This window comes from Dromiciops gliroides, chromosome 3 (genome assembly GCF_019393635.1).
Source record: "Dromiciops gliroides isolate mDroGli1 chromosome 3, mDroGli1.pri, whole genome shotgun sequence".
NCBI classification, from domain to species: Eukaryota; Metazoa; Chordata; class Mammalia; order Microbiotheria; family Microbiotheriidae; genus Dromiciops; species Dromiciops gliroides.
This window is the reverse complement of record NC_057863.1, coordinates 397,327,645-397,471,823: the sequence shown is the minus strand read 5'-3', so window position 1 is coordinate 397,471,823 and position 144,179 is coordinate 397,327,645. Positions and strand designations below refer to the sequence as shown.

The window sequence follows — 144,179 nt, the reverse complement described above, 5'->3', positions numbered from 1 at the left end:
GGAGGTGGGGCAGACCTTGATAACTGCCTTTAGGAATTTCACTTGTTCCCCTTTGACCCAGGGAGCAGAACTACTAAAAGTGAGTGGATAAAAGCTGATAGCTCTGGAGCTCGAAGGGCGGCTCAGAGCAAGCTAGTTCAAATGTTCATTTCACAAATGAGGAAATTGAGGCTCAGGGAAATTAAATGACTTAACCAAGATCTCACAGGTATTGTCAGAGGCAGAGCTCAAGTCCATATTACAAAGAGGGTATTTAGACTTGAAACATCCTTAGTATTAGAGCTATCCCAAAGTAGAATTAACTGCCTAACTGTGAAGAATAATTCTTTCCCTCTCCCTCTCCCTTTCTCTCCCCTCTCCCTTCCCCTCCTTCTCCCCCTCCCCTTCCCTTTCTCTTTCCCTCTCCCTCTCTCTTTCCCTCTCACCACTTCTTCGTCCCCTCTCCCTTCCCCTCCTCCTCCTTCTCCCTTGGACTTTGACCTATTTTATTTCTAATTTGGGCTGGTTCACTCCTCAGGCCACCTGGGGACCCCCTTCTCCCACTCCCAGGGGGCTGACCACATTCGAGCTGGTCTTAGTGTGTACATCCAATCTGCTTTATGGCTCTTGCAGTCGAGAAGTCCCAAATTCAAGTGCTACACCAGCCTCAGCCTCCCCAGCAGCAGGGATCACAGGGGTGCGCCAAGTGGACAGCAGAGCCTTGCATCCTTGATGTCTATAGATCAGTTTGATTGATGCTTTCTCTCTCCTTTCTCCATTCCTGATCCATCACAACTTTACAGAACCCTTTCTTTTAGGGTTCTGTTTCCTCTTTTCCAAGATAACATGGAAAATGGATCCATGCTAGTATATTAGTGGGGCAAATAAAAAAACCTTGTTGCAAACATAATTGCATTTTAATAGGGGCTTCCTGGACACATGATGGCTGAAACAAAAAGAACAACTCATGGCAGAGATTTGGGGCCAGTGGGAGAATGATCTTATTTGGGGTGGGGGGGCGGCTTTCACTCTCTCTTCTCCTTTGCCTCCTCCCATCATATATAGGCAATTACCTAACTGACAACTTCAGAGGGAGGTTTTCATCTGAGAAGTCAGTAATTTAGTCTATCCCTCTTATTTTATAGATGAAGGAACTGGACCCCAAAGAGATTTAGTGACTTGCCCCAGGTCATTTCAGTTTTAAATATATGATCCCTTAACTCTATGATCTTTTGACTTCTCACAGCAGGAATGTTCTGGCCAGTCACTTTTCCCACCTTGTAAAGTGATCCAGTCCCACCCCCAAATTTTACTGAAAAGGAAATGAAGGCCCTGAGAAGTGAAATAACCTGTCTAGAATCACCCACTCAGTCTCTCAATAAGGTTTTATTAAGTGCCAGGCCCTGTGATAAGTCTTGGGGATACAGAGAACGGTAAAAGACAGTCCCTGCCCTCAAGGAGCTCACAGTCTAAGGGTGGAGACAGCAGAGAAACTATTATGTACAAACAAACTACAAACAAGATAAATTGGAAATAATCAACAATGGAGAGGCACTAGGATTAAAAGGGGATCAGGAGGGGGGCAGCTAGGTGGCACAGTGGATAAAGCACTGGCCCTGGATTCGGGAGTACCTGAGTTCAAATCTGGCCTCAGACACTTGACTCTTACTGGCTGTGTGACCCTGGGCAAGTCACTTAAACCCCATTGCCCCACAAAAACAACAATAACAACAACAAAAGGGGGGGGACCAAGAAAGACTTCCTGGAGAAGGTAGGATTTAAGCCAGGGCTTGAAAGAAGTCAAATCAGATTGCAACCCCCATCTTCTGATTCCAAATCTAGAAATCTTTCCTTGGCACTCCTCTGCCCATGCAGAAGGGATGCCTTGTATCTTTCAGCAGTGAATACAAAACACAGAAGTCCTTTAAGCCTTTGATTCTTGTCTCTCCATTAAGATTGGCAGCTCCTATATGACAGGGTCCACATCTTATTTTTACTCCACTGTTCTTCATAGTGATCAGGATTATACTACAGACGTGGGGAACATCCACTAAATATTTATTGAAGGGAAACATGAGCTCTTGCATACAGCAGGACTTAGGATGCTTAACACCTGAGCAGCTTGCAAATCAGGGCTTGACAAATCCCTGTTACCAGCTAGCTCATCATGGAGCTTGGCAATTTCAATTTAGTGACTGGTTGCTGAAGAGCAATCTTTCTTCAACCTTTTAGAAGGGCGCTTTGTTCTGCTTGTTTGTAAGTAGCCCACATTTGCTTTTATGACAACTTGAAAGGAAGCTTGAAGTGCTAGACTGTGCTCCTTGGAGTGGCCTTAAGTTTGAAACTGTCTGGGGCCTCATGAGCCTCTTAGCTATTACTGCCCCATACCAGCTTTATCTTGGTTTTCACTCGTCACCTCAGGTGAGAAACTGCTAGTCACCAATGCTTCCAATTTCTTTGTATGTGTATAGCCCTTTAGCGAAAGAATTCTCAACAAAAGGAGGGATGGAGGCAATTATAAAAGATATATTTTGATGATTTTGATAAGCTTTTACATGAACAAAATCAGCAAAACTAGGATAAGAAGAGAAACAGTTGGCTAAGAAAATATCTTTGTGTCAAATATTTCTGATATTGGTATGGTATCTAAGATATATATATATATATATATATATATATATATATATATATAGACAGATCCATGGAGGAGGACAAAACCAAGATGGCACAGTGAAGTTAGCAATTTTGCCCAACTCTCTCAACCCACCCTTCTAAATAACTTTAAAAAGCCTATCAAGGGGCAGCTAAGTGGCGCAGTGGATAGAGCACCGGCCCTGGAGTCAGGAGTACCTGAGTTCAAATCCGGCCTCAGACACTTAACACTTACTAGCTGTGTGACCCTGGGCAAGTCACTTAACCCCAATTGCCTCACTTAAATTCTGAGCAGGAAAACCAACCAAAAGTCACAGTGGTTCATTTTTTCTAGTCAAGGAAGCTTTTAAGGAAAGAAAAATCTGCAAACCAGCTGGTCCAGAACAAAGAATAGAAGAAAGAGCTAAAGCCATGGACTTTGGAGACAGTGGTGGTGACAGCAGCAGTTGTGGCTGCAGAACATTCAATGCCCAGGGATAAGTAATGTGAATGAACACCTAGTCAGAAAGAGATTCCAGATGATCCCCTGTTCTAGCACTAGGTGTAGGATTGGGCACCGTTTAGCAGCTCCATAGTTAGGACCCAGTTCTAGGTCACAGTTCCAGGGCAGAGAGGAGTGGGTGTAGTCATGAGGTAGCAGGGCCCCTATCCATGTAAAAATAAGACCAAGAGGGTGGTGGCCAGAAAAAATTCCAGATCATCTGGCTTTGGAAGCATTAAAACCTTCCAAGCTCTCAGACCTGGCTTCAAAAACAACATGTCATAAAAGCCTGAAGTTCAGGCCAGTCACCGCCCGCCCCCCCCCCCACTTCCTCCAGAGGCAGGTTTATGGTCAGGTTCTTTGTTTGTTGTTTGCTCATTTTTCCAGCCTACTTCTTAACTTTATGCCAGACTGAAGAAGAGCTCAACCTTAACATGAAGTTAAGAAATAGGTTGGAAAAATGAGCAAACAGTGACAACAAAAGAACCTGACCATAAAAATCTACTATGGCGGCAGCTAGGTGGCGCAGTGGATAAAGCACTGGCCTTGGATACAGGAGGACCTGAGTTCAAATCCAGCCTCAGACACTTGACACTTACTAGTTGTGTGACCCTGGGCAAGTCACTTTAACCCTCATTGCCTCACCAAAAAAAAAAAAAAAAGAAGAAAAGAAAAAAATGTACTATGGTGACAGGGAAGCTCAAGACATAAACTCAGAAGACAATGACATGAAAGCATTTACAAGCAAAACCTCAAAGAAAAATGCAGATTGGACATAGGTTCAAAGGAAAGGGATAAAAAGAAGCCGCAACAACAAAAAAGATTAATGATAAAATAACAATAATAGAAGAAAAATGGAGGAAATGAGACCAATGCAAGAAAATTATGAAAAGAAAATTAACAGCTTGGTAAAAGAGACATAAAAAATATTGAAGAAAATAACTCCTTAAAATCAGAATGGGTCAAGTAGAAGCTAATGATTCCATGAGATATCAATAGATAGTAATAGAAATATAAACTCTAGAGCTATTACCCAATATAGTAGTGATTAAGGAATATTAACAAACAGTTTTCAAAAGGATAATTGTAAGTTATCATTATTTATATAAAAGAATGCTCTAGATTACTAATAATATGGGAAGTAAAAATGAAAACAATTCAGGTTTCACCTCACATCCAATCCAACAAATTTGCCAAGATGATAATAGATGGGAATAGTCAAATGTTGAAGGGGTTGTGGGAAGATGGGCACAACTAATTTATTGTGGAGGAGCTATGAATTAGTCCAACAATGGAAAGCAATTTTAATTATTAAAAAAAAAACAAAAGAAAATATCCGTATCTTTTAACTCAGAGGTTCCACTGCTAAGCTCCTATCTCAGGAATATCAACAACAACAGACCCTTTGTATAGCACATATTTCTAGCAGTACTTTTTGCAGTAACAAAACACTGAACATAGACTTGAAAATGGATAAATAAATACAATGAAATAGGCATGACCCATAAAAAAAAAATACCCTGACCAGCTTCTGTCTATTTAGCTTATCCCTAGAGCCTTTCTAGAGGTTCTATTGAGATCATTCTTTATACCAACATGGCATAGTAGAAAGAGCACTGGGTTTGTGATTATGTGATCATAGGATGATATATCTAGAGCTGAAAGGAATTAGGGGAATTAATCCCAACACCCTCACTTTGAAGAAATGAAGAAACTGAGACACAGGGAAAAAAATTAAATGACTTTTCCAAAGTTGGATACACAGGTACCTTTAGGTAACAGATCCAATGTTCAAATCCAGGCTCTCCAAATCTAGCTCTATTGGCCAGTTGTTAGACCTGGGTGACCTTGAGCCAGTCCCTTCACATCTCTGGGCATCATAACATTTTGCTGTTGTGTCTGAGGTTCAATTAGATGACCTCTAATGTCCCTTTGAAGTCTGAAATCCCATGACCCTTGGACACCCAATTTTGTGTGTTGACTTGAGTCTGAGATAATAGTACTCAATAGGGACATGTTCTTTCTGTTTTCTTTCTTTTTTTTTTCTTAAAAAATGAAAAATCCTTGTCTCCTGGAATGACTCCATAAGACATCAAGAGACGATAATGTAAACAGAAGCCCAAGAGTCATTACCCAATATATAAGTGATCAAGGAATATGAAGAGTTTTTCAAAGGAGAATTCTAAGTTGGAATACTGGCTCCTAGATCCAAAGCAACTTTGAAGACCAACTGTAAATAATTTGTTTTCCATTTTATTCTATCCTTGTGCCAAATGACCTGTTGGTAGCATTTTTCCTGTGTTCTCTTTTCCTTTGCTAGCCTGTGTCCATGATATCTATTTTTAGTGGTAGGTTTGAGAGGACAGGGCCCATAAATTAAATAACACAGGTTCATAAGAAATAGAGAGATATCTTGTTATGGGGAAGTGGAATATGTGGAAATCTACCATTGTACTACTTCTTAATTGGGTATTTGATATACAGTATTACCATTGGCAACTAGCTTCACAAACTATGTAGTTGCTCCCGGGAATCAGAGTCCAGCAAGCTCTGACATAGCCAGACTAGAGAAAAAAGGAGTGTTCCAGAAGATGCCATAAAATGCAGCTTTTTCTGACCTTGTGACATAGATTCATCCTCAATTAAACCCACAGGTTTCTTGGTACCCAAGATTTCAGGTAGCTTGGTGACATGTTCTAGCATATAAAGCTTCCCTGGAGCCAAACACATCACAAAGGAAAACAAAAGCCAGTCACTTAGCAAAAGCCACACAGGTACACAGCTCCTCCCCACCCCCACCCCCCATATCCATAGTACTCTATCGGAAAGAAGTTCTCTTTTCTGTTTCTCAGTTTACTATAGCTCACAGACCCAACCTGCCTTTCACACGACAAAGAAAGCTTACTTTTCCCACTATTTTTGTGCTGATTGAAGGTAGCCCCAACATAGGACAAAGGGAAGAACCCTGAAGGCTGTTTGTTTCCTGCAGTTGCCATCTTGCTTACCTTGTGACTCAGCTGGAATGGCTTCTTTATTGTACTAGCAACCAGCCTTCTGCTTCAGGGATTGTGCTTCTTTAAGCATTTCCTTAATGTCATCTACTAACTAGCCAGCTGGGTGAACCAAGGAAATCATGTTTACCTGAGCCTCAGTTTCCTCATCTGTAAAATAAAAGGATTGGATTTGATTTATTCCGGAGTTCCTTTCAACTTGAATTTTGTGGTCCAGGAAACTCTTTGGACCCACATCTTTGCAGCAAAGTGAAAGTATCAGTTGATGAGAATACAGCCTAGTTACCTTGACATTTTCCATTTCTGGGACTTGGGGGTCAGGAAGATCATAGAACCCTATCTCAGTCAAAATTCTTCATTTGGTTTGTTTTTATAGCTGGCCTAAGTGGTAAAGATGACTTTCTACCAAAAATATTTTTCTATAGCCAAATATTTCCCACACTAAGACCTGAAATTCCACCGTTAATAAATTGTTCCTTTGCTTTGAGTATTTTCCCATCCAAGTTTCTCTTTAAAAATGCAAATATTCCCTTCATGTGAATGACTGCATCTGATTACCTTTTTCTATGACAATAATCATATGATCGATGCATCACTAAAGTCCTCAGAGCCAGTGAAGGACTTGGAGAAGAAATGCTAAAACAAGGTTGGAGGGGAGGAAAAATATACTACTGTATATTTTACATGCATACATACATACACATACACACATATGCACATACATACACACTATATATATACACACATATATATATATATATATATATAGAGAGAGAGAGAGAGAGAGAGAAAGAGATATATATATATATATATATATATATATATATATATAGAGAGAGAGAGAGAGAGAGAGAGAGAGAGAGAGAGAGAGAGAGAGAGAGAGAGAGAAAGAGAGAAAGAGAGAAAAAGATTGAGAGAGAGTAATTGCTACTGATGACAGGGAATGTGGGTGTAAACTTTGGGGGTAGGGTGGGGTGGTGACCCTGACTAAAATGCAATGTGCAAATCATTTATTTGAAGCCATTATTTTTCATTAAAGGGAGACAAACTAAGACATATCTCCTCTTTCAGTTTCAGTTTTTTGGTACATTTTGGGAAAAAAAAATTCTCACTTCTCTCTTCTCCCTCCCGTCCTCTACCCATCTCCTCTCTTCTCTTCTCCTTTTCATTTCTGTCTCTCTGTTTCTCTATCCCCTCCCCCAATTCCCTTGTTTCTGTCTCTCAGTCTTTCTCCCTTTTCCCATAATTAGCTCTTTCCCCCCCAATCAGACCACACAGCCAGAAGCTTTCTCTTCTTCCTTCCTCCCTGGGGCTAGTAATTACTGCTGAGCAGACTGCGGCTGAGGCTGAGCCTGAGCGATGACACCCAGTGTACCCCACTTATCACCAGCAGCTGCAGGAAATTGGGAAAGCAGAAAGTTACCTAAATGTGGGAGGGAGTCTTGGCACAGGCTCAACCCATCTCAGGGATTGAGAGAAGAGAAAAGGAAGCATCCGCTCAGCCAGCTCTAGCTAGGAAGGCCAGCTGTGGGAAAAGACCTTTAATGCTGGATCTACAGGCTAACTGTTCCCTTCTACATAGCTGGAGCTTGAGTAGGTATGGGGTTGGGGAAGCAGGGAATGTGATCGTCCTTCGAGTCCTGTACAAATAAAACAGACAAAGCTATAAGACAAATTATATACAGAGACAAACTATAATGTGTGTTTGAATAATTATGTGAGCTACTTAATCAAAACTCAAATTGTAACAATTTCTAAACAATCCCCTGTAACAACTATAGCTTCCCCACCATGACTCTGTTAGGTATATAATATGTATATAGCCCTTCTTTTACAGATTATGAAATCAAAGTTCAAAATGGTCTTTGGTCACATGATTAGTGACCATGTTTTGGAATCATTATATAAAACAGTGATTTATTTAATTTGTTTATGTATAATAAGTTTCTTAGCCTTGTTACACGACTTAGCCAACCACCTCTTCTGGTCATATATGACCTTGTTGAGGTATTTCATGATCTTTCTTCAGTCCCTGTCATTGAGTCTATATCTTTTTTTATTCTACATGAAGCTTTCCATTGCCCTTTGGGCTACCCAAGATTTTAATTCTTTGGAGATCATAGTTTCCTATGATTTGCAGCCCTGTCGAATCACTGGAAGAACATCATCGATTAAAAGATAGCTGTTTACACCATCAAGCAGCTGGGAATCACCGAATAAGTCACACAATTTCCCAAGAATGAATGCACCCAATCTCTTCCTAATTAATTCTGGGTCCAGTTCATTGTCTATCTGCAGTGCCCAGCCAAGATGTGCATGCTGATAGATTTACTTAGCAGACTGACCATCCAATTGTATCTTTTAATCGGGGTAATATGTTTTTCATTCATTTTTCCCTCCCAGAGTGGGAATGGATAGAATGATCTCATTTAAGTGATTATGAATTTCATTGAAGAGGCTAATTGAAGCATGTCCTGGGGTTCAACACAATTAGCACAATGGCATCTGAGAAAAGGAACATTTGAAGAAACGCACAATTAATAGGAAGTTCTTCCTCTATTTGAACTCTGTTTAGAGATATGCTACATGACACTGGTGAACTCTGTTTTATGTCTCACTTGTTGATCCCAAACAATTCCTTGATGTCAAAGCACATCTTTTTAACACCAATATTCTGCTTGTGTGATGTTAAGTAGCTTCAAATAAAACAGAAAATGAAATATTCTTAGGAATTCCTCTTTAAAGAATTACATCCTCTTGCACACAAAAGCAGTTAGAATAAGATGGTAGTTTATTTAGGGGCAAGGGAAGGGAAGGGGGAGGGAAGGGAAACCATGAAAGAAATCCTTGGACTTCACATGGGGAGAGAGGTATGGAGCAAAGCACGTGGCTCTGAGGTACCAATCTCCTCGAGCAGGAGGCTGGTAGGTACTTTTATAGGGGACTGATGGGGGTGGACCATCTGCCTGTGGAAAGGCCCACAACAGATTTCTAATATGGCAGCATAAGATCACCATATAAACATCAACAGATCTGTGCCACTTCAGATGTATTTGTTGTCCAACTTCCAGTTTCTATTAATATTATCAGAATGATCTTGCTTATTTGGATTTCCTTCTAAGCTCTTTGCAGTTTTCTTTTCCTTTCAACTGTTTTTCACTGTTTTGTAAGGAAATATTTTTCATAGTGAATGTGAGGGATATAGATGAACAGTGCTTCACTGCTACCCCTGAAATATCAAAAGATCCAGAGGGAATGTTCCAATATGTTAGGCAGGATTCACAGAAAGCCAGAATTACATAGGGTAGAAAGCCATGAGTAGGCTTTCATTACAGAATGAGGGAGTACTACAATGAGAAGATCTTTCTAATTACATATATATATATATATATATAAATTTCTAATTTTATTTTTAAAAAAATTACATATTCATTTTTCTCCTACCCACTTCTTCCCATTCATTGAGAGAAAGAAAGAAAAAGACCCCAAAGAATGAGGGGGAAGGAAGAAAAAGAAAGGAAGAAAGAAAGATGAAATTCATGTCACATTAGCATATTAGTCCATTAGCTCTCTGTTGTCAGGTAGAGAGTGTTTCTTCAAATGCAGGACAGGTTGGACCAACCTTATTTCTTTTTTTAAACTAAATTAGTTAACTGGTAATTTTGGTAACTACTTTAGATAGAATTTACCTTTCAACTCTGATTCTGTAATTTTAGGTTTACCTTTGAAATATAAATTCAGTGGGGAAGGGGAGAGGAGGATAGAAACATCAATTCCCTAAAATGTTGAGCAGATGACTATATCAGCTACTTGGTGGGAAAGATTGTGACCAGCAAACAAGAAATAATGACTTCCTGATTAAGAAGGAAAAAGAAGGAAAAATAGATTTGTAAATTAGATTATAGTTCTAGAGCTAGGAGAGGCCATTCTAATTCAACAGAGACATGCTAATTCAATTCCCGAATTTTAGAGATGCAAAAATTGAGGCCCAGGGTAGTTAAGTGACTTGCCCAAGGTCACCCATGCAGTAAGCATGAAAAGTAGGATTTGAATCCGTGTTCTCAGACTCCAGAGCTAGTGCTCTTTCTATTGTATTATGCTGCCTTGCATGGAGGAAAGAGAAAGCTGAAGTCCATGAAGGTTCAAAGAGGGAGAGAGGGTAAAAACGTAGAGAGATTTGTGAGCTGGAAATGATGGTCAGAGGCCAAAGTATTCTTAATCCCTAAGGCAATGGAGAGATGTTAGAGGAAATTCCTTTTCAAAAACATTACAGTTTGGCATAGCATTTGGCAGAGGCTTCCTTCTGTTGTTTCCTATTTATCTGCTATGTAGCTTTTTTTGTTCATAGTTGAGTTATGATCATATATATTTTCTTCCACATTAGATTGTGAGCTCCTCAAGGGAAAGGACTTTTGGGGGGCCTTTCTCCTGTGTTTAGCACAGTGCCTGGCACGTAGTAGATGCTTTGTTGTTGTTCGATTATTTTTCAGTAGCATCAGACTGTTTGTGACTCCATTTGGGGTTTCCCTGGCAAAGATACTAAAATGATTTGCCATTTCCTTCTCCAACACATATTACAGATAGGAAACTGAGATGAAGAGGGTTAAGCAATTTATCCAGGATCACACAGCTAGTAAGTGTGTCTGAGGCCAGATTTGAACCAGGAATAGGAGCCCGGGCCAGCACTATCTACTGTGCTGCTTCTGTAGATGCTTAATGATGTTTATTGAATGACTGACATAGCTATTGAGAATTTAGGGTCATTTCCATGCCACAGTGAGGAATAAAGAGTGAAGCAAAGAATTTTAGTAGAGGATTATTATTACCCTCAATAAATATCCGTTGGTTGAATAAATGAATGAATTCATAAGGTGCAACTGAATCAACCTTGGGAGGCAAGATGCTGCTATTTAAGCTCCTATATATCTGTCTTGGATATTAAATTATTGGTTTATAACCCAAACTTCTTGTCTCTCTATTTACATAGCCAGACTGATCTTGTGATTGCAAGGACAGAAATATAAGAATTCCAAATGATCCTGTTGCATGCATCTCTGTATTAAGGTCTAGGCACCCAAAGTGTAATCTCATACCTTTCCTAGGCCTCACTGTCTTAACCACTCCCATGCCCATTCCTGATTGAGGAGGGGGAGGATCTCCCCTATTTCTTTTTCTTTCTAGAAATCTTACTACAGTCAAGAAGGTATTTGTGGTTATTGACCACTGATGAACTGTAATATCTTCCCACACCATATGACATCATGCTTCTCAAATACATTCACATTCACTGTCCCATTTGGACTCTATTTGTTACAAGGAAGTATTATCAGGGGAGTATACTAGGAAATCACTAGGATTTTTTATGAAGGTAGCCATAAAACTTTACAAATACGTGAAAAAAGTATCTGGAAAGAAAATGTTGAACCTGATGGAATGATGCTTTAATGGAGGAGTCTTAAGCATCATTTTTGGAGAGATATTTGTACATGAGGGCCAGGAAGGTACACATTAATAATTTGCCTTGAATCTTAAAAATATTTAGCAGCCCTCAGGAGAGACATGCTTTTTTGTTTTTAATAAACATTTTTATTTAAAGTTTTGAGTTCTAAATTCTATACCTCTGTCTCTACCTCTTCTCCTCCCTCCCTGAGGCAGTAAGCTCCATTCAGTAAACATGCTCTGAGACATTACAGGACCCTTAGGGGATGTCACAATTTTGTAGATCTTCAGGTTTTTCTCCAAACATTGTATTGCTGAGAATAGTTACATCATTCACAGTTCTTCATTGAACAATATTGCTGACATGTTCTCCTGGTTCTGCTCACTTCACTATGTATCAGTTCATTTTAGTCTTTCCAGGCTTTTCTGAAATAAACCTTCTTGTCATTTCTTATAGCACAATAATATTCCATTAAAATCATATACCACTTGTTTAGCCATTCCCCAATAGATGGGTATCTTTTTGGTTTCTAATTTTTAGCCACCACAGAAAGAACTGCTGTAAATATTTTTATATAAATAAATCATTTTCTCTTTTGGGGATGGAGAGACATACTTTTTTTGAGTCTTTTTTTTTTTTTTTTGCGGGGCAATTGGGGTTAAGTGACTTGCCCAGGGTCACACAGCTAGCAAGTGTCAAGTGTCTGAGGTTGGATTTGAACTCAGGCCCTCCTGAATCCAGGGCAGGTGCTTTATCCACTGTGCCACCTAGCTGCTCTGAGAGACATACTTTTAGTGCCAAAGAACTTATCACTTAGGATATCTGGGTGTTGGGGGAGGGTGGGACAAGTGTTTTTCCTTCTTCATTTGTCATTTTCCTAAAACACATTGTAATTAAAAACAAACACACTCCATAAGATGGTCCAGTTCTTTCCATATGCAATATCCTCACCTTACTTGTTGCTGACATCTGAGTAATAACACCATCCTGCCTTTGTCTGGCCTCTTTTGTGAAAGCGGTTTTATCCATCTATCTTCCTATCTGTCTGTCTGTTTATCTGTCTGTCTGTCTATCTATCCATTCATTCATTCATCTATCTATCATTTATCTTCTGCTATCTTTCCATACCTGTTCATCCATTTATCTATATTTTAGTGAATGGCACTCCTAGAATCCTAGAATTACTATCAGAGCCAGGGAAGACCTTAGGTCTGGTTCAGTGCCCTCCTTTAACACATGAGAAAACTGAAGAAGGGGAATGATTTTAGACTTGTTCTATTTAGTTGTACAGAGCATTATGGAACTTGTGCAAATCACTTCCCATTCTGTGTACCTCAGTTTCCTCACTTATAAAATGAGCCAATTGGACTAAGTAATTGCTAATGTCCTTTTAAGCTTTAATTCCTGTGATCAAATCAAATGATACCTACTCTCCCAGGAAATTGGATGAGAGACAAGTGTGACTGACTCCTTCTAAAATTAGCAGAAATTAGGTAGTTGGGGAGGCAGGGTGGCATACAGGAGTGGTTCAATTACATTTTATTTAAAAACAAACTCACTGTCGGTATGCATTACATCATGGTGCTGAGGAATAGACTTGGAACAACTGGAAATCAGGACACTCTCACTTCTGGGAATAGTCAAGAGTTCTTCCCACGTTCAAAACAAAAAGGTAGGTACAAAAAGGAACAGCTCCCTTCCCAGAACCTTGTTTTCAGGACCATCCAGCCCTAGGGAAGACTGAGTCTGACTTTTGGAGCTTTACCCACCCATCTACCCCTTTTCCTATTTTTTCGTGGCATCTGACTCCTTCAAATATTCAGTGCCATCCTGCTGGCTCAGTCACTCACTTAATGCAGGTATCATTGACTGACAGTAGCTTAAATGGTGATTATCTTCTGGGGGAATCTACATTATATGTTTTTCCCAATTACATGTAAAAACAATTTTTAACATTCATTATTTATGATGTCGAGTTCCAAATTCTCTCCCTCCTGTACTCCCCTCCTCCCATTGAGAAGGCTGTCATCATTGTCGTTGTCATCGTTGTCATCATCATCAGTCTAGATTTTTTTCCAGGATGTTTTTCCCCCTATACTGGTGGATTCTTTTCCCTCTGGTTCTAAGAATGGGATGGCTTCTTAATGCCCTTAGTCCTGCTGGGAAACAAAAAAGCTGGATAGGTGGAAGTTCAAGCAGGAGATCAAATAACCTCCTAGAGTCATCAAATAGAAGGCTCTTTCTTCACCTAGATGATTATCCTGGGCCTGGAGTTAGTATTTATCTTCTTGTTTTCCATGACTGAGTGATAGAAGCATAGTAGAGATTAATATTCTTCCTTTTCCCTTAAATAAAACATGTGACATTTATTCCTACTATGTAGTCAAATGCTGCAAAGGGTAGACCACCAGACTTGAAGTCAGGATGACCTGAATTTGAATTCTGCCTCAGATTCTTACAAGTTATGTGACACTGTGCAAGTCACATAGCTTCTTTTAATTTTTCCCATATATAAAATGAGGTTGAATTTACCAGTTTCTATGATTACTTCCAATCCTAAATCTATGATCCTATTTTGTTTTGTTGACCTGGTCACTGAAGAGAGAGGTGTTCCTAGTTTATGGAGTGCTGGTATACCTTCCCTACCTGTTCTTCTCCCTTAACTTTCTCTCCTTTCCTCCCCCTTCCCACAACACACAGAGCTTACTATGATGTCTGGCATATACCAGATGCTTAATAAATGCTTGTTGACAAAATATAAACAGAGTCTCAGGGACTCAGAGAGAAAGATGTTATTGGGAGTTAGAGGGCCAAGTAGAACAGGGTCCACCTTGTCCTAGGGTGCTACAGACTACCTGAGCCTGCCCTTGCCCAGGTTCTAGAGGGCCAAGTAGAGAAGATCACAAAAACTTTTGTCCCATACCAACCTAATTTCTGTCCATATTCCATTAAAACCTCTTCTTTCCTCCAAACTTTCTGAAAACATCCCCTTTCTTTTTTCCCCTTATAGGGCCCAGTTGGACCCCCCTGCCCATTTATATCGCAGTAGGAGGGCCTCAGCACGCCTATAATACTCTGACCTTTGGGCCAACTAACTCTCTCCCAAAACTTGTAGGTCTGGGCCCCCTTCAATGCCCTGGCTGTAGAGTGGACATGGTTGCTTATTCCATTTCAATGAACAGGGAGTCACTAACTATAATCTTTCTGATAAAATGAAAGACCACTGGAATTTACCATTTGCCTTGTCATAATACCCTGTTCTGCCATTGGCTCTCCTGACTCTCAGGTATTGTGATCTCTCCTGCTGAAGAACCCTAATGACCATTAGGGCTTTCCATCAAACCTGCAGAGAATCTCTCCTATATGAGTTAATTCTCCCAATTAGAATATGAACTCCTTGAGAGCAGAGAATATCTGCATTTTCCATTTGTATCCCCAGTGCTTAGAAAATTGCTTGGCATATAGGAAGCACTTAATAAATCCTTATTCATTCATCCATGCCTTCATCATTCTTCCATCATTCCAGTTATTGGTCTTTCTGTCTCCTCTCCTCCACTGCTAAACTTGGCAGCTTTGTTTTTGGTTTGGGTGCTGACATACACAATAAAGAAAGGAATAACAGCCAGGAAATTGGAAGACAATGAATTTAACTCCTGCTTAATGTGTTAAATTATGGGTCCAAGTTGAGAATGGAGAAAACTGAAGCCAGAGTGGAGGAAATGGATTAGAATAAATGGGATTTATCAAAAGGGACCAATGGTCATAATAAGTGAGAATAGTAGCTTAAGCATGAATGAGACAGTGCCTGAGGTAGAAGATTAAATAATTTTGGTCAAAGAGTAGAATTTCCCTTAGAACTGATGCAATTCTGAGTTTGAGACAAAGAGATCTAAATTGTAACAATGATAGTGTGTGCCTGAAGTGGGGTGGAGAAGAAAGTAATTGTAAGTAGAAAAGATGAAGAATTATGTGCCCAACTTGTCAGAAAGGTTGTCAACATGAATACTGAAGTCCTTAAGGATGATGGTAGGTATTACAGTGGAAAGGAATATCATGAGTTAGGTAGTAAAGCCACTGAAATGGCTAGGTGAATAAGGAAAGTTGAAAGAAAGATAAAGAATGTGGCATAAGTAGATCAAAGGGATATTGAAAGAGGAAAGGCCACTGAGTGAGGGTGGTTGAGGAATGATCTGGAGTGACAGTAGAGACCAAGGATTATAAACATGCCTATTCATGACCCTATGAATTAGGGGAAATAACAACATTAGTGAGGGCAGCAATGGGTCCTTAGGGGGAGATACAGATTTCTATTAAAGAGAAGTAAAAGGAATTTGGATGAAAAGTTCAAGGATGTTGAATTTAATGACTGTAGGGTGAATATTACAAAGGCACAGTGGAATGGCCTAGGCAGTGCGAAAATTGGGTTGGAGTAAGCATGGGGAGGAGGAGAAGGAGGAGTGGTCATTAAAATAGGGGTAAATGATGAAGAGGAGTGGTATGGGCAGATCCCTATTGTCTAAGGCTGGATGGATAAATTGCGAGTGAGTAGTTTAGAGTTGTATACTCTCACAGCAGGATCTAATAGAGTATTTGCAATTCATCTAGTTTGAGATAACATGTAGAATTTTATTGTTTTAGAGTTTATATCTTGAGATTTTTTTTTTTCTCCAGATGTTCTGCTCCTGGTCAAGAAAACTCACTCAATATAAGGAATTCAGGGGCAGCTAGGTGGCGCAGTGGATAGAGCACTGGCCCTGGATTCAGGAGTACCTGAGTTCAAATCCAGCCTCAGACACTTAACACTTACTAGCTGTGTGACCCTGGGCAAGTCACTTAACCCCAATTGCCTCACTAAATATATATATATATATATATACACACACACATATACATATGTACATATACATATATACATATATATATATATAAAAATATATGGAATAATTCAGTTCTTTTGTAACATCAGTTACATTTGTCCTTCCCTCTTGTATTCTAAGTTCTTGAGACTTATTCCGATTGTCTGGATACTTTTCTTGGCACCATAACCTAATTTCTCCCAACTCCTATTCATGGTCATATTATGCTTGCTCAAACATTTGTCAGACACATCCATGCCATGCCTCCTGCTCTCTAGCCTCCACCTCTGTCTGGAACTGAAGGGCCTCTCCCTTTGATGAACATTTTACAATGTCTTACCTCATCCTAGGCCTTTCACATTGCTTCCTATCTCCATGCCATGTTGTCATGCTTACATCTCTTCCCCTTCTACCAATTCCAGTTGTGAGAATAGGTATCCAGGTGGTACAGTGAGTAGAATGGTGGATTTGGAATCAAAATTACCTGAGTTCAAATCTAGCCTCATACTCTTACTAGGTGTATAACCCTAGGCAAGTCACTTCACCTTTCTGTGCCTAAGTTTTGTCATTCATAAAATGGAGATAATAACAGTGTTCTGATGAGACTAAAATGAGATCATATTTATAAAGTGCTTTCCAAACCTTAAATTGCTAGCTAGCTAGCTAGCTAGTAGTAGTAGTGGTAGTAGTAGTGGTGGTGGTGGTGGTGGGAGTAGTGATAGTAGTAGTAGTGGTGGTGGTGGCAGTGGCAGGAACAGCATCAGCAATAGCAATAGCAGTGCCTGTAGTAGTCATCACATCAACAATACTGTTTCCAGTAAAGACAGATGCCCCATTATTCCAATCATCATTCTGACTCTCCCATTTTAAACACTTCTCCCTAGTTACCACCAGCCTGTTTGTTATCTTCCCTGCTGAGATGTAGGGGTCATCTAGTTCAACTTTTGCCTGAAACATATTCTTTGCTATCCTTTGAATGCCTATGTAAGCTTCTTGTGGTGGACCATTGTTTTGGTTTTTTTTTTTCCCTTGTTTTTTTTTTTTTTGTTTGTTTGTTTTTTTCAGGGCAATGAGGGTTAAGTGACTTGCCCAGGGTCACACAGCTAGTTAAGTGTCAAGCGTCTGAGGCCGAATTTGAACTCAGGTACTCCTGAATCCAGGGCCAGTGCTTTATCCACTATGTCACCTAGCTGCCCCAGGACCATTGGTTTTTGATGAAGCTTCTCTGATCCTGACACAGCTGCTTTCCCGCATGCAATGTGATTGGCTCCAACCTTCCAGATGCAGCTTCCTGTTCTGGGTCCATAACAATTTCCAACCTCCTGTAGACACTGCTTTTTAGATTTAGTGGGTACCTGAGAATGTGTTAATTGCCCTACCCTGATGACTAACTCACCCCATCCAGAGAGGCCAAGTGCACACTGAATCCTGGTTTCGTGTCTTTGCTGTGCCAGGGCAAAGTAAACATCTTTCTTTGTTAAATGTTGAGTGTCTTTAGAGGCCTCGTTTTGCCCCCAATATCAAACCTCAACTAAAGGTAGAGGTTTTAAAGTCTGCCTAAGATACTCCTAGAGGGTAGGAACTGTCTTGTTTATATGTTTAATCCCTGCACTTAACACAGTGCTTAGAACATTAAAAAAAAAAAAACAACAAATCACTCAATAAATGCTTTTTCATTCATTCATTCACTGCTAGTCTCCTTAACTTAGCATTCAAGGCCCGCCACAATCTGAACTCAGTTTCTTAATAAAGGCTCAAAACTCATTTGCATGAATCCTTCACTCTAACCAGTTGGATCTAGTCTTTGATCATTCCTGCCAATGCACCTTTTGCTTCTACTGTACCTTGTACATGGAATACCCTCTTCCCCTCATTACTGTCTATCAAAATATCTTTCTTGTCCCAGCCCTTACCACTTACTCTGTAAAAAATATTCCTGACTATTCCATTATGAAATATCCTAGAGTCTACGGGTTGAAAGGCACCTCAAGGGTCATCTAGTTCAACTTTTGCCTGAAACATATTCTCTGCTCTCCTTTAAATGCCTATGGTACTTGTTTATATTATTCATTTGGTACTTGCTATAAATTTGTAGTCTTTAACTTTTCATGTGTGACAGTCTGGTCTCCAATATATCAACTATTTTTTCTTTGTGTTCCTATAGTACAGATTACAGTGCTGGGCATATAGAAATAGATATTCTTTGAATATTTATTGAACGGATGAATGAAAATGAATGCTGAATAGCATGGAATAAAAGGTCCATTTTTCCAAAAGAAATTTTAATATCTCCTTGAAATAAATATAGCTATAGTCAACTTTTGATTATTTCTGGCTGCATTGTTGGCTTATCTAGAGCAAAACTTGTTTGAAAGTTTATTCATAGCTTCCACCTAATTTCTTGCTGTTGTTTGAAATCTCTTACCTTGTCTCTTCATAAGGAAGGCTTTGAAACACAAGATCTTAACTAAGATTTTAACTCTTGCTGAGCTTATCCTGAGAGATAAAGCAGTCAGGTTCCAGCATGAAGGGGGTTAAAAGGAGGACCTGAACAGTAGAGATGAATGGAAAATTCCCAAGACTTCTACAGCTAAGCTTTTACTAGGTGACTTCATTGTTTATTTAAATGAGTTCCCAGGACAGATATATTTTGATCAAATTCAAATGCACACAGGAATTTCAAAGGTGATTTGGGGTAATTCTGCCATTGTATAGGACAGAGCCTTTTGGCTAAAACTTGGGTCTTGGAAAGATTACAAGTCCAATCAAATCATTTGTCAAATCAAGTCAAGTGTTTCCTTGCTATGTGCCAGCCACTTTGGAGGCACAAAGAAAGGTACAGAATACCAGGCCCCTGGCTTTGGGATGAACATGGCTGCTCCAATTTACTAAAATCTTCCCTAAGAATACCTGGCACTTACCATCAGTTCTACTAGACTTTTTCATCCTCCCTTCAGCGAAACCTGCTCTTTGTGTTTTCTCTGAGTCAGAATGTGATCTCTTTGTGAAAGGGGACTGTTTTAATTTAATAATTTGAATCCTCAACACTTAGCATGGTGCCTGGCATATAATAAGTGTCTAGCTAATGCTTTTCCATTTTGTTCCATCCCATGGAATTTGGAAATAAAGAAAGGAAGGGAAAGGACATTCCAGGTTTGGGAATGTTGTGAGCAATTGGTAATGGGGAGTAACCCCATGACAAGGCAAATTAGAGCACTCTCCATTAGGAACAAAGAATTCTTTCTGTCAAGAGAGAAAAATAGGAGAGAAGGATGGCAAGGAGACAGTTCCATACTGCCTCAGCCAATCTTCCATATCACTGGAGTTTAATAAGGATAAACAACAACAGCAACATTTTCATAAAACTTCAATGTTTACAAGGCATTTTACTCACAATACTCCTAGGAGATGCATAGTGCAAATATGACTGACCTTCTTTTAAGACATTAGGGAACTGGAGATCTGAGAGGTTACATCACTTGTCAGTCACATAGTAAAGTAACCTCAGAGAAGGAACCCGAATCCAGGTTTCCCTCAAACCTAGGACCAACCCTTTTCACACTACTTATATCAAGCTCTTGAGTTTTGTTTCTCCGATTAGTGACTTCCTTCAGACAAGGTCTAAGCAGCAGTTTCCAATAAATAAAATTCACATTTGCCATTCAGTCTGCTTTTCAACTTGAGTCTCATGAAATCTTCCAGAGGCTGGGGTTGAAGTAGCTCGTTATTTCATAAACACAACTCTAAATTGTAAAGACAATTTTCCTTTTGAAATACCCAATGCATCATGACAATCTTTATGTTAAGATAGCATTTAAAAATATGGGAAGTTTATATTTGTTCCATGACATAAACATCCAGCATCTGGAAGCCCCTCCATAAGGACCACATTCCTGCCAAGGGAGTCTTTCAGAGTCAACTATCAAGTCGAGTCTATTCAACTAGCATTTACTAAACACTTACTATGTTCTAGGCACTATGCTGGGGATAAAAAAGGGTGAATGGGTTATAAATCCCATTGTCTAATGGGAGAGGTAACATACAATTATATATTATCAAGAATATATGGGGGCAGCTAGTTGGCACAGTGGATAAAGCACTGGCCCTGAATTCAAGAGGACCTAAGTTCAAATTCAGCCTCAGACACTTGACACTTACTAGCTGTGTGACCCTGGGCAAGTCACTTAACCCTCATTGCCCCACCAAAAGAAAAAAAAGAATATATACGGGATAAATTGATGATGATCTCAGAACAAAGACACTAAGATTAAGGAGGACTGAGAAAGATAGATTGTCAATAGTTAATATACATTTACTAAGTGCCTACTATGCGCCAGATACCATGCTAAGTGCTGGGGATATAAATACAAAAATAGAAAGACAGTCCCTGCCCTTAGTGAGCTTACAATCTAATAAGGGAAGACAACACACAAAAGAAAGCTAAAAAGCAGATGCTGACTCTCTGATTAGAAGGTGGTACCTGTTGTGAGGACATTGGGAGTAAGTCAGTCAGAGAAATTCCAATGTGGTGCAGCCAGGTATGAAATGAGGACATGTCTCAGCTGACCTGTCTCCTTACATGGAGGTGAGGAGCTCATGGCTCCATACTCCAATCAGAGAATAGTAATGAGGTGGAGCACCAAGGTTGATGAGATCTTGCAGGATGATGAGGTTATCCCAATAGGAGCTTCCTGGGGCATGAGTAGAAAAGTCAGTCAGAGAAATTCCAAAGTAGGGACTTTAATTGAAGTAGTGACAGAAATTTGAAAACCAAGGATAGAAAGAGAGAGAGAGACAGAGAGACAGACACAGACAAACACAGAGAAACAGAAAGACAGACACAGTGACACAGAGAGATGGACAAAGAGAGAGAGAGTTCCAGGCATGAGAGACAAGCAGTGAAAAGGGCTAGTGTTGGAAGATGGAGAGTTGTGTGAAAGGAAAGGCAAGGAGGCCAGTGTCTCTGGACACTTGAGTCTGTAGTGGGGTATAAGGCATAAGAAAATTGGAAAGGTAGAAGGGCACTAAATTATAAAGGGCTTTAAAAGCCAGAGGATTTTATATATGACACTAGATATAATAGGAAGCCATTGGAGTTTATTGAATAGAAGTGTGCCATAGCTAAATATGAACTTTAGGAAGATCAGTTTGACAAGTGAGTGGAGGCTAGACTGAAGTGGAGAGAGCTTGTGAACCATTGACTTCTGCATCAATCAATCAAGCATTTATCAAATGCCAACTATGAGTGAGACAACGGACTGGGCTCTGAGGATATAAGTTCAAAGAATAAAACAATTCCTACTCACAAGAGACTTACATTCAATGTTACTTTCCTCCCTATTTTCTTAAAGGATTCCAGACATTGACATACTCTCTGGTTTGTCTAAAAATGGCTCATAATTCTTGAGTCACTCTGACTCTTCTAGGGAGACTAGCCCTCTGAATAACTGAGCAGAATGACTAGAGCTTTGACCCAGGGACCTGGACTTAGAGGATACTCACCTCCATGGCTAAAAGTGTCCTTCAGCACAGAGCTTTGCACCTAAGCAGTGTAAAAATATAGATAGCTATAGCTATAGGTAGAAATAGAGATAGAGATAGACATGGACACGGACATGGACATGGACATAGACAGATAGATACCCTTATATCTAAATCTAATTACATGGGTATAAACTTAAAATAGCCATTTCCTAGGTGGCCTGCTTCCTCCCCTGGTTTGACCATATTTCAGGTTGAGTGCTGCCTCTCTACATGCTCCCACTATGCCTCCCCTATAGTAATGTTTTGTGTCACCTGTTTCTAGATGAAGTTTGTGATGCCTTAGGAGTAAAAATTCCTGGTTATGGATGTCACTGGATCATAGAACTTAGAGCTGGAAGGGACTTTCTTCCCCTCCCCTCAGGGAAGTTTATCTAAGACATCCCTTTCTCTATCTTTTGCCTCTTCCTTTTCTCCACTCCTTCAGGTACCTCAAGCTCTTCTGTTGTGCTGTGCTTTCCAACAACAACCCATTTTCAAGGAAAGATCTGTTTTCAGTCTCTTACTCCTTAGTGCAAATGTAAGCCGTTTCTTCTGGGGCATTCACATTTTAATCCTTATATCTGCTTATGAAATGAGAAAACTGTCCTTTTGTGAAGGGGTTTTAGTCCTTTGTAATCATCTGGGGTGGAGGAGGTATTTAGGGGAGTATAGTCTTCACTGGGGTCTCCTAAAATCACACTCTATAGAATGCTATTAGTTTCAACTCTGTAATGCTGGCTCTGCTTTGTGAGCCAGCAGCTGTGCTCCATTCCCAGATGTTGAAAGTCAGTAGCATTTCCCTCTATGCTAAGTTGAGGATATTCTTAATGAAGTCATTAATCCACACTTCCAGATCCTTTTGGGGTTCATTCTGTCAGTGGGAAAAAAAGTGTTCTCCTCAGAATGAATTAAGGGCCGTTTTTGTCTCTTAATTACCAAATTAGGCTGTCAGATCTACTGCATTTGAGAGATAAAGTGAAAACCAAAGATGTCTCTGGGCTTCAGGTTTTTTCAAGTTGCATTCGGCATTTTCCAATGCTCTCTCCTGTAAAAGCTTAGCTCTTTATTGATTGAGTGTCCTCCTCTTTCTCGCCTGCTAGTGCCACCTGGGAAAAAGAAACATGCCCCCTAACCCCCTATCCTCCACCCCAGCAGCATAGAGGTCCTGGTGAACAGTAACTCCTGGTGCTGCTGGCTCCTGGCATAATGATGAAAGAAGGTATGTTTGTCTCTGAAACTCCTTATCCTACTTGCATGCAGTCTCCCACATCTTTCTGTCTTATACTGTCCCTGGCTGCCTAGTGCTCTTCAGTGTGGTTGCCTCCAATAAGGTCTTCCTTCCCAGAGCAGTGCCTTAACCAGGAGTGACTATGATTTTGTTCTAGGATGTCAACATATAAAGTGGGCTGATAGTATTTACAATTCTTCTGCAGCTTAGAAATAAGTATCTAGCTTAGTAGTTAGTTAGTAAGACTAATTAGTTAAAATAACAAGCTACCAGATGGTGTGTTTCTTTCTCTGCTATAAGCAGACTCCAGGTGAGTTCCTCTGTGGCCTTCCTCACCCTTAGTTCCCTACCCCCTATGAAATAGCTGCCTTCCCAACAATAGCTGCCTAATGGTTTCCTGGGATCTCTTTTTTCCCCAACCTCAACAGAATTGCCCTGGCAACAAAAATGCTAGTTACAGATCTAATAGAGACAACTATAGATCTTTCCTGGCTACTTATTACCATAAAATACATTTGTCCAAAAATCTTGTCCTCTTAAAGTCTAGCTCTTAGCTTTGAGTTAATTGAATACACTTATCCATGCTAAGGTGTTAAAGGGAGTGAATAAACTTCTTGGGTAATACATTGTTCTACCCTATTTCCCTCTGGAAATAATTTGTTGTTTTTTGTTTAGTTGTTTCTGTCATGATCCACTCTATAATCCCATTTGTTTTGTTTTGTTTTTGGAAAAGATACTGAAGTGGTTTGCCATTTCCTTCTCCAGCTTATTTTACAGATGAGAAAACTGAGGCAAACAGGATTAAATAATTTGCCTAGGGTCACATAGCTAGTAAGTGTCTGAGGCCAGATTTGAACTCATGAAGATGAATCTTCCTGACTCCAGGCCAAGCACTCTGCCCATTGTGCCACCTAGCTGTCCCCTCTAGAAATAATGCTTTTAAAACTTTGAGTAATTCCTATGGGGAAGCTATAGGGGAAGAGATTTAAGACCACAAAGATAACTTCTTAAATATTCCATGAAGGTAGCTGCTTACTACATCAGACCTTGATGGTGGTATGTGTGAATTCTATGACATTACTTATATGCAAGGAATTGTTTATAATTGTTTTCTGGAATTTCTCTAATTAAGAATTGATCTTTATTTATAAACCACTCCCCTGTGGGTAGAGGGTATAAGTTATGACAGTAATCTGAGAATAGGGAAGTAGAACAATCAATTGATCCACAATCATTTATTGCATAGCAGGCACTGTCCCAGAGCTTCTGGAGATTCAAAGACAAAAATGATAGTCTCTTCCTCCAAGGGCCTTATATTCTAAGTAAACAAGTGGGGTAGAGTCATCCACTGGTCACTGTCTCCAAAATCTGTCTCTTGCTTCAATTTGACCAATGAATGAGGTGGCAGCCAGAGGAAGCCCAACAACAGTCAAAGAATCAGCACCAGAACAGAAGCTCATTCTAGACTTAGAATGGTGTCATAATTACGAATATGGTAATGTTTTACATAATTGCTTCTGTATATCTGATTGCTCACCTCCTTGGGGAGAAGGGAGAAGGAGCTCAAAATTTCAAATAAAAATGTTTATTATTAGAATGGTGTCAAGAGAGCAGAGTCTAGGCAGATGATCATAATAACTTAGGCTGCCAGTCCCAGGACATGTGGCCTTTACCAAGGATGGATGGTGGTATCGAGAAATTAGGGGAAGGGCTTGCTGGTGGGATGCCCCAACAGACTCAGCTTTACTACTCTGTATCCAAGGGGCTGATTATGGAGATATTGGGCCTCTCCAGAAGCAGGGTAGAGCTGGATGTGAATGAGTTGTTCTTTGGCTTGATATACCAAAACATGTACCTACTTCTGCAAGAATGCCATTTTGGCAAGGACTATTGATGGTGTTCCAGGATCTGGAATTCCTTGTCCTCAATATCATCTCTTCCACTGGACCCCACTCAAACCAAGGTAAAATGTTTTGCTGGTTCTAGAAAAAAAAAAGATCTAGGACATTTCTGTATATATGCTCCATCAGTCCTTCCAATGAAATCAGATTGGGTAATTGAGTACTTCCAAACAAGCTTCTTTTTTTTTTTTTTTTTTTTTTTTTTTGCGGGGCAATGGGGGGTTAAGTGACTTGCCCAGGGTCACACAGCTAGTAAGTGTCAAGTGTCTGAGGCTGGATTTGAACTCAGGTACTCCTGAATCCAGGGCTGGTGCTTTATCCACTGTGCCACCTAGCTGCCCCCCAAAAAAGCTTCTTTCCAAAACATTTTTTAGCAAAAACAAGCATTTATGTATAACTTTAAACTTTGTAAAACTTTACATGAACCTGGATAAACTATTCTTTCTCTATGTGTCACTTCTGTAAAAGCCACCTTGCTTCCAGGAGAGATGACATCTTGCAGAAGTTGTTTGATAAAGTCAAGGCAGGAACATAGACTCATTTTTAACTTGCATTTTTAACTTTTCAGTGTCATCCTGAAGAAAGAGTAGTGGCCTGAGAGTCTGAGTCCTAGCTTTAATACTCAAAGTAGTTGGTAGTATGATGAAGGGAATAGGGGGCACCACTTGAATCAAGAAGGCCTGAGTTCAAATCCTACTTCAGATATTTACTAGCTATGAGACACAAGATAAATCACTTAAGTTCCCTGTGCCTTGATTTCCCCATCTATACCAGAAAGCATTTCTTAAGTACCTCCTATGTGCCAAGTACTATGCTGAGTACTTCTGTAGGGATATTGGCAAACCCACCTGCCCTCCATATCTTAGTCAAGTGCCCTATGTTCTCATTTCACTTCTAGGAAGGATCCTTCCCCCACAACATCCGTTCCTCCTTCCCCCACCCCTACCTAAAGCTTTCGTCTTCTTAACTAAACTTTCATAGAAGATAGACAGAAAATTAATTTAAAAGATAGAAATTATTTCTAAATACTTTGAAGTACCTGAGAAGAAATGTGGGTTTAACTGAAACAGGATGGAGTCAGTGTAAATAGAAGAGCTGGAAAGGACCTCAGAGACTCCCCTATCTAGTCTCCTCAGTTTATAGGTAAGGGAAATGAGGCTAAAAAAGGGTAAAAGACTTACCCAAGGTCACCTGTCTGGCAAGTGTTTGAGATGGAATTTGTACTTAGGCCTTCTGGCCCCTGGGCCAGTGCTTTCTAAGATGTTGGTGTATTGCGGTGAAAAGGGCGCTAGAGCAGAAGACTTGTGTTCTGTTGTGGTTCTCTCATTGACTAGCTGTGTGACCTTGGGCAAGTAACTTTCTCTAGGCCTCAGTTGCCTCTTCTGCACAAATGAAAGTTAGAATAGAGCAGATAATCGTTAATTTATTTTTTCTCCTAGTGAAGCCTATGGACCCATTCTCAGAAAAAAAAAATGTAAATGCACAAAATTAAAAAAGAAACCCAACCTCATAGGATTACAAAAGAAACCAAATGTTAGTGAAAATAAGGATGTATTATTTCCTCTATCTGATTTCATGGATCCCCTGGAATCTATTCACAGACCCTATGGGGGAAAGTTTCCATGTATTCCAGGTTAAGAACTCTCCCTCCTAATACTATTCTGCTAAAATTTCCTAAGTTTGTCCTTTTCTGGGTTTAGTGTATCTGCCTGGAGTTTCTACCACTCATTTTCCCTATTCTTAAGAATGAATGAAATTAGGGATTTCAATGATAACCTGAAAGTTTCTCTAGAATTTTATATGCCTTGAATGACTCATGGAATTTTAAGGGCCTTATGGATCACACTGTACCCCAGGAAGTCATGATTTATGAATAAGATACATAGGTGAGATTACAGAAAAAATGGAGTCACCTCTGCTTTGGTAAAGAACAGTTCTGGAGATTATTTACTGAGAATGCACTGAATTTTTCTTCTTCTTTTTTTTTTTTGTTCAGTATGAAGCATATAGCAAAGTTCACCTAGAAGTTCTCTCACCAATAGGTCTAATACTTCTCTGTGAGTTCTAGGTTTCTGTGGGTCTGGGAGCAGAAAAGGTTGGCTATTTCTAATGGGTCAAAGTTGCAGTTGGGAATGGGGAGACTCCAGTGCCCCAAGTGCCCTATGTTTGTTAATGGGGAAAGAATGTTTGAATGAATTTTACAACTACCTTGAGACAATCTAAAGTTCTTTGGAGAGCCCTCAGTCCTTCAAGCTCAAAGCAAATTAGCAGTGGTCAGAAAGATTCTGAAGCTGAGAACTAGCAAATTCTTCATATTCATGAGATGGGGTTGATTTCCTATAAAACAGGCTTGTTGCTCCATAATACTGGTTTTGGGGGTGGACCATTCTGAAAGATAGACCTTGCCCATACTATTTGTCAGCCCCAAATTTCAGTGCTGGTAGAACAGGGATGAAGGAAAAATAGCTGTTATGAACAAACATCACATTTGGAAGCAGTGATTGAATTTTTTTCATCCCTTTTCTAGGTTGAGCATGCCAAGGGGACATTGAAAAATTTGGATAGGCCTGACTTCTTCAATAGGAAACATATCTAGGGGGCAGTGGTAGTGTAGAGGTCCATGCGGAGAGGGCTGATTTCCTTTGGTATCAAAGTCTCCACCTGAGAGAGGGATCAGTCTCACTGAAATCAGTTGTTCAGTCAGCAAGTCTTTCCTAAATCCTACTACGTGAGGGACACTCTGTCCGTTGCTTCGGGGACTCTTTGGTAGAATAGGATGTGACAGCTGTTCCCTATTGCTTCTAGGCTAAAATATAAACACTTTAGTTTAGGATTCAATACTGTTGACAATCTGGCCCCAATCTCTCTGGCCAGACTTCTTTTTCTCTCAATTTCAGCTAAATTTGACTCCTTATTGTTCCCCAAACTCAACATTTTTCTTCCTGGGTCTGATCATTCACAATGGTATTGTGCCATGCCAATCTTCTTCTACTCTGTCTCTCAGAGTCCTTTTCATCCTTCAAGACTCAGATCAATTGATACCTCCTCCATAAAGCCTTCCATGATCCACAGATTGCTATCTATTATTTATCTGTATATATGTTTCATACCCTCAAGAATATATCGAGAGACCAATGTTTAATTTGTTAAGTCATCGCTCACTTTGATAAGTCAGATGAGAGTGGAGGTGAAGGCTTCAGAGTAGACATAAGTATATGCTACCTGTCAATGCAGCTTTTCTGAGGAAAATTGTGTTATAGTCTTTGGCTGAAAGAGTTTTTGGAGAGAGGCTTCATAATCACTGTGACCTCTGTGGACAGAGAAGCAAGTGATTACCTGAATATTATAGTGTAATCCCAGTAGGAGGCCAAAAGAGCTAACTCAAAAGAGTTGTAGCCCTCCCATGTGAGAAGGAGGCTTATCATAGGCAGCCCCAGTGGCTAGTGGACAAAGTATTAGGCATTCCTACCATTTCTGTATAGCTAAGGACCAGTTGGGGAAGAGAAATGATAGCAAACAAGGAGCACTGTAAGCTCTGGACACATGGGATCTCTCAGCATTTGCCATTAAGTGAACAGTTCACTGTATTTGTAAAATAGTGAACTCTAGGTTTATGAGGGGATGTTCTCTTGTTACTTTTATTTCTATCTTATTACATTAAAATGCTTTTTTTTGTTTGTTTTTTGATTTTTTTTTGTTTGCAAGGCAGTGGGGGTTAAGTGACTTGCCCAGGGTCACACAGCTAGTAAGTGTCAAGTGTCTGAGGCCAGATTTGAACTCAGGTACTCCTGAATCCAGGGCCAGAGCTTTATCCACTGTGCCACTTAGCTGCCCCAAAATACTTTTGTTTTGAAATAAGTGTGCTCTCTATCTAAATAGTGAAAGTCAGCACAATGGTGATTGCTTTTGAGATATGGTTTGGAGAGGATTCTGATAAAGTACCCAGAATCTGGTTTAAGTCACTTTGGATGGGGTGGGGGGAAGGTAAGAGAGGGGAAGTCCTAGGCTTTACAGAAGTTCCTTTAGGGTTTAATTTTGTCTTTGTATCCTTAGCACCTAAAACTTGTACATAGGAATTGGGACTGTATTTGTGATTTTTTTGGCATTGGGGACTCCAGGCAAGGAAACTTCCTACCAGTTCGGGAGAGTGACTTCTCTGTAGGTTAAATAGTCTTAGTGACTTACCCATGTTTGTACAACTAGTATATGTCAAGGGCAGGACTTTAACCCAGGTCCTCCAGGGTTAAAGGCTTATGGCTTCCAGACCATCTCTCATGTTACCTGATTTGAATCCCTGTCCCACTTTACTTCCTTCCAAGTGTTATTAAATGATGTTAATTGCCATTGGGAAGGTTTTAAGGCCCTGACTGCACTAGTCCAGAAGCAATAAAATCTCAGGCTTGTGACTCTGAATAAGAATATTTGGAGATGAAAGGGATCAGCATTCCAACTCTTTCATCTGACAAACGAGGAGACTGAAGCAAGACCACGGCTGTGTGACTTACTAACATCAAACAATGAGTTTATGGAAAAGCTAGGACCAGAAGCCAGGTCTCATAGGACAGAGCTCTTTCTACTAACTAGATTATCACCCAAACCTGTAGCATCTGGCATCCTCGGGTGGCCTCCAATCTAAATTTAACCAGAGCCAATTCTGCTACACTTCTCAAATCATGTAGAGAGGGCACATGCTCAATGTTTCAGCTGTAGATTGACCAAAAATAGCTTTCCATGTCTATCTGGCTACATCTGCATGCCTGGGGTTATAAGAATACTACCACAACCCTTTCCCTCCTTTTCTAAGAGAGAGCTAACATTTGTGAAAAGGTTTCAATGGAGAAAGTCCCACATTTAGCTGACCCAGGGCTGTGAGTGGTATTGGGAGCTATATAAAAAGAATTGGGACCAATGACATCAGTTGTTTTGTTTTGTTTACACAGACATCTGTCCACAGAAGCTATGGCCCAGGATGGGGAGTAGGGAGAGATAAGGTACAATGTTTTGCTGGTTCTAGAAAAAAAAGATCCAGGAAATCTCTGTATATAGACTCCATCAGTCCTTCCAATGAAGGCAGACTGGGGAAATAAGATTACTGCCAAACAAGCTTCTTTCCAAAACATTGTCACATCGATGATCTCATTTATCCACACAGCATTCCAGTGGAGGTGGGATGAGTCATGTTTATCATGGAAAAGGAACTGGACTTAGTGTTAGGTCAGGATTCAAATGTTGCCTCAACTACCATGTGACCTTGGGCAAATCACAATTTCCTAGAGCCTGTTTTTTCATAACATGTGGGTATTTTTATTCAGTTATTTTTCAGTCATGTCTGACTATAACCAACCTTAGGGTTTTCTTCACAAAGATACTGAAATGGCTTGCCATTTCCTTTTCCAGCTCATTTTATAGATGAGGAAACTGAGGCAAACAACGTTAAGTGATTTGCCGAGGGTCACACAGGTCATATTTGAATTTAGGAACATGAGTCTTTCTGATTCCAGGCCCAGAACTCTATCCACTGTGCCACCTAGCCACCCAAACATGGAGGAAAACATTTATTTTAGCTACCTTAAGGGGAGTGGGTAGAAGTATCAAATGAGAAGATAGATAATAATATAATGAAAAGACTACAAGATTTGTAGTCAGCAAAACTGGGTTCAAATCCAGGATCTCACATTTTCCAACTGTATTCATAAAATAAAGATAATGATATTTACACTACTTATTCCTACAAGGTTATTGTGGGGCAAGTGTTTGAAGCACTATTAATTAATTAATTAATTAATTTGTTTATTTTTTTGTGAGGCAATTGGGGTTAAATGACTTGCCCAGGGTCACATAGCTAGTGTCAAATATCTGAGGCTGGATTTGAACTCAGGTACTCCTGACTCCAGGGCCGGTGCTCTATCCACTGGGCCACCTAGCTGCCCCCTGAAGCACTATTTAAATGTGAGTTTTTCTTAAAAGTCCTATATAACCATAAAACACCACCTAACTGTAGACTATGACTATTATTCTTAGTACAGATAGCAAGACTGGGACAGAGATATAAAGTACCTTCTGCCTCTAAGTCTGTTGTCTGATAGTCACATGAATTTGACTTATCCAAGGCCATATAATAAGACTGCAAAGCAGCTGGGATTAGGACCCAGACTTCTTTGTTCCCATTCTCAGTGCACTCCCTACAAAGTTAGGGAATCATCATGGTACCATAGTAAAAGAATACATTTTGAAGTAAAGGACTTGGGTTCAAATCCTTTGTGGTTTGACATTTACTAGTCATGTGAGCTTCCTCATCTAAAAAAGGAGAGAGTCAGATTAGTTACCTTTTATGTCATTTCTAGTTCTAAATGCATGGTATAATCCTTCACAAACTGGCCCTTTTCCAATCTTTCCAGTCTTTTTACCTTTTACTGCCATCCACATACTTGATGAATCAGCTACACTGGCCTACACTTGCCATTCATCCCTCATACCATATTTCCCGACTCTGCTTTACAATGGGCAGCTAGGTGGCACAGTGGGTAGAGTAAAGGTAAAATGAGCTGGACAAGGAAATAGAGAACCACTCCCAGTATCTTTGTCAAGAAAACCCCAAATGGAACCATGAAGAGTCAGACGCAACTGAAATGACTGAACAACAATGAAAAAAACTGCATTCCTTTGCATGGGTCTCCCATGCCTGGAGAATAGCGGGACCTCTATCTCTTTGCTTTCCTGGCTTTTTTTAATCTTCTGCAAGAGACCTTTCCTACGCCCTGTCCCTCCTCTACCCAATGCCTTGGCAGGGCCTTTTATCTTAGATTATCTTTCATCTACTCTGTATATATCTTGCACATACTTGCTTATTTACTTGTTGACTCCCCATTATAATGTGAGCTTCTCAAAGGCAAGACTGTTTTTTTCCTTTCCTTGTATCCCCAGCACTTAGCACAGTGCCTAGCACAGAGTAAGCTCTTGATAAATGCTTGATGCTTTGCTTTGCCTCCCCGCAGTGCCTTGCATATTGTAAGGATTGGAATGACGCCACCTGCTAGAGACTTACTGTAGAAGAGCTCCGCTCATGAGGTGAAGGTCTTTGAGGGCAAGACCATGCTTCTTTTCTTTGGTGTCAGGAAGTGACGTTTGCTTGTGGGAGGAAGAAGGGGGAGCCTGGTGCTCTGACTGGGGCTTTTTCCTGAGGACTCTGGTGGAGAAGGGAGCTAGAAATGCGCTCTCCCTTTAATAGATAGATGAATGTAGGCCTTTCTCTCTCTCTTTACCAAATTTTTATTCTCCTTAATAAATGCTTAAAAGCCTAACTCTTGCTAAAGCTTATTAGCCCTTAACAATATACTATGTACTACATAAATGCCTGTGGACTGACTATGGCTGGAGTGCTGGCTGGAGCCCCTTACATTCCTTCAAAACCTGAGGGCCTTCAACACCTACCAAAAAATGCTTTCCCAGTGCCAAATATCCACCCCTATCCCCCATTAAAACAGGGCCTTCCAACTTGGCCCCATAAACAGAGCTCTCAGGGAAACTCATATCTCAGGTGTGAGAGGACACTTGGTATCATAACACACTCCCTTTATTCCAGATCAGTCTTGGTTCCACTCTTTGTAGTCATTTTGGATCAGCATGAAGTTACCTAGCCGGGCAAAATGAATGAGTTCGTCTATTTCTACAACATTCTCCTTTGATAGCATGTCTCCAGTCTACAAAACCAGTGCTCTTTCCACTGAACCATGTAAGCAAATGATTTAAAGTCATTGAACAAATTAATGGCAGCCCTGGGCTTAGAATTCAGCTCTCTTGACTCCCAAGCCAATGTTGTTCCCTAGCTTCCTTAGGTGTTTTCCCTTTTCTCTTCTGTCTCCTTCAAGAAAACCCAGCCAGGCCATCCTATCCTAAGGGAACACTTCCTTTTTTCCTATTAGATTGCATACTCCTTCAGAATGGGGATTATACCGTTTTTCATCTCTGCCTCCCTAGTACTGAGCATTGTGTCTTGTACATAATAGATGCTTAATATAGCTTTGATTGAAATGTTTTCCCATGGGGGTACATTTTATATATGGGAGATCATTGTAGCAAAAGTAGGCATTTTGGAAATTTTCTGAGACCATTTTAAAAACAAAGCCAAAATCTACTCAACACAACTAATATCCTGATAATCCATTTCTTTTGGTGGGAAATAACACTAGACTAGCAATCAAAAGAATTTAGCAACTTTGTGACCCTGGGCAAACCACCCAATATCTCGGGGCTTCCCTTTCCTTCCCTGTCAAACAAGGAACTTGGGCCAGACAATCCCTAAGGTCCCTTCTAGCAGTAACACTTGAATTGAATTTTAAATTGGATACAACAGAGACTTAAGATGTGCTTAGACCTCTGTAAACTTGTCAGAAACTCCTCCTCCTCTTCTCTCCTCTCTCCTTCCTCTTCTTCCTCTTCCTCTTCCTCTTCTTCTTCTTCTTCTTCTTCTTCTTCTTCTTCTTCTTCTTCTTCTTCTTCTTCTTCTCTTCCTTCTCCTTCTCCTTCTTCTCCCTCTCCCTCTCCTTCTCCCTCTCTTCCTTCTCCTTCTTCTTCTCCTTTTCCTCCTCCACATCTTTCTCTTCTTTCTTCTCCTCCTCCTTCTGCTTGAAGTTGGACCTTCAGAATATTTTCTTTGATCAATTCTTCAATAAATGAAAGAAAAGATTTAGGCCAAAAAACACTTATGGAAAAATTATGAATTCAGTGGTTTGTCTTTGACATTCCATTCCCTTTCCATATTCTTTCTTTCACAACACTTCTCTACCTCCAGGTTCACACACATTTTCACATCTTATTTCTGTTTCATCCTTTAGCACCTCCTGGCCTCGGGTACTCAGTGCTCTCACTTTGTCACATGCTTCTTCTCTTGTGGAACAATGGAAACTGATAAACCCATTTTATATAGTGGGGTTGGGGATTTACTGTATCCCCTTACTTGGGACATTTATATTTTAAAGGAGGACCCTGGAGAGATGAATGCTTACCCTAAAGGAATTACTTTCATGATGGAATGGTGTTATTTTAGCCATCAGTAGGGTAGATATTTGAAGGGTAGAGGGACCTCTTCAATATTTATGAAATCTCAGAATACGGGTTTTTTTTTTTACCCTACCATCTCTTCTCATCCTAGGTTTTAAGAGGATAATTGTGTATGTGTTAGGCAAAGGGGAAGCCTTGGCCTGTTTCTATGTGATGCTGATAAAATCAGTCCATCCCATATCCAAACTGAAGTGTTAAAGAGGCCTTGTGAGTGTGTCCCTCCACTATACTTATGGGCCATATAACTCATTGGATGGGCACCTAAAATTATTTACTCTTTGGGCAAATTCCAGGGTAACTTCAGGTCCATGGCAAACAATTAGGGTAAGGTTCTCATTCTTCCATATAGAAAAGAGGATTCTCTTGTGTTTTCAGGATGAAAATTTACTCTCTGGCTGTGGAGAACTGGGTCCAACCATTGTATTTGCTCAGAAATCTCTCTCTTTTTTAACATTTCCTCTAGTCAACACAAACAAAATAAATTTTTAATGAAAGAGCCAACAAAAAACCTCTTCCTGAGATATCATGGGTTGAGGAGCAGCAATCTCCATGGGGCTAGCTAAGTAGACATGCTCTTTAGAGATATCATTGAATACAGATTTTTTCCTAAGTACTTATTGACTTTAAAAAATCATTTCAGCTACTTTCAAAACAAACAACTGACTACAGGTTCAGCCAGAAGTTAAAGACCTTGAGGCCCAGTGTGGGCTCTGGCTTCCAAGTTCTGTTAAGGTTGCAAGAATGATTGCTGATTAGAAGATGACCTCAGATTTGGAGCTTGTCTAATTCCCTTCTGCACAATTATTGTTGCACTGACTTTGCCAATAAGAGTCCAGGATAAGAGATGCTGGCAGCTGTGGGACTCTTTTTCCCCCCATAACAATAAACCACTAAAAACAGACAACTAACAATGCTATGTGCTATGTAGGCTGACTGTCTTTTTCTTACAAACCAACAATGAAAGATGGTGGAAGGCTGTTTTGCTTTATCCCTTTAACCTAGCTCATCAAGCAGAAGGCAAGCTTTGATTTCATGTTGAGAGGGTGGGCCTGTAGTTAAGGGAAATCATTGACCTATCTGGTGCTTGGCTTTTGGCTCACAGAGTTCACATCCTGCTGGCCTGAAACTGTACATGTTACTAAGATGATAAATATCATTAAATAAAGGAATGAAGAACAATCTGCTATCCTCTCCTGTGGAGAAGCATAAACAAGATAAAATCAACAGGAGATCTATCTGCATTAGGAAAAAAAAAAACCCACAACCATTTACATAGTCATTGGCAAGAATTCTGCAACCCTCTGCCATCCATTCTGCTGAATGGATGAGACCCATTTCTCACTCTGGAGGATAGGTTCAACTATTTAAAATCTAGACTAAACAGCAGGGGTGACTGGAGCGATGGGAACACTGTATGTGTTTGGAATTTCTTGAAGCTCTGGCGCTGTGGATCCTAATGTAAAATCATAAAACATTAGAGTTGCAAGAGTCCTTTGTCCCACTCCACTGACTCATTTTACAGATGAAGAAATTGAAGCTCAGAGAAACAAATACCCCCATAATTTAGTGGCAGAATGCAGTGAGAGAGTACTGCATTTGGAGTTAGAGGAAAGAAGTTTGAATCTCAGCTCTGCCACTCACTAGCTAATGTGACCTTTGCAAGAGGCTATGTCTCTAGGTCTCAGTTGCCTTATCTGTAAAATGTAAGCATTAGAGTATATGACTTCTACAGTCCCTTCTAGCTCTAAATCTATAATCCTTTAATCTAGTCCTCCTGACTTTCAGGCTAGTGCTCTTTTTATAGGAGTCCCAGTAGTTCTAATCTATTTCTAGGAATTAGGAACAGTTTTATTCTAAAATATGGACAATAAATAATAGTTCATACTTCACACTATATCATGTTTAATAAGAATCCTCTATAATTGTAGAGGACTTTCACTTTCCAAAACACTTTGACAGTGATTGTTATCTTTATTCTTATTTTTTTTCCATTTTGTTAGCTGGTTAGGGTAGGTATTAATATTGCCCTTTAGCAAGTAAACTAGGCTAGTGAGGCTAAGTGACTTCCCCAAGATCACACAGCTAATTGACAAAAACATGACAACTAGGATTGAGTTTTTTGGCTCAGTCTATTTTGAATTTTTGCCCATAGAATCAGCATTTCTTTGCTGAATTGTCTTGAGAGACATATGAGACCATGATCATGCTGGGCTCCATGGTGCTCTGACAGGTCTTGCCCTGTCAGTAAAAGATGCATATCTGAGAGTGAGGGCGAGTATATTGGCTATGAGTAGGATAGAGTCAGCAGAAAGGCAAATTGAGTCATCTCTACTGAGAGAGTACCTGTGGAGAGCTTGATGAGAATGCTCTCTCCTGCTAAGTCTTTGCTCCCTACCAAGATAAGGCAGTCACATCTGGGATTTAGGAAGTTCTTGTATAGCCTTCTCTTTTATTCAAGGATTCTAGCCATATATGCAGAGTAGGTAGCTGTTTACTTTTTTATGATCTCTTATTGGCTACCTATTCTGTTCATTCATTCAATGAACATTTATTAAGTACCTACTATATGCCATGTACTGTGTTAAGTGCTGGGAATACAGAAAGAGACAAAAGACAGTCCCTGAGCTCAAGGAGATTACAATTTAATGGAGGAGACAACATGCCAAACAAGTGTACAAAGCAAGCTAGAGCAATGATAAATAAGAACTAATTAACAGAGGAAAGGCACTAAAATTAAGAAGTTGAGGAAGGATTCCTGTAGGAGGTGGGATTTTAGTTGGAACTTAAAGGAAGCCAGGGAGGTCATTGGTCAGAGTGGAGGAAGGAGAACATTCCAGGCATGGGAGACAGCCAGAGAGAATGCCCAGAGATGAGAGATGGAGTGTCTTCTTTGTGGGACAGCCAGGAAGGAGGCCAACGTCACTGGATTGAAGAGGATGTGTTGGGAAGGCCCTGGTGTTTACTGAATAAGGGGATGACATAATCAAAATACTGACATAGTGTATGAAATCCACCATTAGAGAGAATTTTTCTATTGGGTGAAGCAGTACCTTTTTTTTTAGTGAGGCAATTGGGGTTAAGTGACTTGCCCAGGGTCACACAGCTAGTAAGTATTAAGTGTCTAAGGCCAGATTTGAACTCAGGTACTCCTGACTCCAGGGCCGGTGCTCTATCCACTACACCATCTAGCTGCCCTGAAACAGTACCTCTTAAAACAAAACCAAAATCCCAGTAAGGGATGGATGCCACAGTGCCCCAGATTCCCTGAGAGTAAAGATGCCAGATTCCCAGGCAATTAAAAGATCCAATATTCCAAGTGGATTATCCAACTTTTCATTAGTATTTCTCATCAATCTGTCAATCAGTGGGAAACCTGCATTGTTTTCACATGCATCAGAAAATTCCATGTGTCCTCCAACCTATGAAGCAGAAAGGTGGTTGGCTCTTAATGCTCCCCATGTCCTTAACATGGTTCAGTGACTATTTACAACAGACACCTGGCCTAGACAAGGCAGAGAGGAATAAAAATAAATTTTCTCAGGGTTATGTTTGAAAGCTTGTGGTCATCATTGGTACAGCACAGAGGAGAAATTGGAATAGGTGTTAAGTGGCAGCAACCTGTGTGTGTATATGTGTGTGCATGAATGCACGCTTGTGTGTGCACATGTGATATAATTAAACTCTGGTAATTTTTATATATAGGATCACTGGACCAAAGGACCATAAATCTTGATTTGAAAAGACTCTCAGAGGCCATCTAGTTCAACTCACACTTAGCACAGTGCCTGGCACATTATAGACACTTAACAAAATGGTTATTGATTGAGCGATTTTACAGTTGAAATTGCGGTCTAGGGAGTGACTTGCCCAGCCTGGGGCCATAAAGATAGTGAGTATCATAGGTAGAATGTGGAAAGCAAGTCCTTTGACTCCAGAACCAGTGCCTTGTGGATTCTTGGTATTCTGGGAGATAAGGTGGTATTCTGGGTTACAATTCGAAAGCCTTCACTCTTCAATAACATAACAGTATTCCCCAGACTTGCCCTTTCTAGAAATTGAACTCATTCCTACTTGGCACCTCCTCCAAAACACTGACCTAATTAGTCTTTGCCCTGAAATGAATTAATTCTTATCATGTCAACTATCATATAAAAACAAATAATTTATCACATTTGTAGAGTATTTCATATTTTGTATGGATGCTTTCATTTTTAAGGACAATCTCATTGGGCACGACAAAAATTGATATAAAGAGAGTGATGGAGTGTATCTTTCAATAGAAGTGAATACTTTTTCCCCAACTGGAAAGATTTCATATGGTCCATAGGATTCCCAAGTAGGAGTTTGCAAATAGTTAATTTCTGGTCTTTTCCTGCAAACAGTTAATCCCTGGTCACATAAGTCACTTGAGAGGTAGCTAAACACTTATTCTGTTAGAATAAAAGCTCCCTGAGAGGAGAGATTATTTCATTCTTGTATTCATACACCCCAGCACACAACACCATGGCTGTTACATGCTAAGGACTTTGTACATGCTTGTTCATTGTTTGATTCCTTTTGAATTATTTCTCCTTGAATACTACTGTATATTGACATTTAGAAATCAATCTGTTGTCACTATCTACCTCATCCCAGGGAGTGTCAATGCTATCCCTCTTCCTACAGAGAGAGTATTGACCTTGAGACCTGACCTGTGACTTCCAAGTCACTGTAGTGAAGGGAAAGGAAAGATTGGAGTACAGACCAATTCTATACAGTGCCACATAGTTGTAGTACTTTTAATCTTCACTTAAACATTGCTTGCCTCCATTCCCTTCTTCCCCCCTCCTGTCATACCTCTTGGGTATGGCTCTAGGATCACTGAGCAGCTTACTCTGTCTTAGTGAGACTTGACTTGTTGTTGCTGTTTTGAGACCATCTATAGGCTTAAAGCAAAGTTGGAGTTTGGGGAAGGTTAACTATTACACAATATTCAATAGGTCAGGACTATATACACCAAGGGATATGGGTGCTGGTAAAAATGCCTGGGTCTTCCCAGCAAATTCAACAACATCATCAGATTGTATGGACTTGACACATAGGGGTTTCTGACCAAAATATCTGTGCATGGGAGCAAACACACTGAGGAATAGTACAGCCATTTCTTAATTAAGGAAACCCAGTTCCATACTTTCATCAACAACAAAAAAATTTCTTGGGTTAATGGGCTTCAACAAGGTATGCTTTCATTTGTACGTGTACATATGTGTATGTCTGTTTCCATTTGTCACTCCATGTACTCACCAGATGCAAATGTATTATGTAAAAATATGTGCATATATATATATGTAAAAATATGTGGTATGAATCATATTTTACTATTATTTTAAGTCTTTCATGCACCTGCTAATAATACTTAAGTAGACTGTAGGCTCTCTTAGATCAGGAATATATATATATATATATATATATATATATATATATATATATATATATATATATATATAAATAAAATTTTTTTTTAACCTCACATTGTTGGCAACTAGTAAGCAGGGCTGGGTATACAGTAAGTGCTTGGTAAAGACTTAACTTGGAGTGAACTATATTGCATTGATTAAAAAGTATATGTGTATAGATATAGACATAGATATGTATATGTATGTAAAGGTACGTTTTTCTTCTTCTGTCCCTCCTGGTATGGGACAAAAATTGAGCTGACATGTTGCTTCCAGTGATCCCATAACCAATGGCCTCCTTTGGAAAAATTTGGAAATATTCCCACAGATTCAAAAGGCCCCACCTGCAAGATTTTCTGGCTTATTAGATGACTGCATCTGTTCTCGGTTTTCCATTCACAATTCACTAGGAATGAATTGAATTTCACCATAACATTCCTTTGCAATGCTAGGCGGGAACAAAAGGAGAAGAGTTTAGCACAGAAGGTCTATAGGAGTGCCTATGGTTTCTGCCATTTCATTGGCCATGGAAGCATATTTACTACTGGTAGCAGGAAGTCAGTTTTAGAGCTGCACCAGCTCTGGAGTAAGAGGACCTGGGACTCAGATGCCATCTGTCATGCTTACTGCCTGTTGTGAAGTTGGGCAAGTTATTTAACTTTCCCAGGTCTCCATTAGAGGGCAGCTAGGGGGCACCTGGGTTTGGGAATTAAGAAGACCTGAGTTCAAATGTGACCTTAGATACTTACTAGCTGTGGTTACCCTGGGCAAATCACTTGATCCCTATCATCCTCAGTTTCCTCATCTATAAAATGGGGATAATAATGGCACCCATCTCCCAGGGCTGTTGTGATGATCAAATGAGATAATCATAAAGCACTTAACACAGTGCCTGGCACAAAGTAAGTGCTATGTAAATGTTAGATAATAGTACTTACCTACTGTTTCATCTTTACTTATGTAAAAGGGTTGGACTAGATGACCCTTGGTTTCTCTTCCAAGTGCTAGATCAATCATCTAGCATTTATATAGCCTAATCTCACTCCTCCCAATTTTCCACAGATCCACATCACATTCTGTGGTTTTAGAAAACTAAAATAACAGGAAGCAAGCAAACTATAGATCTAAGCAAAAGAGAAGTTCTGAAGGGGCTGGCAGATTCCAGACAGATTTAAAAAAAAAATGATGAAAAATCAACAGATTGGGGTGGGGTGAGGAGAGGAATTTTTTCAAGAACACTGCCAGGGGCTTCTGCTTTCCAATGAGATTTCTTACAACTTTGAGGATAATACACATCTTTTTTAATGAACATCAGGAAATTTCCCTTCATTGTCCTAAAAGGTAATACCAAGCACCCACTTACAGATTCATAGAACTTGTAGAGAGAGGGATTTGACCTTATTGAGTCTCTAGCCACATCATTCTGCAGATGAAAAAGGAAAGGTAAGAACACAATTTCACTTGTTTAAACTGACAGTGTCTTGGTGCTCTGACCACTGTACCATGGTGTCTACTATTCATCCCTATGACCCCTTCAACATGGTTTACTTGTTTATCCCTGAGTGAGCTGATCCATCCCTGACTGGGTTTAAGCAAATAAGAAGACCACAGTTGCTTCCTGTCTCTTACAGGAAGGAAGATTGACAGATTCATGAAGCCTGGAGACATTGAGCTTTCATTAGATCCTAGATTACTCTGGCAACTGGAGGCCACTAGGTGGCACAGTACATGGAGCAGTATTCATGGAGTCTGGAAGACCTGAGTTCAAATCCACTTTAGACCACGTCTTCCTAACTGTTAACCTGAGCAAGTCACTTAACCTCTATTTATCCTCAATTTCCCTAAGTATAAAATAGGATGATAAGAGTACATATCTTCCATGATTGTTTATGAGGATTACATGAGAATAATATTTGTAAAGAGGCTTAACACAATGCCTGGCACATAGTAGGCATTTAATGGATGCTATTTCTTTCCTTTCTTCTGGCCTCAGCGGCCTTTTGAATATAACCAAACTGAGAAGACTCAGCAAGATTGAGAGTCATTGATAGATTGAAGTCTTAACTTTATTGATGATTGATTGGTTTATTCATAACTTTACTATGTATCTAATTATAGGTTTTTGTATTTTTAAAAAACAGTATTGCTACATTATTTCTAATTTTTTATATGTTAAAAGGAATGATCACTAGGTAGAAAAGAATATATTCAGAAATGAAGATATATAAAAACAAAAGATGCTGTAATTTTAAAATATTTCGCTATAGAGAATATTTGTTAATTGATTTGCATAAATTTCTATTTATATGTGTACATACACACATATACATAATATATATGTGGAGTGAGAGAGGGGAGGAGGGAGGGAGGGGGGAGGGAGGAAGACACAGAGAGAGAGAGAGAGAGAGAGAGAGAGAGAGAGAGAGAGAGAGAGAGAGGAGAGAATTTTCCTAACACAAATAACTGAAGTTTGGCCTTGAGTAATGAATTATTTGGGTCAGGACAATTTATACAACCTAGCTTCTAAGGCATAGAGAATCCATGATCTCACACTGATGAAATCAGAGACCTTGGAAGTCCTGAGATTGTACATCTGTGACAACATTTGAAAGTTTGTGTGGCATAAGATATAAAGGTCCAACCTTGAAGACAGGAATTCCTTCCTCTGAGACATAGTAGCTGTGTTACCATAGACAAATTACTCAACCTTCCATTGCTCCAGGAAAACTCTTTGAGACAATATGAAAGGTAACCTATGAATGCTCAGCCAGGATTCACCATAGATTCACCCTGGTGGTTTGTGACTATCATATACCAGTAGCTTCCTTCTCTCAAGAGACTACATGAGTCCAGACAATCCCCCTACCCTGCCTTTTTTTTTCTTTTGAGGGATCAGTTTTCTAAATTTCTGTTCCATGCTGTTGGCAGAATATACTAGGCTTTGTAAATATCTAAAATGGAAACAGACCCACCCATATAGTTAAAAATAAGAAATATACACAAGACAGATGAGAAAGTCCCTGACAGGGCGCTGTGCCATGTTTTCTGTTTTTTCCACATAATCACAATGTTATCTAGTTCAGAATGTTCTGTTACCATTTAAAATTTATTTCCAATAGCTCTGCTATATATCAACAGGACATGCGCATCCTCTGCTATTAAGGTATCCTTTTTTGCATTGGCACCTGTTGTTTTCCCTAAATGTCAAGGACTGACATTTGATATCATTATGCCCTGTCACTATATTAATGATTAAATTTCCCATTCCACTCCCTCCCCTACCCCATGCCCCTGCTCCCATGACATTGAATTTAATGGTGACCATCTGTATTGCAAATGAAATCAATAACCCCCAATCTGGCATTCAGTTCTCCCTGAAAAAGAAAATGGCCTTGAAATGGGGGTGCTGGCAGCTAACACCTTCTGCTCAAAATAGCCATAGCATTGGGGCTCTCCTCTTTCCCAGATGTAGTGTTGTGAGGTATATCCTCCGGAATGGGGGAGCCCTAAGAAAGTCTCTGTGTGGCCAACATTTTTTTTTCTTTTGGTAGGGGGAATGATTCCTTTTTCTTAAATAAAATATTCTTTTTTGCTTTCATCTCCAGGATCCTGAAGGGTAGGGTCGTTTTTCAGGGCTTCTTCGGCGCTCTCTGCAAACTCTGTGCCTTGTCTTCATTTGTGTGGTAGGTGCCCTTGTGCCGGAACATGTAATGCAGAATTACAAGCAGGAGGCAGATGAGGACAAAGGCCACAGCAGCAATCACAACTGCATGAGACAAAGAACCACAAATGAGTGAGCTAATGCATATGATACACTTGGCAAGCCTTACAGTTCTATATCAATGTCAGATATTTATTTGAATATTTTCAAATTCTATTTTAAAAATTCTAAATTTAATAAAGACCCAAATGAAATGAGCATTTCCAATATACAGAGTAGAGCATAAAAAGAGAATTGTTCATGAAAAATACAAGAGAGAAAGAGACCAATAGACAAGGACAGGGACAGAGAGAAAGAGACAGAGGCAAAAAGAGAGAAATAAAAACAGAGTGTCAGAAGAGATAGGAAGGTGGGAGAGTAATAGAAAAATAGAGACAGAGAGACACAATTCCAAGGCTAGAACTTTGTGATCTACAGGACTATATGGCTGATGATTGTCAAGATCAGTAAGGGAAACTTGAAGGGAGAAATATTTTTGGCCAGGGAGGGATGGAGCTAATCGCCAAAGATAGTACTGCTCCATCAGGCCAGAGAAGTATAGGATAATGTAAGTGACTATAGTTTTTGGAAGTTCAGAATCCCTGGAGCTAGATTCATCTACAGGCTTCACAGAGAGAGTAACATGAACAGTTTCAAAAATGGAATGGGTAGGGGGCAGCTAGGTGGCACAGTGGATAAAGCATAGGCCCTGGAATCAGGAGGAACTGAGTTCAAAACCTGGCCTCAGACACTTGACACTTACTAGCTGTGTGACCCTGGGCAAGTGTAAAGATTGGAATGATGCCCCCCTGCTGGAGAGCTACTGTAGGAAAGCTCCACCATGAGGAGAAGGCATCTGAGGGCAAGCCATGCGGTTTTCCTTGGTGTCAGGAAGCGATGTTTGCTCCTGTGTATTGTGTATAAAAGAGGCAAGGCTTGCTCTCTCGGTCTCTTTCGCCAGGACTCCTCTTGGAGAGTGGAGCAGGAAAAACTGTAGCTCCCCGAGATCGACAGATGAATCTAGGTCTTTCTCTCTCTCTTCACCAAATTCTTATTCTCCTTAATAACTTCTTAAAGTCTTAACTCTTGCTAAAGCTTATAATTTATTGGCGACCACTCATTAGATATTTTAGATAGTAGAACTAGAATTTTAGCCCCTTACACAAGTCACTTAACCCTCATTACCCTGAAAAAAAAAAAGTGGAATGGGTAGATGGTACAGGGATACCAAAGCCAAAACCAGAATTTTGTCCAGGAGATGGATATTGTGAAAGGATGCTGAAAGCAAGGTTAAAGTTTCTCTTCTCTGAGAGCTTACTCACCTGCAATGATGATGATGTCATTCTCTGGAATGGTGTCTCTTGCTGTGAAGAGAGAGCACAAGGGCCCAAGATGGATTAGATAAGCATAGCTGAATGGAGAGAAATCATCAACCTATTGATTCTTTTCATATTCCTTTTACCACCATCAACCTCATCTTAAAACTAAGTATGGGGCTTCTCCTAAGAATAATGAACAATCCTTCCCCAACTGTCCTGCCCTGACCTTTTCTGGAGTCTATAGCATTCTGGAAGAAGGTGGGTACAGGAAGAATAACACTAATAATGGGTAAAGTATCATCTATATTAAAAAGGATACTAGACTGGAAGATATGAGACCTGGGTTCAAGTCTCAGCACCGCCACTGATTAGCTAATTAGCCATATCTGTGTTTAATAAAATATGACTGTAATAGGAATATACATTTACAAAACACTTCCCATGTCATCTCATTTGAGCTTCCAAAAGCCCTCTGAGATAGTTACTATAATTATTATTATCCTCTTTTTATAGATGAGGAAACTGAAGTTCAAGGGATTTCAATGTCTTGTCCAGGATCATGCAGTCATTGAGTGTCAAAGACAGATTTGAATGCAGATTTTCCTGACTCCAAGTCTAGTGCTCTTTCCAAGTCTAGTACTCTTTCCACTAAATTAAGTTGACTCTCATAATACTGCTGCCTCCTCAAGCCCTGCCCTCCCTAAAATTAACCCTGTTTTCAGTCAAAGAACTAATATTCTTATTATACTAAGGTATAAGTGACTAATAAAGAATAACCTGTTATCCCTTCCAAGGATAGCTGTATTTAAAGTAGAAGACTAAATATTATGTCAAGTTATCAATCAATAATCAAACAATCAATAAACATTAAATGTCTACTATAGCCAGGCACTGTAATAAGTACTGAAATATAAAAAGAAAAAAAAAGCCAAAGACAGTCCCTGCCCTCAAAAAGCTTATAATCTAATTGAGGAGTCAACATGCAAACATATATACAAAGGCAAGCTACATACAGGACAAATGGAAAATAATAGAGGGAAGGCACTAGAAATAAGAGGATTTGGGAAAGGGTTGGGATGTTAGCTGGATTTAAAATAATCCAGGGAAGTCAATGTAGTAGAGAGGGAGAGCATTTTCAGGCAGGTGGACAGGGCAGAGAGAATTCCAGGAGCTGTTTTGTTAGTAAAACAATCGGAAGACCAGTGTCACTGGATGAAAGAGTACATGGTAGAGAGCAAGTTTTAATAAGACTGGAAGGTAGTATGGGATAGATTATAAAGGATTCTGAATACCAACCTGAGCATTTAATATTTGATCCTGGAGGTGATAGGGAGCCATTGAAGTTTATTGAGTAGGTGAGTGACATGGTACATGCTTTAGGAAAATCACTTTGGTGGCTCAGTGGAGGGTGGATTGGAGTAGGAGAGACTTGAGGCAGGCAGAACCCGCCATCACTCTACTGTGATAGTCTAGACATGAATTATGAGGGTCTATACTAGAGTGCTAGCAGTGTTAGAAGAGTGAAGGAGGCATATTCAAGAGATGTTTTCAAAGGTGAAATCAACAAGCCCTAACAACAGGTTAGATCTGGGGGGCAGGGGCTGTAAGAGAAGTGAGGAATTTGGGATGACTCCTAGATTGATATGACCTCAGTGATAATGGTGGTATTTCAGTTATAAGCAAGCACATGGAAAGAAAGGTATTTGGGGACCAGGAACTTGCCCAATACCTCTGAAATCAGAGGAAAAGGGAAAGGCATAAGCATTTATATAGCACCTACTATGTACCAGGCACTTTGCTAAATGCTTTATCAGTATTATATCATTTGATCCTCACAATATCCCTTTGAGGGTAAGTACTGTTATTATCCTCATTTCAGAGTTGAGGAAATGGAAGCAGACCTAGGTTAAGTGAGTTGTCTGAGGGCAAACACCTAGTAAGTGTTTCAGGCCTGGATTTGAACTCAGATCTTCCTGACTCTGGGTCCATCGCTCTATTCACTGAGAAATCTATCTGTCAAAATCATATCACAAAGGTTTTTCCTTATTGTGTTTTAGTCCTAAAAGCCTTGCAAGGTAGGATTAATTGTCCACAAAATCTCCAAAGACTATTGGAGACCCTTCTAAACACTTGTTATTTCTTCTGACAATTCATCTCTCTGCTTCCTTTGAATGAAACAATAACTTTATCCTCGAGGGCTGGTATTTAAGATTTTCTTTTCCTTTTGAAGGAATGGATATTTGAGTCCATTAAAGTCTATCCCAGGAAAGCTCTCCTTCCCTCCACTGCATCACCTTAGAATTCTTCAGGTATTATCAAAGCTATGGAGTTTACCTAGGTCACTGAGAGCTCCTAGAATTTCACCTTCCTAATGAGAGTCCCATGATTCTAAGAATTAATGGAATTGTGTGTGCTTGTCCTCAGTTATTAAGCAGACTTATAGCCTCTCTTCCAGGAAATTGGAAAGAAGAATGATTTATTAGACAGTGGAAGAGGCATCAGTGTTAACATGCAATTCCATGTTCCTATTACCAGGACTACACATATTAAAACAGAAGGAATACTGCTTTATAATAGACATTTCCGCTCAAATAATCACTTTAATTATAGTGAACGAGGTCCATTCTCCCCTGGGTAATTGCCAGATGCTTCTTTCTGCTAAGAAGCAAGTTGCCAGCACTGGGACCATGGGTATTTAGTGCAGGGAAATATACAGATAGGGTGGGAACTCAGGGCTGGAAGAGTTGGACAATTCACTGAGGGTCGGGGGTGCTGTTGTGTCTGCCTATCTCCAGCTTAAGGGAGCTGTCTAGAACCAGCAACAAGGCTCATGTAAAAGATCAAATAATGGAATAGGCATCTGCTGGGATACCAAGGCCTAGCCGCTGAAGCATCTTGCTATCTGACACTGCCTGATTCTTCACCAGTAACAGTCATGCTCAGCTCTAGCCCCTGGAGGATCTCTCAGAACTAATTACACTCAGTCAGTTTAGGGCTGGCTCTGGGGCAGAGCTGTCCTGGATAGGTTGATGAACTAATATTTCTATCAGTCCTCTCTAGCTGGTCCCAGACCAGGTCATGCTTTTTTTACCATCTAGGCTCCACCAGGCCACCACGGCCTAATCATAACCCTGCTCCAGATGCTTTCCTTCCCTGCACAGGTGTGCATACAGGGTATGCCCAGACACACCCTAAGATTTCCAAAAATTGATGTTTTCTTTTTCATTTTTAAGTTTGAATTTGGAAATACAGTTTTTAATTTTCAAAAGCAAGTTTAGTTGGCTTTTAGTCTCTAGGTTTTTTGTTTTTGTTTTTGGTTTTTTGGGGTTTTTTTGATAGGGGCAATGAGGATTAAGTGACTTGCCCAGGGTCACACAGCTATTAAGTGTCAAGTGTTTGGGACCAGATTAGAACTCAGGTCCTCCTGAATCCAGAGCCAGTGCTTTATCCACTGTGCCACCTAGTTGCCCCTGTCTCTAGTTGTTTTTTTTTAAATGTCTTTTATGACTGAGTATTCAATAAATTTTCAACTTTAAAATTCCTTGGGTATATACCCTAAAGAAACATGTATGTTGTGTGCCAAGGAATGAGACTTAGAAATGGAATTAGAGATCACATCAGTATTGATATTGTTATTAGAAAAATAGTGGGGCAGCTAGGAGGCACAGTGGATAAAGCACTGGCCCTGGATTCAGGAGGACCTGAGTTCAAATGCGGCTTCAGACACTTGACACTTAGTAGCTGTGTGACCCTGGCAAGTCACTTAACCCCCATTGCCCGCAAAAAAATAATAAAATAAAGGTATTCTTAAAAAAAGAAAGGAAAAGACAAATAGTGATGACAGGGGGGCAGCTAGGTGGAGCCAGTGGATAGAGCACTGGCCTTGGATTCAGGAGGACCTGAGTTCAAATCTGGCCTCAGACACTTGACACTTACTAGCTGTGTGACCTTGGGCAAGTCACTTAAACACCCTCCCCCATTTCCCTACCCCCAAAAAAGGAAAAAAAAAAAGAAAATAGTGATGACATCAGAAGTAATGCTATGGTTAAAGGGTCATTTAATTATGGTCTTGTGACTCCATTTATGAGCCCCTAAAGTGTTTAGATCAAAGTTCCTTTCCTTGGCTAGCACTCCTCATCCATTTCTTTTATCCTTATAGTAGGATATAATCTCCTTGAGGGCAGGGACTGTCGCTATTTTGTAGCTGTATCTCCAGATATTCCTGGCACACAGTAGGTACTTAATAAAAAACTTGTTGCTTGATAGAAACCTGGAAGGTTGTTAGGCAGAATACAAAACATACCTGGGCATTAGAGGCCTGGGTAAGATAGGGAGAGCCTCAGGGACAAGGCAAGCAATGAACTCCAAGAATGCCTTTGTACCAAAGAGCAATGAAAAAGGAAATAGTAAATCATAGGTCTTATTCCTATCCCTATCCTTATTTTTATATAAACAAGTTTTGTTGTTTGGACTTTAAGGACCATTTAGATCATTGATGTAACTAATTTTTCAGCTGAATGAAATAATCATTGAGTCAATCACTATGTACTTGTTGTTTAACCTCTGTACTAAATATGTGGGAGATCAGTCCTCAATAAGGGATTGGCCTCAGTCAGTTAAAATAATCCAGTCAATTTGTGTTGTCTTTTTTGTTATCATCCATTTTTCCTCTCCTGTGACAAAACCATCATCCACTGATACTTTCTTCTTTATGATATGAAGGTAGCCCTGGGTCTCACTGACTGTAAGTTGGGCATACACTCTGGCCTGTCCTACCAAGCCAGAAAGACTTTGCATACAGGCCCAAACAATGGACCACCCAATAAGTTTGGAGGGGGCTCATCACAAGAGGGATTATCCATCAGTGCCCAAGATTATTTATTTCTTTATTTATTGGCCAGAGTAATTAAAAAAAAAAGACTATTTACAAAGTGAGTCATAGATTTTGATGTCAGTAGATCCTTGAAAGAATGAAATGTTACAGTGTGTGCTTTTCATATCTGAAGATGTGACAATGCTGATTTAGGCCTTTAGGGCATGTCAGGGCCCAAATTTATGAACTCTTAGGGGTCTCCTGGCTCATAGGCCAGTACTCGTTCTACTAGATCACATTTTCTCCTAAAGAAAAAATCTACCTAAAGATTATCAGGTCTTTTAAAATAATATTTTTATATTCATTCATTTTCTTTCTTTGCTTCTTTTTTCTTTCTTTTACTTAGTTTTTAAAACATTTTGGTGATAGAAGCAATATTTGTTATATTTAGTCTGTGATGGCCTTTAAGGGGGTGGGAGGTTGTTTAGGTTACTTGTTATCAGAGGTCTAAAAGGCTTAGCCAATGGGTAGTTGGTGCTGGAGGTTTTAATAAAAATTCCTTGCTGCCCTGTGAAGGAATGACTTCTTGATTTAATCTAGTTTGCCATGGTGACTGTGAAGGAGGCAAGAAGATAGTATTTTACCTAGTCACTATCTTTTTTACTTTAGAAATTGTATCTTAATATCTTGTTATCAGCAACGTTTTTTTTTTTAAAGCTGAAATTTATGTTCCACACTTGCTTTATTGCATTCTCACCCACACCATGAATCACTGGATTAGCCTAGGTTAGGTCTGGCCCTAACAATTAACTTTCAGTGTCTCCTCTTTACTAACTGGGCTGACTGTCTTCAGACTCATTGCCTAGCCTTCAGAACAAAGCTTCAACCAGATCTATTAAGTGGTCACACAATTTCTCTATTTTACTGATTCTACTTTAAATTTTGGGTCCTTCCAGCTCATACGAGAGTTTGCAAAACATCTAAATGCAGTATTAAATTATTAAAGTTTATAGTTGCACTAAGACTTTTGGAAAATACTGAATTTATCAACAAATGCTTAACAAATTAAATTCCAGGAAACATTTATGAAATAACTACTGTATCTTAAGGCTCTTTATTAAACATTGTTTGTTATTACATTAGCCAAACATTTGACATTTATTGAACACCGCCTATTCAAGGAGTTCGATGATTTGAATATTGATTTGCAATCATAGATTAATCTGGGGAATTATATTAACCAAGCAAACAAGTTTTTCAGCCCTGACTTTGGTGCCATGAGAGATAACAGAAATATAAAACACAATCCCTTCCCTCACTGAAACATAATAATCTAGCTGGGAAATAGAAAAGTGACAATAGCTCTGCATTTGGAATAAAAGAATAGGGTTTGAAAATCTGACTGTCACTTAGTACTTGTGTCATTGAACTTCAATGAGACTCAATTTCCTCATCTATAAAAAAGGAGTTGAACTAAATGACCTTTAATGTTATTTTTAAGTTCTAATTTTATGATCCAGTGACTAAGGCATGCAACAATTAGAGAATAATACAAGATGATGAGATTAAGGTCTTTGAGCCAATTCTGATGAGTGTTAGGCTCATTTACTGCCCAGTTTAAATAGATTACTCCACCCAATTGGGTGTGTGTGCATGTGTGTTAATCCCTCCTTGAGCTAACTCTGATGAGATTAAGGTTTTTGAGCCTATTCTGATGAGTGTAAAGTTCATTTACTTCCCTGCTCCTGTCCCATCTGTCCCCCCACTCCATAAACCCTTTCCTGTTTCTTTCATGTGGGATTTTACCCCATGCTACCTCTCCCCTTCCCCTCCCCCAGGGCATTCCTCTAACCCCTCAATTTTACCCTAAAGATGTGACCATAGGGCAGCTATGTGACACAGTGGACAAAGAACCCACCCTGGACCAAGGAGGACCCTAGTCCCAATCCAGCCTCAGACACAAGACACTCACCCCATTGCATGACTCCAGGCGAGTTACCCAAACTCCAACCACCCCACAAAAAGAGCTAAAAAAGAAATACTTTGTAGCAATTATCCTTCATAATCAATTCCCACCTATCCCTCTGTCTAAATTATTTCCATCATCTGCCCTACATACTGAGAAAGTTCTTATGAGTAAGAAGTATCATCGTCCCCTGTAGGAATATAAACAGTTTTACCTTTTAACATCCCTCAATTTTTTTTTCCTGTTTACCTTTAAATGGTGCTCTAGGGTCTTATATTTGAAAGTCAAATTTCTAATCAGTTTCAGGTCTTTTCATCATGAATACCTGAAAGTCCTCTTTTCATTGAAGCCCTGTTTTGTTTTCCTCTAAAAGATGATCACAGTTTTGCTGGATAGGTGATTCTTGATTGTAATCCTAATTCCTTGCCCTCTAGAGTATCATATTCATGCCCCTATCCTTTAATGTAGAAGCTGCTAGATCTTGTGCTTTTCCTGACTGGGGCTCCACAGTACTTGAATGATTTCTTTTTGGCAGCTTGCAATATTTTCTTCTTGACCTGGGAGCTCTGGAACTTTGCTATAATATTCCTGGGAGGTTTCCTTTTGGGATCTCTTTCAGGAGGTGATTGGTGGATTCTTTCAATTTCTGTTTTACCCTCTGCTTCTAGAATATCAGGGGAATTTTCCCTGACAATTTCTTGGAAGATGATGTCTAAGCTCTTCCCTTGATCATGGTTTTCAGGTAGTCCAATTATTTTCAAATGATCTCTCCTGGATCTATTTTCCAGGTCAGCAGATTTTACAAGACGATAATTTGACATTGCCCTCTATTTTTTTATTCATTTGGATTTGCTTAATTGTGTCTTGGTTTCTCATAAAGTCACTAGCTTCCATTTGTTCAAGCCTAATTTTTGTGCAATTATTTTCATCAGAGAGTTTTTCCATTTGGCTTTTCAAGCGGTTGACTTTTTTCTCATGCCTTTCCTCCATCACCCTCATTTCTCTTTCCATTTTTTCCTCTCCTGTCTGACTTTATCTTCAAAGTCCCTTTTGAGTGCTTCATGGCCTGAGACCAATTCATGTTTTTCTTGGAAGCTTTGGATGTAGGAACCTTGATGTTGCTATCCTCTTCTGAGGGTGCACCTCAATCTTTCTTGTCACTAAAGAAACTTTCTATGGTCCTCACCTTTCTCTGTCTGCTCATCTTGCCTGTCTTTTACTTGACTTTTATTACTTAAAGTGGGGCACTGTTTCCAGACTGCACTGTCCCAAGCTTCAGTGGGTCCCAGGTGGTATGATTTAAGGAGGGGCAGGTTCTTCACTTGCCTGGCCTATTCCCTGGTCCGTAGATAACCCCAGGCCAACTTGCAAACTTTGTGTGCTATGGTTGTTAGCTCAGATTAGCCTGTGCCCCTCCCCTACCCGGGCCACTGCTACTCAAGCCTCATTAAATGTTAAATACATTCTTTTTCTTTTATACTCTAGCTAAGTGATTCCATGACACTAGTGATGTCATAGATTTGCATTTTGGGCTTGTTATTGATTGGGCTGTGTAAGGGGCTAAAACTCTAGCTAAACTATCCAAAATCTAATGAGTGGTTGCCAATAAATTATAAGCTTTAGCAAGAATATTTAAGTGTTTAAGTATTTATTACAGAGCATTAGGATCAGAGAGAAAGGTAAAAAATTTAACTATTGCTAGGAGACCCTATCATCTGACCCACCATGGTGAGGTCAGGAACCAAAAGAGACAGCACCCCTTCAGCCACATCTGCTTCCTACTTCGTGTCCTCCTCCCAGAAATGGGAGGCTCTTCAAGTTGATTGGCTGGTAGCCTCGATAGACAGTACCCACGAACAAACGTCACTTCCTGACGCTAAGGACCTTGACCACATGGCTTGCCCTCAGAGGCCTTCTCCTCATGGTGGAGCTTTGCTACAGTAAGTCTCCAGCAGGTGGCATCATTCCAATCGTTACAGTTGATAGCATCAATCAATCAATCAAAAAGTATTTTATTAAGTGAAATCAAGCTAACAGGCATTTTTTAAATGCCTACTATGTGCCAGGTGCTTTGCTAAGTTCTGGAGACACAAGGAAAGGCAACAAACTGTCCCTGTTCTCAAGAAGCTTACAGTCTAATTATCAAGCACCTACTATGTGTCAGGTACTCAAACAAACAAACAAACAAATAAATGAATTGAATGAATACAACAATCCCTATTTTTAAGACCCTATATTCCAATGGGGAGGGGAAGAGAAGGAACAACAGGGATATCTCTCTTTCATCCGTAACTATCTATCTATTTATCTATCTAACTACCTACCTACCTATCTGTCTGTCTGTCTATCTATCATCTATCCACTTATACATACTTGTATATGTATGTATATATAGAGGATAAATATGTAGCATCTCTTTGGGGGATGCATGATGAGGGGACCTTCCTTCTCCCCCCACCCACATACTTCATAGCAAGTATAGATATTCTCAGAATGCTTTCTATTAGTTGCAAGGACTAATTCAATTGACTGCTGAGGCAAAACTCTGTGAATGTAATAGGGAAAGGATCTACCTGTCAGGTTTCTATTCCTGTCAGCCTTGAAGAATTAAGGACAACTCTGAGCTCAAGGCCAACAGGAAGCATCCTAAGGATATCTGTGTCTGTCCTGAATTAGGAAGGGGGAGAGTAAGAGGCCCTCCAACACACATCCCCAAGGGGGACATAATTCATTAAGAGAATAAATATCATGCTTTAGAAGTATGTGGGAAGTCAAACAGCACCTATTCATCAAAGATAAAGGCCTCTCTATGGAGAAAATTCCCATTCCCTATTTCTCAAGGAAGCTGGTATTTTTAAAATAGAATTTTATCTGACCCTTTACCCAACTCTTTCCCCACATCTAATGACTTCTCCAAATGCTCTTATGATTACTGAAGAAATTTCCAACATTCTGTTTCACTGCCTTCCATTCCTTTACCTCATTCATTCTGAAATGTCTTTGAGCTCAGATTTGTCTATAAGAGGTACGTGGAGGTAGAGTGACTAACTCTCAGTTAAGTTTCTTTTTCATGGAAGCTAGGACAAACTTTAGTACTGAACATTCTAGAAAAATATGGAACATGAGAAAGAATGTGAATAAAAATCTCTAAAATTGGGGGGGCGGTAATTGGGCGCTAATTCTTGAGAGAGGGACAAACAACTTATTTCTATTCCCTCTGCCTAATTTAATAAACTTTTATTTAGCCACACTTATGATCAAGAAACTATTATAAAAATTCCCTCTGGTTGGATTGTGGGTATTCTGCATTAGAGAGTTCATTTGAAGGATAAGAGCACCTGAAAGGGGTAAGGACTTGGGAGCTCCTAGAAAATTTAAGAGATGGAGGCAGCTAGATGGCGCAGTGGATTCAGGAGGACCTGAGTTCAAATCTGGCCTCAGACAATTGACACTTACTACCTGTGTGACCCTGGGCAAGTCACTTAACCCTCATTGCCCCTCAAAAAAAAAAAAAAAGAAAAAACAAAATTTAAGAGACTCCCCCAAAGTCACACATGTTATAAGCAATAGAAGTCAGAGTTGAAATGAAGTCCTTTGACTCCAGAGCCATTGTACTGTCTACTACTCCACAGTTAATTCTTGGTCAGCTGGGGCAGGAAGATCCACAACAAACCAGAGGCACCCTTCTTCCTTGCTACCACTCTGTCCATCCCTACTTCAACCTAGGTCTGCCTAGAACTCGTTCTAGTGGCTGGACTGTTTGTACCACTAGGATAAGATGACATTCCTTCCAATAACATGAAGAACCACCAGGCCTAACTATTTTATTGCCCTGTCACTGAATCCTAAGGCATTCCAGATGATTTGGGTTTTAGTCTGAGCTATTTGCCAAAATTTACATTGATATCTGAGTAAATCATGTCAATTCTCTGGGTCTTCCTTAGTTTTTTCCTTTCCTTTCTTTTCTTTTCTTTTCTTTTCTTCTTTCCTTTTTCCTTTCTTATTCCCTCCCTCCCTCCCTTCCTCCCTTCCTTCCTCCCTCCCTTCCTTCCTTCCTTCCTTCCTTCCTTCCTTCCTTCCTTCCTTCCTTCCTTCCTTCCTTCCTTCCTTCCTTCCTTCCTCCTCCCTTCCTTCCTTTCCTAGGACATCCTATCTCACCCAAGCTGGAAATAGGGTAGACACTCACAAACCGAATTTATTATTGATCATCATGGCAGCTTTGATTTGCTCCATTTCATACCTAGCCAGTCTAATCCCTGTTCCCAAGGACTCACCATGTTGGTGCCAGGTTTAGTGTGGACACGTTATTGGTTTTAGCCCTACTGTAGCTCAGAATTCCTGAACTTTAGTGACACACCAACCTTAGCTTGCCCAATAGCACCGTATGTGTCACCATACCCATCTAGGCCTTGGTTCATAAAAATGAAGGGCTTGGACTAGATGGCTTTTCAAGTCCCTCATGGTTTTCAACATTTAGTGACATTTGATCTTTAGGGATGTGTTTTGTTAAGACTCCTAAGTTCTTTGAGTAGGAAAGGGGCCATAAATATTATTTATTCAACTAAAGACATTATTACCCACGAGAGACCTGATAACAAGGCCTGTGTTTAGTCTCTTTTAGTCATCTAAAAGAAGGAATAGTCCACTATTCCATTGCCTTTTTGTTACAAGCTTTTGTGTTACAAGTCCTGGGCCTCAAGTAAAAGCTGCCATTTTCCAGTCAGGGTTTTGTTTTGTCTGGCATCAGGGCAAATATGGGCCACTGGAGATAAATGGGATTTAACTACATTAAAAATAAGGGAGTTTGGGGCAGCTAGGCGGCACAGTAGATAGAGCAACAGCCCTGGAGTCAGGAGTGCCTGAGTTCAGATCCGGCCTCAGACACTTAAACACTTACTAGCTGTGTGACCCTGGGCAAGTCGCTTAACCCCAATTGCCTCACTAAAAAAAAAAAAAAAAAAGGGAGTTTTGGGGGCAGCTAGGTGGTGCAGTGGATAAAGCACTGGCCCGAGATTTAGGAGGACCTGAGTTCAAATCCAGCCTCGGACACTTGACACTTACTAGCTATGTGACCCTGTGGGAAAGTCACTTAACCCTCAATGCCACATATACACACAAAATAAATTTAAAAGAGTTTTGCTTTCAAGCTTGCAAAAGTTAATTTCCAGACAAACAAAAGGCACTCTTGTGCCATACAAAAGAATTGTGAAAGACTAAGATATATGCATGGCTCCCAAAAAAGCTTAGGTAAATTCATGGATGGCCTATTAACATCAGCAATGAGTTAATAGAGAGATTGAATGGCATAGAACATAGAGATCTGTCCTCAGAGTCAGAATGGCTTGGCTTAAATTTTACCCTCTTATACACACTAGCTGTGTGATCCTGGGTTACTTAACCTCTTAGTTGTTTCTGTGGCTCCTCCCCACACCCTTGTCACCCCCAGGAACTCTCTAGGTCTATAAGTTGGAGAGCAGTCTAAGAAAGTGTTTCCTTACCAGAGAGTTCCCTATATTGAAGGAATCTCAAGTCTGGACTATCTTCCCTTAGGTCAATCAGTAAATACACATTTATTGGGCAGCAGCTATGCTTTTAGCTCCATATTAGTACAGGAGATTAAAAGAATTATTATACACAGTCCCTGACCACAGGGAATTTATGGTTTTTGCTGGAAAATCAAGACTAACCCACAGAAAAAGGTAAATAATAATATAAGGCAGAATCTGCTAAGCAGGCTAGTGTTCTTCTGGCTCCCACTTCATAATCTAAAACCTGGTACAGTGAATGCTATAGGAATTCAGAGGAGAGACAGAGACAGAGACAGAGACAGAGATACATACAGAAGAGAGATGGAGACAGAGACAGACAGAGAGACAGAGACAGAGACAGACAGAGAGACAGAGATAGACAGACTCACACAGACAGAGAGACAGAGACAGACAGATACAGAGAGAGAGGAAGAGACAGAGAGATACAGAGAGACTTAGAGAGAGAGAGAGAGAGAGAGAGAGAGACAGATACAGAGAGAGAGGAAGAGACAGAGAGAGAGAGAGAGAGAACGCTGTGTTCCAAGGGAGGCTTCATGGAGAATGGTCACAGAAACTCTTTGAAGGCATTAGAAAGCTTGCAGTGGTAAAAAAAAAAAAAAAAACAAAGCACTAAAATTTGAATGTTGAACTTGGAGTTATGGGAATTGAGGTAATTGTTGTTTCTACCACTTGTGACTTGTGCAACCTTAGTGGCTAAATCATTTAACCTCTTTGGACCTCAGTTTCCTTATTTGTGAAATGAGGAGGTTGAACATCTTAGATAATGCCCTCTGAGGTCTCTTCCAGCACTATGATTCTATGATTTGATCTGAAGATTTTTTTTTCTTTCTTTCTGTACTTGAGCCTAAAGCTTAAATTTCTTCTATGGGCAACTGAAATAAGTTAGGAAATGGATTTCATTAACTGAATTGTTTTGGTTAAAACAAGGTCAAATTCACTTTCTTTTTTTCTTGTCCAGATTCTTTTAGACATTCCCTGAATTAATAAAGCACACATGCTTTGGGAAGCTGAGTAGAAGTTATCAGAGTTAGTGTCATATCATGTAATTCATTTATCCTACCCATCTACCCATCCATCTATCTATCCACCTAGTCATCTCCCCATCACGCCATCCATCCATCCATCCATCCATCCATCCATCCATCCATCCATCCATCCATCCATCCAATAAGTATTTCACTGGAACTTAAATATACAGCCCTGAATTAAGTTCTGTTTCAGATATAAAAAGAAGATAGAGCCTACTACTTAGTTGAGGAGACAAGATACATACCTTAGATAATCAAATAAGCAAAGTATTCCTATAGCATTCACTGTACCAGGTACAGTACCACTGTACCAGGTTTTGGATTATGAAGTGGGAGCCAGAAGAACACTAGCCTGCTTAGCAGATTCTGCATACTATAATGTGTCAAAAACTGTGTAAAGTGCTGGTATTTACAATGACAAACATGAAACAATTTGTGTCTTCAAATACTTTGCATCCTATGCGGTGAGATAGCATGTTTATGTGCAAGTATATGCAGAGGACCTGTACATAAAATATATATGAATTAGCTACATGGTAACTTGGGAGGGGGAGACACTAGCAGCTGGGGACAAAGGCAATTGAAATAGCAGGAAAAGTCTCATGCAGAAGGAAGTTCTTTAGTTGAATTTTTGAAAGAAACCAGGGATTTCAAAAGACAGAGGTGAGAAGGGGGAACATCCCAGGCCTGGGGGAGAGCCTACACAAAGGTATGGAGGTGGGATATGGAGTGTGGTATAACAGGAAGAAGCTAAATAACATTACGGGGGATGAGTTTCAAACAAGGGGAAAAAACTTGAAGTATTATGGAAGAGCATGGAGGAAGAAGAGATCATTGTGGGCTAGGGTATTCAGAACAAGATGAAATTTGATTGGGCTTCCCTCTGGTGAATAGCTAATAAGCCAGTTCTAATTCAAAAGAACTATTTTAAGTATAGGAAAGTCCACTGGTTCTGTAGCACCTGTCTGTCTTGATTTCCCTTTCTTTATGTTTTGCCTCATGTCAACACTTTCCATTTGAGGAAAAAAATCATTATTCCATTAACCTGTACTTGCTGATTAAATACTTTGAAGTATGGTTGGAACAGGGTGAGAAGGGTCTAACTATGAATTCAAAAACATCTTTCTCATGAAAACATGAGAAAATCAGAACTAGTTTCTAGTTATTTGTTTTTGTGAACTTCAGAGTTCCTCCAAATTGTTTTTCAGACTTTTATGGTGGCATGGTTATTAACACCATTTTACAGATGATATCTACTATCCAGTCTCTAATCTATTGCCAATCAATTTCACCTTTGCAACATCTGAATATGTCATCTTCTCTCCTCTGATATTGCCACTGCTTTTGTGTAGGCTCTCATCACTTCACACCTGGACCACTGCGATAGCCTGATGGTAGGTTTGCCTGCCTCAAATCTCTTCCAACTTCAATCTATCTTCCATTCAGCTACTACAATGATTTTCCCAAAGCACAGGTCTGACCATGTTATTCCCCTACTTAATAAATTCCAGTGGCTCCCTATCACTTCTGGCACAAAATACAAAATGCTCTGTTAAAGCCCTTCATAATCTGGTCCCCTTCTACCTTTCTAGTTTTCTTATACCTTCCTCCTTGATATATATATATATATATATACTCTTTGATCCAGTGACATGGATCCCATGGCTTGTTTCACGAGTAGAACAATCCATCCCTCTGCTCTCTAGGCATTTCCTCTGGCTATCCCCCATGCCTGAAATGCTTTCCCTCCTCTCCATCTACTGATTTCCCTGTTTTTAAGTCGCAACTAAAACCCCACCTTCTATGGGAAGCCTACCCCAATTCCTCTTAATTCCAGTGTCTTCACTGTGTTAATTATTTCCTATTTATCCTATATATACTGCCTCTTCCATTAGATAGTGAGCTCCTTGAGGGCAGGGACTGCCTTTAAGTACCAGCTAAAATCCCATCTTCTACAGGAAACCTTTCCTCGTTGTTGTTCAGGTCCTGAGTCTTCCTGACCTCACGGACAATGGCAAGGTAGAGCCTTTCACCCTCCACTAACTCTCAAGTCCTTCCAAGTTTTGTTTATTGTTTCTATGATACGACCTATCCATCTCATCCTCTGGCTTTTCCTTTTGCCGTCAATCTTTCCATGTGTGGGGGGCTTTTCCAATGAGTCCCATCTTTTCATTATGTGGTCAAAGTAATTAGCTTCAACTCCAATATTTCACCTTCCAGTGAATATCTTGATTAATTTTAGTATTTACTGATTTGACCTTCTTGTTATCCAAGGGATTCTCAAAAGTTTTCCTCAGCACCACAATTCGATACATCGATTTTATGACACAGCTTTTTTCTTTTTTTCAGTTCAGCTCTTACAGTCTCACAGCCATATACTGCTGCTGGGAAAAATCATTGCTTTTGACTATATGGACCTCTGTTAGCAATGGGGATGTCTCTGCTTTTTAGTATGCTGTGGAGATTTGCAATTGTTTTCCTTCCAAGGAGGCAAGCATCTTTTAATTTCATGGCCTGCAGATGCCATCTGCAGTGATCTTCGAGCCCAAGAATATAAAATCTGACACTGCTGTCCATTTCTTCTCCCTCTATTTGCCAGGAAGTGATGAGACCAGTTGCCAAGATCTTAGTTGTTGTTATTGTTGTTTTAATGTTAAGCTTCAAGCCAACTTCTACATTCTCTGCTTTCATCCTCATTGAAGCTTCTTAATTCCTTTCCACTTTTTGCCAACAGAGTGTTTATCATCTGCATATCTGAGATTGCTGATATTTTCCCCTGCAAACTTTAAAGTTCAGCTTTGATTTTGCATGATGTATTCTTCCTCACCTCTCTTAAATTGAATGCCTTCTTTTAATTATTTCCACATATATGTGTGTATATATATATATATATATATAACATACATATATATATATATATATATACAAAATAAATACATGTGTATCTCTCTCTCTCTCTTTCTCTCTTGTGATTGAGTATATTTGTTTGCTTGTTTGTTGTATTCCCCTTTAGATTGTGATCTCCTTGACAGCAGGGACTGTCTTTTGTCACTTTTAGCAAACCTGGTATTTATCGTAGTACCTGGCACATAGTAGATTGCTTTACAAATGTTTGTTAACTGTCTCACTAGTGCCCAAGGTTGAGAATTGCTAGTTGATTAGCCATTAAATACTAGAAGTAATACCATCCTCCTCCTCCTCCTTTACCCCCTTCTGCATCTTAAATAACTCCCACTCCCCTATTAGATTACTACATTAAATCTAAATTCCCCAGGCTCACTTTCTTTTTAATTTATTAAATTTATTGAGATACCTTTTAAACACTTTCAACAGGACTCAAAGAAATGTTCCTACAAAGTACATTCTCTGAAACATGTTAAGTCTATTGTAAACAGAAGAAGGGATAGGTCATTTAACAATGTGGTAATATTGCCAAGTATTATACCAGAATTTAATGCCTCACTAGGTTGATATTACACTTTGCGTAATCATTGAATATTGTTCTTTTAGTTGTTTTTTTTTACTCATATTACTTCATATAAGCTTTCTCATATTTCTCTGAATTCTTCCATATTTTTCATTCCTTATAGCCTAGTAAATTCTATTACATTCACATACCACATTTCGCCCTTCCTCCAGCTATTCCTTGTTGTTGGGCATGGATTTGTTTCCAGTTTTTTGCTATTACAAATAATAACGACATGATTATTTTTATATATAATCCAAGTGGGGAATCTCTGTGTCAAAAGATATGAACAATTTGACTATGATATGAACTTTTTCTCATATAACTTCCAAATTATTTTCAAGTCAGAAGCCCTAGATTAAGTTCCAGACCCTCCACTTACCAGTAAATTATTTTGGACAAGTTATTTCACCTCTAAAAATTCAGTTTCCTTATCTATAATACACACGCAAGAATTTTTTATAACCTTATGTCAGGGGTTATTGTAAATGAAAGGACTTCAGATACATTGTGTGTGCATGTGTGTATACACACACACGTCATATACATGTGTTATTTTGGCTGTATTGTTTGTAGTTATTTTATTTTACATGTGAATATCTTGTTTTCCCAATCAAACCAATCCAATAAACATTTATTAGGTGCCTATTGTAAGAAAGGCATTGTGCTCAGTGCTTAGGGATACAAAAGTATATAAATCATCAGCTAGCCACAAAGAGCTTACATTCCCCACGTGGACTAGATGTTCCTTCTGATAATTTTTTTTAATGGAGCTTAGCAAAGGGCAGGCACAGTGGGGCTCCATGAATATGCTGTTGACTGAATAAATGAATTTATTGACTGCCTATGTTGTACATTGCACTGCATTATGCAGCAAAAAAATGGAGGTTGAGGTAAGGTTACAAGAGATGACTTAGACTTCTACTTATTTGTCATAAGAAGTTTTGTGAGATATGATGTAAGTATAAAGGAGTAAGGAACTTCACAATCAACACAAATGAATCATAAAAGACTTTGTCTATACCTTGAATCCTAATTGTTCACATTTTTTCTCAGGAAACAAGTGATGAAGATGAAAGATGAATATAGTTAAAAAATACAGCTAATGTTATTTGACCTCCCCTCCTTCCCTATTATTTCTACCTTCTACCCATCCAAAATACACCACACAAAGTATATTGAAGCTCTAAAACAGAGATGAAATTGGTCATTGTTTGGAACTTATCAATCTGACATGCTGAACACAAAAACACTACCACCCTTGAACAATAACCCATCAGGCTTCACATTCATCAGTCCTGCTCTTTGAAAATTAAGCAACGGTTTCTCAGCTGTCAATCTGGACAGCAGACAGAATAATTTGGCTTCCATTTATATGCTAAATTATTTCAGTGAAACTAATGGGAGGAAAAACAACCACTGCTGATTCATTTAGGTGAATAACTGAACTCTGTTTAAAATGCAGGCGGCAAAAGGTTTCTAATTTGCCTGGGCTATTTCCAAATGAAGACGCCTAATGCTTCACATATAAATAGTTCATCACAAAAGTGGACACAGGTAGGAGATAACTATTTGCAATTTTTGGAGGAAAACAGGACTTTTAGAAGACAGTGAAGTGATTCTTAGCCTTATTTGTATCCTGTTTCATCTTTCCTATTCTGAGTTCTGCCTACATCTTTTTTCTTTAACATCAAATTTAGGACAGAGAATGTAAGTTTCTTGAAGACAGCAGCTTGTTTCATTTCTTCTTTTGCAAACCCACTTCCCAGCTTCATTCCTAGCACGAAGTAGATGTTTAATAAAATGCTTGTTGACTAATCACACTTGTGAGAACTTCACCATTTGTCTCTGAACCAGTGAAGTCCCTAAAGAAATACACATTCAACATAAACTCTTTTCTACCTCATTAAGGAAGAATGCCCAGTGGAGGTTTCCTGTTTTTAAACAACAAATCAGAAAGATAATCTCAAATACAGGGAGTTAACAAGCCAGAGTTTGTGATAGTAGGACTTGATAGGAGTCAGAAGGGAGTGGCATGGGAAATCAAAGGCTTTAAGAACTAGAAAGAACCTTTGAGATCATCTATTCTAAACAACTCATTTTACAGATGAGAACGCTTTCTCAAGGCCACATAGGTAGTAAGTGGCAAGGCATGGAACCAAAATCCAAGTCTATAGAACTTCTACTATAACGAGTGCTTAGCACTTCATATTAAAAGACACTTCATCTTATTTCATTTCTGGACTATATAAATAGGCTTCACTCGAAGGCTATCTAGTTGAATTCAATGGTCTTACAAAATAATTTAGGGGAAATTTTTTCCTCTGCGAAATGACTGTCACCAGGAAAGAAGTTCTGTTGAGGACTAGGTAGAAGCCACACACTCTGATCAAAGTGAATTGATGCCTCTTGACCAAGGCAAAGTTTACCTCTGGAAAGTTAATTGACTGAGCAAAGGTGGATTGGAGCAGGATTCCTCACCACTGGAGTTTTTTTGTCACTGTACAGGGATCTAGTGGAAAAAACACCGACATCAAAAGGGGATGGCTGCCTGGTGTCAAATGATGCATTGGTAGAGATGGACTGATGATAATCCATGTTAATTAGTACTCAACATAATGAAAAGGGGATGGTTTTTCATGTGCTAGAACAGAGCAAATACAGAAAAGCTTAAAACAAGTGACTAGAATAGAGTGTTAACAAAAGTACAATTAGCACAATTAAACAATTAGGACAGGCTAATTTTTCTTATCTGCTGTTGACAAAGGGCTATAGGATCTGCTCTATTTTATTCTTTAGTCTACACTAAAGAATATTTATTTGAAGCAGGAGCGAACTGAGTAACAAGGACTGTTTTGGTATCCCATCCAAGGAGTTTTAATGTAAGTGCCCCAAAGACCTTGTTATAAGGCAGTCTCACTTAACAGATGACGCCATTGTTTGGACTCTGGGGACCTTGTTATACTGAGGTTCTAGTGTGTCTTTTTGTCTTGATGTTGCTCTAGTTCTCCCTCTATCATCTGACTCCTCTCTCCTCTATTCTATCTCTTTCTCTCCCTCTCTTAAAAAACAAATATAGGGGCAGCTAGGTGGCTCAGTGGATAAAGCATTGGCCCTGGATTCAGGGGGACCTGAGTTCAAGATCTGGCCTCAGACCCTTGATACTCACTAGCTGTGTGACCCTGGGAAAAGTCACTTAACAGCCCCCCATTGCCTCACCAAAAAAAAAAATTATAAACAAAAACAAAAAATAAACCAACAAAACATTTAAATGGACATACATGCATATCAACAAACAGTTCAGAAATCCTAATGCAATGAAGCATGGTACTAATATTAAAGCCCACTAGTAAAGTGGCAACTCTGGATATTTTGCATTTGGGGGATACACATACACACACACATATATTCTATAAATGTTACAGATGTGTGTTTAAATACATATATGCGTATATGTATTCCATAGATACATACATATCTATCTAGGCTGAGGATAGAATGCTGGGCCCGAGTCAAGAAGATTTGTCTTCTTCCTGAGTTCAAATCTAGCCTCAGACACTTATTAGCTGTGTGACTCTGGGCAAGTCACTTAACCTTGTGTGCCTAAGTTACCTCATCTGCAAAAAGAGCTAGAGAAAGAATGACAAACCATTACAGTACTTTTGCTAAGAAAACCAAAAATGGAGTCACAAAGAGTCCAAACATGATTGAAAATGACTGAACAACCATCTGTCTTTTTATCTATCTGTCTGTATGTATAATGAATTGGAATTATATATGTGATTTCATTGGAATAGGAAAAATCCTCAGTGATGAAATTTCCTCTACCAATCCAATGGAGGTTGACATCTTTTCTGCAACTTATTATCTTAGGTGACTAGAATGATCAAATGTGAAATGACTTACCCAGGGTCTTAAAGCCAGGATGTGTCAAAGGTATAACTTGAATGCAGGTTTTAGTTGCTTGTTCTCTATCTACCATGCCACACTGCCTTGTACATCTATCAGCCTATTTGTCCGTCTCTGTCTATCTGTTTATTCTATCAATCCATCCATTCATCTATCTATTCTATCTATCTATCTGCATTAATGTATTTCACTTACCCAAGGTCAGAGTAGTCACATTATTAGTACATTTTTAATATTTTATGCTATGGTAACAGTATTTCTGAACTGTTCATTGAGACTGAGATTCAGTCTCTGTCTAACTTAGTTGGCCCTCTTTGTGTTCTTCTGTAGAGTTATTCTCCTTATATCAGGAGTGTGTGACATGTTACTAATACTTTGTCCTTTTGAATGTTAGATGTCGGGAAATAAATTCTATCCTGGGGGCAGCTAGGTGGTGAAGTGGATAAAGCACCAGACCTGAATTCAGGAAGACCTGAGTTTGGATCCAGCCTCAGACACTTGACACTTACTAGCTGTGTGACCCTGAGCAAGCCACTTAACCCCCATTGCCCCCCCCCTAAATTCTATCCCAATTTTCAAATACTAATTTATGCTTCCTTAACATATTGAACAAATCATAGAATATAATCAGTTCTAAATAGAATTCTTGCCCTGGGGACCAATTTGGAAAAAGAAGGCCAAGAATTTGTTAGACTACTCTAGGCCCCTCATTTACAAATGAAGAAACTGGATCCTGGGGAGGTCACATAATTTACCCAAGGTCACATTGGTGGGATTTAAACCCAGCACTCTCACCCCCAAACCACTTTTCTTTCTACTGATGCTTTCTAAGATAAAGGCAATGTCAAGAAGAGAAGGAAGTGACACAAAAGGGAGGTGAGGGGTCACCAAAACCACCATTTCAGTGACTGGTCCTCTCAATCTTGGCCAGAGGCTTTGGGAAGGTATCACAGGTGCAAAAACTAAGATAACAGATTTGAGCTACAATTCAAAGCCTTTGTCAGATGTTACCTCCAGGCCAAGTTTAGAGGGGAGGAGAGGGTTAGGTAGCCAGCATTCTGTTGGGTGAGCTCTGGTCCTTTCTTTCTTTGATAAATCCATTCCTTTGAATTGCTCTTCTCTTAGTCTTCCTTAATGTTTTGGGTAAAACAGAAGTTAATGTAGGACCTTAATAAAGCCTATGTCCTAAGGATGACCCTGGACATCTGGCTGGCTTTAATACATTATTGAAGGAGAAATGTCATCTCCCCCACACCCCCATGAAAGAGGACTGTTGGAGAGGGGTCAGAGCTTGTGAAAGGGCCCTTCCCCCAGGCTCATGGCAGCCCAGTCTGAGGCCCCCTTGTTCCCCAGCTCCCACTCCTTGGTCTATTTGGACAGGCTGCCCCCTTAGGTCTGGGGGCTGGTCCTTTTTTCCCTTCTTACCATCATCTTCACTCAGAACAACTGTAGTCTTTTTTTTTCTCCACTCTTCCCCTCAATGTGCTAGTTTGAGGTGATCAGTAAGAGTCCTTCCTGCTCTAGAACTGTTGTTTTTATTATTTTTGTTTTTCACAGTACAGGACTAAGAAGATGCCTCCCAGTCAAAGTGGTGGAGGCAGCCCTGAGGCCTGGATTTCAGATACTTCATTGCTAATGCCTCTGTCCTAGTTTTCTCTCTCTTCTTGCATTCCTTTCACTTGCCCTTTTACCTCCCCTTCCACCCCCCCTCCCTCACTTATAAACTAGTATATGAGTTTTAGGGCTATGTTCAGCTATTCATTCTTTTGGGGACTTGAGTTCAGACAAAAACTTAAAATGCTGGAGACTGAGGGTCCCAAGGAGAGATGGGATATAGATGGTTCAACAGGCCTATCCTCCTTCCTCTTGGACAAATGGCCTCTAAAATCTATCTTGTCTGGATGTCCATTCACTTTTAGACATCTAGTTCAAACACTTAGGATTTCTGCAATCTGGCTCCAATCTGTCTATTCAACTTAAAGCCTCTGTATTTTGAGGTAGAAGAGCTGTATTTTAACCCTGGGCTGTTCCATTTAATACCAGCATGATTCACTGGGTCTCACTTTCCTCATCTGTAAAATAAGATCCCTTCCAAATTTAAATCTATGATTGTAACCCAGCTATTTTTTATTAACCTTCAAAAATGTCCTACCCTTCTTTTCTTTTGCAGGGCAATGAGGGTTAAGTGACTTGCCCAGGGACACACAGCCAGTAAGTGTCAAGTGTCTGAGGCTGTATTTGAACTCAGGTCCTCCTGAATCCAGGGCCAGTGCTGCCCCTACCCTTATTTTCAATACTTATTAAATCTGCAATGCAGCCTCCCCATTCTACTCTGCCTGTCTACGGCCTGATCACCCTTCACAGTACCAGCCCCTTACTTCTTTTGTGAAGCCTATTTTAAACCATCCTAGCAATCAGTTGTCTCTCTTCCTTTGAATCCTCCTAGCATTTCTGTTTTGCTTCTTTTTGAGTCAGCGTGGTGTCATAATGTAGAGAATGCTGTAGTTTGAGTCAGGAAGACCTAAGTTCAGATCCAGATGATTTACTGTGTGACCACGGGTAAGTCATGTAATCACTCTGTGCCTGTTTCCTTATCTTTAATGGGGGTCTGATATTAGCACTTATTTGGGTTGTTGTGAGGAGAAAATAGGATGACAAAGGTTAAGCATTTTGCCAACCTTAAAGTAAATGCCAGCTAACAGCATCATCATCATCTTCTTCTATATGTAATTCACTAAGTACTTATTGCCTGTGTTGCCACCTTACCCTTACGTTGCTTAACTTTGGAATCTATTTACCTCATTTTCTTAAATAATTTTGCAAGTTTACATAGGGCAGGGGCAGCTAGATGGCACAGTGGATAGAGCACCAGTCCTGGAGTCAGGAGTACCTGAGTTCAAATCCAGCCTCAGACACGTGACACTAGCTGTGTGACCCTGAGCAAGTCACTCAACCCCAATTGCCTCACTAAAATAAAAGAAAAAAGTTTAAATAGGGCAAAAACCTTGGGTATGGGGAGCTCTTCCCTCAATAGGTTTATAATTTTTTAATAATATACTTCTGTATCTCTCTTTCCCTCTCTCCCGATCTTCTCTCTCCCTTCCTCTTTCTCTGTATCTCTCTGTTTCTGTCTCTTCATACATACACACACACACACACACACACACTCTCTCTCTCTCTCTCTCTCTCTCTCTCTCTCTCTCTCTCTCTCTCTCTTTCTCTCTCTCTCTCTCACATACACACACACACACACACACACACACACACACACACGTTCATCTTGTTTCCTATCCCAGTGTTGGGGACACAGTAGCAATTTACTCTATGTTTGTTGGAGGAATTAATGAACATATTTTCAAAGGAAGAGATACTTTGATAGGACATTTAAAAAACAGTGTTAGGGGGCAGCTAGATGGTGCAGTGGTTAAAGCACCGGCCCTGGATTCAGGAGTACCTGAGTTCAAATCCGGCCTCAGACACTTGACACTTACTAGCTGTGTGACCATGGGCAAGTCACTTAACCCCCATTGCCTAAAAAAAAAAAAAAAACAAAAAAACAGTGTTGGGGCAGCTAGGTGGCGCAGTGGATAGAGCACCGGCCCTGGAGTCAGGAGTACCTGAGTTCAAATCCGGCCTCAGACACTTAACACTTACTAGCTGTGTGACCTTGGGCAAGTCACTTAACCCCAATTGCCTCACTAAAAACAAAACAAAACAAAAGAAAATAAAAACAAAAACAGTGTTGTCTCTTTTTAACTTCAATCTGTTATTCTCCAAGATAATTCAATTCATTTCAAATCAACAGGTATTTTAAGGGCTGATTGTGTGCAAGGGGAAAGTTAGCCTTGGCTGTACTGGCCTCTGAATAAAAAAAGACCTGGATTTCAGTCCTATTTCTGACATTTACCAGTTGTGTAAACCCGGGCAGTCTCCCACCATCTCAGTCGCCCCAGGTAGCCCTCTAAGATTTCAAGTTGCAAAGCAGGGGCCAATCCACATCAGTAGATGTTCCTCACTGGGAGCTCCCTACACTGATGACATCCAAGGTTCAGTGAAAAAAAATCACAAGGCATTGTGCCAGAACAAGGTGACATGGAAACAAAAAAGCAGTTGACACATTACTGGGGGAAAGGGAATCAACATTTAAGCTGAAAAACAAATGCAGTATAATGTGAGGAAGGAGAAAACACAGAATTAGGAAGATGAGGAAAGGTGAAGGATGTGGTCAGTCACCTGTATTAAGTCTTAAAAGAATTTAAGGATTCTAGGAGGTAGAGGTGAGGAAGTGCAAAGACACAGACATGGGTAAAGGAAAGGAGTCAGGTGGTAGAATATCCATTTTGGGGAACAGAAGGTAGGCCATTTTGGCTGGCATAAATAATTTGGGAAGGAGATTAATGGGAACTATGACTGGAAGGACAGCTTTTCACATTTAACGTACTTGCTCCCACGTCTAGGCATTGGAGCAGGTTGTTCCCTAGGCCTAGAATGTCCCACCTTTCAGAAAACTTGTCTTCCCCCAAAGCTAAACTCATGCAGTCACCACACCACTGAAGCTTCCATGATCCCTCTAAGTTAGAGAGTTCTTTTGCCTCTTAAAGTTTCCTAGGGGATTTCGATGGATTTATCATTCCCCTCCCCCATTGTATACTTTACATATCCATGTTCATGTTACAGTTGTATCCCTCCAACACACACATAAGCTCCATAATAGTATAGCATGTGTAGTGTTTTATTTTTCATATTCCCAGTGCCTGGAACAGTGCTAAAAAGGTGTTTAAAAAGCTTCTCCTTTGAGATTTTCTCCAATTTGTCCTATTTACAATTTGTTTCTACTTAGTTGTTTGCATATTATCCCTCATTAGACTGTGAGCTCCTTGAGAGAGGGAGTCTTTTGCCTTCTCTGTTTTCCTGGCACTTAGCTCAGTACTTGGAACATAGTAGGTGCTTAATAAATGCTTGTTGACTTGACTTACAAAAGATCTAGGTAGATAACCAAAAGCAGATTTTGCTCCCTGTACTTCTGGACCCCACTCCTACATTTCCCTCCCCAACCTTCAAAGCTTAGGAATCAGGCAGGCATTATTTCAGTGAAACAAAATAAAAAGAGGCAGGTTAACATAATACAGTTAATAAATGCAATTATCAGCATTATGTAAGACCCCCTACTCCTTCCACATCACCAAAACAATAGCAATCAGTTCCTTTACCCATCCTGTACCTGAAAGAAATCACAAGCATATGATTAAACTTGGAGAATCATAGATTTAAAGTTGGAAAGGACCTGAAAGGTCACTCAGTACAGCTCCCTCACTTTACAAATAAGAAAATGAGGCCCGAAGGGTGGTTATTGGTCCAAGGTATCACAGGTAGTAAGTGGCAGTGTTAATGTCCAAAGATGACCCACATTTCAAGTACATAAAAGTCTTAGTATATGTGGGAGGAGAACACTGCTATTTACCTTCCTTCCTGTTGCCTGATAGAGATGGCCCTGGACGTTGGCATTGGCAACAAATGAAATAAGTACTTAATCATCTCATCTGTTAAAGAATCTACTGAATTAGAACATCTCAAAGGATCTTTCTGGCTCTCAAATTTGATGAATAGGTCCGAGGCCACGTTTTGAAAAATGGATTAATATTTGAAACATAACACCCATAATTTAGACATGACTGCCACTGACAAAGCTGTGTGACAGGACTTTTTTCACTCTTCCAGGCCTCACTTTCCTTCACTATAAAAGGAAGGTATTGGACTAGTTGGGGGAGGGACTTTAAAAGCCATAGAGTCATGCCTCTTCACCCCCCTCCCATTTTACAGATTGAGATTCAGAGAGGTTTACTGACTTCTCTAAGAGACAGTAGATAGTAGAGCTGGGATTCAAGCTTACATTTTCTGATTCCAAAGCCAGCAGTCCTTTTACTGTATTCTATGAATCAATGACTTCATGTAGGTAGAGACAGTATTCTAGCAGGGTGCCATATGCAATGCTACATCTGCTGGGCATGGTAAATGAATGTTTCTGGATAGTGATCAATAGAACCAAAGTCTGGGGGCAGAAAGGTGTAGGCCCAGAAATGGAACTTTGAAGGCATTTCCAAAAAAGGAGGCATTGGTAGAGAGACTTTCAAAACTGAAGACACTTGGAGAGATTATCTTAATGAAAAGTCTAGGCATGAAGGGCCTCTAGTTTCATAGATGGCCCAACTCTATTCCTTGTGAATCTTTTCCTCCTGTCTGTGCTAGTTCTGCTGTCTCTCCCTAGGCTCCAGAGCTCCAAGTGGTCACTGCTACTACCAGAACACCTGACTGTGAGAGTTTCTCTTATTTCTTTGCTGTATTGACTGACTTGAAGAAACACCTGCAGCTTAGCATAATCAAACTCACCAGTGTTCTGAAGGTTTAAAGGAGTAATTGTAAGAAATGAAAGTAAACAAACTAAAGCCAAAAGGAAAAAAAAATATCACTCCATGAGACCCAGTAAGTTATAAAAACAAGGAAGGGTTATGGAACATAGATTTTTGAATTGATCTGGATGCTGGCTAAAGCTATTTTTTACTTACAATTCCATTTAGTACCCACTTTCAGATTTATGTAAGAGTATCAGAACCAAGAGGAGTATGGGAAGGAGACTAGGTTTTTAGTTAGACAGCATGGGTTTGAATCCAGATTTCTACTATTTGCTATCTTCAATGATCTCTGTGAACCTCAGTTTCCTTCTCTGTGGAGAGGGTTGAATGAAATAATCTTTTTTGCTATCTTCCAGGGCAAGACCCTATTATTCCAGGATCTCACAAGGGCAGAGAAAGAAGCACATAGAGCTAAAGGGGGAGAGAGAGGGAAGAAGGAAGAACAGGTGTAATTAATAGGAATATTTAAGGTAAAGAGAAAGCGCATGCCAGAAAGGATAGAGAGGGAGCCTCCAACATAAGATGACCTGGCTTTAAGTCATGTATCTGATACAACGTGGCACTGTAATCCTGGGCAAGTCACTTAACTGCTTGGTGTTCCAACAAAATTCTCTAAGAGTACATTATAGTCTCTAACAGGATTAGGGACATAACATTTGACAATCTGCATTGGTACAGGGAGTTTCCTCACTGGTCAGCTCTCCATATTGATGGTATAAAGGCATGGGTGAAAACAAAATTAAACATAAGATGATGTGATCATGCTTCACCTAGTGTTTATATATTTGCCGAATCATGGGGGAGGGTAGTGTGGTATAAAGAAAAGCAATGGATTTACAGTAGCTGGTATTGAATCTTCACCCGGCTATTTACTACCAATGTCAATTTTTTCATCTATTTAGATAAAGCATTTTGATCACTAAATTCTCTTCCAACTTTAAAATAATCTTAGGTTGTTGTTGTTGTTCTTTTTTTTTTTTTTTTTTTGCCAGGGCAATGAAGGTTAAGTGACTTGCCCAGGGTCACACAGCTAGTAAGTGTCAAGTGTCTGAGGCTGGATTTGAAGTCAGGTCCTCAATCCAGGCCTGGTAGCTTTATCCACTGTGCCACCTAGCTGCTCCCACTAGGGTGCTCTTCTATGGATGCAGGACAAATGATTGAATGAGAGTGAGGAAAGGAGATACAACATAATGGGATAGGATTGACTCAGTGGTGTGAGATCCCTTTACAAATTCAGCTCTTCCTTCCTGTGCTAATCCTGGGCTACAGGAAGCAATTTCTTATCTGCTCTCTAGGTAAATACAGTCTTTTCTGCCCATGTCTGCTTTGGCAAATTACTTTGGAGTAGAGGCATGTGAAGACTACTCAGGATTGGGTCAATAGTGAGCTTGATACCCATAACCACAGCTGTTTGCAGTCTGTCTCATGCATTTTTAATCAGGCCAATTCTCTTTCCCTAAGGGCATGCCTGCTACAGAGATAGTTGCTTTTGACAGTCTAGTGGAACCTTTGCTGTTGTTCAGTCATTTTTCATTATGTCTGACTCTTATGACCCATTTGGGGTTTTTCTTGATAAAGATAATGGAGTGGTTTGCCATTTCTTTCTCTAGCTTATTTTTTTTCACTTGAGGAAACTGAGGGGAACAGGGTTAAGTGACTTGCCCAGAGTCACACAGCTAGTAAGCATCTGAGTCTGGATTTGAACTCAGATCTTCCTGAGTCCAGGCCCCATTCCTCTATATACTGCACCAACCAGCTGCTCTAGTAGACTTCTTAGTCACTTACAGAACTCATATCCTGGTTCTGTCTGTGAGTTAGGGCTCCTGCATTGTCTCTTCTTTCCCCAAGTGTGCTGTACTTCCTCTCTGTAACTTTCCCTGGTCTCCTTACCATATTCAGTTGGAGAATATGCTGGGCATCTTTGAAATGTGCAGGGATGGAGATGACAAGGTAAAGTAACAGAGGAGGCAAGGCTACAGCCAGGGTAGAGAAGCCAAAAGATAAAGAAAGAGCACAAACCTCATTCTAGGAGCAAGACCTGGGACACTGAGAGAATAAGTCTGCTCAGCGCTAAGGAATGAAAGCCAAGAGAGGAAGCCAAACTGAGGAACTGTCAGGAGGGGCCAAAGGGTCCAAGAGCTGAATGATCCAAAAGAAACAGGAAGTCGACTGACAACTGAATGACAGTGTGAGACACTCAAAACATACCCTGGGCACTGGGTCTTTTTCTGCTGGGTTTGTGTGTATTGGTCCCAAGCCCTTCTATTCATTAAAGGAGAAATGCAGTTAAATGCTGAGGCCTATCTACCTCTTCGTTCCTATACTGGGCTCTGGCCCATGGAGGAGGAATACACTTTCTAATCTGTATCCCCAAACATTCTTTCTCTGGGCTTCAGGTACTATTAGGCAGTCAGTCAACAAGCATATATTAAGTTCTTATTATGTGCCAGGCATTGTCTAAGGTTCCCTTATGCCTTAAACTCAACTTCTCCTCGCCTCTTGAGCTTTCAATGTCTCTTGGTCTCTTTAAATTTTACCTTCATGCTCAACTTATTCATATTGTCCAAAATAGATGTGCTAGTTAAATGTAACTCTACCTTTCCACTAGATTTTTGCTTATTCACTTTCCTTCGGTTCACTTCACTTCAACCCTAAGCTTCTCTAATTTTATGAGTTTGCTTTCCATGCCTTTGGTCTGTTTGTTTTTCTGAGGCCTTTTGTATACACCAGGGGCCCTGAGCCCATCAGGTTTAAATGCCCTCTGCTAGGCTTGTTCTCCATTGAGATAACAGCACTCCAATCTTTAGCACTTCTCAGGAGGACCTAATTCTGTTTTTTTTTAAATCATATAATTGCATTTTCAGCATAATTAGGCACCTAATTATGTGCCCAAACTGCCTCCATCCAGCTGCATGTGTAAATAATGATGATTTAGTTAGCGATGTTTTGTTTTCCGTTTCCTAGAAGCCACTTCAATTGGTGAATGGAATGTTGAAAGTTCTTTTTTTCTCACCCTGCTTCTCTCCCCCTCCCTATTCCATTTCCCAATGCTTTTGAAAGGATATAAAAACTGAGACAATAGGCACAAAGTGCTCCACGTCAGGAGAACAAATTAAAGACAAAATAATGGGCGAGAGTCTGACAATATGGAGCAGAACTTAAAACTTCAGAGTAACCCACTCTGAGATTACATGCAAAGGATTGTTATTTGCTTATTTTTCAAGTAAGAACCATCCCAGAATTCAAATTATATTTCACAGAACAAGTAATTATTGCAGGAAAAAGAAACATGCTATGTCTAGAGAGATGCCCATAATCTCCCATAGTCGTCATAAGTGCTGAAAATGAATAGAAAATATAAATGCGGGCTGCGAAGATGGAAAGGATTTTTATAGAGAGAGAGGAGGAATGAGGCAGATAAATTTAAATGGGGGAAAGGTATGTAGAAGGGGAAAGAATTGCAGACACACAGAATCCTAGAACTAGAAAGGACCATGTACATGAATGCCCTCTATACAAACCCTTAAAAATAGTCAGCCTCCAATTGTCTCTAGTGTTGGGCAACTCACTCTGTCATTAAGAGCTCTTTCTGCTTTAGGATACATTTAATCATTGGGAAATTCTTCCTAATATGGAAGCAAAAATGTCTCTCATTACTTTTATTGTTATGATTATTGCAAATTTTTTTAAGGCTCTAGGGTTCACAAAGCATTTACTTAGCAATAGTGTGAAATAAATCATACAAATATTATTCCCATTTTATATATGAGAAAACTGAGGCAAAGAGGGACTTCTTGGTTGGCTAAGGATCGTGGAGTCAGTAATTATCAAAGTCAGGACTTAAACTCATGTCTTCTTCCTTCCAAATATGTCTTATTTTCACAGTACTATACTGTTTTTCACATACTTCTTTGCATTGATCCTAGTTTTGCCTTTTGGGGTCTAGCACTGTAAGTCCTTGTTCTATGTAATAGCCCTTCAAATATTTGACTACTGTAATCACATATTCTTTAGGTAGCACCAACAAAAGTGAGCAAACAGGAATGAGTGTTTTGTGTTAAAGAGATGGTAGGTGTTTAGCCTAGTTGGCATGGTTTGGAAATGGAGGATGAGATCAGATTGTATAAAAAACCAAATTGTAGAGTTGAGACTTTATCCAGCAAGGTTCTGCTCTTCACTTCAGTTTGAAGCATTGAATGTTAACATTCAAGCAGTCTTTACTCAACCTGTTGAATTACCTTCCCTATTGTGTGTTGCCATCTATAACCACAGCTGCCTCTCATTCTCAAGGGAATATGAGTATGTCAGAGAATCATAGGATTTATATCTGGAAGGGACATTAGAACTCATTAAATCTAACCTATCTCTTCTTATACAAGGTGAAACCAAGAGCCAGAGGAATGAAGTAGCCTGCCAAATGTAACAGGTTTTGAAATAACAAAGCAGGTATCTGGAATTTAGGTCTCGTCTTCTAACTCCAAATTCATTGCTATTTCTACTACTCCAAGATGGCACCCATGAGGCTTCAGGATATATAATGAAAGACTGTAGTCCACAAAAAACTGTTTTGTACAATTGGTCTTCCATGCTTAAAATGCACTTCTGCTCTATCTCTACCTTTAGCATTCTTCAAAAGGCAGATCAGGTACTACTTTATTTACTACAGGCTTTTCCTGATTCCCTAATAAATAGCACTTGCTCCTTCTTGAAATTACTTTGTACTTATTTACTTGTTTTAACAATAACTAGCATTTTTATAATTCTTCAAAGTTCACAAAGCCTTTTCCAAATATTATCTTATTTTTATTCTACCAATCAACCCTGGGAGGTAGCTGCTACTATTATTTCAATTTTACACATGAGGAAACTGAGCCTGAGAGAGGTTAAGTCACAGAGTGTCACATAGATAACAAATATCTGAGGTTGGATTTGAACTCAGGTTTCTGACTCCAGATCCAGCTCTCCATCCACTGTAGCACTTACCTGTCATACACTTGTAGTCCCTCAGTAGAAAGTAAGTTTCCTGAGTAGAGGGACTGTTTTCATTTTTGTCTTTGTATCTCCTATTGGTTTACACAGTGTCTGACACATAGGAGGTTCTTAACAAATTTTTTTTGTATTAAGTCCCAGTCCCTGAATGTAGTCAGGGCCAACAGGACACCTATTCCACTTCTTAAAATATGAACTTAACAAGTCAAGTCGAGGGGGCGGCTAGGTGGCACAGTGGATAAAGCACCAGCCCTAAATTCAGGAGTACCTGAGTTCAAATCCAGCCTCAGACACTTGACACTTACTAGCTGTGTGATCCTGGGCAAGTCACTTAACCCCCATTGCCCCGCAAAAAAACAAAAAAACAAGTCAAGTCAACAAGCATTTATGGAGTACCTACAATGTACCAGGTACTGTGCTAAGAACTGGGTTTACAAAGAGAGGCAAACAGTCTCTTCCCTCAAGGAATTCAGAATAGGGGAGTAGAATGTAAAAGACTGGAAATGTGAGAAGAGAGCGGGTTATTAAGGGTTTTAAAAGCCAAACAGAGGATTTTATATCTGATCCTGCAGGGTAACAGGTAGCCTCTGGAGTTTATCGACTATGAGGATAACATAAAGCCATACATGAGAAAGAGCAATTTGATAACTCAGAGGAAGGTGGACTGGAACGAAAAAGACACTTGAGGCAGACAGGTAAACCAGAAGGTCATGGCAATAGTACAAGCAAAGGATGATAAAAATACTGTGATGGTTATTCCACACATCCCTTTACCCATTAAGGATGTCCAAGAAGCTCAACTGTAGTATCATTTCTGCTGAGTGTAGGGAAAGATGCTGGGAACTCTACGTATGACAGACATAGAGAGGGCAGGGAACCAGTACCTCGCTGAATAAAATGCTATACCAGAACACTGTGCCTTGTTGCCCTGGATTTTTGTGATTGTGGGATAAAACCAAAACAAAACAAAACAAAAAACAAACAACTGCCTGCTTCAGTTCCCAATTTGCAGAACAATAACAGTTCCCTGCATTCTCTCCCCATAGATGAGTGATTCTTAACCTTGGGTCCACGGATGCTTAAGGTCTGTTGCATATATTTCAGAGGTTTTGTGTACTTGGATGGGAAAAATTACATCTTTCTTTTCACTAACCTCTAACTCCAATTTAGCATTTTCTTCAATAACAAATTAAAAAACAAAAACATGATTCAGAGATGTGGTCTTATGAACTTCACCATACTATCACAGGGGTCTGTGTCATAGAAATGGTTTAAAACCCTTGTCATAGATAATATCAGTGTAGGATGTCATGAGCCCAAGGAGAACTGTTACTACTGAGATTATAAAGAAAAAAGCTCATATCTCCTCCGAAGGAACTTAGGAGTCAATGTGGAATAGTGGGAAAACCACTATATGAGGATGCAGGAGACCTGGGCTTTGCTACTAAGAATCTTTGTTCCTGGACAATTCCCTTTTCTTCCCTGGGTCTCTGTTTCTCATCTGTGAAATAAGGATGTGGAACAATATAACTTTAAACATTTCCTTCAAATCTATGAAAGGTTAGAAAAAAATCATGAAGAAACTTATTAGGGCCGTATATAAGGTAGGACAGCTTGTGGTATGTATTAGGGAGGGATGAGAAAGAGAAAATAAAGAAAAGAGAAGGAGAGGGAGACAAAGAAGGAAGATGAGAGGAAAAGTGTGAGGAAGAAGAAGAGAAGGAAATAACTGTCTAGAGCAGGTGTCAAACATATGCCCATACCACTCCCGAGTGCCCTAACCAGATTAAAATGTAATTGGGAGATATTTAATAAAATAAATAAAAATAGAACAGAGACAATATTAATCTGTGATATTTTGAGTCAAATTACAGGCCCCACAGCCCCTAATGTAAAGTTTAGTGGCTCTGTTTCTATTTTAGTTTGATATCACTGGTCTAGAGCCCTGAGAAGTTACTCGCCCAGTCAATGTCTCTCAGACATGGGGCTTAAAAGCAGATCTTCCTCTTGCTTCCAAGGAATTTGATAAAGCTCAGTGATAGGGATGCCAGAATTGATTCTTCCATTAACCACCTCTTCCTGATGGAAAGTACATCTCACCACACTCTACCCTTTAGAAGGGGCCAATAGTGACCTGTATCCTATAACAGCTTTTGCCAAGTTCTATAGGGTTCCCAGAAAGGTCTGCAGCACATGATGATGACTCATCAGGCCATCTGAAAGTTGGGTATTTTGGGCACAGCCTTGAATGTCAGTCAGAAGCCAACCTGATTTCAGGTTATAGGCAAATATTTTGGGCTGTAAATGTTAATGGAGAGAGGTATCCATCTATCCCACCTGCACCCCACTACTCAGTAACTCCAGTGGCTGCCTATCACTTCTAGGATCATATAGAAAATCCTCTGTTTGGCATTTCAAAGTCTGTCATAACCTAGCTCTCTCTTACCTTTCTAGTCTTCTTACACCTTACACCCTGCCACATACCTTTCACTTCAGTGACACAGATCCTCCTGGCTGTTCCACAAATAAAACACTATCTCTCTTGGCTTTGTAATGCTCTCTTTCTCATCTCTACCTCCTGAAACCTTTTAAGTTTCCATTAAATCCCCTTTTCTCCAAGATGTTTCTCAACTCCTTTTAATTCTAATGCTTTCCCTCTCTTATTTATTTGCTATTTTTCCTGCAAATAGCTTATTTGTGCATATTTATTTGCTTGCTGACTCCCCCATCAGATTATGAGCTACTTGAGGTCAGGGAATGTCTTTTAGCTCTTTTTTTTTTTGGAACCATTTAGCATAGTGCCTAGAACATAGTAGGTGCTTAATAAATGATTGATTGATTAATTACTCAGAGTCTGGCTATTTCCTGTTCTGTTTCCCAGCTTGTCCCTGTAGGCCTGGGTCTGGTTTGTGAAAATCTGGCCATTTACAACTCACAACAGATGTACTATCAGAAGCCTTAAATCTACAGGATGTTGCTCCTATAGAATCCTGTTTGGAAAAGTTTCCAGGAAAGACAAGGCAAAGGTCTGCTTCACATTAACACACTATCAAGAGAGAGGCAGGGAGAGAATGAGAACAACAAATCTGTCTAGCTCATAAAATCAACTTGCTAAATGGAACAGTTTTAGACTAAAGATAAACCATCTTACTAAACTTGCAAAGGAAAATAATTCCCAGTGGATTGCAACACTTCAAGGCAAGAAAAGAGGCATTGAGTAAACTAGCTTTAGGCAGTGTTTTTAAGAATTTAAAAATAATTCTTTACATTTGCATAGTTCATCATACGTTTTCAAATAATTTCCAGATCAGTTATCTTATATGATTCTCACAACAGCTTTATGATAAAGATAGGAACTATTATTGTCTCCATTTTATAGATGAAGAGACCGAAGCCCATAGCGTTCAGGTCAAAAAGCAATTATTAAGCAACTACTTTATACCAGATACTAAGCAAGGGGAATATAAAGAAAGGCAAAATACATTCCCTATTTACAAGAAGCTCATACCTCAATGGGGAGACAACATGCAAAAAAGTATGTACAAACAATTCATATATAGGATAAACTGGGCATAATCAGCAGAGGAAAGGAATTAGCATTAAGGTGTATCTGAAAGGCTTCCTGTAGGAGGCAGGATTTTAGCTGGGACTTGAAGGAAGGCAGGGTAGCCAAGATGTAGAAATGAGGGTCGAGAGCATTTCAGGCATGGGGGACAAGCAGCAAAAATGCCCCAAGTTGGAGATTGAGTGCCTCGTTCTAGGAACAGCAAGGAGGCCAGTGTTCCTGTAACACAGAGTATGTTTGTGAGGCTTGGGGGTATGGGAGGGGTAATGTTTATGAAGACTGGAAAGGCAAGGGGGGTGGTTATGAAGGGCTTTGAATGCCAAACAGAGGATTTCATATTTGATAATGGAGATGATAGAGGGTCACTGGAATTAATTGAATAAGGAGATTACATAGTCAGGCCTTCACTTTAGTAATGAGAGCCTGAACCAGGATGGTGGCAGTGTTAGAGGACACAAGGAGGTATTTTGAGAAATGTTACTAAAGTAAAATCAGCAGTTCTTGGAAGACTGTATATAGGGAATGAGAAAGAGTGAGGAGTTGAGAATGATGTCTAGGTTGTGAGCTTGGGGCACTGGGAGGATGATGGCATCTTCTCTAGTAACCGAAAAGCTAGGAAGGGGGGAGAGCTTTGAAGGAATGATAATGAATCCAATTTTGGATATGCCGAGTTTAAGATTTTCAAGGGTCATCTAGTTTGGGGTGTCTACTACTCAAAGACAGGAGAACGGAGGTCAGTAGAGAGTAGGACAACAGGGCGTCATCTCAACAACTCAGACAAATCTAATTGTTATGCCTGGAATCCAGTGTGGTGTTGTGGAAAGGGCACTGAATTTGTAATAAAAAAGCCTGAGTTTGAATCCTGACTCTGTTAATTACTAACTTGGCCTTAGTCAAATTATATAACCTCTCTTGGCCTCAGTTTTCTCATCTATAAAATGAGGGGTTTGTGCCTCTAAGTTTTCTTTCAGCTGTAGATCTATGATTCTATGTGTTGATGGTAGGGAAGAATGATGGAGGGAATCCAGACACCATCCCTGGGCCATTCCCTTGTGCCCAGCACTTTGCTCTTATCCCCTGTTTTTCTATAAACTAGCCACGTTTAGTAACCATGTCAGGGATGTTCTAGTTGGTTTCTTCTTTCCTGTGTCACCTCCTCCTCACCTCCCCATCTCTCCTTTAGGTGAACCTATAACTGTATCAACAGACAAACCCAGGGGTTAGCCAGAATAAACCAGTTTCCCAATGCCTGTCCTTTTCTCGGTTTAGGGTATCATCCTATTTATAACCTCTTAATCTAGGGCCCATTCTAGACTATTCTATAGAGTCTTTACAGTGAAGTCCTTCTGGATTAAACATTTGATGTCAGTGACTCAAATTCTCTGCTTTTGACAACAGGGAAACATCCTGGAGATTCAGGAAGCAGAAACCCAGCTCACCACAAACAGCCTAGTACCTGCTTAGCTGGTGCCACACCCACCCACCATGGAGCTGCTGTCAGTAAAGCATGATACTTATGGCTGAGAACCTAAAATGAAGATACAGACATGATTTGGAAGACCAGTTAGATAGATGATGCAGTTGGTACTGCTTTCTTAGCAGTTATACTCATGGGAAGCAGTTAATCTCACCAGTGCTTCCTCTAACATTGATATGATTACCTCCATTTCTTAGCTTTTGAGGGAAAGATCACTGTTGAGTGGCAATACTCTATGACTGTGAATAGGATGCTCATTTAGGGTCTTCTACTCTGAGAAGCTGGGCCTAGAGTTCCTTCCTCAACCTGTTCCTTTGTATGAGTTTATGTGTGTCCTCCTTAGCCTTTGGGATAAGAAACAGGAATCTTATACATATGTTCTCAGGAAAGCAGAGAAAAGGGATAGTAAAGGTTGTTTACCTGTGAACAGAAAATACCAGGCAACTGTACTGATTTTTTAGAGAATGGTGGTATTCCATCAGAGGGTATATTGCTAGGAATGTTGATGTAGCAGAAGCAGAGTTGTGGTAACTCAAATGAGAGCTGGGTGCTCTCCAAAACCATTGAACTGCTTGTTCTGTTCTGAAGGAAGTGGGGGGGATGGATGTGAGGCCTTAGTCTAACAAAGGAGAATCTGAAGACTGAGAGTCAGGAAATGATGAAGGATCGCAAAAATGGAGACGAAAATCACAGTAGCAAAGTGGCAATGAGATTAGGGAGCCTGGTCAAGGGGAAATACAAAGACCAGAAAAATTGGGAAGTAAATCTGGGGAATCACTGATAGTGGAGGATGGGAAGTAAGCTTTGACATTGCTGGAGATGACTACTTATGGGCCCAGTACCTCATTATTGGAAGACTGTTCTTACAGATAAGCACTGACCTCACCTTCCAGGACCTCAGAAATCCATCCCACTTAATGAAATGTGGACAAAAATAGACTAATTAGGCTGTCATCTGAGGCTGTCATCATCTCTACCATAAAGGGTAGAAGAAAACATTTTTTTCAACCTGAAAGGACTTAGGAAAATCAAACATGCCCCTCATATATTTGGTACCATGAAGATCAGTCTCCTCCAAATTATGATTAGAGATTCATTCTTTCTCTTGAAAATTTGTAGATGGTTGAACATCATCTTCTTTTTAAAAAATATCCCTCTTTGGACTCAGAGTACTAGACTGTAAAATGAAGGTACTGGACTAAAATGGTCTTAAGGTTTCCAGATCTAACTACTATTATTGGCAAGACTGGTATTAGAGGTCTCCTGGGGTAGTCCATTGTTGTTTCCTCTGTTGCTTAATTTTTCCTCAAACTCTAAGCCAGTGGGTAGGGGATAGGGAAACCATTAAATTTTGACCATCCCTTCTCCCCACACCCCTCCTCATTTTCTCAGCAGATTGAGATGCAGCCTAATAGATCTAAATCCATCAAGCTGACAGGTTCCCTCTTCCCCCTCCTCCCAAGTCCTAGTCCTGTGATTTATGTTTCCCTGGCATAAATCTTTAAAAGCAAAGAAGTCGTAAACACACACATAACTTTGGTTCCTGTCAGTTGAAATCCCATGACACAAATCAACTGCCATCTAAATTAAATGTTTCTTTCACAGAAAGTGAAATACACTAACTGCAGTAATCAAAAGAAACTAACTCAGACTTTGTCCCACTTGGCATGTTGTGGCTAAAGTTCATGGATAGGCTAATGGTGCTCCATGATCTGATTTGATCTGCCAACTGTGATGAGCCAATGAGTGGATTGTTATTGTACTGACACTTTAGCAACCAAAATTCCTTGGTTAATTTATTTACCCTGGCTCTTAGGAAAAGATTGAGAAGGAACAACTCAAGAAGTAGAAGAGGAATCATTATGATCTAGTACAACAGAAGCTAACACAAGAATGAGATTCAAGAAGTTGGGCACTTTTAGCAGTGTCAAATATTTTATAACCACTGCTCATGGTAGCATGGTAGACCCCACTAAAGAAAATTAGACCAACAGATCTAGGAATATCCTGGAATTAAATCATGTGGTTGACTTCTTCTCCAAGCTGGAGGCTATAGATGCAAGCCAATTTGAGAAAACAGAAGCAAACAAAAGAGGATGAATCTCTATAGCAGCATTGAAAATTATAAGATGCTTTTTCCCTTCTAAGTATGTTCCCATTTTATTATCTCATTTTATTTTCACAATTTAGATTGGTAGGAAGGACTAGGATTATTAATCACAAAAACATTATTTGACACATAAACAGTTGGTAATCCATTAATATGTTGAAATGTATTCCTTGCAGACTTTACTATGTCTCTAGCATTTTACTAGGGACTGATATAAATACTTTGCATTTCTGAATATGCTCTTTGCCAATAACTTTCATATACATTCAGTCAATGTGCCTGATAATCTGATGGCTCCAAATGAGCTGTTTCCAAAATAAAATGAGTAGTGTTATAAATCATAGAATCAGGGAATCTTATGGCTAGATGAAACAATTTTTCTCAATTCAATTCAATAAATATTAAGTGTCTGCTATAGATGAGGTGTTATGTTAGGGACTTAGGATAAAAAATCATAACAGACCTTTTCTTAATAGAGTGGGAAAGATTTGTATACAAGCAACTATGATACGAGGGAGGGTGTGATAAATTAAGAGCTATGGAAAGATTATTAGGCAAGGCTTCATAGAGGAAGTAAGCCCAGGTTTAGAGGGGAGGGACTTCAATAGATAGAGATGTAGAACGTATGTGCAAAGTCATGGAAATAGGAGAGGATAGGATGAGAATAGTAATATGGCAAGAATGTAGAATTCCTCAAGGGACATAGAATGAGACAAGGTTGGAAAGGCATGTTGGAGCTGAACTGTGTGGACCTTCAGTGTCAGGATCAACAGTTTCTACTTTGCTAGGGAATAGGAAGCCATTGAAGGTCTTTGAACAGGGTAATTCAAGTGGTTTGTTAGAAAGCTCTAGAAAAGATGATTTTATGATAGGATAGCTTTGCATCAATAAGAACATTTAGGAAGCAGTACTGTGGTCTAGAAGAGAATAAAATAACAAATTATAGTAAATTATACATGAGAAAGATACATGATGGAGTAATGTCATAGAAAAGATGAGAAGAATGAACAGTTATATGTGGCAAGGAAGAGAGCCACCTATTCTGAGATTGGAAGGAAGGAGAAGCTAGACAATGGGATTAAAATTTCAAGCAATGAAATAGAGAAGTTGAAGATCTCAATTAGATAAAATTATAGTATAATACCATCTTTATGGTTATTTCCCCAACTCCCACTAGCACTGGTAGGTTGTCTCTTTAGAGAGTCACTAGTTACTTCTTCTCTCTGGGTCCCAGTGGTAATTCTGAGGGACTAGGTTTTATAATGGCTCATGAGACCCTAACTGGTGTGTCCCCCACCTTGATTATCAGCCAAAATTAATTAGCATTTAGAAAGAAGTATTTACTACCCTAGCAGTATATTAAAAACAGTTGGTGCAAAACATTCCCTGCTGCCCCCAAAGCCTAGGACACATTCTTCCATATGCACCCACATAGTCCATGGGAAAAGTGGGCTTACGTTTAGAGTACAATAGAAGTAAGGCACATGTATAGATGACATGTATGGCCAAAGAGTAAACTGAAAACTCCTGGTTACTAGAAATCCTTCCTTGAGTCCATAACCAGTATTGTTTTCTGATTCAAAAGACCACGTGCCTTGAATCTGCTTTCTCCCCTAGGTGTAGATATCTTTTGACACCTGTTGGTGTCTATGTATGCCCTTGTCCTTGGTGTGTGTCTCTCTTTGCTCTAGGTAGGATTCCTTGTCTTCGATTATTCACTTCTTTCTGGTACCATTGTCAATTGTGGTGGTGCGGAAGAAATGCAAAAGGAAGAAACTCCCTTCTCCTTATAAGAATGGTTCCCTTCCAGAGGCTTGGTTTGTACTGGAATCTCATCCTAGAACTGAAATAGTCTACCTTCAGGCTGGACCACTCTAGACTGAACTCACTAATGGCCTGATTACTATGATAAGGGTGTTCTAAAAGTCTTTTGGGACACTCTATGTGTGTTTATATATGGATTTGTGTGTATATCTATCTATAAAATATGTAATGTATATATGTATACACATACACAAACACACACACATATATGAACATCCCTAATGGGCCCAAATGATTCTGTCCACCAGTTACATATTGCTTTCTTTCTTGAGATTCATCCTTCATAAGAACAGACCATCTTGCATACACATTGGAAACATTAGCACAACTACTGATTTGACTGATTGGTATGAAGGAGGGACTCCCTCTCCCCTTACAATAGGATCATGGAATGTGTAGTGGGAAGGGACTTTAAAGATCACTTAATCCACTCCCTTCATCTTATAAATAGAAAAACTGAGGCACAGAGTGGTGAAGTCTCTTGCTTCTCAAGAAAATGGAAGGAAAGGTTGATTTCTGAGGGAGATATGGTAGAAGAGTTGTGGACTTGAGGGGACAAGGGGAAGTCTTGATCAGTTTATGTGGGGAATATGACAGGGAGATGATAAGAGCTGAAAGAGGGAAGGAAATTGAGGTTAGAGGGTGTAAATTTGTAGAAGACCCAGTCCTCAAATCCTGTGAGGTCCCCATTACATAGTGCTCCTTCCCCTCTTCCTTGCCACGCCCCCATCTCCCTGGTCTTTTCCGCGGTTTTTCCCTTGCAGATTTAATTCTATGGTGAAAAGCTTATTTTCAGACACAGAATAGAATCACTTTCATAGCTTCTGTTCTGAGATTCAGGGAATCAGGAGTTTGTTTCCTGTGGCAACACTTTCCTTTCATTTTGGAGAGACTTTGATGTACAAATTTCATTTGCATTCAGGAACCTACTTTTGCTAGATAAGGGGAGTTGCCTTTCTTTACTTCATCTAAAATATAGATGTGTCTTATTTAACAACAAACAACAACAAGCCACTCTGGAGACCCAATATAGTTCTTTTCTTTGTGCCCACAAAGTACTCAGAGTCACCTCCACCGTAGAAGTCAGTTGGTAGTGAGGTAGCAGGAATAGATCTCTATCTAAAATCAAATGCCTTTTACACTCCCATAAAACCATACCTCTTCCTTCCCTACAAAAGGAAGGGGGAAAGGGAAGAGAATACGTGTTTAAGGGCCTGGTCTGTGTTAGGCTCTATGTTAGACCCTCCACAAATATTATCACATTTGATCCTCACAGCAAACAATTCTGTGCACTAAGTACAATTGTTATTATACTCATTTTACAGATGAATAAACTGAGCCCGAGAGGTTAAGTACTTGGGTGTCTAAACATATTAGTAGATGCTAGAACCAAGTGTGGAGCTGGGTCTTTTGTCTCTTAAACTAATGTGATTTCCTCTCTACCATATAACATTGCAGGTAGAAGAGATCAGGGTGGATTGAATGAGAAAGATTCCATCCTAAGAGAATTGGGGCTGTCTTTTGGTTCTTTTTTATGTTCTGTAAGTCCAGCAGAAATGCCTCTCTGGACCAGTCCCACGACACCTCCAGCACAGGATTCTATCTCCAGACAGAGCCCTGGTGACAGGGTGTGGGGGTTATATGTAGGTGGGGTGGGGATACCAAGCATCTTGGATAATCACTCCACCTGTATGGACTTCAGTTTCCTCATCTGTAAAATGAGCTACAGAATCCCAAAGGTCTTTTCTGGCTTTCAAACCCATGGTCCTATGGCTTAGACCCCAGGACCTTTGTTCCTCTAATATACTAAGTCAGAGTAACAACATCTTAAATGTGTCAACATTATTATCTTAAAGTTTCAAAAAACTTTTTTTTTTTTTACTCTTCATCTACAACAGGTTTGGCTAATGTCTGCATCAATCAGTTGATTCAATTAAACTGACTGAGGCCAAAACATTTGTATATGAGACTTTTCTCCCCACACAGAATATGAATTCCTCTAGTGGTAGAAGAAAGGAAACAAGCACCTACTATGTCCCAGGTGCTGTGCTAAGAATTTTACAAGTAGTCTTTTGTTTGCTCCTCCCAGAAACTCTGGGAAGCAGGTGCTATTACTATCTTCATTTTATGGCTGAGGAAATTGAAGCAGAGATTAAGTGACTTGCTCAGTCACACAGCTAGAAAGCATCTGAGGCAGGATTAAAACTCAGTTCTTCCTGATTCCAGGACCAGAACTATATCCTCTGTGGCACCCTACTGCCTCTAAAGGGACTATATCTTGAATGTAGTACCCAGCACAGGGATTAACACAGTGGAGAGTCATCCAATATTTATGTATTGATCGATTGGCTATATGTGACAGGTAGTTCTATGGAGTCGTGACTAGACCACTGGGCCTGGAGTCCAGAAGACCTCATTTCAAATCTGGCTTTAGACCCTTAGCAGCTGTCTGACCCTGGGCAAGTCATTTAACCCCATTCCTGCCTCAATTTCCCCATCTGTAAAATGGTACCTGCCTTGCAGGATTGTTGTGAGGGTCAAATGAGATAATAATTATAAAGAACCTAGCACATAGCCTGGCATGTAGTGAGCAGTATACAAATGCCAGCTATAATAATTGTTATAATAATAATAGTTATTGTTAGTATTATTATTAATAATTATTATTATTATTTCTTTCCCCAGGTGCATTGTGGGTTTCAGGCATGTCAAGTTTCTTGTTCCTCTCTGGCAAACTTTTAATACAGCTAGTTGCCAATTACTCCTTAGTTCTTCTTTCCATGATTGGGGTTTCCCTTCTGAATGGGAATATATTTGCATGTCTACCATGTCAAATCTTTAGCTTTGATGTCCACCTACTCTTTCTTTTGTTCATTTCTTTCTTTTTTTGCAGGGCAATGAGGGTTAAGGTCACACAACTTGCCCAAGATCACACAACTAATGTCAACTGTCTGAGGTCAAATTTGAACTCAGGTCCTTCTGAATCCAGGGCCAGTGCTTTATCCACTGTACCACCTAGCTGCCCCTCCACCTACTCTTTCAATCCTTGTACTGCTTTATTGAATCTACTTATTAAGGATGTTACTTTTGCGTTTAGACCAAAGAACCCTAAGCAGGGTAACATCAAGAATCTTACACGCTTTTGTAGATCAAGTGTCCCATATCTTATTCTTTGAGCAGCAGGGAGGGCAAAACATGCCAATTCAGTTCTCAGGTACTGTTTATTAAGAATGCAGCAGAAAGGTTTATGCTCATGAACTGGATGGTTGTTCAGGCTGTGCTGATAAATACAGGATCCACAGGGTGCCTGGTGTCTGTCTGAATGTCACTTGTGCTGGTGGAAGCCAGGAAGCATCCAGAATCAATTTCACTGTCTTTGGTCCTGTCAGTAGTTTAATCTGCTCCCAGTTCCACACTGACCAATTAATCCCAATTCTAGAGTTCTCTGGAACAAAATCACCTCCAACATTCTTTCACTGTTAATTTTCTGGGAATAATTGTTTTTTCTGGATATGGCAAAATGTAGTGAACTGCTGGCTTATAATCAGTAAGAACTGAGTTTAAATTCTGACAGAAAAAAAAATTCTGACAGATCCTAGTTCTTTGGCAAGTTGGAAGTCACTTAACTCCTTGGAGCCTCAGTTTCCTTGTCTATAAAAGGGCAATTACAATAACTTTATTTCTTCAGGATGTTATTGTGGGACAAATCAAATAACTCAAGTAAAGTGCTTTGCAAATTTTAAAATAGTAAATAAATTCCAATTATAATCATAACCTGAATTGAACCATCTCATCAATAGAATATGTATCTAGCATTCATTATAAGCTGAATATATAATATTCATTATATTAGGTGATTTATAGGATCATGGATTAGAGCTGGAGGGGACCTCCCTTCTCTGATCACCCCAGAACTAAGTGAGCTTTGCCTGTTCTAAACCACTTTAGTTGAGTCAAGTTTCAAACCCAGGTCCTTCAGCATACTTTTTGTATTGTACCATACTGTTTCCTCTGCCATGAGCTACAAAGAAATATAGGATACACTCTAAGTCTTCAAGGAGCTCAGTCTAATTGGAGATGCTAAGATAATATATTTGAAAATATAACTAAAACAAAGAACAATAAGACAATGAAGAATCCCCACTGAGTGGTGCCAACAAAGGGTTGAATTTTCAGAGGAGTTAGGTTCAACATTTTGTTGTTGTTGAACTGTTTTAGTCATGTCTAACTCTTTGTGACCCCATTTGGGATTTTCTTGGTAAAGATACTGGAATGGTTTGCCATTTCCTTCTCCAGTTCTTTTCTTGTTCTTTTTTTTTTTTTTTTTTTGGTGCAGGGCAATGAGGGTTAAGTGACTTGCCCAGGGTCACACAGCTAGTAAGTGTCAAGTGTCTGAGGTCAGATTTGAACTCAGATCTTCCTGAATCAAGGGTCAGTGCTTTATTCACTATGCCAATGTGGTAAAAAGTTTTAACAGTCGGTTAGCGATAATGGAGAGACGCTAATTTTTTTAAGGACCACCCTTTCGGGGAGGAGAGACCAACGGCATGAGCTACGCACGCCAGACTGCCTGCTAAGCACTCGACTTCCGGGGTGCGAGCTTAAAAGGCAAGGAGAGAATGGAAGTGGGATCTTTTTTCCTGCTCTGCTGGTCCCCTGGCTGAGCTGCACAGACAGACGCTGACTGGAGTTCGACTCGGCCTGGCTCATGGTTAGCAGCACTCGCTTGACTCCGTCTCTCTCTCTCCCCAAAGGTGGCCTTGGGCTTTTGGTGAGTTTTATACGGAATATAGACTAAGCTTAGACTTAAGACTATTTGTTTTGTATTTCTACTTCCCTATCCCTCTAATCAACATCACCTGGTAACTACCACACAATAAAAGCTCTAACTAGAAAACCAGAAGCTTCTTCCATTTACTAGTCTGGGAGATAAATTAAGGGAAAGGTTAAAGAGAGGAGATTTATGATCTAATATCCAATTTTAAATCTCACACCACCTAGCTGCCCCTACAGTTAATTTTACACATGGGGAAACTGAGGCAAACTCACATAGCTAGTAAGTGCCTGAAGCCACATTTGAACTCATGAAGATGAGTCTTCCTGATTTCAAGATCAGTGCTTTATCCACTCCACCACCTGGTCTGCCCTATTATGTGCTAGGAACTATATTAAGTGCTGGATGACTGGTGACTGTCAGATCTCACACTAGGTCCCATAGACTTCTGCACCAGATGAGAAACTGAGTGTCCTTCTAGCCCATATTGTTTACTGATTGTTTGACATTGTTCATTCTTTCCTATTCTTCCGAACATTAAAAGTGGGAAATCTGGTTCCAGAGCCTCCCCTTTTCTTGACCTTTCTTCCCCTTTGAGGTATCTCCATGTACCTGAAGTCTTTATCATCTCTTTCCCTTCTCTCTCTCTCTGAAAACCTGTTTCTACTAACACAGGGATTTTTAAATCTTTTTGCATCATGGACCCCTTCTCAGAATAATGTTTCTCAATGCATAAAATAAAAGAGAGACTTATGATGGAAACTAGTTATATTCAAATGTTGTTATCAAAATAGCAAATGTTCCAATTTTAGATTCTCTGAAATCAGTGCATGAACCCCAAGGTTAAACATCCCTGAATTGAAAGAGCATAAGACCATAGACTTGGAGTAGGGAACTTGGAGGTCACTGAGTTCAAACTCTTCATTTTAATGATAAGGAAACTGATGCCAAAGAGTAGTGATTTGCCCAGGGTCATACAGATAGTGTAAGTCTGAGGAGGGATGTGAACCCAGGTTGTGGCAAGGCCAGTGTTAGTCACCCACAGTTTCTTTTCTCCCATCCTCAAAATGGAAAGGCCTTACCTAAAAGAAGACAAAGTTACTCCAGGGCTCAAATTGGCCTGGCTCCTCTAACCCAGCTTCCTGGTCATCTGAGGGCATAGAAAATCCTAGCCACGTGGAGTTTACATCTCTCAGAATTGATGGATTCTGAAAATCACCAGATGGCCATGTCCTTCCATCTTTCCAAACATCTTTCTAGATGGACACTAGTGGGTGTATATACAGAGATGCTAAGTGCATCTGTATTCTTTAGGTATCCTTGCTCTGTTTAAGCAAAGTAAACTTTCTCCTTTGTTAATCATTCAATGATCCACAAGTGCCTCATTTGGCCTCAACACTGAACTTTACCGAAAAGAGAACTGGAGTTCAAGCTGCCTCTAAAACAGGTGTTCCTCATTCTAAGTCCTTTGCTGGCGTCATGATCCCACTCAGTCTCATGAAACAATTCATACTAAGTGCCAATGACTGATAAACTGACTGCATCACCCTTTCCGGGGATATTTTAATTCCAATAGGGAAGCTTTTCAGCACAGACTTTAGGGCTGTGGTTCTGGGGAGTTTGAATTCTTTTTAGAACAAAAAGAGAGATTGGGAAAATAGAGGGGATTCATTATATTTTTCTTGTTTAAAAATTGTTGCACAGAATAAGTGTTTTTTAATAAATACACCAATTTGTGTTTGATATTCTAGAGAGAATCAGCATCAACATTTCCTCACAGAATCATTATTCAAACAATACTTTGGGAAATGTTATCCAAAGTCTAAGGAATAAAAATCTAATAGTGGAATTTCAGGCACAGGGAAATTATCAGGGAAAGGGAGCTTTTTTGTTACTCCTACAATTATATCATTTAACACATGATTTCTTCACTTTTTCAAATAACTGACCACCAGTGGAAGTTTTCCTGAGGGGCTATTAGAGAGGTGGAGTGGATTAACAGACAAAAGCATGTGGGGAGAAGAAGAGGTAGCTGTCAGGTTTCTATGCTAATTAATTTTAATTTGGTTGACCAAAGTATATTCAACAGATTATATTCTCATTGAGAATAGGGATGTATTTCTTCCATTATATCCCCAGAGCAACTATCATAGGGCTTAATGCAAAGTCAGTGGAGTCTGTCTTTTCCACACTCAGGGATGCTCAATTTACACACTCTCTTCCCATTAACCCATCTATCAATATCTGCTCTCAGGAAATGATCTGAACTCATTTCCATTTAGATATCCTTATAGTTGATAGTTGAGAAAAGTTTAAAGTATTATCCTTCCCACAGGGCTTTGTATCATCATCATCACCACCACCACCACCATCATTATATTATCAAACAGCTAGCATTTATATAGCACTTAAATGTTTATAAAAGGGGAAAGCTAGATGGCACAGTGGATAAAGCACCGGCCCTGGATTCAGGAGTACCTGAGTTCAAATCCAGCCTCAGACGCTTGACATTTACTAGCTGTGTGACCCTGGGCAAGTCACTTAACCCCCATTGCCCCACAAAAAACAAAAACTGTTTATAAAATACTTTACAAATATTATCTCATTTAATTCTCATTAGTAACCATAGGAAGTGTTATTATCATCACCATTTTACAAATGAGAAAATTAAAGCACAATGACTTGCCCAAGATCACACACTTAAGTAAATGTTTCAAGCTGTATTTGAACTCAGGTCTTCCTGACTCTAGATCCAACCCTCAATCCATTCTATCATCTGGTTGCTTTCCCTTAACCCCCAAATAGTACCCTGAGGCTAAAGATAAGGCCCAGGAAGTAAAATTTCAGGTATTGTCAGGTCCAACAAAGAGATATTTTGAATCACTAACATCCCAACCACATGGATGACATCATTTTACTTAGGCATAAGGCTAACCCTAGCAATCCTTTCAACAGTCAGGGCTTATATTGAAATAAATAGAATCTCTAACTTTCTTTGTCCTAAAATAAGTGAGACCTGGTTCTCATATAAATCCAATATCATACCTTTCTCTTTAGACCTTCCAATATTTCCAATGAATCAAGGAAAACCAGGTAGTCATTAAAACAAACAACAGCAGCAAAACCCCCAAACCAACCAACCAACCAACCAACCAACCAACCAACCAACCAACCAACCAAACCCTAGTCTTAGCTATGAGGAATCCTTTCCTAGGGCTATATGTAAGGATTTTTTTTTTTTTGCATTATTTAATAGAACACCTTTTTCAGTCATATGTGAGATCTACTATAATATTGGCAAGTGTTGGCAAGTAAATACCATATAAGCTAAGTTCCACCCTGGAAGACACCACATATTGAAGTCAAAAATCAATAAGGCAACACAGCCAAAAACATTCATTCATGCAGAGCAGTGCTGTAACACGGAAATGCAGGGTGTCCCATAAGTCTTAGTGCAGTGTTTAGCTTAATAAGCTTACCCTTCCAATAAGTTAGTCATTCAGGAAACATTTATTGAGTGTCTATTATCTACCGGGCTATGCATTAGATGATGGGTATATAAAGACAGAAATGAATACTTCTTGCCTTCATGGAGTGTGTATGCACATACACACATATACACATATACATATATATGTGTATGTATGTGCGTGTGTGTGTGTGTGTGAGGTGGGGGGGGCAAGGGGAAATAAGCCTATTTAGTTCTCCCTGCCCCTCCACCTCATATGTACCCACACACCCATACAGTCATGTCCATATTAGAAACATATCCACCGAGGACATCTACAGGCACATTGCCTGATTGTAGATCAGAGAACCTCTACTGAACCAACTCTCTCCCTCTAATTTGCTGCCAAATACTCACTATTTAAATTCAGTGACTGTATCAAATCCTATTAAAGGTCAGCACTATAAGCCTCTATCTTCTTGTTCAAAAGGAAAGCAAGCCTCCATTTATGGACTGGGGACTGCAGCTTGGGTGCCATGCCCATGGATTACTGTACCTAGATGAAGTGTCCCATGAAATGGGGAAGGCATGGAGGTTGGGAGGGAGGCTTCAGGCCGCCATTTATCAGTTGTTGGCGGCTGCCTAGGGTGTGTGTACCAGACCACCTTCTGCAGCCTTTCGATAAAAGGCTTAGCTTCAGCTTGTTCTGTTGCCTGGGAGGCTTATCTGAGACTTGAAGAACCAGGATGGAGGGGGGGGGGGAGGGGGAGAGACTGTTTTCCATCTGCTTGAAAAAAAGGTAAGGAAAGAAAAAGCAAGAAAGAACATAATACCCCAGAAACTCAAATGCTGCCAAGTGAGCTGAGCATTCTATGATTTGGAACTTTTCTTGTTGCTTCAGAGGGGAAGGGACAATTGGGGGAAATAGGTTGCCAAGAAAAGGGACATTTCAGAGGTTGGCCTCTCTCAAATGTCAGGTAAATTAAATGAAAATCAGTGAATCAGCTGTGGAGACTAGGAAGCTCAGGAAAGGTTTGTACTGAGGTGAATTATGTTTGACATGTTGTATCTAGATTTACTTGCCTTGGCAAATTGAAATGAGATTCTTGTTTTGTTGATTGGGCTGGGCTGGGGGGTGTAGGTGGAGTCTGGAAGAACTGACTTATTATCTATTGGGAACTATTATTAGCTATAAGGTATCTTCAGAGATCCCCTTCGACCTAAAACCTGATGCCAAACGGGACCTCTTGCACATAACAGCCCCTCAAATACACAGTTTTTTTGTTCTCCCTAGGTTTCTCTTCCACAGAATTAATAACCCCAGTTATTCCCATCCATTGTGCCCATGTTTTGTTCTTCATAGAAGCTCTATGAGGTAGCTAAGGCAGCTGTTATTTCCACCCAGAGAGATGACATGATTATATAGGTAAAATGGACTTTAAGAGGAAGGATGCCCCTGCCCCCCTCAGCCTTGCATTAGGATTTCTAAACCTAAGCTTTCCTTCTGCGAAATATTCTTTAGCCATAGCTGGATCTTTAAACACAGGGTTCTCTTCCTTCCACCTCAGAGAGATCTCATCCTTCACCCTGCTATACTTGATGTAGTGTTTAGGATGCGTAGAATTAGGACAAACCTCAGTTCAAATTCTACTTCTTTCACTTATTGGCTAATATGTCTGTGGGTAAGTTACAGCTTCTGTAAGCCTTGGCTTCTTCATTCATTAAATGGAGAGGAGAGAGAGCTTGGAATGGTTGACAGTTGGCATGGGATTTAGGAAGAACTGAATTCAAATTCCACCTTTGACACATACTGGCTGTGTGACCCTGGGCAGGTTGTTTGAATTCTCAGTGTGCCCACACAACTCTGTGTAAGAATGTAAAGAGCAGAGTTGATGATGATGGAGTAAGTGTAAATAGCAATTGTTTTCTAGAAACTCTGAGAGACTTCTCTTCCTAGACCGATTCTTTTGTGATGGCCAACTAGGCCATCTTTTGTCTCAATTTTTACCCAGCCCATAATCACTGAATGGGCATTGTCTCAGACAAACTGAGACCTGGGAAAGACATTAGCTTAAAAAGGCCAAGGTCACTCATTCCATCTCAGGGTCATCACTAGTCGTCTTGATTTACGTCTTGCCACTAGACTGGGATGACTCTGGAGAAGAGAGTGAGGCTTATGACTTTGCACAGCCCTGCCTAACTTAAATCTAATTCACTTGCAAGTCAACAACAATGACAACAGCAACAGTATTGGTACAGAAAGTTCCTTAAGGGAAACTTCCTATAACAATGAAGTCACAGGTCTGGTAAAAAGAAACTAAAATGGGGATAATAATACTTGTAAAAATGAAATCACTAGGGCAGTCCCCATCTCTATTCCCATTGCTAATAATTTCTTGTAGGACTGACCTCACAGGATTGTTGTGAGGCTCAAATGAGGTAATGTATAAGAAGTATTTCACGAACATTAAGGCCACTATAACTGTCAGATATTGTAATTCCTAGGACCCACAAGTCCTATAAAAGACTGCTTTGTCAGGAGTTCTTCCCCAGCTGCCATGTGAACCCACAGCACAGTGCTCTGGATAGAGTAGGAACTTAATAAATGCTTGTCTTAATATAAACATGACCACCAATAATAATAATCCTTTGTATTTGGAGAGTGCTTTTTAAACCCTTCAAAAAGAGTTAAAGGATCATGAGTTCATTTAGTTCATAGAACTACCCATTTTAACAAGCCTTTCATGAGAACTTTCAGGAAATATCCTCTCTGTTCAACAGATGGGGAAACCAGAGTCCTCCAAAATGACTTATCCAAAGTCACACAGCTTGTTAGTGGAAGATCTGTCTAATGAGGTCTTCTTCCTCCCAAGCAGTCCCATGTGATAATGATAGCTCATGTTCATAGAAGGATGCTCAGTTTATAAAGCATTTCTCTCATGAAGACATCATTCATTATAATAGAAATAACACTGGATTCAGAGTCAGAAGACTCAGGTTTGATTCTTGGCTCTGCTTTTTTTGCCCTATATGAACATGAACAAGTTATCTTACCTTCATGAGGCTCAGTTTTCTCATCTGTGTAAGAAGAAGGTTGGATTAAATGTTTCCAAAGCTATTATTGCAAGAAGAGTCTATTATTATTATTAATTATTATTAGTCATCATTTTAAAGATGAGGAAACTGAGGTTTTTTTACTAAAACCTTCCTTCTTTATCTTGACATGGAGATGATCCTTTGTTTCCAAAATCTCTTCTGGAGAAGCTCTGCCCTAGTAGGTTTTGCCAAATGAGAAAGACTTTGAGGAGCAATCTCAGGGGCAGATTGCATGAGTATTGTCAGAAAGGCACCCTGTCTAAACTTTGTCTCTCTCCAGCATTTGGAACAGTGCTCTGCACTCAATACTGCTTAATACACATTTGTCAAGTTGAATGGAATCACCACCACTGGCTCCAACCTATCTTTCCAGTCTCATTGAACATTATTTCCTCTTCCACACTCTGTGGTCTAGTCAAATTGGCCTTTTCTTTGTTCTTCACACATCTACTTCCCTTCTCCGTGTTTTTGCATTGACTGTCCCACATGTCTGGAATGTGACCCTCTCTTACCTCAAATACACAGACTTTCTTTGTTCCATTAATTTACAGCTTAAGCACGATCTTCTGTAGGGAGCCTTTCCTGATCCGCCCCACCCAACTCTCTCCCAAATTACATTATATTTAATTACTTTATATATTTAAAATTTTGCATTTATGTTGTATATATAATTTTATTTATCTATTTATCTATCCATCTATTTATTGATTTATTCACTCATTTAATTAATTAATTAATTAGTTTGTTTGTTCATTCATTCATTTATCCATTTATTTATTTATTTGTTTGTTTGTTTTTTGCAGGGCAACCAGGGTTAAGTAACTTATCCAGAGTCACACAGCTAGAAAGTGTCAAGTGTCTAAGGCTGGATTTGATTTCAGGTCTTCCTGAATCCAGGGCCGGTGCTTTATCCAATGTGCCACCTACCTGCCATGTGTGTGTTTGTGTGTGTGTATACATACATACATACATACATACATACATACATACATACATACATATATCTATATCTGTATCTATATCTATATCTATATCTATATCTATATCTATATCTATATCTATATCTATATCTATATCTATATCTATATCTATATCTATATCTATATAAATTTTTTGTGTACTTGCGTCCCCATTGCCTAGCACATAGTAAGTGCTTAATAAACACTTTTTTCATTGCTAGTCTCTTTGCATCAGAGAATTTCGTAATAAAATAGTAGACTCCTCATCATTGGAATTGTTCATGCAGAGAGGAGTCACATTGCAGGTAGAGAGGTCAGATTAGATCACTGCTAAGGTTCCTTATGACTCTGGGATTCTCCTGTCTTCAGAAAATTTAGGTTGGGGTCAAAAAGGATAAAGGCCTAGTCCCTGGCAGACTGAAGAGGTAATCTTAAAGGTGGTAATGACTGGGATGGGACAATAGGCCAGAATAGCTGAACCTTGAGTTCGCCTTGATTACCCTGGAACCACTCAACTGGTGCAGAGAAATCCATTTCATAGAAAACTCTGGGAAGAAGGGAAGGGAATGGTTGAAGAAAGGGCTTGGCTGAAGGTCAGAAATGGGTGAGATTTTAATACTCCCAATCTCATTTTCTACTACCTCTCAATATAGCTTTCTTAGACAACCAGAATAAATGCATTATTGTCTTCACGCATACTATACTAATTCCTGACATGGAACCTGTTGGTTATACCCTGACACACAGGGTCATTGTGACTAGTGTTTTATAAACCTTAAAGGATATACAAAAACACACATGTGAGTATTGCACATATATGTGTGCACATAGGTACATATACATACATAGGTATATACATCGCGTACACACATATACATATGTTCTATCATTGTTATTATCCTTTATTCAATGGATTTTAGATATAGAAACCTTCAGGTATCAGAACAAGTACTTTTAATCATTATTATCATTTTCTGTTTAATATTCAGTGAACTATTTTTACAGGTTGATAAAATCCTTTATTTGTAATTGAGTAAAAGTATTGGGCTCAAGTATACGCTCATCTTTTGTATACTCAATGAAAGCATCTAGAAGGAGACAGGACAACAGGGAAAATATGCACTTTATCCTGTTCTCGCACGGTTTTGACTTTTCCATTAGGTATCTATGTTTTGAGAGCTTTTCATTCAACATAATATGAAAGGTATGAGTATTCAGTGTAGCAGTATCTATTAAGACTTTGCTCTTAAATGTTTATGACTCCAGGTTATTTCTGTGTGATTTATTTGTGATGATGCTTTTGCTCCAGTAGTTTCTTTTTTGAATTTTCAAGAATATATTGGGGTTTGTATTTGTAGTATAGAGATTTGTTTCTGTAAGTTTATGAAGAATAACGAGCTGCTGGTGTAGAATTCTGGAAAATCAATTATATCTTTCGAGGATTTTGCTAGGTTCAACATTTTTACAACTTGGAGTGTACACAGTGTCCTTTGAAAATCTGCATTGATCAATAAGTTTGGGTTCCTTAAGAATAGATTTTCTGTAATTTCTGGTGGTAAAAACCTGATCTTGTATTGCGATAATAAACACCTTTGTTTCTGTTTTTTAAAAAAGCATATGATTCAGTGATTTGTCCAACCCTTCTCTGTGGACATATCATTGGTGCCTGAGTTCATGTGGATGTCACCCATGAAGTGTCTATTTATAATTATTGTTATTTTTATTATTGTTATTTTATTATAGATGCTTATTGTTGATATCATTGTTATTTATTATTATTATTATTATTACTGTTCCTTTACCTGGAATAACCTACCCTCTACTCTATCTAAATTTTATTCCTCATAAAAATCCACTTCAAATCTCATCTCTTCCATGTGGTTTTACTTAATTACTCTCAGACTCAATAACATTTCTTCTTTTGGAGACTCCTGTGCTACAAATGGCATATAGTCATTGCCTCATATCTTGTAACTATGGAGAGACTGCATGACATGATGGATATGGCCTTAGACTTGAAGTCAGGAAAATAGGAATTCACATTCTCCCTCTGACACTCTATGACTATAGACTAATCTCAATTTATTGGAGCCTTAATTTCCTCTTTTTTTTTTTTAAGTGAGGCAATTGGTGTTAAGTGACTTGCCCAAGGTCACACAGCTAGTAAGTGTTAAGTGTTTGAGGCCGGATTTTTTCTTCGTTTTGGCTCTCTCAATAATTAGCTATGGTACTTGGACAAATTATTTCCTCTCTCTCACTTTAAGTTCCCACATCTCTAAAATAATGATCTCTCATCTATTTCAGGTTTAAATTTTGTGATTCTTTCAACTCTCCATAGCACCAGCATAAGACTGGACACAACATAGGTAAGTGTGCAGTAAAATCTGCTGAAATGCGTTGAAATGGATAGTGATGATATTGATGTTACCTTTCCAGAGAGATCAAAGCAACTACAAAGAGAGAGTACTCTTTTGGGGGGAGTTGAGTACTCAGGGATTACTGTAAGCATGAGTGTATACAGACAACAGGACAGAGCTTTGTGCGTAGTGCTATATGTTAATTCACACAGGGGTTCCTTAAAAACTGAAGGAAATAGTAAAGTAATCATTTAGGGGAAAGAATATTCTAAGGGAATGCAGGATTCTTTGAACAGCAGGTGGCTTCCATACCTAGGGTAATATAGAGTTAGAACTGCAGGAGGTAAGGATGCTGTATGAATCACATACCTTTCCCTAAAACTGAACTAATCTTACATTTAAAGGCAGTTTTTAACTTTGTAAAAAAAAAAATCAGAAATGGTTTACTTTCTGATCTACCTTATGAGAGGCTGTAACAATTTTTTTGAGTCTTGGGCAAGCTCCATGAAACACCTTTTGACTAGTTTGGTTGTGATGGGGCCATTAGATACCCTATGACACCGTGAGCCTGCTGCTGGGGAGTCCATCAGGCAGGGGGAGAAGCAGAGAGGGCTTACTCGAGATATGGCTGAAAGGAAGAAGGAAGAAAGAAAGTAATTTGGTAGCTATTAATTTTAGCTAATTATTCTTTTTTTGTTTGTTTTGTTTTGTTTTGTTTGTTTTTGCAGGGCAATGAGGGTTAAATGACTTGCCCAGGATCACACAGCTAGTGTCAAGTGTCTGTGGCTGGATTTGAACTCAGGTCCTCCTGAATCCAGGGCCAGTGCTTTATCCAATGTACCACCTAGCTGCCCCCTAGTTATTCTTGCTAACTAAAGGCTAAGATCAATTGTTTCTATACTAGTGAAGGGCTGAAAAGGCTATCATCACCCCTTTAAATTTTGGTCCCACCCCATCCTGGTTATGGCTTTGCTGCTTACTGTCCTCTGTTCTCCTCTTGGGTATTTGCCATCTTTGTGCCTTTGCCCATGTTGTCTCTTATGCCCAGAATAGACATTCCAGTCTCTCATTTCTGCCTTCAGGGTTCAAATCTAGGGCCAATTTTTCCACAAAACCCTGACTGATCTGCCTATCTCTCACTTTTCTTTTCCAGCCAGAACAGATCTCTTTCATCAAATTTCTCCTAGTCCTCTCTATCATCCTGTTCTTTGTGATGACCTCACCCTGCCTTATATCTTCATTTACTTATTTATTTATCTATCTATCTGTCTATTTATTTTAGTGAGGCAATTGGGGTTAAGTGACTTGCCCAGGGTCACACAGCTAGTAGGTGTTAAGTGTCTGAGGCCAGATTTGAACTCAGGTCCTCCTGACTCCAGGCCAGTGCTCTATCCACTGCACCACCTAGCTGCCCCCCTGCCTTATATCTTAACTGTTTCTGTTGTGGCTCCTATATCAGTAAGCTCCTTGAATATAAACATGATATTGTTTTTCTTCTCTGGAACCATGTTTCTCCCAGAACACATACCTAGCCCAGAGTAAACAGTCATCTAGTATTTGCTCAATTAAATTTAATCTTTGCTTTGTTCAGCTTATGTTAATGGCTATTCTATCATAAAAAAGAAGAAATGGTCATTAATGGTTTAATTTTTGTTTTTCTTCTCTCTTCAAACACAAAATTGTATAGCTGACATTATCACTTGGGCCTCTTGATATATCTGAGAGCTTCTAGGGTTATCAGTCCTGTGATTTTTTTGCCCTTCTGTTATACAGATTAGTATTAAGTTCTCTCTGAGAGGTCATAGATGTATATCCTATCTACCCAAGCTGATTGGATACTCCTTGTTGGCAAACATCATATCTCCAGTTCTACCTGAATGTTCCATAAATACTTTAAATTCAACATATATAAACAGAACACTTTCTCTTTCCCCTTAAACTCATCCCTCCTCCAAGGGATGGATATATTTCTGTTAAGGAAACCATAATCCTTAAAGTCAGTTTTATAACCTTAGAATCATCCTTGACTCTTACTTCTTACCCTAACCTCCACATCCAATTATTTGCCTAGACTTGCTAATTCTACCTTTCATCTCCCCCATCTTTCCATTCACACAGCCAGCTGCCACCCTAGTTGAGACTCTCATCATCTCTTACCTGTAGTGCTTTGATAGCTTCCCAAATGGTCTTCCTGCTTCCTCTCCCTTTCCAATCTAGCCTCCAAGCAGCTACCAAAATACTCTTCCTAAAGCATATAACTGAGGTGTTCATTCTTTCGCATAAAGTCAACAAGCATATATTAAGTGTTTACTATGTACCAAGCACTGGGCATACAAATAAAAGGAAGACAGTTCCTGCTCCCAAGGAACTCTATATTGCCTCTAAATACAACAAATAAAAACTTCTTAGTCTGGTATTCAAAGCCCTTTGTGTAGCACGCATTAATAAATGTCTGTGAATAGAATGGAATTCAATTAATACAGAGTTTTGAGAGATCAGAAAAGCTTTGGGACCCAAAGGAATGATCCTATAATGGTGTAATTCTGGGCAACATGACAGGTTGTCAGGAAATTTTGAAACAGGACTTTGATTTCAGAACACCATAAAAATCACACTACATAGGAGTCTTCCTCTGCCCATGTATATCTATGGAAGGCAAGTTCTGATTAGATATATATTATTTATTAAAATGACCCAGCCCAGATTGGAATTTAGCTTTTGTATATCTTTTTGCTAAGTCTTTAGCAAAGAACAAACACCATACACAGCTGATTTTCTTGAACCATCATGATTACATGAAAAGAATTAGACTTAAAGAGGCTTTGTAAAAAGAATGGCTTTTTTCAGACCAAGTCCCAGTTTTGAGTTAGAAAAATGTGGTGCCTGCAGCAATACTTTATGGGTAACAAGGTGCTATATTTCAATAGTTTTTCCTAAGACATGAATGACACAGTTGAGGAATTGTGAAAAGAAAAGAAAACAAAGCTATGCACTGGTACCAAAGAAAAGCAACATGGTAAAGTATAAGAGTACCAAAGTTGGTGTTGAGAGACAACCCTAGCTTCATTCAGTGCTTATTTGGTTTTTGACTCTGGGCAAGTTAACATTTCTGAGCCTTGATTTCTTCAACTTTACTTTTTTTGTGGGGCGATGATGGGTTAAGTGACATGCCCTGGGTCACACAGCTAGTAAGATTTCTTCAGCTTTATAATGAGAATAATAATACTTGCGTGGAACCATCTTCCTTATAGAGACATTGTGTAAAAGTACTTTGTAAACTATCAGGAGCTTTGGAAATATGAACTATCTTATGTTTTGGTTTTATCCATTTTGGCAAAAGGTTGATTATCAAGAGACTCTAAAGACACCAAATTTACAGAGGTGGTTGGAAAGACAGGCCAGATGGTACCAATCTTCATATTAGCAGAAGGGCAGGAACCTTATAGGAATCTTAGGGACACTTCTACAGGAAGCTTCTATGATGGATAACAGAGGTAAGACAGGCTTGTAAATAAACTTTTAGTAAGGGCAAGGGAGATTTTTGTCTCAGCCCCCACCTCCCCCAAATAGCCCTCTATGTCTGTTTAGATTCAGACTGTAGTACTCTTTGGGGACTGTCCTTCTTGTGTCTGTCATCAGAAGCCTAATTCCACTGGGACAGTTATTTTAAAAGAGGTACAGCAGTCAGTTCGTTATAAGGGCTAATTTCATGAGCCCAAAGGAATTTAATTTTCTTTAATTTCCACACTACAAATTCATATGGTATAGTTTACAGAGTGTTGGTCTCATATTCTGAAAGATCTGGGTTCAAATTCTGCTCCTGACACCTGTTAGTTGTGTGATTAATGGCAAGTCACCTGACCTTTTCAAGGATCAGTTTCTTTATCTATGAATTGGGGATAATAAGTAGTCACCTCACAGATTTGGTACAAGGCTCAAATAAGGTAAAGTATACTTTATATTCTATATATGTGTATATATTTATATACATGTACACTATAGTTTATATATATATATATATAGTAGAGATGACATATTATATCATGCTATATGTACCATACAATATATAATACATATATACTGCAACCTTATACCATTATATGTCTCCACTTATATAATGCACCACATCTCCAAAAAGGCCCTGGCTGAAAGTGCTTCCTTTGAATTCCCATAGCACTCATTACCTCTGCCATCTATAAAGCATGTACCAATTATTGTATTCTTTTATTGTTGTTTGTGAAGAGGTATTATTTCCTCTTATTCTGGTCCAAGGGATGTGGGATCCCATCAATCTGGGTATTCCCTTTACTAGGGCAGCCTGTCTCTAAGCTCCTATTCTACAAAGCTCTTGCCCATGTCTTCCCCAAAATCAAATGAATCAACAGAGTAAAATGCCATCTTAACCTCCTCAAAGGACCTGCCTACCAGGCATCTATGTGTTATAGGTTACCTCTCTCTGACCCAGCTTAGGAAGGCAAAGCAATAAGCATTTATGAAGCCCTTACTATATGTCAGGCACTATTACCTCTGTGCTAAGAGTAAGAAAAGAGTAATTCAGGAAGATATTGCAATGCAACAGTTATGATATCTCAGGGCCTAGAGAAGCCCAACCTTCAACAAAAATGGCCACTGGGTAACAACATACCTTCATTCTTTCATGCTGATGACTTTGTGCAGCCCTGCCTCATTTAAATCAATTTCACATAGAAGTCAAGTACAGTGGGTGTTGTTGTTTGTCCCTTGTTCTCAAAGAGGACCAATGGCATTAGGAAGGGGATGTCTTGAATTGCAAGTGAATTGGATTTAAGTGTGGCAGAGCTTACGAAGTCACCAGCCTCACTCTCTTTCAGACTAATCTGAGTCCAGTGGCAGGATGACTGGTGATAGCCCCAGGACTATGGATGAAAAAATTTTGTTTATGCTATCAGACAAGGTCACTGTGTTGGCTTGCCTTACTTGCCTCTTTTTCTTCATTACAAGGGAGCATTTACTGAGTAGGGTGAGGTGAGAGGCGGATCTAAAAATGACTGTGATATTTAAAAAATACACTTTGATAAAACTTATTGAAGAACCAAACCAAACCAAAAAAGATCACCAGGTCACTAAAAGGTCTTTGGTGGTAGTAATAAGGACCCAGTGGGGGTGGTTTGAGGGAGGAATCGGGCAAGGGCAAGGAGCTTCAGAGAACACTGAGGCCCATGAATGAGCACTGTGTAATCAAAGGAGGGAAATGTGGGGGCCCTCCTCTCTGTTCTGCTCCTTGTACCACCAGCAGTGCCCCATGCAGTATGGGGAGCTCTGGGGAAAATCAAAGCACAGCTCTGAGAGGCAAGGGAGCAAGGCACATAGAGACAGGCCCTTTATGTAGGAGACAGTCAGGCTTCTGTTCCCATGGCTCTTTGACAAAGAAAGGGAGACTTTTTCAGGAAACCAGATAATTGGGTGGGTGCCTCTCAGGGACAATCCATAATCAGAAATTGCTTTAGGGGAAAGAGGGCAAAAAAGTCCCGGAAACAGTTAAAAAGGAGAACATAACAGCTTAAGAAACCAAATTCTTTGAAAGAATAAAAGGGACAGAAAAATAGCTTAATAAGTAATGGCTGCAAACATTGGCAAGCTGTTAAGGCAACTGAACTTTACCAATACAAACACTGATTTCAGCTGCATTTTGACTGTACTGTCCTAGAAGTATGGGACCACAGCTCTTGACCATTTCCAGCACACTGTGAGTATTCAATGCACATTAAACATAGTTTCATTGTGGATGATTGCTTAAAAATAGCTCAGTTCCCAAAGAGACCTTTCAAAAATTCTGCATTGCTAAGATTAGAAATGACCTTAGGATAATTGGCAAGTAATGACCAAAGGCTTAGAAAAATACATAGCATATAGATAGTTCATGTGAATAATGTACAGCTCTGGTCTCAAGGTCTCATTCTGGAGCTTTCTCTCTTTCTCCCTACCTGCCATAATCATAACTTGATGAAAGGAAACTTCCTTCATTCTTAACCCCCTTAGCACACAATTTGTTTGTGCCAAACTCCATGCCTTTGCATAGGTGATTCACCACAATTGTAATATCTTTACTCTCTCTGGCATTCTGTGACCATGAATCTTATTCAAACAACAGCTTTTGGTTAAAGCCAATTAACCAAGCTTCATCTAAGCTATGATTGATAACAGCTGAAGATTATTGGAAAAAGTGCCAAATCAAAGCATTTCTAACATTTGTCTTATTTTAAACTGTTTATCTATTCAAATATAATGAATTCTAGTAAATGTTATATTTGGCTGTTTTATTGTTATTTTGAGTGGGAAAATTGTATTCTCATTTGCTTGGGATAATCCTGCTTGTGGGAAACCTAGTGCTTCAGACTAAGAAGCCAACAGTCCAAGCAATACTATTTACCTGGCAATTTCCATGTACGTATGAAGGAAATAATAGTATTGGGAGTACTAGCTTTGAAAACCAAACCCACAGGGTGATAGATTGTTAGATCTTTTCACTCTTTCCAGACTGATTCTCATTCATAGTTTCCATCTCAATTTTTTCAAACCTGTTCATCCTTTCTCAATCCTTGAGATGTCAACCCACCCCAACCCTCTCATCACAAAACCTTACCTCATGCCTTACTGAGAATTTTAAAACAATCTGCTAAGCTGCCCTATCTCTTCTATGTCACACCTTTACCCATATTCTCCTTTTTAATTTCTCTGTATAAAAGTGAAAGATGCTTATACATCTTGTCCTTGATTACTTGTCCACTCTGGGAGTTTGTGTTCTCGTTTTCTCTCTCTCTCTCTCTCTCTCTCTCTCTCTCTCTCTCTCTCTCTCTCTCTCTCTCTCTCTCTCTCTCTCTCTCTCTCTCTCTCTCTCTCCCTCTCTCTCTCCCTCTCTCTCTCCCTCTCTCTCCCTCTCTCTCCCTCTCTCTCCCTCTCTCCCTCTCTCCCTCTCTCCCTCTCTCTCTCTCTCTCTCTCTCTCTCTCTCTCTCTCTCTCTCTCTCTCTCTCTCTCTCTCTCTCTCCCTCCCCCTCTCTCCCTCTCTCCCCCCCCTCCACCACCATCCTCCTCTTCCCTCTCCCTCTCTTCCCCTCCTATTCCCTCGAGCTCTCTTCCTGTATCTCTCGTCCTGTTAACTGCTACCTCCTCAGAAAGAATCTTCCACACCTGTTTCCCTCACTTCCTCACCATCCCATTCACTTTTTAGTCTCTGGCAATCTGTCTTCCAAGCCTACAAGCCTAATGAAATTTCTCCTTCAAAGATTCTACTATAGTAGAAAATATACTGGATCTGGAGCCAGAGAACTGGGTGTTGTACCCTGACACTGACAATTGCTACCTGTGTGACATTAAGTAAGTCAGTTATTCTTGCTCAACCTCAGTTTTTTATTTGGAAAATGAAGGAATTGGGGGCAACTAGGTGGCACGGTGGATAAAACACTGGCCTTGGATTCAGGAGGACCTGAGTTCAAATCTGCCTCAGACACTTGACACTTACTAGCTGTGTGACCCTGGGCAAGTCACTTAACCCCTATTGCCCTACAAAAAAAATACAAAAAAATGAGGGAATTGGATTAAATGTCATCTAAGTTCTCTTTTGATTCTAAGTGTATTATCCTCAGACTCTATGTGTCGCACACCATGGTGGAACCCAGGTCTGCCTGACTTGGATGTGCCATCTATTCACCAAGTTCTGTGCCTCCCTTATATTCAATTGTTTTAATTGATTGATATTATAAAGTATAAATGTCCTCATCCACTTTCCCCCACTCATCATACTAGGTTCCAGTATGATGTCAGAAACACCGAATCCTAATTTTGAGGGGAAAAAAACCCATTTCTCATAAAAGTAACAGAAAAGATTCAAATAGTCTTAGAGTGAATTACATGATAATCATGGACAAACATTTGACTTTAATGAAGGCATTTTATTGCTCACACTCTATTTTTTCCTATCAAGCAACCTGGCACTTCTCCTAAATTAGAAGGATTCACTTTATTCTAGGCTCCAAAGTATTAATTTTTATGGCAAGTAGCAACAGAGCAGGATTCATTTAAGACATCATCTTAAGTGCCTCGAAGTATGGGAGTGTTGCAGATGTTACACCAATTTTTATTTCCCCTGTTTGCCTGGGATAGGTCCCAGACCTGAATCCAGCTCATAAAATACAGAGAACTGGTCCCTCATCCCTGCTGAACAACACTGTTGTGTACATTCATTCAAAGAGATTTGTGCGATGAACGGTAACTACTGAATAATGAATAACTATCCCCTTCAGCTGTGACATTTAGTTATATCTTATCAGGTATTATTAGTTGGTTATTGTGGCATAGAGGTTTTTTTCTTCTTCCCCCAGGTAGAGCAAAAGATCTTTGGAATCATGGACTGTATCCTAGACTTTCCTGTGTCTTCTCTAGTGACTACTGCAGAGCTAGGCACGTAAAAGGCAGTCAGTAAATACAGTTTTCTGAAAAGAGTATTGAACATTGTATTAGAAAATGTGATTTCGAGTCCAACTTTATATCTATGTTATCAGATAAATCTTAGCTTTCTCACTTACTATCCATGTAGCTTTGGATAAGTTATTTCAACTCTCTGAGTCTCCTTATCTGAAAACTGGGAAGAATACTACCTGTCTCACAGGGTAGATGTGAAGCTCAAATTAGATACTCTCAATCAGTTAGCCAGCATTTATTAAGCACTAGCCATGTGTCAGGCACTGTGCAAAGCACTTTATAAATGAAAACTGTACAATTCCAAGGCATTTTTATTGGGGCTCCCCAAAGAGGCATGTATTGATTGAACATCTTTCCTTTCTGATGCTAAAATTACACAAGATTTATGGAAGCAAGAATAGTTCAAAAGCAAGTTCCTATAGCACAGGGATTTGTAGGTGATCCTTCCCCTTGATCCCCCTTGATCCCCCTTGATCTCTCTACAATCCCCAAAAAAGGACTGGATACCCAGGACCTGTCACAGATTTAGAGCTGGAAGGAACCTTAGAAGTTCCATCTAAGCCAATTCTCTTCTTTCACAGTTGAGGAAACTGAGGCCCAGAGAAATCAAATGACTTGTCTAACGTCACACAGGCAGTGTATGAAAGAGACAAGATTTAAACTTAGGTCCTTTGATTCCAAAGACAATGTTTTTTTTTTTTTTCTAATGTGTCCTGATTTATTGAATTGAATCGAACTAAATTGGAATAAGAATTGAACTGAACTGAATAGAGAGAAGAAAAACAAAATTAAATTGGATTGAAATAAAATGAATGGAATGAAATGAACTTTCGGGGAGTTTGGACATAGGGGTGGTTACTTATCTTTGTTGTTTTGTTTTGTTTTTTGCAGAGCAATGAGTGTTAAGTGACTTGCCCAGGGTCATACAGCTAGTAAGTGTCAAGTGTCTGAGGCTGGATTTGAACTCAGGTCCTCCTGAATCCAGGGCTGGTGCTTTATCCACCTAGCTGCCCCCAGGGGTGGTTACTTGTCAGTGAAGTACTCATCCCAGGATTTGAGGCTCACTAAAGGAGAGAGTCCCCCAGGGCATATGTTGAGGGTTTTTCTAGGGGTAAAGAGTAAAGATAGTAATGGGATTCAAAAGAAATTACTTTGGAAAATTAGGATTGAGCACCAGTGTTTAAATATCTCAACAAGGACTTTTTAAAAGCTTAGTCTATACCACTGAGTCACCATAATCTGGTGTAGTATTAGTAAATGTGAATTGCATTGTAAAATTATTATTGTCTTCTTTGTGGGATCTAGTCAAGTTTCCCAAACTTTGTTTTTGTTGCTTTTTTTAAGACTGGAAATCTTAAAGGTTGGAAGTGTAGTGACCCAATCCCACCATTGATTGATATGGTGCCTTTGACCAGCTCTGCTTCTGACCTGGGTCAATTTATACCTCCTTAGGTAAAATCCCCACCCGGCGGACCATAATGATCCTGAAGTTAGTGCAGATATCTGATGGGTATTGGCCCCAGCAGCTCAGAATTCCTGAGCTCAATAGATCTGCCAGTCTCAGCCTAGCTAGGATCTGGGATGATAGGTGTACACCATCATGTCAAGCTCTAAGATTATACATTTTGGAGAAGGTGCTCACTTGCAGTGGTAGATGAAACTTCTTTACCTGGGTTTTCCCTAAACCAATGAAATTGAAGGTTCAGTCCATATCCCTATGCTTAGTTGATGCCGTTATTTTTGTAAGAATTGGGGATGAAGGAGAACTAAGTCACTTTGAGCAGTGATTAATATTTCATTAACTGCTGACATGTAAATGATATGGGAGGCAAAGAGGGGGGAAGGTAAATTAATGACAGTTAAAAAAAAACACAGAGCATTAACCAAAGGAAGTACATTAAGATGGTAAGGGGACTGGAAACTGCCACAAATGAAAGAATTGGATATATTTATTCTTGGAAAACAACCACAATAAACAGCTGGTAGTAGCACATGATAGCTGTCTTCAAATATTTGAGGATCTGTCATTTGGAAGAGTAGTTTATTCTGAGCTGCTTGGCTATTCAGGACAAAATGAGGAACAAGGAATGAACATGAAAAGCAGATTTAGGCATGAGGTAAGAAAAATTTCTTAATAATTAAGGCTATTCCAAAGTGTAATGGTCTGACTTGGGAGGTAATGAATTCCCCATAATCAGAAGTCTTCAAGTTAATGAATAATTTTTGGAGATGTTGTAGAACTTATTACTGTCCAGGTATAAATTTGAATAGATGTACTGGTCCTTTCTAGCTCTAGGGTCCTGTGATTCTATAAGTGAGGATCAAATATAAGTTTTGAAATAATGGATGGAAAACGGCTTTGAAATCATGCATTATAAATCCTTTCCCTCTTTGAAGAAGTAGGAAACTATATGGGCATAAAATATTGCATAAACTCTGGCTTGGTGGGTGGATTAGTTGATTTTTTTAAAAAAAAGTTATATTTTATAAAGAATGCCTTGTTGAGAGGTTATATTTGGAAATGAGGATAATATGGAAATAAAATATATTGATAATATTAAAAAACAAAAAAAACTATTCATTCTATAAGTACTGTTTGCCCAGATATTGGCTGAATCTCTGGGAACACAAAGACAAAAATATAACAATACTCGCCCTCAAGGAGCTTACATTCTATTAATTGGAAAATGGCTGAACAAGTTGTGATATATGAATGTAATAGAATGCTATTGTGCTCCCCATTAGATTGTGACAGCAAGGGACTGTCTTTTGTCTCTTTTTGTGTCCCCAGTACTTAGCATAATGCCTGGCACATAAGAGGTACTTAATACATGTTTACTGATTGTGGTGTAAGAAATGAGGGAAAACACAGTTTCAAAGAGTTTTATGGACCGATGCTGAGTGAAATGAGCAGAACCAGAAGAACAATTTATACTTTATCATCAATATTATAAAAATGAACAATTCTAAAAGACTTAAGAACTTGGATTAACTAAGTGATAAAAAATGATTCAGGAGAGCTGATAACAAAAGGACAGAGAGATGATAAGCTAATATGCAGAAAAAGAAGCACGTTTTTGGACATGACAGTTGTGGGAATTTGTTTTGCTTGACTATGTTTATGTGATAAAGCGGTAAGGGGATGTGACAGAGTGAACAAAATACATGCTTGATAATTGAAAAAAAAAAAGACAGAGGGGGCTGGATTCCATGTCCTCTAAGGTCCCTTCTATCTCTAAATCCATAATACTGTGATGCTATCTATATGGTATACAAATGTGAGGTATTTTTTGGTGGATTCTACTGAAATTCACAAAGAAATGAAATATTGGTATGAAATTTTTAAAAATGGATATAAGGTCTACAAAACACAAGATGTTACAGGGCCCTCTCTCATGCAGCATTTCCCACTCATTTTTAGAAATCAGTGGAACCTAGAGGCAGTGTCCTGACTGTTGCTGATGAATCACAGAACTCAAGAAGCCTTAAGCCCTCTGGGAATCAAGTTTTCTTCTCCAGAGAGTTTGGGAATTATATAGGCATGAAGAAGAAAAGAAGACACAGTGACAGTCCCTGCCAATTTCACACCTATTGGGTCATTTTAAACCGCCCAACAATCCCTTAAGGCAGGGCAGGCTTTCAGAAAATCCATAGCAATTATCAAAACTCCACTATAATAATCCCTGGCATTTGAAGAGATGATGTAAAAGCTTTGCAAACTTTAAAGTGCCTGATGAAGTATTAGCCATAATTTATCTATATAATCTATTTAATCTATGTTTATATTCACATTTGTCTCTTTATCTTTGACTGTCTCTGTTCTTCTGCTTCGGTCAGTCTCTGTTTCTCAGCCTCTAAGTCTTTACTTCTGTTTCTCTCTCACTCTGGCCTATTTAACACTCTCATCTACCTTAATCTAATCTCTACATCATGATCTACTACACTGTATGTGTTTTTGTTTGAAAAAAATAAAAAACAGGCCTGGGGATGGGTGGGGAGGGCAGATCTTGGACAAAATATGAAGCTAACCTCTTGCGTACATGATTTCTCCTTTGTCCATTTCTACCCTTTCCCTTGCCCCAGTGTTTGTCTTTGTCACCTTCCATGAATCACCACAATTAATCCTTCCAAGAAAGGATTGTTAGCTCACATTTATATATCATTTCAAAGTTTGCAAAATACTGTTTTCACAATAACCTCATGAAGCATGTTACATCAATTATTAACATTCCCATTTTGCAGCTGAGGAAATGAAGTCCCAAATAAATTCAGTGACGACCCTGAAAGCTTCAGAGCTTAGCTAGTGATAACGATGGGACTGAAACCTTGATCTTTTGACTTGTAATCTTATGCTCGTTCCTCTATCTCATGCTTTGTTCTGATAGGCTAATCACAGTAACAAGGGCTCAGTAGGACTGTACTTAGAGTTAGGAGGCCTACATTCTTGCTTACAAGTTTTGGTTTTACTACAAGAATTTACTACAAGATTCTCTTTTTTTCCCTTTTTTTTTTTTTTGCAGGCCAATGGGGGTTAAGTGACTTGCCCAGGGTCACATAGCTAGTAAGTGTCAAGTGTCTGAGGCTGGATTTGAACTCAGGTCCTCCTGAATCCAGGGCCAGTGCTTTATCCACTGCACCACTTGGCTGCCCCAAGATCAAGAGATTCTTAACCAAGTGTCTGTGAATTAAAATAATAATAATAATAATAATAATAATAACTCAATAAAATTGGATTCCTTTGGAGTCCTATGTATTTTATTTTTTCCTCATGAAAACATTCTGATAAGAGGTCCATCAGCTCCATTGGATTGTTAAAAGGGATCCATGACACACAAAAGTATTAAGAAGGCCTGCTCTGGAATTATGATCTTACCTCTCTGAGGTTTAGTATCTTCAGCTCTCAAATGGGTAACGTCAATTAAACCATTGTTAAAAAGACCAAATAAGAAAATGTGTATGAAAGTACTTTGCAAAGTATAAAGAAATTTAGAAATGTCATCATCATTATTATTTATTTGGAATGCTATTTGCATTTTGACAAAGGACAAAGCCTTAAACCAAAAGAATGATCCTTTAACTGTGCAATTTCGGGCATGAATAAGACAGTGGGAGAGATATTCTTTCAATAGGGCTCCAGAAATCACACCATGTAGGTAGCTGCCTACTCCTCCTACGCCTAAGGTCTGCCCTATGTGTATACTTAAACACTGGGGCTGGTGGGGGACAAATCACTGAAGCCTTTAAAACACTGGTCCCAGTTTACAACTGGTCATTGTGAGAAGTTATTAATATTTCATTAGTCACTACTATGTAAATGGAACTGGGAAAGGGGCTAGCAAGGGGAATAAAGGGATGGAGGTCCCTTAAGGATAAGTATGCATGCTTATGGGATGTAAAGTTCTCTTCAGGGATGGAAGGGTGGAGTGAGGAACAAACACAAACAAGCCTGCACTAGTTCTCATCTTCTTCTCCACAAACCTCTGGCTTTCTACTAGGTTTGCTGCAAAATCCTGGTTTTCTCTGTTCTTATTCTACATTATAACTCTAATCCTTATATCCTAAACAATAACCCCACCATATGCACCTAACTCCCACTAGTCCCTGCTAGAGATGAAGAAATAGCTACCAAATGGCCTGCTTATTTCCAGAAGTTCAAACTTCCTTCCCTCTGCATACTTTCATCTCCCCAAAGCCTGAAGTACAAAAATTTCTAGTTACTGCCCTGTGTGCATGTTTCTTAATCTGTTCCTCTGCTTATCTCTCCCTCACTAGCCCACCTTCCCTGGGAATTTCTTCTCCTTCGCATTTCCCCAAACCCCATTCTTCCAAGTCCCCCTCAAGTCTCACTTCCTTCACAAAACCTTCACTGATGACTCCATCTCAGAAGTAGATACATGGTGGGCACTTACTACAGACTAACTCATGTGTCCTGACTCCTAAGTACAATATAATAAGAATTACAAAAATGTATTAAGTAATACTGGGCATGCACAAGACAGAGTTAAGCAGGAGGGGAAAAATAAAGGTTAAAAAAAAGGGCTCCTACACTCAAGGTGCATACAGTGTAGTAGGGAGATATGCTACAAATATAGATAGCTATAATGGACAACATTACCTGATAAGTGTCTCTTTGTGAAGCCAACTCATCCCGAACTCTCATTCTGAACTCAAATTCTCAATCTGGGACTCCAGGTTTATGATTTGTGAATATGTCTCATTTATTGACTAAATCCAGACTCAACACTGTTTCCCCTGCCATCTCTATGACATGCTACCCTGTCCTACTTCCAATCTAATTCTTAGAACAATAATCTAATCAACACTAGCATTCCTGGAAAGACATAACTCCAGTCATCATTGCTATAATTTCCTTGTCGAAAACAGTCCTCCCTGACATATTTATACATGTGTAATATATATGCATACATATACATACCTACACACATACACACATATATTCTTCCTTGATTAGAAATTGAATTCCTTGATGGCAGTTTTCATGCTTGTTTGCTTATTTGTTTGACACACCCAGTACATAGGATAGTACCTGACATATCACAAGTATTTAATAAATGCTGCTTCCTTCTTTCTCAGCTGAAACATGAGAGAAGACTTATATACTTGAGTTAGACTTTAAATAACGAGTAGAAGCTCAACAGGTAAAAAAGGTAGAGGGAAGGTATTTTAAAAATAGGGAGTAGCCTCAATTAAGACAGAGAACCATGAGAGGTCAGTCAATATCCATGGAACAGGGAATTGTTCAGAGGTTGGAGTGTAGATTGCACAAAAGGAAGTAGTAGGAGATAGGGTTAGAAAGGCCTTGAATGACAGGCAGAAGAGTCTTAATTTTTTCTTTTTATATACATGGGGAGAGTGGGGAAGGAAGGAATTTGGAAACATGACCCAACAACCTGGCCTTGCTCAAGTAAGCCAAATTAATGTTCTGACTTGCTTTTGGCCAAGGGCAGGGGGAAAAAAACTGGATCAATTTTAGTTCTGACTTTTGGGAAGTTTATCAGAATTATTAATCATCAAAACCATAAAATATTTCCTCCATTTAGCTCATTTTCCGGTCAGAAGAAGGCCAGCATTTTTTGACTAGAGTTTAAACTTTGGTCATTTTTTCTCTATCTTTCTATGCTATTTTTGTTCAGCTGTTTCAGTCATATCTGACTCTTTGTTACCTTGTTTGGGGTTTTCTCAGCAAAGATGCTAGAGTGGCTTGCCATTTCCTTCTCCAGCTCATTTTACAGATGAGAAACTGAGATAAGTAGAGGTAAATGACTTGCCCAGGGTCACACAGTATCTGAAGTCAGATTTGAATTCAGGAAATGAGTCTTCCTGACTCTAGGCCCAGTGCTCTATCCACTGTATAATACATATATCTCTAAAACAATACCAAAACACTGTTGTGAACTCTTCTGTTTGCATATAGGAAACCACATAACTGAAAAGCAGTTCAGCTGGAACTTTATGTCAAATGGGTATACTTTGATTTTACTTAAAATATCCAGGACATAACTTTAAGTAACAGAAAACTCTTAAATGAAAAGGATGAGGTAAAGGGATAAAAAATCTCTAATAATTAGTCTCTACCCATGGTCTGGTCACAGCTGTCCCACCTTTCCCAGAAGATGAAGGTATCAGATGCCCTGGTGGAACCCAATATGCACACCACCCATCTGACCCATGTTCAGCACCTCTTACGGTACCTCTGCCCTTTCAATGAAGCTCCTGGAACTCCTAAAGTTCTTACATCAAAATCTCCATCCTCTTCCTGAGCATTGATCCTGAAAGAGTGCCTAAACCTCTTTCTGAGTGGGAAGAAGTTAATACTAACCCCTTCAAACCACCCCTCCTAAGAACCCATTCAGTCAGATTCTACAAACTTCTCCACATGTAAAGAAGTCCATCTCAAAGTTCTACTACAAAGCTTTAAATTTTGTTTAAAAATGGAAAAGGTTAAATTTGTGGTTTGTGCTCCCCCCAATTCCCCATAATAAGTGATAGGGGCAACTAATGTGGCACAGTGGATAGAGCACCAGCCCTGGATTCAAGAGGACCTGAGTTCAAATCTGGTCTCAGACAGTTGATACTTAGTAGCTGGGTGACCCTAGGCAAGTCACTTAACCCCAGTTGCCTCACCAATAAAAAATTTTTAAAAATTAAAAAAAAACATAATAAGTGATAAAGAGGATATTTTAAGGATACATCATCCTTTCTGTGCAGACTAAGAAGGGTGCTATTTGGGGGTTATTTCAACTATTTTAGGAAATTCTGATTGGCCAGATGTAACCAAAAATTGACCTCTGAAGCCAAATATTCAAAATAAGTCTATAAATATATAAAATTATTTACATATATATGCTGACAGTCTGGAATATATTTATGAAAAAGGGGGGGAGTGGGTCTTTAGAGTTGACAGAATTTATATACACAAATGAATAGAAGTTGTGACCTATTTTTTGACCAGGCCCTAGTAATAGCTGGAATTAATTTTGCAAATGCCAAAAAAGTTGGCAGAGGTATAGAAGGGATGAGCAAATTCCTATTAGAAAAGGAAGAAATTAAAAATATGATAAGAGGAGCGATCAAAGGGAGGGTAGTCCTATTTTTCTTTCAAGATGTTGGAGAGTTGTGAGCCATGTTAAAAATATGATAAAGAAAGCTCTCAAGAGAGGGAGTAAAGCCAAAGGCTTTAGAAAGAAAAATGGATGTTTTCTGCTAGATAGGAATTTAATAGAGAGCATGGAGTTTTTTTAAAAAGGTGAAGAGATTAATTAGAGTACAAATGAGAAAAATCTGTGTAGAGTGTCAAAAAAAAACTGGCCAAGTAAAGAAAAAAGGCATACTTAAAGATTTCTTATGTGAAAGAAGAAGGGGAAAGGAGGTAGTGATGTGTTTGTTTAATAGATAAAAATGAACAGATTAAGATGGCATCAAAGGAGAAACTTACATAATGGAATTCTTTGTGCCACTATTTTGGGATCAAGAAAAGGCACAAAGAGAATTTTGAGCATGATCTAAGTACTAAGGCATCAGTAGAAGGATAAAGGAGAGGCAGGCATCCAAGCTCAAAAACTGAGGAGCCTGTTTAAGTGGCAGATACGAAGTGCCTCCTTTGAGCCATATATGTCTTTTGTGGGTAGACTGTTTACAAAAGCCTTTGGCTATTGTTTTCAGTGACACATAAGAAAAAATGTAAAGTGATCATCATAACAAGATAGAGTTCCCAGCGATGCTGAGAGGCATCCTGGTTTAATGGGTAGAGGGTGAGTCTTGGAGTAGGAAAATCTAGGTTCAACACCTGTCTCTGACATAAGTGAATTATGTAAATGCAGTAAGACTAACCACTTAAACTTTGTGTCCATTACCCATGAACATGGAGGCCTCTAAATATCTAAGAGTAGTCAGTTAACATATTTTTGGGGAAGTCCAGTCTCAAAGTATTACCTTTCTATTTATACCAAAGGGATGCAAGCTGAGGGGCGGGGGGGAAGGGGAGATCTCTTTTTTCTATATCTAATTGGTTGTTGTGTCTACCACTTGCCCAATAAGGGATATTGCATATAGCAGTGAGCAAACACACACACTATCCAGACAGACACAGATACAGAGATATAGCATTTCAGTAGCTTCAAGGAACAGGACCTATAAAAGCAGAAAAGAGAACTGGTTATTGACTGGAGAGAACTAGCCATGGCAATTGTGAGTTGTGCTATAGTTGAGGACAAATAAGACATCAAGGCCCTATAATATAATAGGTATAAGTTTCTACCTTACATGTGTGCCTCACTACCATTGTACTTGAAATTTTTGCCCACCCTTCCCAGGGAAGCTTAGAGTATTTGGAGGGAAGTGCATCCTAGATTTATGGGAAAATATTTTGTAGTGACTGTTCTTCCTATGCTATTTTAGTAAATGACATTGCTTTGAGCTAACTGTGTTTACTATCTGACTGTTAAAGGGTACTATCTGGCTGGTGGGGCCTTATGGATTCTAGCATTAGGAGTAGATACAAACAGGGTACCCCCTTCTAACCTGAAAGTAACAGCCACTCTCTAGGGATCCAATCTGTGAGTGTGAGAGCATATTGGCAGAAGTAGCTTAGAAATGATATTACACTAGTTATGTTAGTTAGTTCATTTGCAATCAGATATTTATCTCTGCTAAAGGGATAATTTAAAGGGTCCTATTAGCAAATGATCAGAAGAGAACTCAAAATTCTTCTACTAAAGGAAGGATGGTGAGGCATGATCAGTGGAGAGTTATGCCAAAGTTTAATGTTTCTGGGTATCAATAATAAGAGAAGAAATAAGGCAACAATTGGAGAGCAAACTTCAAATTTCATCTGCTCATACATAAAGTTATGGGAAGGAAATATTCCTGGTGAAAAAAAAAACAAAAAGGGATAATTTGTGAAAATGACATGTTTAAGAATAATTCTTTCCTGTTTTTACTCCATGTTACCAAAATATGGTAGAGTGGAGGATAAACAGGAAAGAATTACTATAAGGATCACCAAAAGATTTCAGAATTACAGAATATTAGATTTAGAATGGACCTTTGAGTTCATCCAATCCAACCCTCCCTCCCCAACTCATCATAGAGAACAGGAAACTGAGGCCCTTAAATAAGTTGTGACATGTACAAGGATTCATACCTACTAATCACCAGGATTCAAGGCCAGGTCTTCCAACTATTCAACAATAATATAATTGGAGGTAATTAAGAATTTTTAGAAGAAAAGTAAAGCTAGCAGTCCAGTAAAACAAATAGAGGCTGCTAACATTACTAAACGCTGGATACTTTTCTCAAGTCTTTGGAAGATACAAGAAATGGAACTAAAACTAAGTTGCATGTTAGATACTAGAACTTCTAGGGAGGAGAAAAAGCATCTGCCTAAGGGAATGGCAATAGTCTCAAAAAGCAAAAAAAAAATGTATCCATGATAAAGGGTGGAAAGAGCAGAAAGCTGCAGTTACAAAGACAAAGTTTATCATTTATATTAAAAAGGGAAGAAAGCAGAACAAAAAGTGTGATCTTGTAGATAAATACATGCTGATAAAGCAGAAAAGTGAAAACCTATAATTGTATAAAAGTCAGGAGAAGAAGTAGACACAAGGGTAAAACACATTATAGGGAAGAAAAAAAGTGAGATTATTGAATTTACAAGAAATTGATATGCTATATTCTCAGATATTTTTATTACTGAGGTGAGAGAAAAAACTTGAAATATGTAAGTGTATAGGATATTTTATAATACAAAACCTGTGAGAACCAAATGAGATAATGGGTGTGAAATTGCTTTGAAAAGAATAAAGTGATATGAAAATATAAGCAGGTACTAGTTTTATATTATCGCCATTATATACATTTTTCTTTTTGATTTTTCTCTTCTCCTTTCTCCCTCTCATCTTTTCTTCATTTTCCTTTCTTCTTATTCCTTCACAATTACTCCCAGATGCTCCAGGAATGCCCTCGGGCATTGCTTTACCTGGCTTAGGAAACCCTCTGATAACCAAGTAGCTGATCCTAGCATGGCATGAATCCCCATGTCCAAAGAAAGGGGAGCTATCTAGTTTATACTTATGCTTAATGCTATCATTTATGAGCTCCCACCAGTGTGCTTCCCCTTAATAATCAGCCAAATGGCTAATGAAAAAGGCCCTCCCCCACCTTTTCTTGGTTTCTGGTGAGACTAAGGGGAGGGTTTGAATCTTGAAGGACAATGCTCTACCCTCTTGATCAAGTGACCTGAGGACCTCTGAAATAAAGGGGATTATCATTTTTAAAAAAGCCAAGGTTATCTCTAGGGCTTTTTAAGTCTCAGGCCAGGCACATTGTGTGTTACTCCTATACTAACCTTCCATTCTCACCTCAATATTTTGCACAGCTGAAGTGAGAACAAAATTATTAAAGTGACCACAAAGGGGAAAATAGGTTACAGAAGGGAAGGTTAAGGAATACTTGTGAAAGGGAAAGGAGGTTTTGGCAGTTACATGGAAGAAGGTTGATTAGGTAGGTGAATGAAACCTAAAGTCTTTTTTTAAGCATCAGATGGCAGGAGTCACATTATTAGCCTCTTGGTCCTTTGTCCTTTTCACTAGAGTGTCAGCATGAAATAGCAGAAATGCAATTGAATTTAGAGTTAGGAGACAGCTTCTATCGGCTGAAGAAGCAGATTAAACTTTACACATTCGAAGATTCAGTTAATTTTCAAATATTTATTGAGCATCTACAATGTATCCAATCTCACACTAGATGATAAATAAGGAGTAACCCTCCTTGCCTCCAAACTTTCTTGATTGAGGGCACCATCTCTTTCTGGATTCCCTAGTTCACAACATGGATGTCCTCCTCAGCACCTCATTTACACTCATCCACTTGTCTCATTTGTTGCCAAATCTTACTGTTTTTACATTTACAAAGTCTCTCTTATGTATCCCTTTTTCTCTACTACTCTAATATATCATCAGCTTTCAACAATCCTTATCAGCTTTCATATGGTGTTCTAATTGTTCTCCCTAACACAACAGCCTTTTTTGTTTATTTTGGGTTTTTTTGGCAGGGCAATGAGGGTTAAGTGACTTGCCCAGGGTCACACAGCTAGTAAGTGTCAAGTGTCTGAGGCTGGATTTGAACTCAGGTCCTCCTGAATCCAGGGCCAGTGCTTTATCCACTGAGCCACCTAGCTGCCCCAACAGCCTTTTAATTGATCTTCTTGCCTCAAATTACTTCTCACTAAAGTCCATTCTCCACCCAGCTGCCAAAGTGATTTTCCTAAAGAACAGTTCTGACTGTATCATCTCCCTATTCAATAAACTCCATTGGCTCCCTATTACCTCCGAAATTAAATGTATGAAATCTCCCATTTAGCATTTAAAACTATTCATAACCTGTTCAATTCCTACCATTCTAGTCTTATACTTTACTCCCTTCCATGAACCCCATGATCTAGTAGTTATAGTGGCTTACTTCCTGTCTGTCAAGCAAGGCACTCTATCACCCAATTCTTTGCCTTTTCAATGACTGCCTCCAATTTGGGAAATGCTTTCCCTCTCACTTCTGCCTCTTAGGTTTTTTAGATTCCTTCAAGAATAAGTTCAAACCTTATCTTCCGCTGGAGACTTTTCTCTGTTTTCCCTATCACCATCCCCCACATTGTCTTTCCATCTATATTTTCTCTGTGTGTGTGTGTGTGTGTGTGTTTATATATGTCTGCATCTCTACATATATATATATATATACATATACACTTATATTATATCTATCTTGCATGTACAGTTATTTGCATGTCATCTCCTCCATTATACTGTGAGGTTCTTGAGAGAGGGCCAGGTTTTTTTTGTTGTTGTTGTTTGTTTTTATTTTTCTTTCTTTGTATCCCTTGTACATAGGAAAGTGTCTCGCACATAGTAAGTACTTAATAAATATTTATTGACTGTCTGACTAAATGAATTAATGAGAAAAGGTAGCATGATCTTTGTCCTCAAGGAACTTACAGTCTTATTAGAGATAAGGTCAATGTATGAAATAGAACTATTAAATTCTAAAAATTGTGTCATCAAATAGAAGTACCATGGGATGTCAGAAAAAGGGACAATCAGTGTGAGCTGGAGCAAACTGCATGGGCTACAGCTGATTTCTGCTCAAATATCCTCCCCTGGAAAAGCCACCACACAGAAGCAAAAACACCTAGATTGTCAACAAATGCTTTTTGATTCATAACATGATAGGATGCTGGACCTGGGATTGACCTAAGACATAATTGAGGCATACTCTTTCATTTTAGAGAGATGGGGTTAGAAAATGAAAATTCCTTGACTAGAACCAGAATCCTCAGGAGACTCTTCCCCTCCCCATCTTAATAGTATTTTTTTTTGAGTTGCATATAAAGATAGTTTTCAACATTTGTTTTTATAAGATTTTGAGTTCCAAATTTTTCTCCCTTCTCCTCTTCCCTTTCTCTTCCCTAAGACAGAAAGTCATCTGATATAGGTTATACATGTACATGAAGTCATCCTTGATAAGTCACAATGGGCTCTTATTGCTGCTCTGTATTCTGCTGGAATGAGTCTTAGACTAAGATTCAAGAGACCAGAATTTTAGGTCTGGTTCTGCTATTGCCTACCTGTGTGACTTGAAACAAACATTTAACTTCTATGAACCTCAATTTCCTCACCTATAAAATCTGAATGGTAATTTTAGATCTGCCTAGCTCATAGAATCAAATGAAATAATGGAGAAAAAGGTGCTTTGAAAAGTACAAATTACTATATATGTCTTAGGGATCTAAAGGATTCAGACTTATTAATACACAGCTGTGTTCTTAAGTCATTTCCTATGTCTATGTTATATATTCTATCACCTTGCTCTCCCCATCCCAGCTGGACTTCAAATTCTTTGACTACAATGCTGTCTCTTTCTTTTGTATCCTTCCATTGTTTCTAGAGAACCACGGATTCTCTTCATTGAATGACATCCATAGGATCCATGAGACAGTAATGGTCTTGACCATACAATATCCTTTTTAATTTTTTTTTTACAATGTACTTTTCCTCCCCTTCTTTACATACCTCCCTTTATAATCTTCCACAATCCAACTCCCTTAAGGGTAGTATATATGTTTTGGTCTTAATTTTTCCCCTCATTTCTGCTTCTGCAATTTCTTTCATGCTCTTTCCTCAAAGTCGAAAATGATGCACTCTCTAACACTGACTTTTGAATCAGAGGATCTGGGTTCCAATTCAAGCTTTTGTTATTTAAAACCTGGGTGATCTGGGGCATGACACTTAACCTCTCACATGGCCTTTTTTTTTTAATCTACAAAATGAGGGAGTTGGCCTCAATGATTGTTATGGTTCCTGCCATTTCAATATCTTCCACTTCTCTCCTTCTTCATCCTCCATATGTTGTCAGAGTCTAATTGTGAAGGGCTAGCCAAACCCAGTCACTATAGGAACTAGCCATACTTGTTGGTCTTTCCTTTAAGCTTAGGTCTTAAGAATCACAGTAATAATAATGCTATGCATTGATGACTATCAAGATTGAAGGATTGGTCAAATAACCTGGATAACTACTTACAAAAGAAGGATTTGAATAGAGCTCAGAAGTTTCACTCCAGCCAAGTGAACTTGTTTCTTGTCAACCTAATCCCTTCTGCTTTAATTTTTAGTGTTAATGTAGGAGATGGGGAGGGAGCTTTGTCAGGGAGAAATTTTACTTCTCCCATCAGATCACAGGTTTTCCTAAAAGCAGGTTTTATATCCTTCCTCCCCACAAAAAAGGGTTATGTCTCCCTGATTAGACCAGGTGATTCCCCAAGGTCAAAGCTCCCATCAGACTTGTAGTTTTCCATGAGCAAAGACATTGCCTCTAAAAAACAAAACAAAACAAAACAACAAAAAAAGGGGCAGCTAGGTGGTGCAGTGGATAAAGCACAGGCCTTGGATTCAGCAGGACCTGAGTTGAAATCCAGCCTCAGACACTTGACACTTAACTAGCTGTGTGACCATGGGCAAGTCACTTAACCCTCATTGCCCTGCAAAAAATCAAAACAAAACAAAACCCAAAAAAGCGCCAAAAACAAAAGACATTGCCTCTGCCATTTGATATGAGGCCAATGTTGAATCTGAGGAAATGGAGGCATAGGGTCTGGGTGAGAAGGAGATTCTTCTTAGCTATTTCTGCATTCATTTGGTAGAGCCTTTTAGCTCTCTGGAGCTGTGCTTTACAAAAGATATGGATGGACTTCCTCAGGAAGCAAGGGGAGGACAATGAATCAGGTATTTCCCTTTGCTGCCCAAATTACTTCAACAGCAGTACCCTTTCACCCCAGTTCTACAACCCTTAGTTACATTTCTATCATGTCCATTGTTTAAGATGTTCATGTATATAATGTCATCAAAAGACTTAGTGGTAATGGGTAACAGAGCCTCCAGTGAACAGAGGCCAAGGTTGTGGTAAGGGAAATGGCCAGAAGTAGAAGGAGGGAGGAAGTTAACAGCTTCTGGGGCCTGAATATAATGCAGGGTAGTTCAATCCAAGCTACTATATCATTAAGAGGGAAAAAAAGTCTAAACTTTTAGGTCATGATTATTTATATTTATTCAAAATTATGTATATTGCATCATGAGAGTATAACTAATCACAATAGCATCTCCCTTAAGGACAATGTGACATACACAGAGCCAGAGAGAGAGAAAGAGAGACAGACAGACAGAGAGAAACAGAGAGACAATTAGACAGAAAATGATGGCGAGATAGAAACAGAGAAGCAGAGAGGTTGAGCCAGAGCCACACAGAGATACAGAAACAGAGACAGAGAGAGAAGCCTGCTTTTTGTCATTCAGCTAAATCTAGATGCATATTATGAGACCAACAGAAGTATTTGGGCTTCCTCATGGGACATGATCTCTCTCCTACATGTCCTTTATGCATAATACTTAATTTTTATATGAACACTTTACAGTTTTCAAAGTACCTTCACCATAACAACTCTGTGAACTATGTAGTAGTAGTATTAATTTTTAGTTTAATTTAGTAATATACTTTTAATATTTTTTAGTATCATTATCTCATTATACATCTGTGAAAACTGGGGTCAAGGGAAGACACATAACTTGTAAGTGGCAGAACTGTTTAAACCCAGATTTCCTAAGTCTAAATATGTAGAGAATAAATTATAAAAATAATACCCAGAAATAAATACAATGTGGTTAAATAGAAGATAGCAGGTGGGACACTAGAAGTTAGAGAGATCAGGTAAGGCTTCATGTTGAAGGTGGTGCTTACCCTTGTTTGTCCCTCATTTTTGAAAAGGACCAATGACATCACAGGTGATGTCTTGACTTGCATGTGAATTGGATTTAAGTGAAGAAGAGATGCACATAGTGGTTAGCTTTACCCTCTCTTCCTAAGTCATCAAAGTCCAATATCTCATCTTAAAGAAAAAGAGGGATTCTATGAGCCACAGGTGATGAATGAGAACATCTTAAGCAAGGTGTATGGCCAGTTCAAAGTCATAGAGATGGAAGATGGAGTGACATGTATGAGAAATGGAATAGCCAATTTAGCTGAAATATATTTCAGAATCAAAATATAATTTTCTACTCAATAGCTGTGAGAGAGGGTATTGGGGTAGGATGGGGAGGCATTTGTGCATACTTGTATGTCATGGAGAGAAAGAGTGATTTTTAAGGTTGGGCAGGGTAGAGCCATGTAAGTAAACCCAGGCCTTAATCATAGGCCTTTGTTAATGTTGGGGCCAGAAAACGATGTTTAGGCACTGCATTCAACATAAAGCACACGTCTGACCATATCACCCCTCTATTCAATAAACTTCAGAGGCTTGTAATTACCTCCAAGATCATATATAAAATATTCTTTTTGAATTTTAAAGCTCTTAACAACTAGGCCCCTTTCTACCTTTCCAATCTTGTTACACTTTATTCATCTCTGCATATAGTCCAGTCTTCTTGATGTCCCTCCCACATACCACTCCATCTCCTAATTCAGTGACTTTTCGTGGTTGTCCCCTTTGCCTGGAAGGACCTTCCTCCACACTTCTGGCTCCTTGTTTCCATGGTTTCTTTCATTACTGCCTTCAGATTCCAGCTACTGCAAAAAACCTTTCTATTTTCCCTCCTCCACCCCCTACTTCAAATTCCTTCCAACTTACACACTGTATATCATATATGTACATAGTTGTTCCTAAGTTAGTGCTTCCATTAAATTGTAAGCTCCTTGAGGGTAGAGATCATATTTTTTGCTTTTCTTTGTATACCTGCTCTTTGTACAGTGCTTGACACATGAATGCGAAATAAATACTTGTTGAGGAAAGAGCAAGACGGCAGACTAGGGATGACTACCTAGCAAATTCTCCCAACATTCCCCTATAAACAACTTTTAACACCTCAAATCCAATATTGGAGTGGCAGAACCAATAAAAAGTAGGGTGAAACATTTTTCTAGCCTAAGAGAACTTAAGACATTGGCAGGAGAAGTCTGAAACAATGGGGTAGAGGTATGTCCAAAGTCTGTACATATGGAGGTGCAACAACAGTAGCAGCAGCAAAAGCAAGAGCAGCTTTGTGAGCTCTCAGCCCAGGGACATTAAGAAGGTTGGACAACTGGTCAGAAAGAGAGTACAAGGGACTTCTTTGCTGCCACTGGGTACAGCTAGCATTCAATGGCAACTCTATTGCCCATACACAGTTCTGGGTCATAGTTCCAGGGCAGGGAGGAATGCTGATGCTCAGTTACAAGGGAGCAGGGGCCATGATTACAAATCCATTGCAAAGAGAAGCTCAAGCCCATGCAACTAGGTGGCACAGTGAATAGAGTAAAACCAGCCCTAGAATCAGGAAGACCTGAGTTTAAATGCAGCCTCGGATACTTCCTAGCTGTGTAAACCCTGGACAAATTACTTAACCCCAATCACCTCCCCCCCAAAAAAAAACAAACAAAAAAAAGAGAGTGATGCAAAAAAAAAAGTGAAAAGAGAATTAACAGCTTGGTAAAAGAAGCACAAAAACTGCTATAGAAAATAACACCTTAAAACCAGAATTAACCTAATGGTAAAAGAGGCACAATAATTCACTGAAGAAAAAAACTCTTTAAAAAGCAGAATTGGCCAAATGTAATAAGAGGTACAAAATCTCTCTGAAGAAAATATTTCCTTAAAAATGAAAATTTGGGCAAATGAAAGTTAATGATTCCATGAGACATCAAGAAATAATAAAACAAAGTCAAAAGAATTTTTAAAAATAGAAGAAAATGTGAAAACCAACTAACCTGGAAAATAGATTGAAGAGAGACAATTTAAGAATTATTGAATTATTTAAAATCTGTGATAAAAAAAAGACCATAGACAACAGATTTCAAGAAATCATTAAGGAAAACTACCCTAATATCTTAGATCCAGAAAGTAAAACTGAAATGGAAAGAATCCACCAATTACTTCTTAAAAGAGATCCCAAAATGAAAACTCCCAGGCATATTATAGCCAGATTCCAGAGCTCCCACGTTAAAGAGACAATACTTCAAGGAGCCAGTAAGAAAAAATTCAAATATCATGTAGCCATAGTTAGTATCACACAAGATTTAGTAGCTTCAGTGTTGAAGAAGCAGAGGACTTGGAATATGATATTCCAAAAGGCAAAGAAACTGGAACTACAACCAAGAATCACCTATCCAGCAAAACTGAATGCAATACTTCAGGGATAATAATAATAATAATAGGAATTTCATGCATTCCTGATAAAAAGACCACAACTTAATCAAAAATTTGACATTGAACTACAAGTCTCGAGAGAAGTATAAACTAATAAACACAAAAGAGTAATCAAAAGGGACTCAATAAAATTAAACTGTTTACATTTCTATATGGGGGGGATGGTATATGTAACACCTAAGAACTTTTTCATTACTAGGACAGTTAAAAGGAATTTGTATAGATAGAGAGCATGAGTATGAGTTGATTGTATTGGAATGATCTCCCCCCAAAATGAAGGGATGAAAAAGAGAAATGCATTGGAAGAATGGGGAAAGGAGAGATGAAATGGGGATATTTTTTTTTCACATAAAGGTATACCAAAGAGAACTTTTACAAGGAAGGGGAAAATGGGAAGGGCAGGCAATTCTTTTTTAATATTAAATTTATTTTTTTTTACATTTTTTCCAATTAATATAAAAAACATTTTTCTGAGTTCCAAATTTTTCTCCTACCCTCCCTTCCCTCCCCACTCCTACAGCCAGCACATTACAATTGTTAAACATTTCCACATTAATCATGTTGTAAAAGAATCAGAACAAAAGGGGGGAAAATGCCAGAAAGAATAAATAACAATGACAAAGAAACAACAAAAGTGAAAATAGTATGCTTCAATCTGCATTAAGACTTGTGTAATTAAAAAAAAACAACTTAGAACTGTGTTTTATAATAATTAATTGTTATTGCCCCAGTTCGGGCACTAAGCATTTATTATTAATTAATATTATATACCAGTAAAGGATTAACTACATGTCTCCCTAAATTCTTATGGTCTCAGGCTTTCAGACCTACATTGTCCTAAGGAGGGAGGGTCAAGCCAAAAGTGAGGGGAGGGGGAGGGAGGGAGGGAGGAGCCAGCCAAGAGACAGAAAGCTAAGCCAAGAGAGTGACCCTGGAGTGGCCAAGGGTTTTATCCTCTTTTGATAGAGGCAGGTCATTATACATTGATCAAAGCTATCTGGTTAGCATCATTCAGTTCCATTGGTTGACATGGCTTGAAGTTGGTCTAAATTAAAATGAACTCCACAGATGACTCTCACTCAAGTTGCCTAGGGCAAAGTCCGTTATCTAAGTGTGCTCTTTCACTGACCTCTAGCTCAAAAGAGTCTATCTACATTTCTTTTGTTCCCTTGGGTTTGTTCCAGGCAAGATCTAAACTTTTTGGAGTGGTGGTTGTGGGGAGAGAAAGGACTGAAACTGATCTCTGAGTCCCCCCAAAAATCCATTATTAATTATTTTCTCAGAGACTCCATAGTTCTTTTTCTGAATGGGGAGAGCATTTTCCACCATGAGTCTTTTGGCATAGTCTTGGATCATTTAATTGCTGAGAAGAGTTAAGTTGATCATCTCACAATGTTGTTGATATCGTGTACAATGTTCTCTTGGTTCTACTTATTTCACTCAGCATCAATTCATATAAGTCTTTCCAAAAGGTTTTTTTTTTCTGAAATTCATCTGTTTTCCTTTCTTGCAGCACAATAATATTTCATTACATTCATATACCACAATTTGTATAGCCATTCCCCAATTGATGGACAGCCCCTCAAATTTCAATTCTTTGCCAGCTCAAAAAGAGCAGTTATAAATATTTTTTGTACATGTAGGTCCTTTCCCCTTTTATAAGATCTCTTTGGGATATAGATATAGTAGTGGTATTGCTGGGTCAAAGGGCATGGTTCCAAATTGCTTTCCAGAATGGTTGGATCAGTTCATAGCTCCACCAACAGTGCATTAGTATTTCAATTTTCCCATATCTCCAACACTTATCATTTTTCTTTTTTGTCATATCAGCCAATTAGATAGGTGTGCGGTGGTACCTCAGAGTAGTTTTAATTTGCATTTCTCTAATCAGTAGTGATTGAGAACGCTTTTTCATATGGCTATAGATAGCTTTAAGTTTTTCATCTGAAAACTGCCTGTTTATATCCTTTGACCATTTCTCAATTGGGGAATGACTTGTATTCTTACAAATTTGAATCAGTTCTCTATATATTTTAGATATGTGACCTTTATCAGAAACATGTAAAAATTGCTTCCTGGCTTTCTGCTTTCCTACTAATCTTGTTTTCATTGGTTTTGTTTGTGCAAAACCTTTTTAATTTAAGGTAGTTAAAATGATCCATTTTACATTTTATAATGTTCTCTAGCTTATCTTTGGTTATAAATTTTTCCCCTCTCTAGAGATCTGACAAGTAAACTATTTTTTCCTTTTCTAATTTGCCTATGGTATCACCCTTTATGTCTAGATCATGTACCCATTTTTACTTTACTTTAGTGTATGGTGTAAGATGTTGGTATATGCCTAGCTTCTGCCATACTCTTTTCCAGTTTTCCCAGCAGCTCTTGTCAAATAGTAAGTTCTTATCCTGGAGGCTAAAATCTTTGGGTTTATCAAACAGGAAATTATTGTATTTATTTATTACCGTGTTTTGTATGCTTAAACTATTCCACTGATCCACCACTCTGTATCTTAGCCAGTATGAAATAGTTTTGATGGTTGCTGCTTTATAATATAGTTTTAGATATGGTACAACTAGGTCACCTTCATTTGCATTTTTTTCATTAATGCCCTTGATATTCTTGACCTTTTGTTCTTCCAGATGAATTTTGTGGGACAGGCAATTCTTGAACCTCACTCTCATCAGAATTTGTTCAAAAAGAGAAGAATATGTTTACAGATTCAGTTGTATATAGAAATGTAACTTCCCCAATAGGAAAACAGGATGGAAAGGGGATAAGAGACGATAAAAGGGAGGGCAGATTAAGGGAGTTAGCTGTTAGAAGCCAAATAGACTGTTTTTTGGGGGGAGCATTGAGAGTTAAGTGACTTCCCCAGGGTCACATAGCTAGTAAGTGTCAAGTGTCTGAGTCTAGATTTGAACTCAGGTCCTCCCGAATCCAGGATAGGTGCTTTATCCACTGTGACACCTAGCTGCCCCAGCAAAATAGACTTTTGAGGAAGGACGAGAGAGAGAGAGAGAGAGAGAGAGAGAGAGAGAGAGAGAGAGAGAGAGAGAGAGAGAGAGAGAGAGAGAGAGAGAGAGGAGAAGAAGAAGAAGAAGAAGAAGAAGAAGAAGAAGAAGAAGAAGAAGAAGAAGAAGAAAGAGAAGAGAAGAGAAGAGAAGAGAAGAGAAGAGAAGAGAAGAGAAGAGAAGAGAAGAGAAGAGAAGAGAAGAAAATCATGATCATGATGATAATGGGATGGAAGGAAATACACAGTAATCATAGCTTTGAATGTGAATGTGATGAGCTCACCCATAAAATGGAAGCAGATACCAGAATGGATTAGAAACTAGAATTCAGGGGGCGGCTAGGTGGCACAGTGGATAAAGCACCGGCCCTGGATTCAGGAGTACCTGAGTTCAAATCCGGCCTCAGACACTTGACACTAGCTGTGTGACCTTGGGCAAGTCACTTAACCCCCATTGCCCCACCAAAAAAAAAAAATTAAAGAAACTAGAATTCATCAGTATGTTGTTCACAAGCAGCACACTTGAAATGGAAAGATATACAGAGTTAAAATAATGGGCTAGAGCAGAATCTAATGTACTTCAGGCGAAGTAAAAAAAAAAAATAAAGGGAAGCAACCATGATCTCAGACAAAGCAAAAGCAAAAAGAAATCTAATTAAAAGATTATCAATGAAACTACATTTTTCTAAAAGGTACCATAGGCAATGAAGGAATATATAAAAAAAAAATTATGGCAAGTTTCTCTGATAAAGATTTCATTTCTCAAATATATACTGCTTATAGAATTGAGTCAAATTTATAAAAATAACTTCTTCAAATGATAAATGGTTAAAGGCTATAAATAGGCAGTTTTCAGAAGAGGAAATCAAAGCTATTTAAAGTCATATAAAATGCTCTAAATCGCTGTTGATTAAAGAAGGTAAATTAGACAACTCTGAGGTACTACCTCAAACTTATCTAACATGAAAAATGCTGGAAGTATAAGGGAAAAATAGATGCCCTAATTAACTGCTGCTGGTGAAGTAGTGAACTGGTCCAACTATTCTGGAGAATAATTTGGAATTATCCCCAAAGTGTTATAAAACTGTACATACCTTTTCACCCAGCAATACCACTAATAGGTCTCTATCCAAAAGGAATCAAAGCAAAAGGGGAAAAAAAGACCTATCTGTACAAAAATATTTGTCAGCTTTTGTGGGGTTTTTTTGTGGTGGCAAAGAATTGGAAATCAAAGGATGCTTAATAATTGGGTAATAGCTGAATATTAATGACATATTATTATGATAGAACACTAATGTGCTACAAGAAATGATATGGGGGAGATTTCAGAAAAATGGGGCAAGACCCATGTGATCTGATGCAAAGCGAAATAAGAATTGGGAGATCATTGGGTACAGTAATAGTAACATAATGATGCTCAACTGTGAAAGACTCTGATTAATACATGATCCAACACAATTCCAAAAGATTCAGGATGAAAAAATGATATTTACCTCCAAAAAGAGAACTGAAGAACTCTGGGTACAAATTGAAGTTTAATTTTCTTGCTTTATTTTTTTAATGCTTCTTTTGGGTGAAATATAGCTAACACGAAAATATATTTTGCATCATTTTGCACATGTAATTGATATCATATTTCTTGCTTCTCTGTGGGTGGGGGAAGGGGTGGGAAGGAAGGAAAGAATTTATAATTCAAAATTTAAATAAATTAATAATGTTCTAAATAAATAAATAAAATTTAAAATAAAGGCTTGATTGATCATTATCCCACAGAAAGATTGCAACTGCCTTCTCATAGGGAATCAGATAGCTACCATGTAGTTTCCTTTTATCTAAATCTGGGGTCTGGTCTGAATCCAAACCCTGAATCAGATATTTACTACTGATATGACTCTGGGTAAGTCATTTAACTTTTCTAGGCCTCAATTTCTTCCTCTATAAAAAGAGGACATTGAAACATGATTTCTGAGGGTCTTTATAGATCTAAATTCTACTATCCTCTTGTTATAGCTCACTGGCAGTGGCTTGGTTGGTTTGACCAGTCTGTCAAAGGATTTGTCATCTACTCGGGACTAAACCTCATGAGTGGAATTAGTTGGAATTTACAGTTAAAAGAGTTGAAAAAAGTTCTCTTGCTGAGTCCAAAGACTGAACACAGTAATTATGTATACCTGTGGGTTGAACTGCTCACTAAGACTTGGGGGGGTGGGGGTAGGGTTTAGTCTAGTTCTTGAAATCTGGGTAAAGATTAGGTAATTAGAAAGGTGAATTATTCTAGGGAAGAGTAATAAGATCTAAATTATGCATTTGGAAATGGGATTTGGCTACACTTTGGGGGCAGACATATCACTGTGTAAAGCACTGGGAGATATTACTGGATAGGTGGCATGGGTAGACTCTGGAATGCTAGGATAAAGAATGAGAACACTATATGGTAGGCAGTTGGAGTCCATTATAGTTTTGGGGGGGATTTTCTTACAAATAAGAACAAATTGATATGCATATGATTACTAGGCACTTTTGAAAGGACTTAGGTGCCTTTTGCAATAGTGTCATAGGAATCTTCTATATTCAGTTAAATGTGGTTCAAAACATATTTATTAAATAACTACCATGTACAAGGATGTGCCTTGCCAAGCACAAGTCTAAGTACTAAGAAATTTGAAGGTCTAGCCAACGAACACAAGCTGTCGATTTAGAAAAAAAAAAAAAGGTATTATTGATGTCTTTTGTTTTTACACATCAGTAATTTTCAAATACATCTCCCTGAAAAGAGCTCTCCCTAGTAACAAATAAAAGCAGTTAAGAAAAACCAACTGACAAAAGAACTATCTTTGACAATGTATGCAACATTCTTCATCCATAATCCTTAACCTCTCTAGTGAGGAGGGAAGTATTTTAAAATTATTTGTTCTCCCGAACTGAATTTGATCATAACAGTTGGGCCATTTTCCCAGTTCGTTGTAAGGTATGGAAGCAAGCACTGTTTGATATCCCTTCTACAGTCACTATACATGCCAATTTACAGCTTGGGGGGAGGCTAAGTCAGCAGAATCAGGTTTAAGTTGACCTGAAAGTTTCCTTTCTCATCTAAAATTCTATGATCTCTGATACTTTTCTGGAAAGTATCATGAAAACCGTTCCCTATTTGCCCCCAAGGAATAAATTTAGAATATGTTTAGAGTTCTTCAGAAGAAAAAAAAGTTCTATATAAGCTAACACTTTCACTGTGGCAATTCCCTACCCTCTGTCCCCAACAGACACATAAACCTCTTGGTGACAGTTTCCTGGAGACAGACGACTCCCTTGTTGTGGCTGAAACTTACTGTCAGCAACAATCTAGCTATCTTGACCAAATTACTGTGGGTCCCCCCCTCTCCAGATAGCTTTGAAGCAACACCCCTCCCCCTTCCCATTCCAGTTCATTTTGCAAGTACCCAGAAACTAGTTTCCCAATCCTGGTAAGCCATGGGGACACTCTGGCTTCTCACCACCATGACTGGACTCCAATATCTGACATTTCTGGGGAATTAAGCAATGACAAAAGTCTTTTCTTTGTTGTGCTTGACATAACCCTCTTTGCTCCTGTCAAAGACATATATAAAAATGCCATACCTGGCCTTGTACTTACTAAACTTCAATAACTCTGATTCAGCTGCTGGGGACTCAAGGTTACTGAACATGAGTCACTTGAAAAAAATAACTTCTGGAATCTGGGCCTAGTCCTAGCTTTGTGAACACAGCTGGATCAAGAAGGCTGTGGGAGCCCTCACTGGTTCTATCAATTTGAAACTTGGTGCTTTGCTTCTCTCCCCCCCCCCCCCCAAGCCTCAGCCCCTTCCCGTTCACTAATGCAAATCAAGACAGGATATAGAAACATCCTGCCTGAATTAGCAAGGGGAATGACAGGCAGGCAGTTTTCCTGCAAGATGCATCCCCACATCATATAAATCAAATGTGAGCTTTAATAGGATGCAAGGCTGGTCTGTAAAATTCAGTTCTCAGGCCATTAAATGTGCGTGATCTACTCTCATCTTTGGAATCAGAGCTCTTGCCCCAGTCTTAAAGAAGTACTTCTAAGAAAAAAAAAATGACCAACTTGAAAAAACCCCACCAACAACAAAAACAAACTACCAACAACACACACACCTAATAGTTCTGGCCAAGGAATATCTTCCTGTCTTGGCTTGACATAGGGAGTTACTATCTCACGGATGGGTATTTCTTCTGCATTCTACCAACAAGTACTTACATTTGAATAATGAGAAGAATCATAACATTTTTTTCTGTTTCCTCCCCCTACACACACATAACCCACCATGAAAACTGCCCACATCTCCCTTGACACACATGGGAGGGCCAGACCTCATGGAAAACTCAGAAGTCTCACAACAACACAAATGTTCTTAAGTTATAAAAAGTGGTTCTTTCTGACACCCACACATAAAAGAATATTAGTCCCAAGTCCTCATGCTTGGGTGCTTGGCTTTTCTCCTTTCTAGCTCCTGGAACCATTTGAATTGTGGGAGACTAAGTAGCTATAGTGATTGAACCAAACCAAAATTGAGAAGGTCCCAAAAAGGAAGGGGGGGTGGTGGTGGCAAAGGGTATTGAAAAAAAAAGTTAGTTTGTAATTTCAAAAGATGGGTGGTGTGGGGTGGGGAAGAGCTCACAGACACATCCTCACAATGAATCTTTTCACATACAGCTTCCTGTTAGCAAACCATGTGCTAGCTCAAAACTAAAAAGAGAAAGAAAACAGCCACCAGCGGGCTTACAGAAAACCCCAACTACTCAAGGGTAGCACCCTCACTGGTGCTTCCTTTTGCCTATTCATAATACCTTGTTGGGCTATTGGAGTTTGTTTTGAATACTGCTCAGCAGTCCTACTTTCAGCAGAGTTCTCTTGGCAACTTAGGGGAAAAAAAGTTCTCAGAAAGTTCACTTCAGTTATTAAATACTTGGACTCCCTCTCCAACTGTCTGCATTTTTATTATTTTATGAAAAAAAGTTCTTGCCCCAGATCTCTCTCTTGTGCTCTCCCTCCCGCTTTTTTTCCCCTTCCTTCTTAAACTTCAGGGGCAAGGGTGGAGAGGCGGAGACAGATAACAGTATCATGCTTTTAAATATGGACAGTTTTCAGCTTCAGTATCAAGTTACACATAGCCAGCTTGTGGCTCATGCCCAGATAGAGCCAGGCAGCTTCTAGGAAAAGCACTATTGGTGCCTTAAGACTTCAACTGTTCCACTAATCCTCCCTCCCACCCTATGTTTTGTTTTAATTCCCCCAGAGGAGGGGAAGATGTCCCAAGGAATGAACAAACAACAAAAAAACAAGGAATGTGGTTGTTCCCTTTCCTTTCCCATAATGAACTCAGTTCTTAGGCTGAAGAGGGGGAAAGGGAAGAATGTTGTTTTGAAAGGTGTCTCTCTTTAATGAGTTTATACCAAACTCCCTAGCTGGACCCCATCTCTCCCTCCTAGCTCCTGGCTCTGCTTGTTCCTCAAAGAGAAAAGAGAGATAAGATACTTTGGCTTTACATCCAGTTTTCTTTCCTTCTCTTTCAGGTCAGGTTCCTCGTGAGAAATGGGAAGCCTGAAGAGTCCCCCTGCCTTCCCCCATTTAATTCTGTTTCCAGGCAGTGCGGGACAAACAGGCGGCACAAACAGGTACTCACCGTCATTGACTGCTGTAGTGTTTGTGTTACTCATAACTGACAGACTCCAGAGCGCCTTGGGCCACTGGTCTCGGCTGGCTCAGGGAAGGCTTGGGAGATTGAGCAGAACAGCTGGAAGGATCAGAAAATAGCAGGAGTCTCCTGGAGAAGTCTCCTCTTGTTCTTGTCTGGTTCCTGACCCTTCGACAACTGGGAAAGGAAACAGCACATGTGTCATTCTCTTTACAGCTCACATGCTGAGGGGAGGGGCTCAAATTTGGAGATAGGCAGGGTTGTTAGTTTTTTTTTCTTTTTCTTTTTGTTTTCCTTTTCTTCTCAATGTTAGCTGACTGGGTTTCTACCCCCTTTTCTAAATGAATACACACTCATTCTGGAACACACATGCTCACTCACATACATCTCTTTTTTCTGTCTCTGTCTCTCTCTGCCTCTCTCTGTCTCTCAGTCTCTCTCTCTTACACACACACACAGAGTTGATAATTCAATTCTCCCAGGAAGGAGATAACTCTTCCCAACTTACTTTTCCACAGGAAGCTCTGGATTAGAAATTATTTTCTCAATAAAGTGGTTGCAAAATCAACTTAGTTCTTTGGTATGGTGTGGTATTAAAGAGAAAGGTTGGACCTTTATGAGAAAAAAAGCTCTGGTTTGGGAATTTGTCCTTGTCCTTGTTCCTGGCGTCAGGACTTTGTGACGTTGGTAAATCACTCAACTTTACATGCCTCATCTGTGAAGTGGAACTGTAAGTACATGTGTATACAAATAAGTAAAATCTCACTTATCTGAAAGTTACTTATCTCACAAGCAGACCTATAAAAACACAGTTAAGAACTACAAAGGAAGTTATAAATGCTTCTGAACAACCTAAATAGCTTTCAGAAGATCTGTGTCCTAAAATTTATTTGTTTCATCCCTCAGGTCCTCAGTCAGTGTCTAGTTTCTCTTACTTTAGCCCAGGGGAATACTAGTAAATGTTTAACAACCAGTTCTTGCATACATACATACATACACACACACACACACACGCACACACACGCGCGCACACACACACACACATGTATACACCCATACACCTACACCACACACTTTTAAGTTTAATCTATATTAGTGACATTTTCTCCATCACTTAAGTCTATACAATGAAAACAATAAATCAAGCCTTCATTTGTAGTATTTCTCAAGCCTTATTGAGGCTGATTCCAGCACATCCCTGCTTCAACACAATCTCTAATAGACTTGGTTATTTGGTTTCTTAGCACAGTGGACTCCAAACTTTTTTGATTGCGCAGCACTATAAAAAAAAGGAATCTTTACCCTGAATATGTAGATCTCTATCTATCCATCCATCCATCTATCTGTCTATCTCATATATAATTGTACTGATACTAATGCACATTGTCAGATTGGTACAAAATATAAATTTTAAAAAAGGATAAAATAAAGGTGAAATGCCTTGATCCTAGAAGCAATAGGTAGTCATTGGAGTTTATTGAAGGGGGGAGCAGCATGGTCTTCTCTGTGCTTCAAGAAAATCATTTTGGCAGCTGTGGGGAAGATGAATTGGATAGGGGAGAGACTTGCTTGAGGCATGGAGACCATTATAATAATACAGACATGAGGTAACAAGGTACCGAATTAGGGTGATTGCTGTGTAAGTAGAGAAAAGGGGCCAGATGGGACCAATACAGAGATAGAAACACGATTTAGCAATGATTGTCTGTGTGGTGTTAAGGTAATGAGGAACCAAAGATGTTACCAAGATTATGGACATGGATGACTGGAAGGATGGGAGTACCTTTGACAGTAATTCTCAAGTTTGGAAGAGGGGTGTTTTTTTTGGGGGGGGAAGATAATGTAATGTGATGCACATCTCAACCCATCCATATTTCATGTTTGTTCATCCTTTACTGTTCATACTGTTCTACCCAAAATGAAAAAAAAAAAAAAGGTGGTAGTATTCTTATACTCAGTTACTGTCCCAGAAGGCAAAGTCTGAATTTTGAAAATGTGCCTACTATAGCTGTCAGGTAATCTAAGGGACATGGGAGCATTAGATATATGTTTGTTGGAGTGGGCAGAAGGTTTTCCAATAGCATCTGTGCAGCTGCTGCTGTAGGTGCCTGGATGCAATTTAAGTAATAATTGCACCCAACATGCCAACAGGGGATCAGAAGGTAGGTGAGATCCTGGTAATGTCTGTAAATAATGATAAGGGTAGGAGTCTTAGTCTTGGAGACAAACCTCATAGTTGGTTATTGGGAGGGGGGAGGAGGTAAGGAATCTTTCTACACACTGATTGATTGATAATACATCTCTTGGGAGCAGGACATGCCTTCCATTTTGGAAAATACTGTTCTAGCTAGCAACAGATAAAAAATAGCTATTTGGAAGAAGATGGGAATTGCTAGAGACAGACCTATTGGCAATAATAAGAAAAGATAGCTGATAGTCTATTAATAAGAGATGAGCAAAATACCATAAAAAGCAGACAAAATTTTAAAAGCACCATAGTCTAGGATTCTTTAAGTTAAACACAAGTCATTGACTACATATTCCTGGGATTAGCAATTTTTAGAATTTTCTGTATTCATGTGTATCTGTGCATTTTCTGGTGGAATGTAAACTCTTTGAGGTGAGGGAGTATTGTGTATGTATTTCATTTGTATTCCATTACTGAGATTTGCTTATGGTAGGTGTTTACCAAATACTGAAATGAATTGAATCAATGACTCCATCCAAGAAATATTTGAGTGTCTATTATGTGAAAAGCACCTCGTTAGGTACAGAACAGGATATCAAGATGAACAAAACACAGTTTTTGCCTTATGGAGTTTGCAATCTGTATGGTGGGAAAAGACACATACATATATAGGATAGGCCAAAAGTTATGAAGGGATTTCACTATTTAATAACTCCAGTATGTTTTTGTTTTTAATTTATAGTATCATAGCATCATATGCAGTATATATAGGAAATGAATTTACATTATGTATGAAAATCAAATCTTGAAAGTGGAGAAAAATAAGGAAAAATAATTTTCAAAGTTATAAAACATCACGACTTTTGGCCCCACCTTGTATAACTATAAGATAAGGCAGAATAGAAAAGAGCAGTAAAAGAAGTATGAGCCTCTTCTTTGGAGTTTTATAGCAGGAATAGATTATATCCAAATGGGGAAGAGCAAGGAATACTTTACAGAAGAGTTGGCAAAGTTCTAAGAGAAGGTCCTATAGGAAAAGGTTGAAGATAGTACAATATTCCCTAGGAACATCATTTTGCCATAAAGGCTACAATTCAGCTTTAAAGTAAAGGAAAAAAAAATCACCCCATTTCAGTGTCCCCTGAGGAAAATCACTGCAAAGGTTGAATTACTTAGGAGATATTATTATTATTATTATTATTATTATTATTATTATTATTATTATTATTATTATTTTGCTGGGCAATGAGGGTTAAGTGACTTGCCCAGGGTCACACAGCTAGTAAGTGTCAAGTGTTTGAGGCTGGATTTGAACTCAGGTCCTCCTGAATCCAAGGCCAGTGCTCTTTCCACTGCGCCACCTAGCTTCCTGGATGATTTCTTAAAAGATGATGTTTAGGCTCTTTTTATGATTATGGCTTTCAGGTAGTCTAATAATTTTTAAATTATCTCTCCTGTATCTATTTTCCGTGTTAGTTGTTTTCCTAATTATATATTTCACATTGTCTTCTATTTTTGTTTTATTCTTTTGGGTTTTTTTTAATCATTTCTCAATTTCTCATAAAGTCATTAGTTTCCATTTGCTCAATGCTAATTCCTAAGGAATTATTTTCTCCTGTGAACTTTTGTACCTCCTTTTCCAATTGGCCAATTCAAGTTTTAAAGGAGTTTTTTTTTTCCTTTAGTGAATTTTTATGCTTCCTTTTCCATTTGACTAATTATCCTTTATAAAGAGTTCTTCTCTTCAGTGAATTTGTCCATATCTTTTTCCATTTGGCCAGTTCTGCTTTTCAAGGCATTCTGCTCCTCATTGGCTTTTTCTACAAGGCCCATTCCTGCTTCTACCATTGATGATTTATTCCTGGAACCTCCATTTTGTGGAAGGGCCCAGGTCACCCTGTGTTCATTCTCCTCTTGGCTATGGCCCTGAATTTCTAGATGTCAAAACCAAGACCCTGCATCAGGTACCTTTCTTCCTCTCTTCAGAGAATATAAGCTCCTTGAGGGAAGTGTTATGCATTTAGGATTAAAGTTTAAACTGGCCAGCTAAACTGAAGGACAGTCACACCTTGAGAAGCCTGAGTGGCACCAAGGGGACAGATAATTCCAGAAGTCAGGACTACCTCCCCTCATTCCAGCTTCTCCCACCCCCAAAGCGAACTTTCCATAGTCAGATGATCACCCCATCTGTCCCTCTGCCATCTGTCCGCTATAAAAGCTTTTGCCTTTGTCCTGTTCAAGGAAATAGGTATCTCAGAGAATCATCTCTGAACTATCTCCCCCAGGGATTCCTCTTGAAGTCTCCTTTCTCTAGAGCTTAAATAAAAGATTATTTTATTCTAATTGGATTTGTGTGTGAGAGGGTATAATTCTTTAAAGAGGAATACCTAAGGACCCCCACAACACCAATTTCCTCCATGACAGAAATGATTGTAGTTCCTTCCTCCCTCCCTTCCTTCTTTCTTTCTTTCCTTCCTTCTTTCCTCCCTCCCTCTCTTCCTTCTTTGGGCTGAAATGCTTGATGCAGCTGTTTCAAATTCAATATCACCCTGCCTCAAGCATCCCCAGTGCCTGAAGACCTCTTTTTTGATCTCCCTGTATTGATGTGGGTTAAAAAAAAAATTATTCTCAGTGATTTTCCTGCCATGGATTTCCCAACCAAGGTTTGGTCTCATGAATTTTCTAGATGAGAATCTAGCTGTTCTATTCTCTTCTCATCTTGGGTGTTCTTTCTAAAATTGTTTATTAAATGTTTACTAAGTGAGAGGCCTATCATGTAGTGGGAAGAACTCTAGGCTGGGGGGTGGGGAGAGGATTGAGCATCTATATGGTGCTTATTATTTGCCAGGTACTGTGCTAAGCACTTTACAAATAATATTTAATTTGATCCTCACAATAACATTGCAAAATAGGTGTTATTATTCCCATTTTACAGTTGAGAAAACTGAGGCAAATAGAAATTATTTAATTTCTTACCAAAGGTCACACAGCTATTATGTTTCTAAGGTCAAATTTTGACTCCTGTCTTCTTGACTACAGGCCCAGTCCTCTATCTGCTGTGCCACTTAGCTTTCTCTAAGTAGAGTCCCAGCTCAGACCTGAGCAGCATGACTTTGGGCAAGTCACTTAACCTTTCTGAACCTCTGTTCCCATGTTAGAAAAATGATCATGATAATATCTGCACTTCTAATTTCAAAGGCTAGTTTTAGGGAAAGCAATTTATAGGGGATGGTACAGGGATAGAGAAAGGAAAACGCCAGATCTTTTCATGTGACTACAAATAGCTGAGTCTAACAGTGCATAGACTATCTTACTTCAAAAGTCATGGAAGGCAAAGGTGAAAAAGTAGATTAAATGTGTTAAACAGTTAAACTTTATCTGGAAAACTCAGTTATGTGAGACAGACACTATTGCCTCCCACCAGCCCCAGCAGTGATCTGTGATTCTGTGTGAAAGGAAATATCTTTTTATGGTTTCTCTCTTCTTCTTTATGTGGCTTAAATGTGGGACAAGTGAACTTGATTTTGTGACTTTGTGAACCAGAATGCAAGAAGCAAAATGCTGTTCTGTTGTGAGTTCTTAAAAGGAAACAACCTGCCTCTGTAACTCAGAGGCTGAGTAGATAGCTAATACAAATAAGGGAAAAGAAAGGGGAGCATTACTAAAACCTAGAATATTGGGGCCAGCTAGGTGGTGCAGTGGATAAAGCACCGGCCCTGGATTCAGAAGTACCTGAGTTCAAATCTGGCCTCAGACACTTGACACTTACTAGCTGTGTGACCCTGGGCAAGTCACTTAACCCCCATTGCCCTGCAAAAAGAAGAAGAAGAAGAAGAAGATATCACTATTATCCCAGAAGCCCATGCTCCCACCCTCCCTCAGTATCATTCCATACTCTTCACTTGTACTCACCTCACATATCCATTCTGTTGCCAACTCTTGCCTTTTCTATCTTCATGATATCTTTTGTATGCAACCTCTTCTCTGCATTCACACAGCTGCCCCTCTCCTGCAGACTCACTTGGACTATTTCAATAGCTTTCTAATTGTTCTCCCTTTCTCAAGTCTCTCTTCACTCTTAATGTGCAGGTCTGACTACCACCTTCCCCTGTCTCAATAAATTGCAATGGCTCCCTAGTACTTCTAGCATTAAATGTAAAATGTATTGTTTAAAGCCCTTCACAACCTGCCCGCTTCTCTTTTGTTTGGTCTTCTTACACTTAACTCCCCTCCATCCACTTTAGGACTGCTCTTCTTGTTCCTCAAAAAATGTCCCTGATCTTCCAATTTTCTTCATTTTCACTGGCTTTTCCTCATTCTTGGAATCTTCTTCATCACCTCTGCCTTTTGTTTTTCCTGTCTTCTCTCATTAAAATTTACCTTTGTAAGAATACTGGTCTCCTTTCATGCCAGTGACTTCTTTTTTGACATTTACATTGCAAACCGTGAGCTCTTTCAAGCAGGGACTGTCTTTCCCCTTTCTGTGTATCCCCAAGCCTTTGCACTTTGCCTGGAACATAGTAAACACTTAGTAAATGCTTGTTGACTGACTGCTTCTAAAAGAGAGATTAGTGAAAACAAATGGAGAACAAACCCTGACACAGCTGGCTCTGTCAAATGTATTTTTATTACTCCTAACATACCTACCCAAATACTTCCCCTCCCCCACCCCCGCCATTCACAAGATATTAGGGAGGACTGTCAGGGTATGTAGTTGGTTATGTTGTTATTGCTGTTTAAACCTAGGACCTGACTAAACATTCTGGGATATTTTGAAGTAAAAGGTCACTTCAGCTTGGGAGATAGTGGTGGTGGTAGGATAGAAATAGGGAAGCTTCTCAGAGGAAGTGACAACTGAGTTGGTCCCTGAAGAGAATCATTTAAACAGAGGGGAGGCTGCTGAGGATGCACAGAGGAGACAGAGGGCAAGGAACATCCAGGAGTCTAGATTGTTTGGAATGTAGGATTCATTTCAGGAGGAGTGGAAATGAAAGCTGGAAGGGTCGATTCTGTTCAAAGATAGGTAGTCAAACTTTCACATCTGGTTCAATGAAAACAAAAAAATTTGAGGAAGGCAAAGTTTAACTCCAGTATATCCTTATTCTTCCTTTCTGAACTTATTTATTAATCACTCCTAATTGTACCATAATTGCACCTCCCTCCAAACTCCCCACTAATAGCTCCATTCACCCTCACCCTGCCCTCTGGTGGCCCAATCATCACTGTATTCCTGAAAGACTCATCACTTTTGCTTAAAACTTACCCATTCCT

General features: G+C 39.2%; 1 protein-coding gene across 1 annotated transcript; it reads right to left on the bottom strand.

The window, feature by feature from the left end:
• Nucleotides 1-41,948: 41,948 nt before the first annotated feature.
• Nucleotides 41,949-137,076, bottom strand: GYPC (glycophorin C (Gerbich blood group)). Its single transcript, XM_043995835.1, is given in 4 exon segments — nt 41,949-43,234; nt 43,237-43,332; nt 44,589-44,630; nt 136,709-137,076. Coding segments are annotated over 4 exon segments (270 nt in total). The 5' UTR covers nt 136,743-137,076; the 3' UTR covers nt 41,949-43,136.
• Between the last annotated feature and the right edge of the window lie 7,103 nt (nt 137,077-144,179).